General features: G+C 38.6%; 2 protein-coding genes, 1 long non-coding RNA gene and 1 pseudogene across 4 annotated transcripts in view; 2 read left to right on the forward strand and 2 right to left on the reverse strand.

Annotated features, from left to right (window-relative positions):
* The first annotated feature begins 21,616 nt into the window (after positions 1-21,616).
* On the forward strand, positions 21,617-78,191 carry flt3lg.S (fms-related tyrosine kinase 3 ligand S homeolog). Of its 2 annotated transcripts, XM_018228186.2 has the most exons (12): positions 21,617-21,657; positions 23,756-23,855; positions 23,972-24,559; positions 55,329-55,496; positions 60,641-60,758; positions 64,103-64,201; positions 66,483-66,536; positions 67,248-67,394; positions 70,052-70,190; positions 74,414-74,583; positions 76,449-76,508; positions 77,549-78,191. In XM_018228186.2, exons 5-11 carry the CDS (start codon positions 60,690-60,692, stop codon positions 76,500-76,502), a joined length of 732 nt encoding a protein of 243 aa, XP_018083675.1. In that variant the 5' UTR covers positions 21,617-21,657; positions 23,756-23,855; positions 23,972-24,559; positions 55,329-55,496; positions 60,641-60,689; the 3' UTR covers positions 76,503-76,508; positions 77,549-78,191. The 2 variants fall into 2 exon arrangements, with proteins under 2 accessions (XP_018083675.1, XP_018083674.1); XM_018228185.2 differs by lacking the exon at positions 55,329-55,496.
* Positions 78,192-86,915: 8,724 nt separating this feature from the next.
* Positions 86,916-109,962, forward strand: LOC121396052 (annotated as a pseudogene).
* A 3,386-nt stretch (positions 109,963-113,348) lies between these two features.
* LOC108697796 (mucin-2) overlaps positions 113,349-144,179 on the reverse strand; it is a 113,799-nt gene continuing 82,968 nt past the window's right edge. The window contains exons 138-184 of the mRNA XM_041570643.1: positions 143,959-144,003; positions 143,366-143,474; positions 143,049-143,080; positions 142,738-142,782; positions 142,478-142,586; positions 141,928-141,959; positions 141,687-141,731; positions 135,267-135,375; positions 133,919-133,941; positions 133,631-133,675; positions 133,394-133,502; positions 132,945-132,967; positions 132,658-132,702; positions 132,410-132,518; positions 131,805-131,827; positions 131,518-131,562; positions 131,260-131,368; positions 130,850-130,872; positions 130,671-130,715; positions 130,406-130,514; positions 128,970-128,992; positions 128,793-128,837; positions 128,529-128,637; positions 127,847-127,869; positions 127,556-127,600; positions 127,308-127,416; positions 126,923-126,945; positions 126,756-126,800; positions 126,508-126,616; positions 125,831-125,853; positions 125,540-125,584; positions 125,292-125,400; positions 124,895-124,917; positions 124,718-124,762; positions 124,457-124,565; positions 123,847-123,869; positions 123,175-123,219; positions 122,909-123,017; positions 122,588-122,610; positions 120,787-120,807; positions 119,955-120,063; positions 118,623-118,651; positions 117,933-117,968; positions 117,302-117,407; positions 116,252-116,344; positions 115,420-115,490; positions 113,349-114,765 (exon numbers count right to left, since the gene is read on the reverse strand). Of these exons, the coding sequence (XP_041426577.1) occupies positions 114,484-114,765; positions 115,420-115,490; positions 116,252-116,344; positions 117,302-117,407; positions 117,933-117,968; positions 118,623-118,651; positions 119,955-120,063; positions 120,787-120,807; positions 122,588-122,610; positions 122,909-123,017; positions 123,175-123,219; positions 123,847-123,869; positions 124,457-124,565; positions 124,718-124,762; positions 124,895-124,917; positions 125,292-125,400; positions 125,540-125,584; positions 125,831-125,853; positions 126,508-126,616; positions 126,756-126,800; positions 126,923-126,945; positions 127,308-127,416; positions 127,556-127,600; positions 127,847-127,869; positions 128,529-128,637; positions 128,793-128,837; positions 128,970-128,992; positions 130,406-130,514; positions 130,671-130,715; positions 130,850-130,872; positions 131,260-131,368; positions 131,518-131,562; positions 131,805-131,827; positions 132,410-132,518; positions 132,658-132,702; positions 132,945-132,967; positions 133,394-133,502; positions 133,631-133,675; positions 133,919-133,941; positions 135,267-135,375; positions 141,687-141,731; positions 141,928-141,959; positions 142,478-142,586; positions 142,738-142,782; positions 143,049-143,080; positions 143,366-143,474; positions 143,959-144,003 (3,066 nt within the window). The 3' untranslated portion in view covers positions 113,349-114,483. The remainder of the gene's footprint in view (positions 114,766-115,419; positions 115,491-116,251; positions 116,345-117,301; positions 117,408-117,932; positions 117,969-118,622; positions 118,652-119,954; positions 120,064-120,786; positions 120,808-122,587; positions 122,611-122,908; positions 123,018-123,174; positions 123,220-123,846; positions 123,870-124,456; positions 124,566-124,717; positions 124,763-124,894; positions 124,918-125,291; positions 125,401-125,539; positions 125,585-125,830; positions 125,854-126,507; positions 126,617-126,755; positions 126,801-126,922; positions 126,946-127,307; positions 127,417-127,555; positions 127,601-127,846; positions 127,870-128,528; positions 128,638-128,792; positions 128,838-128,969; positions 128,993-130,405; positions 130,515-130,670; positions 130,716-130,849; positions 130,873-131,259; positions 131,369-131,517; positions 131,563-131,804; positions 131,828-132,409; positions 132,519-132,657; positions 132,703-132,944; positions 132,968-133,393; positions 133,503-133,630; positions 133,676-133,918; positions 133,942-135,266; positions 135,376-141,686; positions 141,732-141,927; positions 141,960-142,477; positions 142,587-142,737; positions 142,783-143,048; positions 143,081-143,365; positions 143,475-143,958; positions 144,004-144,179) is intronic.
* LOC121396556 lies at positions 139,843-141,187 on the reverse strand. The gene is made up of 3 exons (XR_005963084.1): positions 141,085-141,187; positions 140,743-140,774; positions 139,843-140,178 (listed from the first exon to the last, which is right to left on the reverse strand). It is a non-coding gene; the product is annotated as an uncharacterized LOC121396556 (long non-coding RNA).

The following is a 144,179-nucleotide window of genomic DNA, read 5'->3' on the forward strand; positions in this document are numbered from 1 at the left end:
CCACTGTATAGTTTAAGTGCCATATGTAAGAAAATGTAGGGGGGAAGGAGGGTACCCCCAAAAAAAATTTCGATCTTTTTCAGCCTATCACCCTTAAAAAGGAAAAGACGCCAGCGTTTTTTGGGACTTGGAAAAAAATGTTAACTTTTTTTGAAGCAATCCCTATCTACTCTATTGCACTTCGCCTGGTCTGAGGTGGCGAAGGCAAGTCTGGCGCAAGAGGTAACATCAGCAAAATGCGCAAGTTAGTGAATTAGTGTAGTTACATCCCATCGCCATAGCGCAACTTCGCCTGGCGTAAGGGTGTGAAGTAGCGCTAGAGTAGGTCCACTTCGCTAGCGAATTTACGCCAGCACCCGTTAGTAAATCGGCGAAGTAACGAAATGACGTCATGCTGGCGAATTTGCGCTAGCGTTAGCCACGTCACGATTTAGTTTATTTGCCCCCAAGAGAGCTGCAAAGCAGGTAGAATTGTTCTGCCTATTATGTTAGTCATTCAGTCACTCCAGCCTTTATACATTACATTTTTGGTAACTATATTGAAAACATTTTTTTTTATTTTACACAGACTATCTATCTATTTACCCAGTTTTTATTTTTATACTGAACTATTCATTTAATGTTCCTTAGGGAACGTTGAATCTAGGGTAATTTGGGCTCCGGCAACTATATTACTGAAATTGCAAACTGGAGAGCTGTTAAATAAAAAGCTAAATAACTTAAAAACCACAAATAATAAAACATGAAAACCAAATGCAAATTGTCTCAGAACTTCACTTTCACTCTACGTCATGCTAAAAGTTAATTTAATGCCTATCATAGTGCTCTTCGGTCCCAACACATACCCGAGTGCCTGTGTACCTGAAACACAAAATGTCAACTCTTATTTATAGCTGCCTACTCAGCAGAACAACTGAGTAAGTGCTTCATACCAGCAGTAATCCCCCATCTCTCTCCCCTGTCCAAGCTTACTGACTCTTCCACTTACAGTGCTGCACTGATTGAGAAACATGCAATGCATATACACGTAGCCTGCTTGTCTTTTAAACTGTTTAGTGCCCTCCTGGTGTGCCCAACATCCACTTTATCCACATATTTTATTCTATCCACTGCCAAATTAATTGTTATATAGAAAAGCCATGAAAAAAATGTATATCAGATAGGATTGTAACTTAAAGCCTGCATACTCTCAGTGACCGCTTTCAGTAAGGGCACCCAGATATTATTAATCTTATTTATTTATATAGCATATACAGCTGATGTATTCTGCATTAGTCATATCAGGATCTGCTCCATTTATTGGTCTATATATAGCAGGATAGATATACTGTATCCGGTAACAGCATTGTTCTTGTGGGATAGACACAGTACAGCAGGCAATAACAATCTATTATACGGCTATTAGCAGTTAATTGACTCATTAGAGGATTGACATATCGCTGGAGTCAGTAATTCACTTATGTGACATGTTACTGGAGGCAATAACTCTCTTGTTATGGGACTGACTGCTGGATTATGACTGTGCCTTTATTATGGCATTGACACACTGCTGGAGGTCAGTGGCGGATTAAGGACATGTGAGGCCCCTAGGCTACACTTTCCACAGGGGCCCCCTTCTAGGACAGGGAGTGTAAATACGCTAGTGGTTTAAAGCTTAGGCAATGGCACATAACGCTTGCGTATTTACACGGTAGTCAGCTTTTTTGAAAAAAAAAACGTGGTTCGGACCATGCTGAAAACACTGCAAAGATCTGTAATTAACTTTCGAATTATTCGGCATAATTATTCCGCATAGATCTGCAATTATCTTTCGAATTATTCGAGCTCCCACCCCCGTGCCTTGCTCTAGCTAGCTACTTGCCCAGGACTGAGTCTGAGAGACAACCCGATGCCGGTGCTTAAATTGTTCATTAATGCGAGCCCCAAAACGTAACTTTCTGTGTTTTATCTTCAGGTTAGTATTTATATACTAAATTTATCAAACAAACAACTGAAGTCAATCAGAACTAAATCCAAAAAGAAGGCTTGCATTGCCTCTGAGCTTGCAGCTAACCAGTTCAGATATCAAATATTCTACATTACTTAAAGTGGACCTGTCACCCAGGCACAAAAATCTGTATAATAAAAGTCCTTGACAAATTAAACCTGAAACCCAATTTTTTATTAAAGCATTCATAGCTGTTGAAAGCTCATTTAAAAATCTCAGCTGTCAATAAAATATTGCCTTTCCATTCAGCACTTCCTAGATATCACTGCTCTCCCCACATTCCCCTGTTCTCTTTACCCAGTGGCGTAACGAGATGTTACTGGGCCCCACAGCAAAATAATTTTAGGGCTCCCAAAATATCCAGTGGTTGCCCTGTATTAACAATATATATTAAAATTCCTAATTAATAAGAGCCTTATGGGGCACCATATGCCTCTTGGGCCCCCCTGCAGCCGCAGGGTCTGCTTCCTCTGTAGTTACGCCCCTGTCTTTACCACTTAATTGTGTAGCTACGGACATCGGGCCCCCCATTCTGGTGCAGAAAGATTCTTAGATTCTTTGTCTTAAAAACAGTGTGCACAAAACGGCTGCTGCCTGCTTGCTATAATTTTGAAATCCCAGACTGAAGGAAGCAAGATTATATAGTGTAATTAAAGTTCATTTTGCTTGACTAATGTGATAAAATAGGATTTTGGATAATTTCTTTGGGTAACGGGTCCCCTTTAAAACGTAACTTTTAATATTACATAAAAACTGAAAAGCACGCTGCCACAAAAACAAAGATGCACTCCTCCTTACACAAGGGAGCAGTGTGGGACCGTGTCCCTAAAATACACAAATATATAAAAATATTGAAGCATAAGTGCATACCTCCCAACTGTCCCTTTTTCAGAGGGACAGTCCCTCTTTTGACAGCTCAACCCGCAGTCCCTCATTTGTACTGGAAAGTCCCTCTTTTCTCTGCACTGAACAGCCAGAAAAAGAAACAAAGTTTCTCACTTAATTGGCTTTTAGCAGAGAGCCCATAACAGCTAACAGATGCAAATATGATACTTTGTAACAATTTTGAGACACAAAAACACAGTTTAGATAAGGAGAAATATTCTCAAACTTTCATAGCCTGCCAAATTTTGTTAAACAAACATGGTAATTAGGGGGTTTTGCCACAGAAAGGGGTGTGGTTAAAAAAATTGCTGCGATACGTCCGTAAAAATTTTTTTTGTCCCTCTTTTTACTTCCAAAATGTTGGGAGGTATGCATAAGTGACACTAAGCATACGCTAATCAATTACAGTTAAAGCTCCATTTGCCCCGGACCTGGTTAATTTTTTTTTATAGAAAAAAAAAAAATTTTCAGTAGAAAACCCATGGGCCTCTTCCACTAATGGGCCCGTAGACTATAGCTTAGGCTAGCCTAGGCATTAATACGCCCCTGCTGGAGGCAATACCACTATGGGTTGACATACTTTTGGAAGCACACTGTATGTGGTGCAGGCTGCTAAGTTCTTGATGCAGAACACCCATATTAGGGCTTATTTATCATTAAAGTGATACTGACTATAAAAAAATACTTTTTAAAATATGAATGTACATTAAAAGTTACCTATAGGCGGCTCCTGCACAAATTTGCGTCCGCGTGCGTGAATTCAAGCTCGCGCGCAGAAGCGTGAAAAAATGGTCAGGAAGAGAAGGAAGAGAAGGGAACCGGACTTGGGGTAGGCGACAGAGAAGGTACGTGCCTGGCGCCCCCCTAGCTTTGCGACCTAGGCATGTGCCTACTCTGCCTACCCCTAGTTCCGCCCATGTCTGTTTTTGTAAGTAATTGTTAGTTTAAGTTCCTAAACCTGACTGTTTTTCCAACCTGACCGTTCCACCTAAGTTAGGGTTTCTAATGCTAAAGGGACTACTACTACACAAATATGGCAGCCCCTCCCCCTAATAGAGGATCCGGGGGATCACATAAGATAGATCACGTAAAAGCTTTAAGCAAATACTTTAAAGGCAAAATAATAGCATACAAAGACAACGTTATGATAGATATAAACAAAGGTTTAATTTCTGGTGTCAGTATATCTTTAAAAGAACTACATGGTTTTGTAGAGAAAAGATACATTTTATAAAATATATGAAAGAAAATTACATTTTGTGCTGTGGCTTCTGAAATGGGCTTCCTGTGTGGGACATTTTACTAAGAATTAGCTTGAGTATAGTCAAATATACTTTATTTCAAGAATGTAGGACTTTACACTGCTGTGGGGGTTGAGGTTTGCTTTAAGGGCACGGAACCTGAGGTGCAGAAGCAGAGGTGTCTGTTATATTTAGTAGTGGGAACAAAGGTTTAATTTTGGCTTCCAAACCAACAGGTATAGAGGTGGAAATCATTAGGTCAATGTCTTCCTGTTCATGCATGGAAAGTACTCCTTGGGTGTAAAGTATGGCCCCCAAATAATCATTAAAGGGTTGGAGGATGACTTTATCATACCCACACTATGGATAAACTGAGTCATCACTGAATCAGTTCTTTGGTCACTCTCGTGTGATGTTGCTTTGCGGCTTTAAAGTGTAGAAAGTGAAGCAGCCAGTGTTCCTACGTATGAAAATGATTGTGGTTTCAGGTGCTTGTCATGGAAAATGTCAGTTTACAGAAACAAATCATAAGCCATTTGCACACAAAACCTGTTATGGAAATAGTGTCAACTCAATGAGTGTTAGTCTTACATCAACTGTAAAGTATAGATACGTTTAGCACACCATAATAATAAAGGATATCAAAGGTTTTGGTAGTCCACTCCCTCTGCCGGTTCCCAAAAGGGTCTGTTCTCCCTCAGACTTGTATAGAGATCCAATTCAGAGTTACGAAAGGAAACCAGCGCTCATCCAGCACGAGGTATAGACAACAAAGGGGCAAGAGAATGATTCTCATATAGTGTAGTATTTTTGCATAGATATAGTACACCACTTTGTGAAATTAGAGTACTAAAAAGGTGCCCTTTACAGATTATACTATTTGCCGTGTCACTTATTAGAATTCACACAGTGAAGTGAATCTTATGTGAGGGTACTCACGAACGTTTAAACGAGGTTTTGGCGTTTAGAAAGATAGTATAACGGTCATCTTCTCACTTCTCTCCAGACTCTGTGGCTTTAAAACAATGCGCTGACATAGTGTAAAATCGTCACTTTTTTTAATCCCAAAATAACATTAAAATCACACTCACAATGTTACTGTTAAAATATTCGCAATAAAACAAAGTCACCACTTCGCCGTCTGTTGGAGTCACCAGGCAGCCAATGTAGATGGTTTGGCCGGCGTCTCGGCCGCCTCGTGTATCCCAGTGCGCTCGTGGATGACGTCACTGCCCGACGCGTTTCGTCTTCTGACTAACGCGTCGGGCAGTGACGTCATCCACGAGCGCACTGGGATACACGAGATGGCCGAGACGCCTGTGAACTCCCTGGACTGGACCTGCGCAGAAGGGTAAGTAACAAGTTAGGGGCATTTGCCCAGCGGGACGGGTAGGCCAGGGGGGAGGAGGGAGGGTGGGCAACACACGGGAGGGGGGGGGAGGGTTTTGCGCCAACTAAGTTTCCTTCCCCTTTAAGGGTGAAGACACACAGAGCTAGGGGGTTATGCAATATACTTGTTATGGCTACAAAATAGACAACAATAATATTTGGTGTTGCTAAGACACTAGCCCCTTTATGTAATAAAAGGCACTATGTTTGCCCAGAAGCAGTAACCCATCACAACCAATAAGATGTTTGCTTTTAAACAGGTGACCAATAAATGCTAGCTGCTGATTGGTTGCTATAGGTTACTGCTCCTGGGCAATGACCCCTTATGTTTTAACAAGGCAACTCTCAGTATTGTCAACAGCAGAGCATTTTGCAGCCACAAAAATTAGCTGCTACTAGCAGCTCCGAAGTCAGTGAACCGCATTTGAAAGCTGGACAGAGTCAGAAGTATTCAAAATACTATAACAATGAAAAGATGAAGTCCAATTGAAAGGTTGCTGAGAACTTTTCATTCTATAACATACTAAAACTCAAAAGTGCACCAACCCTTTAAACATTCTAAGATAGACTTACTATGAAAACAACTGAACTTAATTTAGATGCTGGGCATTAGGGCTAAAGAAATGAATTACTTAGACATTAATATCACTTTCGGTTTTAACCGTGTGTGTAAAGAAAACTATCCTTGCAAGTGTCTTGAACTGAAAGCAAATCCCCAGGGAATTGAGACAAATATTTGGTTTTATGCTTGGGAAAAATTCATGTGGTTTCATTGACCTACGCACTGAGAAGTGTTTGTTTAGGGCAATGCAACTATTAACAAGCAAGTATGCTAAAATTCATAATGTCCAACTGAAGCCTAGGGGCAGATTTATCGGATAGTTTATCAGCATAAAACTTGATGCTTTTCACACTGCTTTTGTTTTTCCACATGTAGAGAAAGTTTTTATCCTTTTCTCTACAATCAAAGAGTAGGAATCTGATTTTTTTTTCCTCCATAAAGTCTTCTCCAGCTTTGAGAAGTAAAAAGCTATTCTTCCCTTCGGCCAAAAACTTCTAAGCTAAGGTGAAATGTTAGGAAAAGATATTTTCTAGTGATGGGCGACTATATTCGCCAGTCGCGAATTTGCGGCAAATTCCTGCGATTCGCCGATGGCGAATAAATTTGTGAAAACGCAGTGAAAATTTGCTGACGGTGTCCAAAATATGGGCGCAGTTTCGTTCATTTTTTGCCGTTTTGCGAATTTTCCAGGAAATTCACAAATTTTTTGGCGAACCGCCCCAAATTCGCCCATCACTAATATTTTCGCTGAGGGAAATCAATCACAACACAATACAATACAAAGTCTGTGTGAAATTCCTGTAACATATCACAGCCTTTATAGCTTTATTTCCAGTACCTTGAACGTATAGACCCCTCGGCAATAGCTCTAGGTACTTATCAGTGGCGTAAATATGGATGCCAGGGCCCCCTCTGCACAAAATAGTGGGAAAATTTCATGTATAATATCCCCAGAAGTCATAGAAGGATGGCACAGTCGCAAGGCTATGAGCAAACTTAGAGGCTGTTACTGTAGAAGTAAGACCATGCCTACTTTGAATATATAGATAGCAAGGCATCTATTTTAGCTCTTCCTCTAAACCTCTTCCTATTAATCTAATTGTTCTGAAAAAAAGCCACTAATGCAATTTAATTTATAATGCCCATAAAACACTTCATGCAGAATGAATGCAGTGGCAATTTCATGTAAAGAACCCCCAGAATTCATATCAAGATGGCACAATAGCAATTATATGTATAAATAACCCCAGAACTCATAGTAGGATGGCACAGGAATTATTTCATGTATAAATACCCCCAGAACTCATAGTAAAATGGCACAGGAATTATTTCAGGTATAAATACCCCAGAACTCATAGCAGGATGGCACAGGGATTATTTCATATATCACACACAGGATCAGAGGCCAGGAAAAGCTGTACAGGCTACAAAGAGAAAGCTGCCTAATACAGCATTTACTCTCTGGCTTTGTAGGGTGACAGGACAGTGCGTGACCCAGGTCTGGATTGCCAGCACCATCCATTGGACCGGGCCCCTAGCCTTGTGGGTAATCCAGCACTGCTGATGAAGCCCCCCCCCATGACTGCAGGGTCTGCTTTCTCAGTAGTTACGCCACTGTTACTTCTAAAACCACAGCCAAATGTACCCATAGATGTACAGTACAAGAGAACACTTAACTATAACATAAACATTTTTATGTTCTATAAATAAAATTAAATATAAATTGCCTACTGACCTTTCAGTGTTTCATAAGGCGCAAGCTACCGGTATGTTACCACTTTGATATGGTAAGGTAGAAATCTCCAGGCCATTTGGCACAGATTTTTGGACTAAGTTTATAATATTTTGCTGTATTACAGTTTTAGAGAGTCTCCTGAACAGTAAATAATCATTCATCCTAACTCGGCTCCAGGCTGCCACCCACCCACTGCTTTGTGCCACCCAAACGTGACAGTTTAAGAACAACTGTACTAGGACATAGGTTGTTAAACTTAGTGGCAGTCCTAGTATCAAGCAATGGCTTGCCCACCCAGAAGGCCATGTGGGGTGAGATCGTATTTGCTTCTTTAGGCACAACGACAAGTTGCTTAGACGAGGTCCATAAATTTGCAACCTTGCTATGGTCTATTGGAAACTGTCCAAATGAAATGAAAGGCTCTTGAATCCAAAATGTCTTAAAGGGCACGTAAAGGCAAAAAAATGAAATCAGATTTTTTCCTTCTTTAATGAAAAAGAAACCTATCTCCAATATACTTTAATTAAAAAATGTGTACCGTTTTTATAAGAAACCTGACTATATGCAGTGAAATTCTCCCTTCATTTACTGCTGTGGATAGGAATTGTCAGACGGTCCCTAACTGCTCTGCAGGGAAACAATCATATTTATGAACAGCAGGGGGAGCCCCCGCCTTACTTCCCAGCCATGCAGAACTCAAGCAGCTTTGTTTATGACGATCCCTAAGCAGCCCAGACCACACTGAGTATGTGCACAGTCTTAGTCTTGCACAGATGTATAACAAAGTTACAAGATGGTGACCCCCTGTAGCCTACTTTGAAAGAATAAATTATTTGTTTGATTAGGCTTGTGGTGCAGTAAGTTCATGTTTATATTTAGTATATAAAATACAGCATTTCTAGCCTTATTCTATTTTAGACTTTACATGCCCTTTAATGTCTTCGTGAATGAAATGTTTCTAGTTTCAACAAAATACTCATTGGCTATTTTTCTATAAAGCCATACTCTTTACCCAGAACACATCTGACATAAAAAAAAAGTCCAAAACACTAGTTTTTAAGGCTCTTCATACATCTGTTACTAGGGCCACAAATATTGTATGTACAGTATGATACTGTGGCAGATATTTTAAGGATATTATATCGCCAGTTGAACAAAAATAAGGGGCAGAATTCAATGAAATATAAACTTGCATCTTGCCAAATATCTGGAATGCCAGAGATACAGCCCTTGGTGAACTGAACGCTATGCCTAAAACGCCATGTCCACAATTTGAAAACTTTCTGCTATGTTCCAAATTACCAAATTGTCTGTGGAAGCAATTTTGACACAAGAACTTTTCATAGGAAATCTGGGTTTTTTGTTATGGGTGATGAGAGTCAAATAAACTTAACATCACCATATGCAAAGCCAAGCATCAGCAAACATATCTAAAGGTCACTGCCATTGGACTGTGGAGAAATGACATTCAACCATGTGGCAGTCTGACTGAAAATCTGGGTATGGCACATAACAGCTGAACACTAATTGCCGGAATGGATAATGCTTTGTAAAGTGTGGTTGAGGATAAACAATGGCCTGGAGTTATATTGCATGACTTGGGTTAGCAAACCCTGAGGCTGCGCCGTACAAAAACATCTTTGACAATTCTTACCTTCCTATTTTGTGTTTTGGGAATTTGCTTTCCTGTTTCAGCACAGTAATGCCCCCAAGCACAAAGCAAAGTCTGTATAGAATGGCCTTGCTCAGTGTCGAACTGAGATACCAGGGGCCCACCCAAAAACCTTAGATCAGCCTACTCTCAGTACTATTATTTTTCCTCTCCTCACTCAACCTTTATTCTCCTAGTCTCTTCTCTTTACATACTATAATATATTATTCCATCTATTTAGCCTCTTTGTTCTCATAGAAATGGGGAATGACCATGAAATAGGACAAATGTTTAGCAGTATGAAGGCCCACTGACACCTGGGCCCATTGGGAGTATCCCGGTGGGCCAGTCCGACACTGGCCTTGCTATTGAGTTAGGAATAGAAAAAAACTTGACTGGCCTGCACAGAACCCTGACCTTAACATAACTGTACCCCTGTAGGATGGATTGGAATGCCAGCTGTGTAAACCAGGCCTGATGTCCATCATCAGTGCCCAACCTGGCTAATGCACTTGTGGCTGAATTGCATGTAAATCCCACCCAAAATATTCCAAAATCTAAAGGGAAGAGAAGCAGCGGCAAAGAAAGGACCAACGTCATGTTAAAACTCTTGGTTTGTGAACTACCTGTACATGTTGTTCTCAAACATATTCTTTAAATTGTAGATCTCTAATGTGTATGGGTTTAACATCAGAATCATGTTGGTAATTAGTACTGAAATAAATAACGACAAGGTGAATAGTATTTTAAACGACAATTTAGTATCTTGCAATTACAAAATGCTTTTTATCTAGACTTTTACATCGTTAAAATGACATCCAAGACATGAGCCCTGATATGAAGTTGACAAACGCAGCCCAGGTCAAAAGCAAGACAGTTATAATTGGCATTATGTACTTTGGGGTTAAAACTCCATGTGGTTTTTAAAGATGAATATTGTGATTTATCTGCTTCTGTGCAAAGCCTCCCTCAACCCAGCTGGCTTTGAATAACTGCTGGCCCTCTGCTCTTGGCTTCTTCTCTGTGTTTCTGTCCCTCCATGCAGTTTTATGACTCCCAGCTGCTAATGATCTGCTGAAGATTTCTCTCTTCTACTACATACTGGTTATATTCATTCTGTATGTTGCTGTTGTTTTGCTCTGGACAGGTGGTTGGGTGGTTAAGGTAGCCCAATGACTAAAGGCATTTTTTTGGTCGACAGGAGGTATGATGTGTCAGGATTTATGAGAACCTAGACAGAACTTAGACAGAACATATTCAAACCATTTCCAGGCCAGAGGAAATTGAGGGGCAAATTCACTAAGGCGCGAAGCGCCGAACGCTAGCGTTAATTCGCTAGCGTTTGGCATTTTCGCTACTGCGCATATTCACTAACGAACGCTGGCGTAGTTTCGCTAGTGTTACTTCACAACCTTACGTCAGGCGAATCTTCGCTAGCGACGAAACTACGCAAATTCACTAACTTGCGCAGTGTACTGAACGCTACCTTTTACGCTAGACTTCCTTCGCCACCTCAGACCTGCCGAAGCGCAATAGAGTAGATAGGGATTGTTTAAAAAAAAGTCAAAATTTTTTCTAAGTCCCAAAAACGCTGGCGTGTTTTCTACATGATGGCTGATAGGCTGAAAAAGATCGAAAATTTTTTGGGGCTCCCCTTCCTCCCCCCTACATTTCCTGACTCATGGCAACTTACCTAGACAGTGGGCACATGTGTAGGGCAAAATAAAAATTTTATTTGCAGATTTGAAGGTTTTCTAGCCATTTGTAGTGCAGATACGTGTTCCTCCATTGAAATTTGAATTTCGCGCCGTATGCAAATTAGCCTTCGCTAGCGCAACTTCGCTTTATATAGCGAAACAACGCTAGCGCAACTCCGCAACCTTATGCCACCCCTGTGCACAACTTCGGATTTAAGTGAATTTGCAAAGCGCTGGCGAAACTACGCCTGGCGAAGTGCGGCGAAGTGCGGCGAAGTTGCGCCTGGCGCAACTTCGCATCTTAGTGAATTTGCCCCTTAGAGTGTTTTATCAGGCCACTGTGGTGCCAAAAGGCAACAACCAAATAGAACTGCAGAGGCAGTCAAACATAAGATCTTTTACCAGCTATATTCTCATACCAGGGTAAAGACTGCAGGTTGGGCACACTAAAGGATGTGGTCAGTAAATTTGCTGTTTTATTGTGATTGAGCTCCTAATTTGTGTGCACAATGCAAGGGAGCTGTATGTGGGTGTACGCTCTGAAGCTAGTATTTATAACCCAGTGTATAAAACCACAGAATTAATTTGACTCTGCAATGAGCAAAAAGAGTTGCAAAGCTTGCAACGACTATTTAAGGCTGAGTAAATTTTCATTTAATTAATTGATTTATTAACTGGATGCTCATACATTCAAAGGTGCAACATATTAGAAAAGGTATTAATAATAGGAACACAGATCACTATCAACTGCAGAAAAAACTGACAATAGGGTAATTTATGACTGGGAAGGCAGTGTGCTAAGTGCAAAAAAAAGCTGCACTTTGCACTCTGCCTACTAGCCTAAATTAATTTTTGAACACAGAGACCTGCAACTGTTCCGATGAATACAGCATTGCCTGTGTTTTGCAGCACTGTATTCATGAGAGGTGGGAAACATCACACTGCCTGCTCCCTTCACATCGCCTAACTAACTCTTGAGTGCTCTTTCACTACTCCACAAGTCCATTGTGTACAATCCATAATGTCTTTTTGATACTGGAAAGTGGAATCACTGCAAAACTAATCATAATCTTTGATTTAAAAATTATTGTTCCTAAAAAAGTGAACAATTTTTAAATGTTATCAGTATAATCGAACACTGCACCCCCTAATAAAGCAAGCATTTGCTTCACACAGCTACTGAGAGTGAATAAGATTCTGCTTATGCAGATTCACCTGAGCGGTCCCTGACTTGGATGCATTCTGTTTCCAAGATGGAGGCACCCAGCGCGGAGCACTGATGGCATTGCATTGAAAACGGCTCCAAAATTTGAGATAAAAGGACGCCAAGGTCACGGGTACAATGCCCAATTATAGGCAGGTCCGGATTTACATAGTGGGCGCCCCTAGGCCCACTGCCGTTCATCTCCCCTGTCCCCTCCCCTTTATTTGTGCAAATTTTCATCATCTAGACGGGAGCAATGGGGATTGGCGCACAGGAAATTTAAAAAATTATTGACAATGAATATTTTCATTCATCCCGGTCATTGTATATCTAGTATAGGTCAATCTAAAAACAACTGGACTTGCTGAGTAATCAATGAAGATGTTTCACTACTCATCCGAGCAGCTTCTTCAGTTCAACTGACTGGAGTGGGAAATTCTCGGCATATAAACTCTTCCACTAATCCAATCACTACGGCACATTGTAACTCTTCAAAGAGGTGATTGGATTAGTGGAAGAGTTTATATGGCTAGAACTTCCCACACCAGTCAGTTGAACTGAAGAAGCTGCTCGGATGAGTAGTGAAACATCTTCATTGATTACTCAGCAAGTCCAGTTGTTTTTAGATTTTTTTTTAGATTTACCTATACTAGATATTTAAAAAATTATTGTATCTCCAGCACATCCCCAGTGTTTTTAAACCAATGTGGGTGTGGTAGGGCAGCATGCCGCCCCCCTAAAATCCTGCAGCCCTAGGCCCGGGCCTAGGTGGCCTTTCCACAAATTCGGGCCTGATCATAGGTCTCTTTACTCGCGTTCCTGGGTGTTCCTAAATTCTTTCCTGATTTACTACTGGACTTTTGACCCCTTGCCTTGTTTCTGACAATGATCCTGTGCTGCCTGCCTTTCAACTTCTGCCTGAATCCTGACTAGGCTTTCTTTTTAACCCTTGGCTACTGGGAATTGGACTTTTACCCTCAAGCTTCTTCCTTGGTCTGGACTCCTCCCCGGTAAGGTCCTGACATCAATATAGCCTTGGTAACTACTTCCCTGGCCTTGAGGCACAACTACCTTATTGTCTATAAGAGCAGTTCTTTGTTTTTCTGGGCTGTGAAGATATAGCTCTATGCTCTCCCACCAATAACTGCATTTTTACAAGTCTATAAACACTCTGTGGTTCCTTTGTTCGAGGGTTCTGACTCTTTGTGAGTTCAGAATCTATATATATACTTTATCTTTATACCTCAAATGGTCTCCGGTACCTGAAATTCCACAACACTCCTTTATTCATAAATAACTCAAGACAATAACATAACATAACATCACCAAAATAATATAAAAAAATGGCTGTCCGTCCAAAATGAACATTATACATGTCATACTTAAAGAAAATGTAATAATAAAACCAATTTCCAATATATATTCAGTGAGCACTGTTGTTTCTTTTCAGTTATTTGAAAATAATATTTGCAAATAAAAGTACTCCTGCAGTCAAAACTCCTCTTTCCACAGTGCCTTACATAATATAATTAAAATTAAAAAAAATAAAAAGCCATATCAGAGTAAACAGGAAAAAGATGCATAAATACATCTCAGTTAAGAATTTGAACATTCTCATGCTTTTAACAGATTCCAGCCCACAACTTGGCTTTCCAAGTTAAGGCTACAAATCATCTTCATAATCATCATGTATATAATCTTATCTTAATGTGATTGCATAATACCACAATGGAACAATATTTGGAGGTACTTTTGCCCACATTTCATAGAGCCAGCTTTTCCTACATAAATTGTAATGATAGTGTGTTTGGTCCAGTGGCTCTGGCTTTTGTTTATTACACATGTGGTTTCCTTAGAATAATTGACATAGTTAAGTTGGGTTAAAAACAGACTAAAGTCCATCAAGTTCAACCCTTCCAAATGAAACCCAGCAGAATTGCTGTACGATGCCATAGGCAGTCACTATTTATTCGGCTGGGGGACATTTTGGGTCTTTCTGTAGTTTAAATGCCAGGATCTATTATGAATTCCAGTCTGGATCTGTTTCCGGACTGGGATTTCCAGTCAGTTAGAATAAGAGAAATGCGAGTGCTGTGGCTGAACACAATGGTGTGGTCTAAATCCCTCATTTGCAGGGTTGGAATTATGGTAAGTGCCACAGAAAGTGATATTTCCCAGGGTAATATACAGTATGCAAAGAGACTGAAAGTAATATTATCCTTTGTGTACGTATATTTATTATTTACTGTGGAGCTTTAGCAAGATTATTTAACAGAACATTGCCCATTCTGTACTTCTCATAGTTCACTCAACGTGATAGTGGAGCTCTAGTAAGATATTTACTTTAAAGGTAAAACCAGCAGCAATGCATGAAATCTTTAAGACATGACCCGGGGTGATGTACCGGTCCGGCAGAGATTGGAGGCTGTGCCTGTGATCCTGCAGTCTGCGGCAGTGTGGTGCATGTCGTGATTGGCGCGGGATGGCTGCAGGGCCGGAACTAGGGGTAGGCAGAGTAGGCACCCGCCTAGGGCGCAGTCATGATGGGGGCGCACGTTTAAGGGGATTTTGTTTTCTTTTTTTTAACCCTAGTTTGCTTGGCCTTTAATAGTTTAACAATTTTATAAACCACCTATTCCATCCCCTTCTTGCCCATGATTTGTACTGCGGGCACTCCCCACCTCCCTCTTGGCAGCTGCTGGCACAGATACATATTTGGGGGCAATATGATAGAGGTTTGGCTCCTGCTGGCACAGGTACAAATTAGGGGCAATATGATGGATTTTTTGGGCTGCTGCTGGCATAATTACAGACTGGGTTAACACTATGATGGATGTTTTGTCTTTTGCTGTCACAGGTACAGATTGGGGGTTTGGGGGCAATCTGAGGGATTGACTGTCGATCACAAACAAAAATATAGTTCACTTGTAATTAATGTTCACTCACTTGTATTACCCAATTTCAGGCTGTGTAGAGGTATATAAACCAGAATAGGGATACTAAAAACAAGAGAAAGCAGTAAAACCCCACACTACCTTACTAAAATTAATTGAGATCTAATTATATAAGTGCCTAGTGCTATTATAAACATATGCTTAGTTCTCAATCAATTTAGCACCAACATACAGTTAATGGTATTTCAATCGATTGTGTTAATACAAATAATTATGATTAAAGTGCTTAAGTGCTATAAATTAGGTGCTGTGACCTTCAACAAAATGTATCCACACACAATTGATGAATAATCTAAAAGTTCATGGTTCTTATAGGAATTAAATAAGGTGCTAGTGTTGTAGTTCATGGTATCAAACAATTAAAAATAAAGCGTCAGCAATTCATGAATAAAAGTTAGAAATGAGAAAATAGTATAGAGGTGGAGTTGTCCCGAAGAAACTAGCTGCGTTGTTCTAAGCCCTGGGACACCACACGTGGGAGGAAGGCAGAACACTGAGGACTGTGGTCTCGTTACTACGTTTAACTGTCTTGTAAGGAGAGATATAACTTTGCTATAAAACCAACAAATCCTCAGTGCCTTAGAGATAAGAGAGAATAAAAGGAATGAATAATAGCGCTACAATTCCATTAAATTTCTCTGGATCCGAGATTCAATTAAAGTTTAAAAAGGTAAGATTTCAATAATGAGCTTTTTTAAAAAAAAAAAGGGTTTGAAGGCTCGCCGACGTACGTTTCGCTTACGCTTTATCAAGGCAAAAGGATTGACTGTTGTTGGCACAGGTACAAATGGGGGTAATATTATAGGTGCTGGCAGTGGCGTAACTAGATATTACTGGGCCCCACAGCAAATTATTTTTCAGGCCCCCAAAATGTTTAGAGGTTGACTTGTTTCTCCAATATTTATTGAAATTGTATATGAATTAGGGCCTCATGGGCCCCTATACCTCCTGGGCCCCCCTGCAGCCGCAGGGTCTGCTTCCTCTATAGTTACGCCCCTGGGTGCTGGCACAGGTACATGAGGCCACACAATGGCTACTGGCACAGGTACAGGGGGCAATATGAATGGTAAGGTGGCAAATGGTAATGTAGGACCAGTTGGGGGGGCACTGATTGAAGCCCTTGCCTAGGGTGCCAAAATACCTTGGCCCGGCCCTGGATGGCTGGCTTGGTAAAGGTAACGGTCCCACGTCACGTTGTCATGATCCAAATTGGACGGTCCAAACCATCCAATCCTAGTGTGAGCAGTGCAGCCTGCTGCATGCACAGGCATGGGTATATATCTGCTCCGGTTGGTCCATGTAAAAATATAAATGGGGGTGTTGGTTCACGCTCAAAGAGCGTTCCTTACAGCCAGGGTGTGTGGGGCCCAATTGCTCCCAATCGGACCAAGGCCGGCCCTGGATGTCATTCCTTTCCTGGGACTCAACAGGCCCCGAAAAGGGTGCAGGGGTGTGGACCCTCGTGCAGCTGCACCTTCTACACACCTGGTAGTTCTGCCACTGGATAACTCTTTATATCTCAATATTTCTTTAAGGTGGCCATAGGGAGCAGTGCTGGGCCAACGCGGGCAGGCGCCCTAGGCAGCCTGGCCCGGCAAAGCGCCCAATACGTGAGTGCGCATGCGCGAAAAAAACCTCAAGTGCGCAAACGCGAAAAAACGAGTGTGCATGCTTGAAGAATGAATGTGAGCATGCGCAAAACAAAGATATGCGCACGCCGGCCAGAGCAGGGACCGGACTAGGGGATAGCAGAGGCAGAGAAGGTCCGTGCCTGCCGCTCCTCCAGCTTTGCGCCCTAGGCACGTGCCTTCTCTGCCTACCCCTAGTTCCGGCCCCGATAGGGAGATCCGCTCGTTTGGCAAATAACATGTGTGAACACCCCATCTGTTCAACTTAAAGAGATACTGACACCAGAAATTAAACCTTTTTTTACATTCATCATAATATTGTCTTCACATGCTATTTATAATGCTTTTACATTTCCCATCCGATCCCCCATGTGCCTCTCTGAGGGGGCTGTCATATTTGAGCTTCAGCAGTCTGTTAGCATTAGAAACTCTAACTGTCAGGTTGAGTAGGGACAGTCAGGCAAAACAGTCAGGTTTAGGAACTTTAAGTAACAATTACTTGCAAAAACAGCCCTGTCAGTGAAAAACGATCAATATGAGCTATAGGTAACTTTTAATGTACAGTAATATTTTGAATAACATTTTTTTTGTGTCAGTATCACTTTAAGATGGCCATAGGTGTTAAGATTTTTCTCTCCTTGATGACTGATTTTCCGACCAATCCATCAAAATATCATGAATTTTGTGGGCATGAATGATCACACATCTAACAATTTGTCGTCTGACATCGGTCAGAAAATCAATCGGTCAGGGTAGAAGATTTTCATTGTTTAAAGGGAAATGTATCCATTGTCCAATTGTTTTTAGGGCAACATCTATGGCCACCTATAGCGTTACAGCAAGATAAAGAACTACTATATCTGCTCTCTATTGCAGCCAGTGTCGCACTGCCAAGGGCCCACCAGAAAAACCTGGCCCACTTTCCAAACTTTTATACCTTTCCTCACGCAACCTCTTTATTCTCCTAGGACCTAGGGGCAAATTTACTAAAGGGCGAAGTGACTAATGCTGGCAAATTTTCGTCATTTCGGTACTTCGCCGATTTACTAACGGTCGCTGGCGTAACTTCGCTAGCAAGGAGATAGACTTTAGCAGTACTTCGCTCCCTAACGCCTGGCGAATGTTCGCTCTGGCGAATGGACGTAAGATGCAAATTCACTAAGATGCAGCAGATTTTACTGAACGTTGCCTCTTGCGCCAGACTTGCGATGTGAGCAAAGCCGTCGCTGGCGAATTGTTCGGAGGTTATTAAATTTGACCCCTAGTCTCTTGTGTCTACATACTATACTCTATTCTTCAATTAGTAAGCATTATTTCCCATAAAGAAATAGGGAATGACTATGAAATAGGCCAAATGGTTAGAAGCAAGAGGCCCACTGACACCTGGGAGTTTTCCTGGTATCCCTTTGGGCCAGTCCGACACTGATTGCAGCTTTCAAGGTGGTGACTTGTGAAACGCAGTGAGCGATGGGTTGTGAATGATTAAGCAGACAGACAGCTCATAGTCCTAACTTATTTGCTATGGGTATTCCGGGAAGTCAGCTGATTACAGAGATCACGTTCATAAATATTCAGAAAGTGTCCCACTGCTGTATCATGAAAGCAAGTGGAATATGTGCAGAGAGAATTATGTGTATGTGTCCTCTGGCTGTAACAAGTGTTTAGCAATGAACTGTATGCTCACCATTCCTCCTGGTAACTATACGAGAAGAATTTCTGGTTTATTCTTTCTAATTCCACTGCTCTACAGCTCACACCTCTGCTTGCTGTGTAAGCTTTAATATCTACTTAAATATAACTATCTTGTACATTATCCAAAGGCAGCGTTAGACTGGGGTGTCCAGGGCCAACCAATGCTGCCATGTCAGTCCCCCTCCAACAATGCAACCACCCCCTCCCCTACATGTACCTTAAAGGAAAACTATACTCCCAAAATGAATACTTAAGCAACAGATTTCCCGTTTCGTGAATTTCACAGCGAATCGGGACAAATTCACCCATCACAAGTGACAATTGCAACATTTCTGAACTTCTGCCAGGGCACAATGAGACTGATGCTGAACAAGCGATGGAATGAAAGGGCAATATGTGCTACTAATAAGCTTTTAGTTGTACACTTTATAAAAGGGATAATTTATTAATGGGAGAAGCACAAGCTCCACATGGGCCCTATGGGGGTTATTTATCAAAATCCGTTTTTATTCCATTATTTTCTGAAATATGTTCCGACTAAATCCGCACTGGTTATTTCCCATAAGGGTATCAATATATTTTCCCGAAAAATTCCAGTTTGGGAAAAAACTCTAAAAAAATCATTAAAAAATGTACAAAAATTTTAATCGCACAAATTTTTGGAGTTTCGGCCCGAAAACCAAGATATCTTCTAAATTCTTGCACGAAACCCAACGCAGATCAGGATATCTTCGTGACTTCTCCCATTGCCTTATTTTCAACCTCAGCAGGTCTGAGATTCTAGATTTTCGTATTCTGACTTTTTCCATCCTCGTGGGTATAATAAATCCCAAAAAACTCGAGTTTTTTTTCACAAAAACAGGCTTTGATAATCAAAAAAAACTCGAATTTTTTAAGTTTTTGTCATTCAGACTTCAATAAATAAACCCCTATGCATTCTTGTCTCCCAGGAATCCAATTGACTATGAGTTTGAAATTATTATTATTGCTTTGTGTCCCACCCTATGGGCATCCTATTGTATCGAATCCATGAACATGATCTCTAATCTTTTGCACTGATATAAAATAAAGGTGGTCACTGGTGGTGGTGGGGAGGGTGGAGATGAAGAGAGCAATGGTCAAATATAAGGAAATATACAGAGATGGGGTTTTCTGATCAACTAGGGGCATTCATGTCTCCTACAAACAGGCCCGGATTTGCGGCAAGGCCGCATAGGCCCGGGCCTAGGGCGGCAAAAAAATAGGGGCGGCATGCCGCCCAGCCGCATTATGGGGACGCGTGCGTTCCCATTCATTTACAGCAGCTGCGCCGGCGTTTTTTCGCCGGCGCGCTGGGAAAGTGAGGTGAGGTGGGCGCTAGGACCGCGCGGCCGCCTGGTCGGACCGCGCGGCCTAGGGGCGCGCCTCAGTGAAATCCGGCGCTGCCTACAAAGGCTCATTCATAGCCCACTAAAATTCCCATCACAAACAAATGATACAACAATACAATTGTGGTCTGTGTTCACTTCATTTTGACTGCAGCATTGCTGGAGAAGAACATCTACTTATCTTGCATGCTATTTCTCATAGGTTAAAGTTGAATAATCATTCCATTAGTGGCCAGAGAGTCGACTCTAGGCAAACAAGACTGTGCTTAGTTTTTGCAATATGGACTCTGCCCCTTCTGTGTAAATGAGCCCGTCTGTCTGTAGTACAGCTGAAAGAGTATTCTACATCAACTTAAAGGAAAACTATACCCCAAAATGAATACTTGAGCAACAGATAGTTTATATCAAATTAAGTGGCATATTAAATACTCTTACCAAACTGGAATATATATTTAAGTAAATCTTGCCCTTTTACATCTCGTGCCTTGAACCACCATTTTGTGATGGTCTGTGTGCTGCCTCAGAGATCACCTGACCAGAAATACCGCAGCTCTAACTGTAACAGGAAGAGATCACCTAACCAGAAATACTACAACTCTAGGGGGCAAATTTACTATTGGTCGAATATCGAGGTTTAATTCAACCTCGATATTCGACCCTCGAAGTTAAATCCTTCGACTTCGACTATTGAAGTCGAAGGATTTAGCGCAATTCGTTTGATCGAATGATCGAAGGAATAATTGTTCTATCGAATGATTAAATCCTTCGAATCGAACGATTCGAAGGATTTTAATCCATCGATCAAACGATTTTCCTTCAATCCCAATTGGCTAGAACGCCTATGGGGACCTTCCCCATAGGCTAACATTGATGCTCGGTAGGTTTTAGGTGGCGAAGTAGGTGGTTGAAGTTTTTTTAAAGAGACAGTACTTCGACTATGGAATGGTCGAATAGTCGAACAATTTTTAGTCGTGGTCGAAGTAGCCAATTCGATGGTCGAAGTAGCCAAAAAAATACTTTGAAATTCGATGTATTTTTTATTCTAATCCTTCACTCGAGCTAAGTAAATGTGCCCCTAACTGTAACAGGAAGAAGTGTTGAAGCAAAAGACAGAACTTTGTCTGTTAATTGGCTCATGTGACCTATCAAGGATAGTTTGTTTGGTATATTTGTGTACCGCGAATCCTACGATCCCAGGGGGCTGTCCTTATATTTTAAAATGGCAATTTTCTATTTATGATTTACCCAATGGCACATACTACTAAAAAAAGTATATTATAATGAAAATGGTTTATTTATATGAAGCAGAGTTTTACATATGAGCTGTTTTAAGCAATATATCTTTATAGAGACCTACATTGTTTTCCTTTAATCAAGAGTTTTAACTTGCTAGGCTTATAGCAGAGGCGGGCCAAGTCACCTAGTGACCAAAGCTATTCAGCAGCCTCTGTATTTCCTTAATTGTAAAACCTCCTCTTATTCCTTCCTTATGTGTGACGTCAGTTCCTCCCATCCTCCTCTTGTGTTCCTGCCTTTCATCAGAGAGGAGCTTCAGCTCAGAGGTTAGGAAAGGAATATTCTTTTTGACCTGCAGCACTTATTCATCTACTGCTACATGTGTCTATCCACCTCAAATAAAGCATCTTTGTGGATTACAAGTGTCTGGTGAGTTCAGATGTCTGGCAAAGATTGTCCTCAGTGGTTGTTACAGCTCCATACAGGCCCAGCAGGGAGGTCTCACGGGGAAATCCGCCATTATTACAGCAATTGGAGTCAGAATAGTACAGGTATGGGACCTGTTATCCTGAATGCTGGGGACCTGGGGGATAACAGATCTTTCCGTAATTTGAGTCTTCATGCCTTAAGTCTACTAGAAATTCACTTAAACATCAAATAAACCCAATAGGCTGTTTTTGCTTCCAATAAGGATTAATTATATCTGAGTTTGGATCAAGTACAAACTACTGTTTTATTATTACACAGAAAAAGGAAATCATTTTTAAGAATATGGATTATTTGGATAAAATGTAGTCTATAGGAGTAATTCGGAGCTTTCTGGATATCGGGTTTCCAGATAAGGGATCTTATAGCTGTACTCAAGATTATATACATATATGAATCAATCAAAGAGATAAAAGCACCCTGCTTATTATTGCTATGAATGAGACGGGAGTATGTTGGGATGGGCAGGATCAGGAGTAATAAAAGTGATCTTTGCACTTTGCAGGTGGGGCTGGGAAGGTTTGATGTGGGAAAGATTATCTAAGGAAATATATCTTATGATGTTATTTAAAGGTAGAGGGATTTGGAGTAAGTCTGACAGAGCAAGGAAGGGCATTGCAGAGAAAGGATACAGCACTAGTAATGTCTTCTGTGAGTTTATGTACAATATAGGGCTAATGGGTGAGTTGCTGAGGAGTAGATCATCAGAAGAACATAATGAGTTATTTGGTGAGTATATCAGGGTCCGACTGGGCTGAAAAAAACTCAGTGGGCCCTGCCAGCCCAAATCTGCTCCTAACTGCCTGACATGCCTGTCAATCTATCCCTGCCCTGACTGATAGAAGAAAATCGCAGGTACCTGGGGCCTGGAGCGGTTACATGCAGCCCCCTGATGTGGGAGCCCCACTGGGCCTGACACTGAGTACAGAACATGGAAATAAGAGACATAACACAGGGCAGAGTTGGGAACTGCTTTTGAATAGTAGGCCCTGCAATATGTTATCCTGATAGTTATATATTAGTATTGCAGCACACCCTTGGGTGAAGCCAATATGTATGAATAGGTAACTCCAGCACACTCAGTGACACCCTACGTATTTTTACCAGATCAACCACAGTAAGGTAAATGGTGTTTAAACAAGAAGATTCCTTTTTATTATTTGAGAGAAGCAAATGGGAGGGATCTGAATATAACCAGCAATATTAAACAATAGCAGTTTAACATAATCATATACTGTAATGTATAAAGCAACTGTAATGCTGTATGAACTCCCTTGTCATAGTCCCAAATGATTTGTGCACGTTGGGGCCCTTTGGTATTAATCCTCACTAAATCAATGTCTGTTAGAGCTGTTCCTTGGCCTAGTTGGCCAGCAGTAGAACTCTTGCCACTCAAGTGAAAAACACCATCCTTCCTGGTTAGGAATCACTTGGCATATGATATAGTTCAGCAACAGCAGGGATAACTCCTATGGATTAATAAATTCACAGTTCCCCAATAAGATAGGGTGTTGGAAGTTTACTCACAGTCAGTCAGAAGTTCCCTGCTGTCCCACAGTTCTCTCCTTTACCCCAAAGTCAGAGGGCAGTCTCCTTCTCTAAAGCCATTTGTGTCCTTTTCTTCTGATTCGTAGTCCCAAGGCCCATGCAGGGTCCTAAGCTCTGCTGCATGCTGGGAAATGTAGTTCTGTTACTGTCCCCTCTATAGAAATCCAGGCTCTTTGTTGTGGTGAGTTGCTGATTGTATTTATTGCATAATTAGGGGTGTTACAGTATTCATTAGTATTAATAGTATTAATGACAAGGAATATATGACACTCTATCCATGGCTTCAGATTCCCCTGGCTAATAAAGGGGTATTGCCCTTTAAACTGCAAGTCACAGTTTCCCCAAGAGACCCGCTTATCTTAAATTGTTACAGTTGCATATTTGGTTATCTTAAATTTTTAAAAATGTATCTAAGTGTGCCTGCCACGTATTCTGGGCTCTCTGCCAAAAGCGTTTGAGAAACTTTTTATCTTTTTCTGGCTGTTCATTGCAGGAGATTAAAGACAAAGACGGGCCATTTCAGTAACAATCCGGGACTGCAGGTTGAGCTGTCAAAATCAGGACTGCAACGCGGAAAACGGGACAGTTGGGAGGTATGAAATTTAGTACAGCCCTGCAAAATATGTTGGAGCTTTTATTATATTATTATATTGCTGCAAAGAAATCAATTTTTATTAACTTATTGTGTATCTTATGTTTCCCTCTACAGAAATCAGATCAATCAATGAAGCTTAAAAGCCTGAGATGGTATCTCCCTCCCCACGAGCTATCAAAGCTGGGAGTGTACGATCTGACAGGCAGCTACTTTCACTTTCTCTTTCAGGCAGCAGAAGCACAATCTGTTTTTTAATTTCACATAGCTGTGAGAGGAGCAGAAGCCGGGCAGTGTCTGACTTGGATTTGCCTCGTGGGGTGCCTGAGACACACAGATACATTGCAGCAACTCCGTAACTCTATTCTCGTGAGCCCTACAGCAACAGCAGCCTATCTCAGCCTTTCACTTGCAGACTCCTACAGGCACTACAGTTAAATTGGCGTACACCTCCAGGCTTGTCCAAATACCCCATTAGCTGCAGGTCTGAGTACTCGTGCAACGCCCATGTGCTGTCTGACCTTAACCCCAGGCTGGGGAATTCCTGCTGGGTAGGTGAGTGGGCTTCATGCTGCAGCAGCCTGCCTTTAAATAAGCCTCATCTGCAGAAACTGCAACTTCTATCAGCTGATGCCCTGGAGTAGATCCCCAACAGAAAGGATTGTGATGTGACTATAGGAACCCTGTGGATGTCGCCCTAGTGGGGTAAGTTTCTTTCTTTTCTTTTGCTAGGGGGCAGGGTACTTAAAGCATGCACTCAGTGTCCTCTGTACTCTTATGCCAGACCCTTACACATCACATTGTATGGCTAAACATGAGGAGCCATAAGGTTTCCCTAAATTTCAGCTTCAATAAGATTTCAGGGAAAATGCTGTGAGCTGTCTGCCAGTCCTAGAGATTAGCCAGAGAATTAAATTAGATAGAATTAGTCATATTGCGACCCCCAGTGGCTGTTTCTGCACTGCTCAATGTAACAGAAGTACTGGAAGCTCTACTGGGAGAGAGTATACAATTAAATTTTGCATGTGCATACCTCCCAACATTTTGGAAATAAAAAGAGGTTCAAAGTTTTTTAAGCACGCCTATTTTTTGTGGCCACCTAATTACCATGTTCATTTTACAAAATTTGGCAGATATTTCTGTGGTTTTTTTCAGTTATTATAGTTTTGCTAATGAAGGTGAATTGCCCTTTAAGCTGTGAGTCTAGCATTTCCCAAGGGACCAGTTATCTCATATTGTTACAATTACTTATTTCCTTATCTTGAAATTGTTACAAATGTATCTTATAAGCAGCTGTGGCTGTTATGGGCTCTCTGCCAAAGGCCAATTAAGTTAGAAACATTGTTTCTTTTTCTGGCTGTTCAGTGCAGAGAAAAACGGGACTTCCCAGTACAAATGAGGGACTGTCAAAAGAGGGACTGTCCCTCTAAAAACGGGACAGTTGGGAGGTATGCAACATGAAAACAAAGCTATTAAAGAGGCTGTTCACGTTTGACTAATGTTTAGTATTATGTAGAGATTGATATTCTGAGACAATTTGCAATTGGTCTTCATTTTTTATTATTTGTGGTTTTTGAGATATTTAGCTTTTTATTCAGCAGCTCTCCAGTTAGCAATCTAGTAACTAGGGTCCAAATTAGCCTAGCAACCATGCACTGATTTGAATAAGAGACTGGAATATGAATTGAAGAGACATGAATAGAAAAATGAGTATTAAAAAGTAGCAATAACAATACATTTGTAGCCTTACAGAGCATTTGCTTTTTAGATGGGGTCAATGACCCCCATTGTGAAAGCCGGAAAGAGTCAGAAGAAGAAGGCAAATAGTTCAAAAACTATAAAAAATAAATAATGAAGGCCAATTGAAAAGTTGCTTAGAATTAGCCATTCTATAACATACTAAACATTAACTTAAATGTGACCCCTTTAATACAGGGACATCTCTGATACTAGCAGCAGCAGGCTAATTTATAGCTAAAGTCTGCACCCAGGTAGCGGTTACTGTGGCACTGGTCTCACGTAGATTGTTCTGCCTGAGGACTGATTCAGTGACATTTAGGGAAAATGCCTTATTGATGTCCCAGATACTCTTGGGAGCCCAACTGAAAGGCTTAAAAGGTGCGGGACACATTTAAGTTAACTTTTAGTATGTTATAAAATGGCTAATTCTAAGCACTTATCAATTGGTCTTCATTATCCGCTAAACACATTAAAGTTGCCACTACATTTTTTGTAGTGGCAACTTTTTGTAGCAAAATTTAGAGTCTATGGGCGACTTTTTTGTCTACTGTGACATTTTTGTCAACGGTGCAACATTTTTGTCACACACACAACATTTTTGTCGCACGCAAAAACATATCACGAAACCATACAACAATGTGCTTATCACTACAAATTGCCTGCAATAAAAAGTAGTTTATTAATGACCTGTTGAAACTTGTTGTTGAAAATTGTTCTTACCATAATAATAATTATCCTCTCCTTCGAGGATGGTATAATCGAACCATTAAGGGCAATAGAACATGTGGCATTCAGTCACCTTGCGGGATATCAGCTCCCCATGGGCTACAAAACAACTGAATATGCCTTCCCATAGACTAGCATCATAATCACATTATACAAACCCGTAGTGATGGGTGATGGGATTTATTCGCCAGGCATGGATTTGCTCAAATTTGCGCATTTCGCCACCTGTACATTTTTTCGTGAAACTGCTGGAAAAATTGGCTGCTGAGAAAATTTGACGCGCGTGTAAAAATTGACGTACGTCAAAATTATTTTGCCACCCATTGACTTCGAAGCGTTTTACAATTTTTCGCTGTTATGCGAATGTTTTCTGAGTTTTGAAAATTTTTAGGTGAGGAAAATGGAACAGATTCGCCCATCACTACAAACCAGTTGAATCATGTAATCATACAAAAATATCATATCACATCACTAGTCTACTAGGAAACACCAATGTAACCTTTGGAGACACCTGGCCTAATGCATTTAATTTTTAAACCTGAAAATGACGTTTGGATCATCTGCAAGTTTAAATGCACCTGAACTAAATGTTTTAGGTATTTTACTTTGAAAAGAATTGGGGATGCATTTGGTGGGCAAGGGTGTTTGGTCAGCCAGGTGAAAATGCCTGTTCTAGCAGTCTAAAGGTGGCCATAGACACACAGACATTATTGCACGAAAGAACTTTGTGTGGTGGGAGACAAGGTAAACGATATCGTTAAAGGGATACTGTCATGGGAAAAAATTTTTTTTTCAAAATGAATCAGTTAATAGCGCTGCTCCAACAGAATTCTGCACTGAAATCCATTTCTCAAAAGAGCAAACAGATTTTTTTATATTCAATTTTGAAATCTGACATGGGGCTAGACATATTGTCAATTTCCCAGCTGCCCTAAGTCATGTGACTTGTGCTCTGATAAACTTCAATCACTCTTTACTGCTGTACTGCAAGTTAGTGATATCACCCCCCTCCCTTTTTCCCCCCAGCAGCCAAACAAAAGAACAATGGTAAGGTAACCAGATAGCAGCTCCCTAACACAAGATAACAACTGCCTGTTAGATCTAAGAACAGCACTCAATAGTAAAAACCCATGTCTCACTGAGAAACATTCAGTTACATTGAGAAGGAAAAACAGCAGCCTGCCAGAAAGCATTTCTCTCCTAAAGTGCAGGCACATGACTGGAGGCAGCTGGGAAATTGACAAAATGTCTAGCCCCATGTCAGATTTCAAAATAAAATATAAAAAAATCAGTTTGCTCTTTTGAGAATTGGATTTCAGTGCAGAATTCTGCTGGAGTAGCACTATTAACTGATTCATTTTGAAAAAAACTTGTTTTCCGATGACAGGATCCCTTTAAAAGACTTAAGGTCGTACACGGGCAGATTTTTTACTTCCAAACGACCGATTCCAGAACGTTACGATAATATCGGTTACTTATGGGATGATTGATGGTGTACGAACGATCTGCTCGACATTATCGTTTGCAAAATTGATCGGATGAGTTTAAAAATGGTGGTCTTTCCGGGATAAAATCGGGCAGTGGGTGTGAATTAAAGACATTTGTCATAGAACGATTGTTCTTTGCGCATGTCAGGATTGTAGCACAAGCCAACGAACATATACGGAAGGATCCAAACGCTCTTTGCTGCAAGCTTCATTTGTAACCATATGATCTATAAATTGGTGCTGACTGCAGGAATATCACCCTTTCACCTCATATGTGAAAGAAGTTAATTTTGCCATAGCAAGACATAACTCCATATGTCTGCATGGAACAGGAAAGGAGAAACTGACTATATACTACAGACAGTGACACAATGTTCGTCGGTACACAAATGAATTTTTCGCCACAAACCATCCACCGATGACTAATGTTTTACATCACTTCCTGTATGCTCTACATCCTGCTTCCGCCACAAGTTTATATGGCATCGTACATTGATGCATTATCTTTCGTTTCTTTGGACAAACTATACGATTATATCTTTTCATATAATCGTTCTCCGTGGATGGCATATCGTATGGTAAAACAATCGCCAGACTATCGTTTAACGATACGATCGCTCATCGTAGAACTATAAAAGCATGTCCGTGTATCGCCACCTTTAGATATCGGTCGTCTCGTCGATCGGGCAGCTTTGAAGGTGCCCCAACATCATAACATTAAGGCTGAATCATCAGATAGAGCTAAACAATTCTTTTTGTTTTTACCTGCATATCTGACAACTCTGACACAGCTCTTAAAGAGATACCGACACCTGAAATTAAACTTTTTTTTACATCTATTATAATATTGGCTTTGCAAGCTACTTCTAACTTTGCCATAAAGTATTTGCATGATGCTTTTACATTACCTGTCTGATCCCCCGTGTTCCTGTATAAGGGGGCTGCCATATTTGTGCAGCAGGAGTCCGTTAGCATTAGAAACTGTAACTAACAGGCTGAGATGGGACAGTCTGGTTGGCAAAGTCAGAGTGTCAGAGAGTCAGGCTTAGGAACTTCAACTAACAATTATATACAAAAACAAACCTCTCAGCAAAAAATGATCAACATGACCTATAGGTAACATTTAATGTACATTCATATGCTAAAATTTATTTTTTAGTGTCAGTATCACTTTAAGGTTAGTAGAGTGGACTAAAGATCTTTTGTACGACCAATGGTTGTGGGCAGGGCCGCCATTAGAAATCACGGGACCCAGTACAACAAAATGTTCAGGGCCCCCTGGGCCCTGCTCACCCTGCCCCCAAGCCCCACCCCAGATCCCGCCCACTCCACACTAAAAGACCTAAAAAGGTAAACCCCCCCCACTCACACACACGTTATAAAAAGCTATTGATGGTCAGGCCCCCTTATAAGTTAAAAAAAACTGGTGCCAAGGCCCCCCATAAATTTTTTTTAAAAAAATTTGGTTGTCAGGACCCCCCTACAAGTTAAAAAAAAGCATTTGCGACCAGTGCCCCCCATAAAAGTTTTTTTTTTAAAGAAAAACATTGTTGATCAGGAGCCCCCCTGCAAGTAAAAAAAAAATTGATGGCCTGCCCCCCCCCACAAGTTATAAAAAGCCATTGGAGATCAGGGGCCCCCTACAAGTAAAAAAAAATTGATGGTCTGGCCCCCCCCCCCCCAAGTTATGAAAAGCCATTGGTGATCAGGGGCCCCCTGCAAGTAAAAAAAAAAAAAGGCCAGATCCTCCCAAATTTTTTTAAAAATTGCTTGCCAGGGTTTAGTGTCTAAGGGGGGGGCAGCCATGCTTCACTTACTTGATTAGCCGCCCCCCCCTGCTTTCAGCAGCTCTGTGCACGGAAGATTTTCTCCTATTAAGATTTCCTGCACCCTCGTGGTCCCGGTAAAGTTGTACAGGGATTGGATAAGGGGATCCAATCCCAATGCAGATTTACCGGGACTTATTCTTAAAGGACCACAAGGGTACAGGAAATCTAAATAGGAGAAAATCTTCCGTGCACAGAGCTGCTGAAAGCAGGGGGGGCGGTAAATCAAGTAAGTGAAGCATGGCCGGGCCCCCCCCTTAGACACAAAATCCTGCGGGCCCTGGACAACTGTCCCCCCCCCCGTGACCCCCTGATGGTGGCCCTGGTCGCAGGAAAGATCGTGATTGTAGCATGTATGGCCACCTTATAAGGAACATCAGCAATTAGCAACTGGAACAATATGTGGTTTTTATCTGTTTACTGTTGGACTTTATCTGTTTACTGTAATAATGATCCATTGCCTTTCATAGTAGAATAATAAATGAATAAAGGTCTCATTTCACCCATGTAAAAAAAGTTCAACTAGGGTGAAGTGAACAAAAATCTTTCCTGTAGGGCAGCTGCAATGTAAATGTATAAGTAGCCCGTCATGACTTTAATTGGCTGTCAACTTTGTTTATCACTATCTGTTTGTTCAATAATCACATTATAAATGTATCCTACTAAAAGTTTAGACTAGGGTTTTTTGTTTAAGTCCACATTTGAGGTCTAATAATAATTTTAAATATGTCGCAAGCAATTCCTGTATTAGCCGTCTAGCCCTGTATCAATAGTATTTAAAGGAAAACTATACCCCCAGAAGAATGTAGGTCTCTATAAAAATATATTGCACAAAACAGCTCTTATGTTAAACCCTGCTTTATGGAAATACACAATTTTCATAATATGTGCCATTGGGTGATCCTAAATATAAAATTTTAAGAATTAAAGGCTGCCCCCTGGGATCGTACGATTCACGGTGCACAAGTTCTGTCTTTTGATTCCATACTTCTTCCTGTTATAATCAGAGCTGCAGTATTTCTGGTCAGTTGATCTCTGAGGGAGCACACAGAATATCATAAAATGGTGGCTTAAGGCAAAAGATGTAAAAGGGCACTCAGCACCACTTTATATGATGTAAACTATTTGTTGCTTAAAGGGGTTGTTCACCTTTGAGTTAACTTTTAGTATGATGTAGAGAGAGGGATATTCTGAGACAATTTGCAATTGGTTTCCATTTTTTTTTTATTTATCTTTTTATTCAGCAGCTCTCTAGTTTGTAATTTCAGCAATCTGGTTGCTAAGGTCCAAATTCCCCAAGCAACAATGCACTGATTTGAGACTGGACTATGAACAGGAGAGGCCCTGAATAGAAAGATGAGTAATAAAAAGGACCAATAAAAATATATTTGTAGCCTTACAGAGCATATTTTTAGATGGGGTCAGTGACCCCCCCCCAAGCTTGAAAGAAGTCAGAAGAAGAAAGCAAATATTTAAAAACTATAGAAATAATGAAGACCAGTTGAAAAGTTGCTTAGAACTGTCCATTCTATAACATACTAAGGGGCAAATTTACTTAAGGTCGAATATCGAGGGTTAATTAACCCTCGATAATCGACTGTCAAAGTTAAATCCTTCGACTTCGAATATCGAAGTCGAAGGATTTAATGCTATTCGTACGATCAAAGAAAAATCCTTCGATCAAACGAAAAATCCTTCGATCGAACAATTAAATCCTTCGATCGAACGATTAAATCCTTCGAATCGTTCGATTCGAAGGATTTTAATCCATCGATAGAAGATTTTTTTAGACCAAAAAATGCTTAGGAAGCACATTGACTTCTGTAGCTTTCAGGTGGCGAACTAGGGGGTCGAAGTTTTTTTTTAAAGAGACAGTACTTCGACTATTGGTCGAATAGTTGAACGATTTTTAGTTTGAATCGTTCGAGTCAAAGTCGTGGTTGAAGTAGCCCATTCGATGGTCAAAGTAGCCAAAAAAAACATTCAAAAGTTTTTTTTTATTCATTCCTTCACTCGAGCTAAGTAAATGGGCCCCTAAATGTTAACGTAAAGGTGAACCACCCCTCTAAGTATACATTTCGGGGTTATTGTTTTCCTTTAATAAAAAACAGCAAGTTTTAATTACTTTGCCATGCTTAATATGATGTTGATGATACATTTGAAACTTGAACTTATTAACTGTGGCAGCTGGACCCAGATAATTAATAACAGTTAGGGATTTCCCTGACTGCCCCAACAGCAAGTTACACAGCATTTTCCAATAATTCATAACAAAGAGAGTTTTTACAATAATTTAACAAACAAGGGTTACAGAGTGAATATAGCCAAGTAATTTGCATTATTTTCACTCCACATTTATAAATAGGCCTGTCTGTGTGTGTGTGTAATACAGATTATTTTAAATGAATTACATGAAAACTTCTAATAATAATAATAATAATGATGGCATGCTCTCCAGATGAAATCAAGACTAAAGTCAGATAAACAACAACAAATCCATCTGTGTTTAAAGGTCCACAATGCTGCTTTTATTATTCTTCCCAATGTTGTATGCGCACTGTCGATCTTGTTACATAGTTACATAGTTACATAGTTAAATTGGGTTGAAAAAAGACAAAGTCCATCAAGTTCAACCCCTCCAAATGAAAACCCAGCATCCATACATACACCCCTCCCTACTTTTAATTAAATTCTATATACCCATATCTATACTAACTATAGAGCTTAGTATCACAATAGCCTTTGATATTATGTCTGTCCAAAAAATCATCCAAGCCATTCTTAAAGGCATTAACTGAATCAGCATCACAACATCACCCGGCAGTGCATTCCACAACCTCACTGTCCTGACTGTGAAGAACCCTCTACGTTGCTTCAAATGAAAGTTCTTTTCTTCTAGTCTAAAGGGGAGGCCTCTGGTACGGTGATCCACTTTATGGGTAAAAAGGTCCCCTGCTATTTGTCTATAATGTCCTCTAATGTACTTGTAAAGTGTAATCATGTCCCCTCGCAAGCGCCTATATTCCAGAGAAAACAACCCCAACCTTGACAGTCTACCCACATAATTTAAGTCTTCCGTCCCTCTAACCAATTTAGTTGCACTTAGTCTCTGCACTCACTCCAGCTCATTTATATCCCTCTTAAGGACTGGAGTCCAAAACTGCACTGCATACTCCAGATGAGGCCTCACCAGGGACCTATAAAGAGGCAGAATTATGTTTTCATCCCTTGAGTTAATGCCCTTTTTTATACAAGACAGAACTTTATTTGCTTTAGTAGCCACATAATGACACTGCCTAGAATTAGACAACGTGTTATCTACAAAGACCCCTAGATCCTTCTCATTTAAGGAAACTCCCAACACACTGCCATTTAGTGTATAAATTGCATTTATATTATTTTTGCCAAAGTGCATAACCTGCATTTATCAACATTGAACCTCATTTTCCAGTTTGCTGCCCAGTTTTCCAGTTTAGACAAATCACTCTGCAAAGTGGCAGCATCCTGCATGGAACCTATAGTTCTGCACAATTTAGTATCATCTGCAAAAATAAACAGTACTTTCAATGCCCACCTCCAGGTCATTAATAAACAAGTTGAAAAGCAAGGGACCTAGTACAGAGCCCTGCGGTACTCCACTAACAACACTGGTCCAATTAGAAAATGTTCCAGTGATTAGTTTCTTGATACTATTTATAATAACTTGTATTTATTTATATGTAGGAGTTTAAAGGTTTTTCTATACCTCAAGGCTGGGTCCTTTTTCCCAGAGGGTAGAGGGAGTAGTTCCCCAAAGGTTATAAAAAGGGATGCTCCCATGTGTTCTGCCTCTTTCTGGTGCACCCACTTGCTGGAGGAGGGGGTGTGAGGGGGTGTGTTGCTGTTAGGGCCTGAGGTGGAGGTAGACCCCAGTATAGGAGCAAGCGTCAGGCCAGAAACTTTAATAGGTCACTATAGGAGTGACAGATAGGTTCAGGAAAATTAATTAGCAGCTAAGGCTCCAATGAGGAGTTTAGTGAAGGGTTAGCACCCTGCGGCGACAAGGTCGCCAGGTTAGGGACCCAAGTGGTTAGGCTCACGGCTAAAGAGAGCCTAGGAGAGTGGGACCAGCTGTGAGAGTTGCCTTCAATGGGGATTGTGCACCTAAGGCAAGCAGTGCAACCCAGTGAGAAAGCTGACTAACAAAGATCAGAGAGGATCCGTGAGTAATACATTTGAGTAAATGACCTGCTGCCACTACTTGTTCATGGAGTGTACCATCTGAGCACGCACCTTGAATATGTGACGTAATTAACCATTGAGAAGTGTACCACCAGTTCAATAAATCGTTTGGCTTATTAAAGAACCACTTGCACCCAAAGCTATTTGATCAAGAGTGATTGTTGTGTGCATATACCAGAGTGGTAACGCCTTCCTCCATCCCATAAACGGGGGCCCATCTGAAGATAAAGAATCTAATTATATTGTGCCGACTGGGAGTTGCTGGGAGTTGGACCCCTTGCACGGGTTCTGGAAGCAGTATATAGTAACTCAAGGAAGGTTGAGTAAACCCTGACCCATCCACCTGTTACACATATATTTATATTCAGCATGTAACAATTAATTATAAAATAAAAATATTCTGCCACTAGGTGGAGCCTGTGTGAAAATAAACAGCTTAGCAACTTTTTGCTAAAATCCTTAAAAATGGCGTTGGTGTCACACGCTTGAAACCCATGGGACCCAGGTTGTTTACCCTTGGGTCAGATGGGTTCAGGACGTCTCCAGTGGGGGAAGGGCAGTTTATGATGGCAGACATGGATTACCACCATTATTCATATTGCACCTATTCCCCTCCAGTGACATCAGAGATGGGTGGGTTGGTGTAGGTATAAAAATCAGTATAGACAAACCAGCGCTGATAGCTCGGGGTAAATAGGAGACAAAAAAATAGAAACAGTATCTAGTGTAGTATTTCCTTATTGGATATAAGACACCCTTGTGTGTTCTAGAAGTTAATAGTGTCTCTTCACCTGTGGGGTTAAATTTACCCTACAACCATTTTCCAGCATAAAAATACTTCACCGCCTGTGTTTACAGATTTTTATACTCACAGACGTTTTAAATTTTTGCTTGCATTAAGGATATTTGCTGCAGCTGTTCCACTCGTAGTAGCATCTAGGAGCATATACTTGACATCGTGTAAAACAGTTGAATAAAAATTTTTTTACAAGGTTAAAATTACACTCACAAAAAATCTCGAGGTTTGCACGTATAATGCGCAAATGCGCCTTTTACTCTAATCGTTGTCATAACAACGGCTAAGGGATACTTCCTGTTTCTAGGCTAGTATCGGTTGTCATAGCAAGCCGTTTCTACTTGTGCATTACATATTTAAAAAAGTTTTTAAAAAGCGTTATTAAATGGGTTTTTTTAAATATGTAATGCACAAGTAGAAACGGCTTGCTATGACAACCGATACTAGCCTAGAGTATCCCTTAGCTGTTGTTATGACAACGATTAGAGTAAAAGGCGCATTTGCGCAGAAACAACTTTGAAGCCTTGAGAAAGTCCTGTTGAGACGAAATGCGTCGGCTGTGACGTCATCCAAGGGGGCCCAGCTACCGCACGCTGATTATGCCGGCTAACTGAACACGTTAAAGGGCATGTAAAGGCAAAAAAATAAAATCCCATTTTTACTTTCTTTAATGAAAAAGAAACCTATCTCCAATATACGTTAATTAAAAAATGTGTACCGTTTTTATAAGAAACCTGACCGTATGCAGTGAAATTCTCCCTTCATTTACTGTTGTGGATTGGAATTGTCAGACGTTCCCCAACTGCTCTGCAGTGAAACAATCATACTTATGAACAGCAGGGGGAGCCCCCGCCTTTCTTCCCAGCCATGCAGAACTCAAGCAGCTTTGTTTATGACGATCCCTAAGCAGCCCAGACCACACTGAGCATGTGCACAGTCTTAGTTTTGCAAAGATGTATAACAAAGTTACAAGATGGTGACTCCCTGTAGCCAACTTTGAAAGCATAAATCATTTGTTTGATTAGGCTTGTGGTGCAGTAAGTTCATGTTTATATTTAGTATACAAAATACAGCATTTCTAGCCTTATTCTATTTTAGACTTTACATGCCCTTTAACACAGCGGAAAACAAGTTCTTTGGAGTTGGGGACACCTACGGAGTGACTATTATACGTGCAAACCTCGAGATTTTTTGTGAGTGTAATTTTAACCTTGTAAAGATTTTTATTAAACTGTTTTACACGATGTCAAGTATATGTTCCTAGATGCTACTCCGAGTGGAACAGCGGCAGCAAATATCCTTAATGCAAGCAAAAATTTAAACCGTCTGTGAGTATAAAAATTTGTAAACACAGGCAGTGAAGTATTTTTTTATGCTGGAAAATGGTTGTAGGGTAAATTTAACCCCACAGGTGAAGAGACACTATTAACTTCTAATGCACACAAGGGTGTCTTATATCCAATAAGGAAATACTACACTACTGTATATATGGTTTTTGTCTCCTATTTACCCCGAGCTATCAGCGCTGGTTTGGCTATACTGATTTTTCATTGCCTATCCGGAGGAGAACGGATCTTTTAACCAGCAGGGGGGAGTAAAATACAGAACCTGGACACCTTTTATATTTTGCTGACGAGGTATAAAATTCAGCAAGGCAGGTTGAACCAGGCATGGGTTGGATTAGGGTCAATGCAGGTTGTAGAAATCTCCACTTTTGTATCACAAATCCAGGCAACATAGAGATCTGACCCCTTGCCAGTATTTAAAATGCTCTCAAACTCCTGCATTTAAGTAACGGAGTATGTGCTCCCTAACTGTCGCATTTAAATGACATTTGGGTAAAGGTAAGTGGTGGGAGAAGGGACTCTTAAATACAGCATTGCTGAACACAGTCACTCTGTTTTGTGCACCCTGCACTAAATACATGGTTCCTACTGTCATTTAGGAACATAAAAGGGGTTTCTATTGCAAGCCACATTGATGCAATTCATACCTCCCAACTGTTCCGTTTTTTTGGAGGGACGGTCCCTCTTTTGACAGCTTAACCCACAGTCCCTCATTTGTACTGGAAAGTCCCGTTTTACTCTGCACTGAACAGCCAGGAAAATAAACAAAGTTTCTAACTTAATTGGCTTTTGGCAGAGAGCCCAGAACAGCCACAGCAGAAGATAAAATACTTTTGTAACAATTTCTAGATAAGCAAATGAGTAATTGTAACAATATAAGATAACAGGTCCCTTGGGAAAAGTTAGACTCACAGCTTAAAGGGCAATTCACCTTCATTAGCAAAACTGTAATAACAGAAATATGTTCAAACTTTCATAACCTGCCAAATTTTGTAAAATAAACATGATAATTAGGGGGTGTGGCTATGAAAATGGGCATGGTCAAACAAATTCAACCGTGTTATGCATGTCAACTTTTTTGTCCCTCTTTTTATTTCCAAAATGTTGGGAGGTATGGCAATTTAGCACATATAATACTAATAACACATATTTATATAGCTCCAACATATTCCCCAGCACTATGCAATAAATAGTTAGATGAACCTGTCCAAAAGAGCTTACAATCTAAGAAAATATATAATGTAACACAAAAAACTGACACTTTAATTGAATATTGGCAGCATGTTCATACAACTAAGAACAAATAAATAAGTTGGCCTGCCAGTTAATTATCTGATTTGTGATAATAAACTCTCTGCACTTTGTGCTTATGGCTCTACTGCTGCACCGATTGGACTGAAGTTATACAAAGCTGCAATTTTTGAGTTACAGTATATATTCTTCTTTTTTTTTTTAAAAAAAATACAGTTTTATGGCGGTATAAGGCTATAGTAAAATGGAGCGGCACATTTTTTCCTTAGCATTTTTTGGTTAGCAAAAAAAATTTGGATTTTGATAAATATGTACCAACATATTTCACAGAGCTTTGCAGAGATTATACATCATTCCCATCAGTTCCTGTGGAGCTCACAATCTACAGTCCCTATCACATTCACACACACTAGGATCATCAGCCAGATTACCTGCCTGTATGTTGTTGGAGTGTGTGAATAAACAGTAGAGCAGATACAATCTATGATTATTGCTCTCCCAGACACAAACAGTTTGAAGGAAAATACCAATAGCAGCTTCAGTCAAAATGAGTCTACAGACATGATTGATGGGTCGGGTCGGGGGGGGGGAGAAGCTATCCAATATAAACCTTGGAGTCTGGCATAACTACACCACACTCCCCTGCCCCCGCAAAAAAAACATTGGAGGGGCACAGTGAGTACTGCAATCCCTACCCGGCCACCCTCACTCATCAACCACCCACCCGCTCATGCGGATTTCTCTAAAGCTATAGGGGAAGCAGACCCTGTAGTTGTCAGGGGGGGCTTCCTCTATATTTATGCCACTGGTTACAATATTTTATGATTGATTCAATGGGTACAGGGGGCTATTAATAGTATTGTACCCCAAAGTGCTTCTTCAGGTCTGAATTGATGAGGGTGGTAATTGTGATCCTCTAGTCCAAAATAAGACCATTTATGTATTGTAATACAGATATGCCAAAAATCTACATCGGGGGCAAGCCTTACTCCAAAACTAAGGGGCAGATTTACTAAGGTTTGAATGGTATTTGAATTCGAATCTTCAAAACACACAATTTCAAATTTAAAACCATCAACTCAAATTTGAATTCAAACGTGAGATTTACTGTATCACACCTCTATCCTGGAAGCAGTTCTAATTCTAGACTTTGCCAACTAAAACCTGCCGAGTTCATGTACAAATCAATGGCAGAGGTCTGTTGAACCATTTGAAGAAGCTAATAGCCTTCCTGACATTCAAGGGTTTTTTTGTTTTTGGAGGAAAACTCGATTCAATTCATTTCAGAAACCAAATTGTATAGGAACACGTGTTTCCCCAGGTGGCTGCCAAATACTGGATCAGAGAAATCAAGGGACAACCTGTTTGCGAGCCCTGCAGTAAAATGTTTATATACACTTTTTTTATTCAGCATTGATGTTATTAAATTAAGTTACTGGCTTGTAGTATCAGAAAATTGGTTCTGTTCTAAGGTCAATGGCACAAAGGGCTGTTGGAGCCCAAGCAATTTAAATCATCATCATCACACAGCCTTGGGCTCTGTTGACCTATTAGTGGGAATAGAAATCCAGTACAGGTCTCCTTGTATGATTACTTTTTCTCTAATTATCCAGTTTCAATGTAAATGATGGTGCTGTGTAAACATATATGCACTTAATAGATTGTTTAGTGGAACAGTGGTGTTTCTTTCTTGGAGGACTGGTTCCCGGGTTAAATGCTCCTTATCTCTGGAATTCTATCCCTGAATTTATCCATAAGGAATATTCCCTCTGCAACACTAAACTCTGATCGGACCTCTAACTCAGTGTTGGCACTCAGCACCAGTGCCACAACCTTTATGAATGGCTGCACTTGTTACCCATCCTGTATATTACTCACCTTCTTTATAGATTGTGCGTTCCATTTGGGAAGGGCTTGATGTACTGTAAATAATCAAACCAGACATGTCTACGCACTTGTAGTTTATCAGTGTCTCTCTGATTTAAGCCCCCCTCACTCAGTCACCCGCAGTTACAGGTCTATCAGTAATTAGCACCGGAACGGAGGCAGAATAATGTCGGGGCAGGCTTCACCAAGTTGCACCAGTGTCCCTTTGAAATCGGGTTGGAATCATTGTGAGACATCCTTTGTAAATGCTGTTGATAATAAACCCAGGCAGCAGTGCTGTAAAGGAACCTTTTGGGCTAAAAGATCCGGCAAACTGTCTCGTGAGACTAATGGGCTGATTCATAATATAGTTGCTAAATAACTCTAGTGTAGTTATCCACAGCAACCGATCAAAGGTTAGCTTAAATTTTGAAACATAAAATAGACTGATAATGAATAATTTTGGATTGGTTGCTGTGGGGATATTGACTATGTGTTATACATGTGGCATGTCTGTGCTCTGTGGACGAGGCTGGAGATTCATATTGTTCTGGATCTGTTGTTATGTAGATTAAGGGAGTTAAAATGGCAATAGACGTGCAGATTAATCTACATATTGAAGGAACAATCGTTCAGGTGCTATCTCCAGACCTGCCACTAACCATTCAGATCAAATAAAGTAGTAAAAGAACAGATCAGACGATGTTCTGCCCCTGAAGTTATGTCCGCCTAAAGCTAGTGACAGTCTCCCACTGATATTGTCAGATCGGCAATACCTGCAGAGATATTATCGGCAGCCGACAGAAATGTTTTAACCTGTCCAATTGTCTGAACGACTGATTGCCATAGCACGAAAAATGACGAGACACTCCACACACCGCCCGAAAATCATACAAACGGCCCAGCTTTATTTATCAAAATCTGAATGTTTCTGATTCCTTAAATAAAGTCTGACCAAACTAGAATCCACGATTTGACCTTATTTATTATTAAAAAAGCTTAATTTAATCAGTTTGGTTAAAAGCTCGATAAAATCAAGAGGAAACCCGAATTGTACCTTGTATTTTCTGAGTTTTTCCCCCCGATTTGCTCAATTTTTTTCGGGCTAATTCCAACGCAAACCATAGAAATGTCAAAATAGGGCAGAGACCTCTGCCATTGACTTGTACACAACCTCGGCAGGTCTGAGATGGCAGATTTTCGGGTTCAGCTTTTTGGTGCATCAGATTTTAATAAATTTTGCAAAATTCGAGTTTTGCCACAAAAACTCAGACCGGAGTTTTAGTGAATAACCCTCTCATAGTTGTTATATAATGCAAACTGTTTTTTCCTTAGTGTAACTGAAAGTCTCACAATTCTCATGTTAGCATGTAATGTTCTCTGTCATATTGTAATAGGAATTAGGAGGCTGTCAAGCTGGGCTGACTGGCCTATGTGCTTTATTTCAGTGTTGACAACCCCCTTAATATGGCCATCGCTACATTTGCCAGAGCTCTATCCAAACGGTACAGGTGGGAAGGTGCCTAGAAGGCAGGTGGTAAGGACAAGGCCCGGCTGCAGAGCACAGCATCCCTTGGGGGGCAACTAGTTAGATGTACACTTAGGGGTTGACTTTTATGCCCTTAGTGAACTAGCACTTGCACCCTGGCGGAATGAATTTTTATACTTTATGCAGTTTTAGTTCCAGAAAAGTATTTTAGCCAGCCATATAAATTGCAGCCTGCAGAAAATAAAGTATAATATGTGTGTATGGTTTCTAAAAGAATGTGTGTGAGAGGTAAGCGTGTGTTTGTCTCCTTTGCCCTTGAATAGATGTGTACTCATATAGGTTACACACACCCCACCCTAAAATACTCATATGAGATCTTACCATGTCTTAATTAGTCCACAGCATTCCAGATTTTCTGTACAATTGTATTTGAATGGGCAAAAATGCATTATTAACATCTATGAACATTTAGACCCTGTGTATAAACTGGTTTCCTGTTCCAAAAATGTGCTTCCTTTTTATAGGCAAATGTTAGTTATAAGGTCAATGTTGTGGGGGAGAGGTAAAGAAGTAGCTGGTATTTTTGGGGAATGGGATTCTTTTAAGGCTTCAGAAGAAGTATGACCTGTGGTATTGAAGATCTTTGTCCAAACCCAGTGGTATTGCCTCCATGTGTAGTGGAAACCATTGGCAAATGGTTGGGTTGAAAGTTTGGGGTATGATGTTTGGTTGGAACTCGTAGTCTGCAGGGCCAGAACTAGGGATAGTCACCTGCCTAGGATGCAACAATGTGGGGGCACTGGGCAGGTGCCTGTTCAAGATTGTTCTGCCTACACCTAGTTTGCATTAGCTCCCGTCTGCAGCTCTCACCAAACCATTGATCGCCCCACTGTCCTTCCCCTCTACCCTCCCCAATCCCCACTCCTCTCTTTCCCTAAAGTTTTCCGTTCCCTATTCTATGGCGCGTGGGGGCGGGGCTAGCTGTCTGGGTTGCCTAATGCTCTGGTAGTCTGTTATAAACTTAAATTGGTCTTACAAGGAATGATGCCAGCTGGCGCCTCTGCTGCTCTTGAAGGGGTTGTTCACCTTTGAGTTAACTTTTAGTATGATGTAGAGAGAGTGATATTCTGAGACAATTTGCAATTCTTTATTTTTTATTATTTGTGGTTTTTGAGTTATTTTGCATTTTATTTAAATTACCCTAGCAACCATACATGCATTTAAATAGAAGGCTGGGATATGAAGAGGGAGGGCCTGAATAGCAATGGAAGTGATAAAAAGTTGTAGTTTTTATAGAGCATTTGTTTTTACATGGGTTCAGTGACCCCCATTTGAAAGCTGGAAAGGTTCATAAAAATAATTAAAAAAAACTATAAATAATGAAGACCAGTTAAAAAGTTGCTTAGAATTGTCCATTCTATAACATACTGAAAGTTAGTTTAAAGCTGTCACAACCCTTTAAGAGAGTCAACATCTTATTTCGTGATGTATGAGTGCTGAACGATGGCGTTCCAGTTATTGATGAGCGAATATATTCACCAGTCATGGATTTGTGGTAAAATTCCGAATTTTGCCATGTGTAAATTTTTTTCACAAAACTGCGGCAAAAATTCACCATGAAAAAAAAAGCCCATTGACTTTAATGCATTAGGATAAAAAAGTCGCCATGAGAAAAAACACCCATTGACTAACATTAGGACAAAAAAAGTCGCCATAAGAAAAACACACATAGTTACATAGTTAAATTGGGTTGAAAAAAGACAAAGTCCATCAAGTTCAACCCCTCCAAATGAAAACCCAGCATCCATACACACACACCTCCCTACTCTCACTTACATTATCTATACCTATATCTACAGGTATACTAACTATAGAGTTAGTATCACAATAGCCTTTGATATTATGTCTGTCCAAGAAATCAAGCCATTCTTATAGTCATTAACTGAATCAGCATCACAACATCACCCGGCAGTGCATTCCTCAACCTCACTGTCCTGACTGTGATGAACCCCCTACGTTGCTTCATACATTGACTTTAATGCATTTGGAGAGAAAAATATTGTAGTGTGTGTAAAAATTGTTGTGCGTAAAAACGTCCATTGACTTCAATGCATTTTGCGAAATTTCTTGAATTTTTTCGCAGTTTTGCGAATTTTTCAGGGAAATGAAATGGGACAGATTTGCTCATCACTAGTTCCAGTATCTGTTCAGGAAGGTTGGAAAATCCTGTGGGCATGGATGTGGCCCTCCTCGGTCAGTTGTGGATCTGCCCATGTAATCTGGTCATTGACCTATGGGGGGATCAACCCCTTTTGACCCACCACTTGTCAGGAAAAGATTAGCACAATTTATTTTTATGTTCAGCTTCAGCTAGCCATTCATGTTTAGATCTGCTGGTTTGGTGAGGTTATTTATGTATAGCCAATGCTTTAGCTAGGGAGGGAACCCCAAGCATTGAGTCTAATGTGGAGGAATCCTATTGTATCATAGTGGGAGCCAATGCAGAGCCAATGAGGTGTCCAGGCAAAGGGTTCACTAGGCAAAAAACATATTTTAGGTTTTATAGCCCACCCAAAGCATTACTTTTCTGTACAATTATGTACTCTATAAACATACCCTCTGTGCCAGCTATTTAAACATGGAAAATAAGAGTCCCTCTTTAATAACATAATCCATTGTATTGTTGTTTATATGTCACTTAGTGTTTTTTTTAATAGAGTTGGAAATTCCCAAAAGTTCATAGAAGTAGCTCAGAGATAAATAGCGTGTCACTACATGATGGCTCTGGGTGTGCACTTCTATGCCAGAGCTCATAAGTATTTCTAATTATATATAATGAGTATCTGCACTCCAAGGCTAAACCTCTTTATATATGTAATTGGGGTGCACAGTTGTAAATTATATATACACGAATCTTGGCACAACCATATAACATCTCTGCCTCTTTCCAATGTTTCGATCCTCATTAGGACCTTTCTCAAGGATGGATATAACACACATATATATATATATATATATATATATATATATATATATATATATATATATATAGATATATAGATATATATATATATATATATATATATATATATATAGATATATATATATATAGATATATATATATATATATATATACACATATAATAACGTGTGTGTGTATTCATCTATGTTCGTATACTATCTACAATTTATCAGTATTTATCCTTTTTTACGTTGTTTATTTTGATGTATGTTTTCTGCCTAATGGAAAGATCAATTTTGCTAATAATGGCTATACTTGGCTATACTATACTAAAATGTGCTTTAATTTGTCCAAATCTCCCTGGGCCCCATTCTTTTTTAGGACACTGAGAGCAGAAGTACAGAATCGCCATTTTGCTATTCAGGTTTATTAGGGCTATTGAACATACAGCTTCTAAAAAAAACAAAAAAAAAAAAAAAACACAATAAGGGCCATTTATGTACACAGTTGCCATGTAAAACCTTTAGGGCAGAGACACACACTCAGATTCAGGGAGATTAGTTGACCAGAGACAAATCTCCTCTCCTTTGGGGCGACTAATCTCCCCGAACTGCCTCCCGACGGCTAGAACGTAAAGCGCCAGCGGGATGGCACTCGAAGTGCTTCCTTTTCTGAAGTCGTCCGGAAGTTTCCTTGTGTGGCAACTTAGGACAACTTCGGAAAACAAAGCGCACCGATTGCCATCCCGCCGGTGATTTACGTTCAAGCCGGCGGGAAGGCAGGGGAGGCAGTTCGGGGAGAATAGGCGAATCGCCAGGCGATTAAATCTCCCAGAATCTGAGAGTGTGTCTCTGTCCTTAAAGGGGTGGTTCACCTTTAAATTAACTTTAAGTATGTAATAGAATGGCTAATTTTGAGCAACTTTTCAATGGCCCTTAATTTTTTTTATTTTTAATTATTTCTCTTGTTCTTCTGACTGTTTCCAGCTTTCAAATGCTGGACACTGACCCTAAAAAACAAGTGCTCTGTAAGGCCACACATATAGGGGGTAATTTACTAAAGTCCAATTTTTTCTGGTCGGAGGGAAAACACAATTTCTTAGTGGAAAAAAAAGTAGAATTTTTCAAGATTTATTATACCCCAGGCTGCTAAAAGTCAGAATCAAAAACTACTCCATCTCAAACCTGCCGAGGTCATGTAGAAAACAATGGCAGATGTCCCTTTTACAATTGGAAAATATCATGATCTGCACTGGGTTTTGTACGATAATCTGATTTTTTTTTTTGTTTTCGGGCGATAATATAAAAAAAATCTGCGTTTCAGGTGTCAAATCTGAAAAAATTGTAGGTTTTTGAATTTTGCACTATTTTATCAAGAGTTTATAGGGGTCTTTTACAGCATCAATTTTTTCTAATTATTTTATTGATAAATAAGGTAAAATTGTGGATTGGGAGATTAGTCGAGTTTTATTTATTTTTTCATTTATGTTGACCCTAGCAACAGGATTGCTGAAACTAAAAACTGAGCTGCTAAATAAAAAGCCAAATAACTCAAAAACCACAAATAATAAAAAATGAAAACCAACATCTTGCTAGAATTTAATTTAAAGTAGAACAACCCCTTTAAAACTCCTCATCAGTGATCAGTGATCCTTTCCTCTTTATATGTGTTACTATACCCTACTTGTTTCTTTGACACCAACCCCAATACATAGGATCCATAAACATGGAGGTGAGTTGAATTACAGAAATTTGTTTCCCCAATTTTCAAATCTTCAGATTTTCGGTGATGTGATTAAGTTGTATCTGTGTATGTATTTTCTCATGTTTGTGTAGGTGTTATCTACATCTGTATCTCAATGTATTATTTCTCCTAAATTATCATTTATTGCATCATACTTTTGATCTTTACATTTAATTCCAAGCAGTACACACCCTTCTGCTGATAACACTCTAAAAATTATGATATAATTGGTTTCACCGAGACCTGGTGGGATGAAACATGTGACTGGGTTGTGAATTTAAATGGTTACACCCTTTTTAGGAGTGATGTGCTAAAGAAATAACAATAGCTGGCACTGGTGAGGGTGTAGAATCCCTCTGGGTAGAGATTTTGACTGGGAAAAAGGTAAAAAGAAAGAATTATCATTGGTGTATGCTATAAACCACCTCGTATAAGTGTCGAGTATGAAGCCCAGCTACTCTTGCAGATACAAGCGGCTTCACAGCTGGGTCAAGTTGTTGCTATGGGTGACTTCAATTATCCAGACATTGACTGGGGTAATGGGGTTGCTAAAACAGAAAAAGCTAGTAGGTTTGTAAATATGCTGAATGACAACTTTTTATTCCAGCTCGTTCAAGAACCTACTAGGTATATCTCACTTTTGGACCTTGTAATAACTAATAATACTGAACTAATTTCTAACATTTGTGTGGGTGAGCATTTAGGGACTAGTGATCATAACGTGGTCTCCTTTGAGATTCTGTTGCAGAGGCAATTCTATTTATGTGTGAGGAACTAAAACACTAAATTTCAGACGTGCAAACTTTGACAGTATAACATATTTTAGTATTATAACATATTAAGTGGGAAATGCTTTTCATAGGGTTAAATACAGAACAAAAATGGGAAGTCTTTAAAATGCTGCTTAATAAATATACTTGCCAGTATATTCCACTTGTAAGCAAGGAACGTCGTTGCAAAGCAAAACCTTTTTGGTTCAATAGAAGCGTTGGTGTTGAGGTGGGTAAGAAAAGACGTGCTTTTAAGGCTTTTAAGTTAGTTGGGACAGCCGAATCATTTATAAGGTACAAGGAGGCCAATAAATCATGCAAAGAAGCTATAAGGCAAGCTAAAATTGCTATAGAAAAGGATATTGCAGCAAGCAGTAAAAAAATTCCAAAATTATTTTTTACATATGTTAATAGTAAAAAAATGAAGCAGGAAGGGGTGGGACCCTTACTATCAGAGGGCGGTCAGCTGGTTGATGAAAACAAAATAAAAGCGCAGATTCTGAACTCGTATTTTTCATCTGTCTACACAAATGAGGAACCAGTAAGTGAAGGTTTCCTTCTTAATAGTCCCAATTCTAGTAATACAACTAATGATACATGGTTCACACATGAAGAAATTCAAAAGAGACTAGAACATGTTAAGATTAACAAAGGTCCGGGGCCAGATAGTATTCATCCCAGGGTAATTAGCGAGCTTAGCTCTGTGATTGCCAAACCTCTTTACTTAATTTTTCAGGATTCATTGAGGTCTGGCATAGTGCCGAGAGACTGGCGAATTGCTTATGTGGTGCCTTTATTCAAAAAAGGATCCAGTTCTCAGCCTCAAAACTATAGGCCAGTTAGTCTGACGTCAGTTGTAGGAAAGCTTTTCGAAGGGTTAATAAAGGATAAGATGCTGGACTTCATAGCAAATCATAATACTATGAGTTTGTGCCAGCATGGTTTTATGCGTAATAGATCTTGCCAGACTAACCTCAATTTCTTTTTATGAGAATGTAAGTAGAGACCTCGATTCTGGGATGGCAGTGGATGTGATTTACTTAGACTTTGCTAAAGCATTTGATACAGTGCCACACAAAAGGTTACTGGTTAAATTAAGGAATGTTGGCCTGGAACATAGTATTTGTACCTGGATAGAGAACTGGCTAAAAGATAGACTACAAAGAGTGGTGGTAAATGGAACATTTTCTAATTGGACCAGTGTTAGTGGAGTACCGCAGGGCTCTGTACTAGGTCCCTTGCTTTTCAACTTGTTTATTAATGACCTGGAGGTGGGCATTGAAAGTACTGTTTCTATTTTTGCAGATGATACTAAATTGTGCAGAACTATAGGTTCCATGCAGGATGCTGCCACTTGTCTAAACTGGAAAACTGGGCAGCAAACTGGAAAATGAGGTTCAATGTTGATAAATGCAGGTTATGCACTTTGGCAAAAATTATATAAATGCAAGTTATACAATAAATGGCAGTGTGTTGGGAGTTTCCTTAAATGAGAAGGATCTAGGGGTCTTTGTAGATAACAAGTTATCTAATTCTGGGCAGTGTCATTCTGTGGCCACTAAAGCAAATAAAGTTCTGTCTTGCATAAAAAAGGGCATTAACTCAAGGGATGGAAACATAATTATGCCTCTTTATAGGTCCCTGGTAAGGCCTCATCTGGAGTATGGGGCAGTTTTGGACTTCAGTCCTTAAGAGGGATATAAATGAGCTGGAGAGGGTGCAGAGACTAAGTGCAACTAAACTGGTTAGAGGGAGGGAAGACTTAAATTATGAGGGGAGACTGTCAAGATTGGAGTTGTTTTCTCTGCAAAAAAGGTGCTTGCGAATGGACATGATTACACTTTACAAGTACATTAGAGGACATTATAGACAAATAGCAGGGGACCTTTTTACCCATAAAGTGGATCACCGTACCAGAGGCCTCCCCTTCAGACTAGAAGAAAAGAACTTTCATTTGAAGCAACGTAGAGGGTTCTTCACAGTCAGGACAGTGAGGTTGTGGAATGCACTGCCGGGTGATGTTGTGATGCTGATTCAGTTAATGCCTTTAAGAGGGACTTGGATGGTTTTTTGGACAGACATAATATCAAAGGCTATTATGATACTAAGCTCTATAGTTAGTATAGGTATGGGTATATAGAATTTAATCAAAAGTAGAGAGGGGTGTGTGTATGGATGCTGGGTTTTCATTCGGAGGGGTTGAACTTGATGGACTTTGTCTTTTTTCAACCCAATTTAACTCTGTAACTATGTAACACTGTGCAGAGCACATGTTTTATTCCCCAGTGTCATATTATAAGGAACTCATAATTTCTCAACAGATTAAGCCCCAATCTATCACGTCCACCACACAGATGACCCTGGCTCCTTTTACTCATTATCTGTGTTCTTTGAGGAGGAGCTCAATGCTAATATAGTCTCTGCCTTTCACAAAAACTAGTGAAGCATACAGCGTTCCAACCAAGCCATAATGTTGCATTAAGCCCTTGCAAAAACAGGTTCCAGAAATTAAAATGGAAATTACAAAATTCATCCCAAATAACTAATTCTTCATTCATCTCTGCCTAAATCTGCTCATTAGTGCAAGGGCAATAAGGGGCCCCTTAGTGGAATGAATTCCCCAATGACGCAAACACCTTTCAAATCTCATACAGATGTATAGGATACAAATTGTATAATTCCACTTAATACTATATTAGTAGCTGTGTATTTGTCTATAGTGTTAGGGGCACATTTACTAAACCTCGTGTGAATTTTGACTTCGACTTCGAACTTCGATTCGAATTTTCGAAATGCATGAACGTTACTTCGACAGTGTGAATAGTCAAATTCGATAATCGAAGTGGTAAAATACGAGTATCGAAGGATTTTTTAGTTCGACTATTTGATTCTTCTAATCGGTTTCGACTATTCGATATCGAAGGATACCTAATTTATCAAATATTCACCCGAAGTTTTAGTTCAAATTATTTCTTCCCCAACTTTGACCTGCCAAACTCCATCTTCGACTTCGATATTCAAATATTCTAAGGATTTTCTATTCGAATATTCGATTGTACCTGTTTTTTTTTTATTTGTATACTTCTTTATTTCTAATAAATTTATTTTGCGGCATGCCCTGGGGGAGCTCCCCTGTACCCTGTCCGGGGTATGAGACCTGCCGCGTGTCCCGATGTTGACACCCTCCCTAACCAACTCCTCCCACCCCCTGAGCTCTCCTCCCCCCCTCTATGGGACCCCCCAACCTACTCTCTTCTCCCTCCCCCCAGGAACCCCTCCCTGTGACACCCCAGTCCCTTTCCCCCTCTCTCCCCCTCCTGTGGTGACTTAGATCCCACATACTGTGGGATCTAGCCGCCCTGGGAACCTCATCAGGGCTGGAACTAACTTCCCCCTCCTCACTTCTCCTTCTCATTTTGTGCTGAGCAGTTTGGAAACCTCCTCCACCTGGCTCATCCAAATAGCAAGTGCGCATTAAGCCCGAAAATGCACCTAAAATGGCCTCTGCAGGGCCTCTTGTGTGGAAAAAATGGCATAAAGGAAGTGGGGCATTAAACGTTCGATTCAAACAATTCGAACGGAAGTGGGGCAAAGACCACCTTCGATCATGTTCGAATATTCGATACGATAAAACCTTTAAACCAAATTCAATACGAAGTACATAGAATACAAGCCCTTTGTTCGAACAATCATAATTCGACTGCATTGATAAATATGTAAATTATCTAAGTAATTATATAAAAATCTAATTAGAAGAAAATCGAAGTTTATTTTATTCGACCCTTAGTAAATGTGCCCCTTTAGGGTAGAGTCCTGCAGCGGGTCGGGTACCTGCAGGTAACCGCGGGTTACCAGCAAAAACCTGCGGTACCTTGCGGGTTGAGGGGAGAAGTTCTGGCTGCAGGTAAAGACACGGGTCGGTGGTTCTGCGGGTCGGACTGTGGGTCTTCTTAATAGCGATATTTACTCCTTTTTTCTTGTCATGGCTACTTACAATGACATTGTTTCCAGTTTACAATGACAGCACTTCCTGTTTTACTCCTTTTTTTTGATCATGTCTACTTCCGATGATGTCACTTCCGGTTTACAATGACAGCACTTCCCGATTCTTGATGGTCAGTGGGTCGCGGGTCCGGGTTGCGGATAAGGTACTTGCGGGTAGGGTGGGGTAGCGGTTCCAATCGGGTAAGAATGCGGGTCCAGGTCGGATTACGGGTCCCAAAAAATGGACCCACGCAGGACTCTACCTTAGGGGCACATTTACTAAGGGTCGAATTTCGAAGTTAAAAAATTTCGAAATTCGACCATCGACTTTGATACGTCGATAGTTGGAAAAAAATGTTCGATCTATCGATTAAATCTTTCAAAACAAACGATTTTACAAATCTGATCTGTCTGACTACTCAAAACTTAGCCAAACACTCAGAAAGTTTATAGGAGGTCCCCCATAGGCTAAACAGCAATTCAGCAGGTTTAAGGTGGCGAAGTATCGAATTCTACATTTTTTAAAGAGACAGTACTTCGATTTTCGAATGGTAGAATTTTCGAAATTTTTTCAATTCAAATCGAATTTTGGCCTATTTGATGGTCGAAGTACACAAAAATTTTTTGCATTTGAAAATTCACTTCGACCCTTAGTAAATGGGCCCCTATGTGTTAGTTTGTAAACTCTAAGTTGTAGGGCCCTCTAATCCTATTGTACTCTGTAAACAGTTTGTTATCCACCGTTTATTCCCTGTTTGTTATGATTTAGGTAAATCACTGCAAACTTGTCTGCGCTATATAAATAAATGATGATAGTGTTAGTGTGTTATTCTGCTCATGGGACCTCCCATGGTTTATGACCTCCCTGAAAAGTGTACACTGCTTTGATATTTTAAACTTAAGATACGTGTAAAAAAAACAAAAATGCTTTTTTGCTGTTTATCTACATTACTTTGTGTTTATTGAAGTGAGAAAGGGTTTTATGCTTAGCTTCCCCACGCCGACAAGATTTTAGGGATTTTCCATCTTGACTGACTATGTGGCGTTAGAACAATCCCAAGTGGGTGCACTAAAGACATTATTTTGGATTTTACATCACAAAGTTAGTTTAGAAGCAGTACATTTATGTAACTTACAAGGATGTTCCTGGGTGTGTGGAGAAGTTCATCTGAGTTTGAGAGTTGTACTACACGCCCTAGTATTTACACAAACTTTCTCTCTGGTTTCGCAGCAAAAGACTGCAAACCTTGTTTACAATTAGCCATGAACTTCAGAGATTCGCTGCAGGCGAAAAGTTTCAGTGCCAAAAATTTGCCACACAGTAAGTTTTGTGCATTACAAAAATGTTGAGCGGTAGACAAAAATGTCATAGTAGACAAAAAAGTCTTCCATAGACTCTAATATATAAAAATTGCTGCAAAAAAAATGACACCCATAGACTTTAAAGGGATTCTGTCATACTTTTTATGATGTCGTTTTTATTTCTAAATTACACTGTTTACACTGCAAATAATTCACTCTACAATATAAAATGTCATTCCTGAACCAGCAAGTGTATTTTTTTTGTTGTAATATTGGTGTGTACGTGCCATTTCAGGTCATTTTGCCTGGTCATGTGCTTTCAGAAAGAGTCAGCAAGAGTCAACACTAGGATGGAACTGCTTTCTGGCAGGCTGTTGTTTCTCCTACTCAATGTAACTGAATGTGTCTCATTGGGACCTGGATTTTACTATTGAGTGCTGTTCTTAGATCTACCAGGCAGCTGTTATCTTGTGTTAGGGAGCTGCTATCTGGTTACCTTCCCATTGTTTTGTTGTTAGGCTGCTGGGGGGGAGGGAGGGGGGTGATATCACTCCAACTTGCAGTACAGCAGTAAAGAGTGACTGAAGTTTATCAGAGCACAAGTCACATGACTGGGGGCAGCTGGGAAACTGACAATATGTCTAGCCCCATGTCAGATTTCAAAATTAAATATAAAAAAATATGTTGCTCTTTTGAGAAATGGATTTCAGTGCAGAATTCTGCTGGAGCAGCACTATTAACTGATGCATTTTGGAAAAAAATTTTTTTGACGTTTTGTGAATTTTCTCGTAGTTTCACAAATTTTTCGGCAACGCGAAAGAGGACAGATTCGCTCATCGCTATTTACAATAACATGTGCAGTCACACAAAAATGGGCACATTTTGTAGAGAGGGAGGAAGTGTAAGAAGTAATTGACTGGGAAATAGGCATTTTACAGCTCTCCTAAACTCTCTTTTTCTTCTTCTTCTTATTTACACAAAAGTCTAATGTAAGGTGCACCTATGATCAGCAAGGTTCAAATGGAACCTCTGGAATAACCCATTAATAGGCTGCACAATATAGTTTGTATTAATGAATGGACAGTAATAGAAACTCCCAATATTCCACTCAAGGCTGAATTTTTCACTGTATTTCTATTATGCTGATGTTTGGGAAACCACCTCTCAAAATAAAAACCTCAGCTTAATAAAATGGCAGTAAAGATTTCAAGTTTGAGCTTCTTGGATTGTTAAGTATTGTTAAGATTTGGGACAATGGTTGTTATCCTCCCCGAGTCTTTGTTCCAACTGAATTGGGGTGTGAATGCTAATGGTAGTGGATGGTGCAAAATGTCAGCTCAGATTTCTCTCTGGCTTTCTTGCACTGATTCATATTCTTCTAAGAAAATACATGTTGCTGGGGCCCCCCTCGCCTCTCCGGAGCGCCGCGTTTGTCCATACCTGCGCGCGGTGCCGGGTTTGTAAGTATGGGTGCAGCGCAGGTCCGGACTGAGAATTAAAATAGGCCCTGGCATTTTAGGTACACAGAGGCCCAATCAGCCCAGAAAGAGGCCCAAAAAGGCCCCACCAGCCCACTAAATACTTACTTTCTATGGCACTTTATACAGTAGCAGCCCCTCTGGCATTTGCCAGAACCCACAGATTGCCAGTCCGGGCCTGGTGCAGCGTGAATTCAGTGTGCACATGCAAAAATTTTATTTCACCGTGACCCCCGACAAAGAGGGTTCACTCCACTTAGAAGCAGACCCAGTCCGACACTGGTCAGGTTCTAATTCACTACCACTATGCTAATTCGCTAAAATGCAAAGTTGCAGCTGAACGCCAGTAAAGTTTCTCTTTTGGGAAAAAGCCAGAAGAATTTATGATTCGGGAAAAAACTCTGAAAAAAATCGAACTCTTTTGGTTTTTGCTTGATTTGATCACAATCTGGAAACAACTGAAGTGAAAAATTGCTTGGAAGGTGAACAACCCCCTTTAATTCTGCTTGCGGTTTTTATAAACGAAATGTATAATGTGCTGAAAAATTGGATATTCCATTCCTACAGTAACTAGAGGCAGCTGTAGCAATGGTAAACTGTTTCCCAAAGCAAAATCCTAATTTTGACCTGTGACAGAGGCAGCAGAGAAAATCTTATACAGCCTTATGCATCCACAGCACCACCCATAGCACCTACTCTGCCCTTACGGAGATATATATATATATATATATATAAAATTATATTCAGGTATAATAAAAGGAAGCAGCTGGTCACCATGAATTGCAAGTCAATGGGGTGATCATAATTAGGGATGGGCGAATTTGACCCACTTCACTGCCGGCGAAATGACGCAGATTTTTTTTGACGCAGGACGCCATACAAGTCTATGGGCATAATTTTTCAGCGAAACATGGCAAAAAAATTCGCCCATCCCTAATCATAACTACTATCCTACTGCACATCCCAAGTGACTCCATGGGCCACTCTTCAATTGTGGTCTAATACTAATATACTTTAAAGTGGTTGTTTCATTCTTTTTAGATTGTTCACCAGAAATAAAGCCTTTTTCAATTGCTTTTGATTTCATTGATTTCAATTCAATGTTCATGTCTCTGGTGTCTCAAGTAATCCAGGAGCAGCTTCTGAACTGCTACAATTGGATACATTTAGTGGCGGAGTTGATACATTTATCAGTGATGTCTTTGGAATATTAGAAACTATTGTATCACTTCTAACAACTTCCGCTCAGAACAGTTACAGAGTCGGCGACCCCCCACCCACCAGAGCTGTTTAAGGGCAGAGACTCACGCTGCGAATCGGGGAGATTAGTTGCTCGGCGACAAATCTCTTCTTTGAGGCTGCTAATCTCCCCAAACTGCCTCCCCGCTGGCTAGAATGTAAATCACCGGTGGGATGGCACTAGGAGCCTAAAGTAGCCTCACATGTAAACTTCGTGCGACTTTGGAAAACAAAGCGCTCCGAGTGCCATCCTGCCGGTGATTTACATTCTAGCCGGCGAGGAGGCAGTTCGGGGAGATTAGTAGCCCCGAAGAAGAGGAGATTTGTCGCCGGGCGACTAATCTCCCCAAATCGCTATATTAAGCAATGCAGTAGAAAACATGTATTTCATTCTAATAGATCTATGTACAGGTATGGGATCCGGTATCCGGAAATCTCTGAATTAGGGAAAAACTGTCTCCCATAGACCCCATTTTATCCAAATAATCCAAAGCTTAAAAAATTATTTCCTTTTCTCTGTAATAATAAAATAGTACCTTGTACTTAAAGGGGTTGTTCACCTTTAAATTAACTTTTAGTATGATTTAGAGAGTGGTATTCTGAGACAATTCTTTTTTTATTATCTGTGGTTTTTGAGTTATTAAGCTTTATGTTCAGCAGCTCTCCAGCTTGCAATTTCCGCAATCCGGTTGCTAGGGTCCAAATTACTTTAGCAACCATGCAATGATTTGAATAAGAGACTGGAATTTGAATAGGAGATGCCTGAATAGAAAGATGAATAATAAAAAGTAGCAATAACAATAAATGTGTAGCATTTGTAATTAGATGGGGCCAGTGACCCCTATTTGAATGCTGGAGAGAGTCAGAAGAAGATAAATAATTAAAAAACTATAAAAAAATAAATAATGAAAACCAATTGAAAAGTTGCTTAGAATTAGCCATTCTATAACATACTAAATGTTAATTTAAAGGTGAACCACCCCTTTAATCCAAACTAAGATATAATTAATCCCTATCGGAAGCAAAACAAGCCTATTGGGTTTATTTAATGTTTACATGAATTTCTAGTAGACAAAGTATAAAGATCCAAATTACAGAAAGGTCCATTATCTGGAAATGTATGCCCCATTTGCCTGGGTGTGTGGAAATGCTCTACTTCAGATGGTCTTTATCTTTACAACTAAAACAAATGGGAGTTGTTTGCAGAGATTATCAGTTTATGAAAGGCTCGTTATCTTTCACTTTCAGTTTTAAAAGCTTTCTGAAAGAATCACAAGGAGACTTCTGTAGCGTTGGAGAGAGAAACGGGGGAATCCTGGGACTCAATTGCAAGGGAATTCATCTCAGTTTATCCCTCTAGGACATAAAATACTATAAGGATTGCAGGGATTGCAGGGAGCCAGTAAGGAGCAACGGGTAAGGTCTCACTGACTCTTTACATATCTATATTCAGATATTGTAACACTATAAACCTAATGCTGGAGTGTTACATAGCACATAGTATATCTGTCTTATTTTATTTGTATTTTATTTGTAATTTATTTGTATGAATGGATGTAAATTATAAGTAGTGATGGGCGAATTTGGGGCGTTTCGATTCGCTGAAAAATTAGTGAATTGCCCGCGAAAATTCTGCAACGAAAATGCGGCGTAAAAAACGCGACGAATTGCGGGAATTTGCAGCGAATTTGCGCCTGGCAAATAAATTTGCCCAACGCTAATTTATAAGAGAAAATCCTCACTGCCTTCTTCCAGATTATTTGATACATTTACATTAATCTAGTAAAGTACTAAGGTCATACAGAAAAGATCTAAAGGTTGACAGCCATAAAAATAAAGACATAAACTGCTTTGACCATTCACGTAAATGGCTAGTTGACATTTTAGTATCAAGCAGACAAATACTCTTAATCAATTTGCAGTTGATCTTTTTTTAGTGGATTTTGATTTATCAAGCTTTATGTTCAGTTGTTCCCCCGTTTGGAATTTCAGCAGCTAAATGGTTGCTGGGGTTGAATTTACCTTAGCAACCAGACAGCGGGATCAATGAAAGAAAGAATTTCCTCCACAATTTTGCTAATTTATTCGCCTTGGTGAATTTGCACCTGGTGAATTTATTTGCCCATCATTAGCAGTGACTTCTACTATACTTATCATTAAAGGAACAGGAACACCAAAAAATGAGTGTTTTAAAGTAATGAAAATATCATGTAGTGTTGCCCTGCCCTGGTAAAATTGCTTCAGAAACACTACTATAGTTCATATAAACAAGCCTACTGTGTAGCAATAGTGGAAATTGAAAAAAAGTCTATATGGCACAGGTTAAATAGTGGATAACAGATAACACCATTATGTTCTACAGAACTTATCTAATATCTGATGTGTAACCTCAGCCTTTGAATGGCTGCCCCCATTGCTACACAGCAGCTTATTTATATAAACTATGGTAGTGTTTCTGAAGCAAACACACCAGTTTTACCAGTGAAGGGCAACACTGCATTATATTTTTATTACTTTAAAACACTTTAATTTTTTGATGTTACTGTTCCTTTAACAGTAGGGGGTACAATATTCCTTAAAATACATGAGTGATACTCCGAGTTCCCTGTATAACTGTCAGGGGGCCTATCGACTCCCAGCGGGAGTAGTCCGGATCAAGGTGGAAGCCAAGGGTTCAGGAACAAAGCGTAGTCAAATCCAGGCAGAAGTTTAGAAGGCAGGCAGAAAGTAGCAAAATCGAGGTTCAGGTAGGGTCAGGAATCCGTAAAACAGGAATTATCAAACACCCAGGAATGTTCCAAACAAATCCTACTGTTACCCCAGGGAGACTTGCTTGTGTTATATCTTTATTATATGCAATATGTGTATATTTTATGTATACATTGTGATTTGTATCTAAGAATGTTGTGTCATTTACATATTAGATAGTATCAGGACATAACAGAGGCAAGCTTCAAAGACACCCAATTTAGCATACAGTTGTTAAATCCCCTCCAGGGGACGGCTGGAAAAGCAAACCTTCCTGTCTACACACTGCCTTTCCCCATTCCATTGTCCTGATTCTGGAATGAACTGCCTCAGGAATCCATGCCCTACTCCCCAAGATTAATGTATTGGTCACTGACCAATCAGAACCTGACATGAACTTATGGTCAGTCTATAGGGTAATACCATAGGCTAAGTTAGTCAGAGAGTCCTGGGAGTTCCTGCAGTGAGGACATAGATGACAGACCTAATGGAAGGATGAGTATCAGAGAGGCAGTGGATTTAGAGCCAACATATACATATTTCTAATTGTCTTTGTAAATATTTGTTATACATTCTATGTAGTGTAACTTGTTCAATGTGTATTACTTCTGAAGATATGGGTCAATAGTTTTTGTAAATAAATGTATATATTTTGATTGAACTATCTCTTTCGTTAAAGAACCCTTATAACCAGGAATACTTATGTATATGTGTATATGAGAATAAATATACATATTTACATAAATATATCCTTGACCAACACCTACAATCGGGCATTGAACCGGCGTCCTTTTATTTTGAATTTGGCGCTGGCTTGCATGACGTCATCGGGAAACCGGCGTCGCAGCGCCACCGCTACCCACGTAGTAGCTATGGGCACAGCCATCTTGTCTTTGGCGACGAAGAGGAAAGACGTGCCATCGGGCGCTTATGACAATAACTCAGCCTGCAGCCTTGTGTCTTTATATGGTCACAGAACCCCTCAGTGACTTTTAATATCCTTATAATTTACAGTAGGGGGTACATTATCCCTTATAATACATGAGTGATACTCAGAATTCCCTGTATAACTCAGCCTGTAGCCTTGTGTCTTTATATGGTCACAGAACCCCTCAGTGACTTCTAATATCCTTATCATTTACAGTAGGGGGTACATTATCCCTTATAATACATGAGTGATACTCAGAGTTCCCTGTATAACTCAGCCTGCAGCCTTGTGCTTTTATATGGTCACAGAACCCCTCAGTGACTTCTAATATCCTTATCATTTACAGTAGGGGGTACATTATCCCTTATAATACATGAGTGATACTCAGAGTTCCCTGTATAACTCAGCCTGCAGCCTTGTGCTTTTATATGGTCACAGAACCCCTCAGTGACTTTTAATATCCTTATAATTTACAGCTGACAGTACACTATTCTTTAGGTTAATGCCACACAGTATTGTTTGCTGCCTGCTTTTTGTTGAGGCTAAAAATCCTTTATAACACTAAGAAATGTCTCTGCTTAACACTAAAATTATATAATCTCTCAAAAATGCATGCAAAGGCATAGCAGAGGTAATTCTTAGTACTGTTTATTGCAGGGTATTTTCTGATGAATTGTAGCTGCAACAAAATGCTGGCGACAAATAGAACAATGCACCATTGCCCTTATAGTACACAAATGATATTCAGAGTTCCCTGACCTGTTTAACAAACCCTGCAGTGTGTGCCATTTCTGAAATAATCAAATTACTCTTCACTCTGCCCCTCTCAGCATCTGTCTCTCTTCATTCGCTCTTCATGCCGCAATCAGGGTCAGTTTTTAAATGACAGGTCGATCTAATACATCTTTTAGAGTTCTACTTCCTAGCAGATGCATTAGAGCTCTCTAAAATAAGTAAATCCAGCACTAACAAAATCTAACCAAATAACTGATTCTGTCACCCATCCTGCTTGTAGAGAGACAGGATATCTATTTTGAAAAGAGTGAGCTCAATCGTCTAAGCAAAGGGTGCATTCCCCCCCCCTCCCAAAGGATGTATTAGATGCCAAAATCTGACTCCCGACTCCTGCATGAGAGAATGAAGAGGGACACCAAATCCACTATTTGGGATTAGAGATGTCGCGAACTGTTCGCCGGCGAACTTGTTCGCGCGAACATCGGGTGTTCGCGCTTGCCGGAAGTTCGCGAACGTCGCGCGACGTTCGCCATTTTGGGTTCGCCATTGTTGGCGCTTTTTTTTGCGCTCTCACCCCAGACCAGCAGGTACATGGCAGCCAATCAGGAAGCTCTCCCCTGGACCACTCCCCTTCCCTATAAAAACCGAAGCCCTGCAGCGTTTTTTCACTCTGCCTGTGTGTGCTGAAGAGATAGTGTAGGGAGAGAGCTGCTGCCTGTTAGTGATTTCAGGGACAGTTGAAAGTTTGCTGGCTAGTAATCGTTTTGATACTGCTCTGTTATTGGAGGGACAGAAGTCTGCAGGGGTTTGAGGGACATTTAAGCTTAGGTAGCTTTGCTGGCTAGTAATCTACCTTCTACTGCAGTGCTCTGTATGTAGCTGCAGTGGGCAGCTGTCCTGCTTCTGATCTCATCTGCTGACTGCTGCAATAACAGTAGTCCTTGTAAGGACTGCTTTTATTTATTTTTTTGTTGTTTTACTACTACTACTACTACTACTACTACTATAAGAGCCCAGTGCTATTAGTCTAGCAGTGTTGGGGAGTGGGACTGGTGTGCTAATCTGCTGCTCCTAGTAGTTCAGCAGCACCAACTTTAATTTTTTTTTTTTAATATTCATTTTTTTTTATTTTACTTTTTTTTATTTTACTACCGCTGTAGTAGTGTATAAGTTGACCTTTTAGGCATTATTTGCCCTGTAGGCATTTTTTGCCCAGTGTGTTATTCAACCAACTGCCATCTAGCTGTGTGACCTTGTTCACATTCTGTCTAAATATCCATAATATTACCGTCTCCAGAAAAAACACCGGAGTGACTTTTTTCAAGCAGCCATAATATATTTTACGTAATCCGTATCCATCGCTGTAGTAGTGTATACATTGACCTTGTAGGCATTATTTGCACAGTGTTTTCTTCAAACCGCCATCTAGCTGTGTGAGCTTGTTCACATTTTGTCTAAATATTGATAATATTATCGTCTCTAGAAAAACCACTTGAGTTACTTTTTTTCAAGCAGCATTCATATATTTTACGTAATCCGTATCCACCGCTGTAGTAGTGTATATGTTGACCTTGTAGGCATTGTTTGCCCAGTTTTTTTGGCCGCAGCCACTGAAGCACAGAGGCCAGAAAAAATATGCCATATAAATTCTGAAAATAGTCATTTTTTGCCATACGTTGACTCAACGTATATGGCAAAAAATTACTATTTTCAGCATTTATATGGCATATTTTTTCTGGCCTCAGTGGGACCCGTGGGGGTGAGGGCCCCGGTGCAATTGCACCCCCCTCTCCCCCGGTAGTTTCACCACTGAGGGAACAGTAAATGGAAATATTGCATTGGATCAAATATCACACTTCATCCATCTCACCTGGGATTGATCAAGCGCATCCCATAGTTATAAAGGTATCTGTAATTATAAGGTAACACAACACAACCAACCCTTTGTTTTTCATGGTCAACTTGCAATGCACTAATTGAATTTTATTGCAGGTTACTGCACTTAGACATTTCTCTCTGTTTGGGAAATGGCGTTTTGGAATACTTCGCCCTTTGTTAATTGGGCTACATTAAATTATATGGCATTAAAGTGGATTTTACTTTCACTTACAGTTTACTTAGCTCTTTAACTTTCTCTTTCTCTTTCCAGAAAGTTGTGACTCTTTGACACAGACGTTCTGTTCTTCAACAATGAGGAGATGAATTTTTGCCATGGGGCGCACTGCATGATTTGGGGTACGTGCTACATGACACGGGGACCTGCTCTCGTAAGTTTTTTTTTATTTATCTTTCATGGTATTTTACCCAATGAGTGATGCCCACATTTTACAAGTTAAAGCTCAGCTTTTCCAGTAATAGCAATGGTGTAACTCTGGGATCAGCTTCCTCCTTAAAGGGGAACTATGGAAAAAATTTAAATTTAATATGAGCTTTATCATACTGAAATTAGAAGCTTTCTAAACCTAATCAGTTATAAGTTTATCTTCATACTTTCACTCTCAGTATCGGTTTCTCTTCATTTTGTCTCCTTGGAGGAGTTGGGTATCAGGTTTTCATTGACAGTTAGATCCAGAGACAGAGACACATGGTCAGATTTGGGGAGATTCTCCTCTTCTTTGGGGCGACTAATCTCTCCTCGAACTGCCTTCCCGCCGGCTACAATGTAAATCGCCCGAAGTTTCCCCATGAGGGACGACTTCGGAAAACAAAGCGCTCCAAGTGCCATCCTGCTGGTGATTTACATTCTAGCCGACGGGAAGGCAGTTCGGGGCGATAAGTCGCCCCGAAGAAGAGGAGAAAAAGCCGGACGACTAATCTCCCCGAATCTGACCGTTTGTCTCTGCCCTTAGGGAAGACTCATTTTCCTAGCAGATATATTAGAGCTCACTCATTAACCGACTTAAAAAGTAACAAAATAGCTGACTTTGGCACAAACCGTGCATGTAGATAGAGATATAACACATAGAGATAACACATGTTCTAGACAAAATGAGCCCCCCAAAAGTATGTTGGTTTAACTGCAGTTCAAAATCTGACTCCTAACTCCAGCATGAAGAGAAACAAATGCTGAAATGTGTTTATTGAAGATTAACTTGATTATTTCTGAAATGGGTAAGAATTTTCAATTGATGACTTATTTTAGAATGATTAAGCTTTTGTGAATTTTTCATTTTTGCTGTAGTTCCCCTTTAATCAAATAATATGCTTTCTTTATTTAGGCAAAGTATTTCTAGACAGAGAGCGGCCCCGAGGGCCTTAGCTACATACCAAGGAGATAGTGTCATTAAAATGATATCTGAGTATGGTATGGAAATAGCAGGATTGCATATTTGCCACTTGTCTTAATGAGGAATTCTGAAACATTAAAGGGTTTAATTGTTGTTTATACATGTTCATTCATCTGCGGATACTCAGCACCAAAGCTCTTGTTTATATTTCTTATATTTACAGAATGTTTTTAGTTATTTTATACTTTTAGTGTATGAAGCAATACTTGGCATTGAATGCCGCTCATCAGCTATGACTGGAACAGGAAAAGGTTGATTGAGTTAATTAGTAATGTAAGGAAATGGATGGGCATGATTACATTTAAGGCCTTGTTGAGACTAGAATTCCAAGTGTTTGGAGAAACAACGATTTTCACTTTTACTGACAGTTGGTCCCAGCCAGGGGCGCTCCGCCAATGAGGCGAGTTGAGGCAGCGCCCCCCTGGATGCCAGAGGCGGTAAAAATGCTGCTCCTGGTAACTAAGAGCCAAATTTCCGGTTTTAAACCTGGAAATTCGGCTCTTCTAGTGCAGAGAGCGCAATTAGCTCTCTGCACTAGTGACGTGGACCCCCGCCGACCCCCATCTGGCGCGGAAGGTGAGTGCCGTGGGGAGGCGGCAAAAACGAAGGCCGTCTCGGGTGGCAAATTGGGTAGGATCGGCCCTGGTCCCAGCTGTGCTGATTCTGCAACGTTGGGTTTTACTCACACACATATATTCCAACACAACCAGAACTGCAAATACAGAATTAAAGGTAATGTCAACCCAAAAAAATAATGTTTTACCTTAGGAAAATCATTTTGAACCACTTTTCAATATACATTCATGACAAGTTTTTTTTTACAGTTATGTGTATATGTATTGCTAGTGAAAGCAGTGTTTGTCTGTTCTCTGCTGTTGTGGCTCAGACTGTTGATACAATGTAAGACAAGGCAGACAAAAAATAGACTTGTCTTTGCTGGGGAACTAAGACTTTTGCAACATGGTTTAAAATGTAACAACAAAAAGTTTAGCAAATACTTTCAATAGCAATTGCATTTACAAGTAATTTTTAAAGCACTGACATTTTTAAACAAATGTATACTGGACATTTGCTTAGAATTATTTTTTATTAAGCAAATTTTAATTTTAGGGTTGACTTGCTACTTTTCAGCATCTCTTACCCAGCAGTGCACATTTATTGGAGCGCAGGAGGGGCAGTCAAAATTATAACCCAGTTGCATTGGTGCCATATTATTCAAAATCCTCATTTATCCAAATTCTACTTGAGAACTTGTTCCCAGCCTTTCCTCGGTCTATAATTATATTCACTTGGGATCCATTACTTGCTGAGAAATCTTTAAATCCCACAGAAATCATTGTCGGCAAAGCTAGCAAAGGAAAGCCTTGGAGCTATAAACACAGGGGCTGCATGATAAGGATCCGAATGACCAGCATCCAAATTACACTGGTTTATGTTTAAAGAGTGGCAGAATCAGATGCAGCTATTATCTGTTAATAAGCAAATGTGGATGTTTTCCTGCATGCACTGTTATATTGTGGTTTTGGTACAGTTATACAGTATAAACGTGAGAGTCTGCATGGTGGTATTCATAAATTAATGTCAAACGCTTGTTCCAGGGAATGTTTCTGATCACCATTGGGATCAGGAGGGAATTTTTTTCCTACTTGAGGCATAATTGGCACTGGCTTCAGGTGGGTTTTTTGCCTTCCTCTGGATCAAAACAGTGGATATATGATAATGTATTTTAATTTGTAGTTTATTATTTGTCACTGCAGTAGTAGGACCTTGCCAGAGTACTGCACAGGTAAATTTAGAAGAGGGAGAAAGGAGGTTCTCTCCTGTGACTGCATGATGGGTTACACTACTACAGCTTGTGCTAGAGGGCAGCCTGCTTGGATTTCCTATCATCGAGACACTGTAGATTCAGGACCAACAGCAGGGCTCCTTAACTTATCTCATGGTGGGAGATGCAGCTCCTACCGGTAGCAGAGTTGGGACCATCCTCTCTGTAGGTAGAGGCAGCCTAATACTCAGTGGTGGATATAATGACACAGTGCTGATCTCAAGCGAGTATAGTAGCGATCTCTTATGGAATTCTGGGTTTAGAATATTGCCTTGGGGTGAGGCTGGCAAGGTCCTATTTATTTAATACAATGTGAATAAATGCGGTACTTAACGATGGGGTTCAGTGGGATGGTGGAAAGCAAAGGGTCAATTGAGGAGTCGCTTTTGTCATGAGTTTATTTTACTTTTCAACCTCATTGATGCAAGATATATTTTTCTTTACAATAACATTGTAAATGTTACGCAATGTATTAACACTTTGTGCCTGTTTCTTCTAGGTGCTTCTATTACTCTTGTTCCTCAACAAACCCTGTCTGGGATGTAACTTCAACTATAGTCCACTAAGTTCTACGTTTGAAGTCAAGATTGCGGAACTGGTGAGTGCCTTTTACATTACAGGTATGGGATCTATGTGGGATGCTTGAGACCAGCGTTTTTGCGGATAAGGGTTTTTCTTGTAATTTTGGATCACAGTACCTTAATGGGGTTATATAATGTTGGATCTGCTCTATTTTAGGGTGCCAGGCTAATGACTTGAGACAGTCTGATCTTTAAATGAGTGGTATTTATTTACAAAGGAATTATAAAGGTTTAACATAAAAAGGGAACTAACTAATATAGAGGGAGGTAGAAAGGTATAGGGAAAGGTGCAATGTAGGGAGTCGAAAGTGACTAACAAAGTATTTACAATGCTCTTTATATACACATAAGGAAGACCATTCAAACAACCATACTACCCTTTTCCCAACACAGCCACACCCAAAAGACAGTCCCAGCCAATCAAGTCAGTGTCATATGATGAGCCATGGAAACCTCCAAATTAGTAGTGTCCTGTAGATGGCAGTGTAGACCAACTAATGATGTTCAAGATGTCCTGTGGGTGGCGGTGTTGCACAGACAGTACCTGACCTTTATTCCCGGGGTCTGAAACCTACTCTGACACCCTGAGGGTGTTAACAACATATGCTTTTATCCTTTGTTGTTGGGATCATCCCATGCCATTCATTGCCTTTGTTGTTTCCTGATCTATGGACTCCTCTCTTTGTCCATAATATCTGTTCCTCATTTACACAACAGTCTTAGGAGATAGACATGAAAGCAATCACATTTTATGACAGGATAGCCCTTGTTTGGTCAGTGCAATGTGCCATCTGTGTTTATAGTGTACACTGCCCTGAGCCCAGGGTCACTGTTAATTCTTTAACTCCCTCAGATATGAGATATGATATATTACATATAATGAAAGGCGCTGGGGCCTTATTTATAAAAAAGTGGGCAAATTTGTACATGGGCAACCAATCAGTGATTAGATTTTTTTCAGGCAGTGGCAGGGTGAACAATGAAAGCAAACATGATTGGTTGATTTAGTTAACTGCCCAGGTGCAAGTTTGCCCAATGTTTATAAATGAGCTCCACTGAGTTTTCTCAGAAGCATAAATCCATAACGACCAATTAGCAGGTTCAATCAGCAGTTTGAAAACAATCTTTTTGGGTTACTGCTCCTGGGCAAACTTTATTTAATGCATTTAAAAATGTAAAAAAAAGTCATATATTCTACATCCAGGTTACAGGTCAATCTGTAGGAGACTGGGAACCTTCTGTCAACTAGTGGGTTAGATTAAGCCAAATCCTGTGGCATAGAATGGATGAATATATCAGTAGTGAAATCACAGCACCATCCAATCCAAAATAATCATAAAAGCCTTTATTGTGTTAGAATGGATGAAAAAATCCGGACATCTTCATTTTGTTATAATATTCCCCTATGGGTTTGCCTATTGGAGATTTTTAAGAGCTGATTATATATTTATTAAATGTATTTATTTATGTACATTACATGCTTTTAGAGTTTTTTGGAATGTATTCATTGTAGGAGGAACAATGCTCATTAGTGATGCTGCCACAGAGATAGTCAGTAAGCGAGGGGTTACTCTATAAAGGCCAAATCATATTCATATTTAGTGTCTATTTAAAGGCACCTCAAGTAGTGACTCTTAATCCAAATCCAAATGGGTTTTTAAAAATTTTGGTTAAGGCAAAACCCTCCAGGGATCTTTACTTTGCCAAAGCTTTAATATTAAACCATGAGTGTCTTGTGTCTTTAGAAACGACAAGTCCAACGATCAACTCCAACATTGACTGGAAATGCATTGGGAGATTCGGCTGGCCCTTGGTACCTTTGTGAGAACAAGTTCATCGTCCCTAATAATACTGTAGCTTCTTCCCCTGCTGCACTAGAGATCAGTAATAAACAGTGATGGGCAAATTTGTCCCGTTTTGCTTGGCCGAAAAATTTAGCAAATTTCCTGCATCAATTTTGACGCCCGAATAATGTTGAATCGCATTTTAATGCAAGGGACTATTCCGACGTGCATCCAAATATTTTTAACAATGACGAATTTTCACCGTAGTTTTATTGGCCTGTGGCGAAACGGGGTAATTTGCGCCTGCCAAATTTATTTGTCCATCACTAGTAGTTAAGCCTTTATAAAACATTTTGACAACCCTTAGATTGGTAGGACGTTATTAGTAGAACATTAGCATGTACTGTAGATCCAGCATCTCCTTTCTGTTTGAGGCTCCAACTAGATGGCTGACAACCAGACCATTGTTGTCTATTAACTCCAGTTTTAATACTGTCTCTTTTTATTTTTTCAGTTAAAGTACCTTCCTCGGGACTACACAGTTTCTGTGATTTCCAATCTTAAACCAGTAAGTTCATCTTTAGCAACTTTATCACATTTAAGACAGAGCTTCCAAGCGGCTTTTGCACGGGCAGCATTACATCAAGTGTTTTGACCCATTGTATATTTTGGAACACTCATTGGTATTACAGGTATGGGATCCATTTTCTGGGAACCAAGAAAGCTCCGAATTAAGGGAACGCTATTACCCATAGACTCCATTTTATTTAAATAATTCACATTTTTCAAAAAGATTGTCTTCTCTGTAATAATAAAACAATATCTTTACCTGATCCCATGTAAATAATAATGTAATTTTTTATAATAAATATTTTTTTTGTATGCAAATATATATATTTATCCAATTACAGGAAGACCCCTTATTCATAATACCCCAGGTCCTGAGCATTCTGGATAACTTGTCCCATTCCTGTATTTTCTTTTATTTTGTCATGTATCGCTGACATAACACAGTACTGTAGAGCAGTTTATTTTTTTAAGCGATGGGAAACCAAGAGCCTGGAGGAAACCAACACGATGAACCATTTTCTTTCATATCCATAGCTTCCTCATAGAAGTCAATACCAAAAGTTTATGAAAGGATGGAAACTAAGCAAGTTTACCTTTTATTACCACAAATTTTTGGCCTTTGGTCTTTTTAGAATTTCTTTTGACAATTGTTTCTAAATTCTTATATTGTGTTACCAAACAGTTTCCTGACAAATGTTATTCTTTCCAGGATGCCCATTGCTCTGATCTGTGGATGATCTATTTCATAAGGAAGGAACTGGTGAGAATAGAGGGTCTCTCTGGGGAAAAGTTGAAGGAGCAAGTAATGTTTGTGCGGAGAGAGGTGGAATTTATTAACACAGAATGTCATTTTAATGTAAGTACTTCTGGCAATTTTTTGAAAATATTTATTAATCCCCCGTGGTCCCTCTAGGTTTAGTCTCATTTCCAATCTGTCTTATATTTCCTCTATTAAACCTACTATGGTATAAATCATAAATAAAAGAGAAACAATATGATCAATATTCCAAGTTCAGGTTTGTAAATTTCATCAGGCCACTAAGCATTTAGGAAGTTTAAAAAATACTGTGATTTTCTATCACTTGCCTCTATTGTGGCAGTAATCACAGTTGCAGTGCTACCAGTAGCAATAACTTTAAAGATATGGGAAGATCAGTGGGGCTTTTACATTTTAAACTACTTGATCCCCAACCAGTGACTCGCTAGCAACGTGTTATTCATCAATCCCTTGGATGTTGCTCTCAGTGGCCTCAAAGTACAGTAGGTGCTTATTTTTGAATTCCTGGCTTGGAGGCAGGTTTTGGATGCATAAAATCCATGTGTACTGCCAAACAGAAGCTCCTGTAGGTTGTCAGTCCACATAGGGGCTATCCAATGGGTAATTACAGCACTTATTGCTGCTCACAAGAAAAAGGTTGGGGACTCCCAGTCTAGATCATGAGTACCTTGCTTCTTAAGCTGACAGTACACTTAAAGATCCATTCATTTGGCAGTGTTACAAACAAGTGGATCTTTGCATAATCTGGGCCAAACTGGGTTGATCAGGACAACGATTGTATCGTAACACAGGCTTATGCACACCTGTCAGAAAAGGACAAAATCAACTTGCTCATGTGGTCCACCCTGACAGGTCTTTTACTAACCTGGCCAATAGTGAATAGCGAATTTCTCCCGTTTCGCTTCTCCGAAAACTTTGCGAAACGGCAAAACATTTTCGGGAAAATCATGAAATCGGAAAGTTTCACAAAAAAATAGTGAAATTTGTACATTTTCACCAAAAAAATCCTGAAATTCTGATATTTTCAAGAAAAAATCGTGAAAATCTGACATTTTCACGAAAAATTATGAAAATTGGAAATTGATGCCCGCGTCCAAGCTGAAGCTGGCGTTAAAGTCAATAGGCGTCTGGATAGTTTTGATGCGTGCCGATTTTGACGCGATCGACTTTTTAGACACACGTCCATCACTACTGCCCAATAGAAATCTGGGTGAATATCAGTCAGATAGGCCTTCAGGAAGCCTGATACTTATGTCAGTAACTTGCTGACTTGATCTGTAGTGGTCCAATAGCCTCGAGCATGGCCAATTTAGGAAACCTGTCATATTGAAGAGTGATTAATCTCCTTTGGAAAGTACCCACTGTATGTAAATGTAATACATTGTTCGCTGTTTGCACCAGGTCTAGTTACCCATAGCAACCAAACAGCAAGAAAAAAATTTCTGGTGTCTTTTACCTAAAATATACACTGTAATTTGTATAGCTTTGACGAGAGATCAGCCAACACCAGGGTTATTCAAGAAGTGTAAGGGAAAGTGGTAGATGGATCAAAATTAAATCCAAAATATGAATTTGTTTTATGTAGGTAGTCGCTGAGTTTTCTAGTTGCAGTTCGGTGCTTCCACTGGCAACAAAGATACAGTAGATACATTCTGCTAGTAATGCAGACTGCCAGTGAGAGAACCTTCCAGTGAATGTTTTTTCTCTGGCATGTATACAAACCATGTGCATTAGCCTAAAGTGGAAATGTATTTAAAGTAAACTGTAAGTAAATTAACAGGAATGAGGGGGAATGAGGGAGAGTAGAATGATCACTATCTCTTGTGCTCTTTGCTGGGAGAATGCGTTTCCTGAACCCACTTATCTTTTTAATTATTGCCACAATATAGTAATGGACATTAGCTAGTGATGTCTGAAATAGCAATGACAGAGAGAATTCTAAGCCTATTCTGCCCTATGAATCATATATTCTACTGTTCCATGTTCTCAGCTTCTTCATTATGTGCTGCATACAAAGCACTCACCGATTGGGTGACTTTAAAGGGAAACTGTTATGATTTTTATGATGTAGTTTTATTTCTAAATTACACTGTTTACACTGTAAATAATTCATCTCTACAATAAGTCACATGACATGGGGCAGCTGGGAAATTGACAAAATGTCTAGTCCCATGTCAGATTTCAAAATTGAATATAAAAAAATCTATTTGCTCTTTTGAGAAATGGATTTCAGTGCAATGCTGCTGGAGTAGCACTATTAACTGATGCGTTTTGAAAAAAACATATTTTCCGATGACAGGATCCCTTTAAGGTCAAGCCTTCCTTGGAGGTTCAGCTTTTGGTCAAGGCCCCCCTTAGCTAACAATAAGGTTTCTGATATAGAAATAAAGGAGTATACCAATCACTCCCACAATATCTCAGGCATCACACTTCTGCCACCCCAAATCTCACCCTAATTAACATTCAGGCCGGGAGTGATATCAAGTATCAAGAGATATTAAGTATCAAGGAGATATTCCCAAATCTCACCCTAAATGGCCTTCAATTTGAGCCCCTGTCTGCCACTGCTTCAAGTGCCCCAGGAAGATCAGCCCAACAGTCTGGGAATCACTGTCAAACTATAATGAATATCAGCAAAAACTCTGCCCTGTGAGAATAGCAACATGACTTCTTATCATTTTAACTGTCCTCCATTCAATTGCTTCTAATTACAATATACCTGTGGTGATGTTTAGGTCTCAGAAGACTGCAGAATGGAGAAAAAGAATGTCACTGACTTCTTGAACATGATGTCTTTGACTATGAACTTCATGAGGACTAATAACAAAATTAAAAACGACTTCTCCAACTGCACCAGGATCTTCTGTGAAAAAGGTACTGATTTACTGCTGCAATTCCACTGTAAAAGACAAACACTGTGTCCATCAGTTCACTGGTAATATTTTTGTAAACATTATATTAATTTCTTATTATCTTTCACTTCGGAAGATATGGCAATGAAAACAGAATGCAATATTTAAGGTGAGGTCTCCTAAGAGAGCTATAACTAGTTAATTCCATATTACTCCCTTCTAATATTTCTTATACCACCTGTTTCTTCTCTTTGTACATTATTACCACTTCCCAAAAATGTGACTTGTGTACCTCAATGGAATGTTAATACTGTTAAATTTGTTGAAAATATACACCAGTCCTTTTTTTGCCAAAAGTGGTATAACGCGAGAAGGGGGAACACGAGCATCTCTAATCACTTTTGTGTTATACTGTGAATTGTTCTGCTGTTTGCCTGATATTTGACCACCAATGTAGTTGCTAGTAAACTTGTAAAACTAATAAATTAAGCCTTTGGTCCACCCTCTTAAAGGAGAAGGAAAGGTTAAAACTAAGTAAGCTTTATCAGAAAGGTCTATATAAATACATCAGTAAACCCTCAAATTAATGCTGCTCTGTCAAAAGTCCTCTGTCGAAAGAAACACCACATTTCTTTCCTTCTATTGTGTACACATGGGCTTCTGTATTACACTATCACCTTCTGTTTCAGCTTAAACCTCCAGGGCTAGGGCTTGAGCATGCTCAGTTAGCTCTTCTCTCCCTCCCTCCTCCCTCCCTATTGTTATCTGAGCCCAGTGCTATAAGTGAGCGGGGAGAGACTCAGGCAGGAAGTGATGTCGCACCAAGCTTATATGGCAGCTTCTATCCTAAACAAACAGATACAGTGTCTAGAGCTGTTTACTCAGGTATGGTAAAGCATTCTGCAGAATAAATATAGCATTCTAGCTTGCACTATTATGGCTAATCTATTGGCAATAAACTACCTTTGCAGCTTTCCTTCTCCTTTAAGGGGGTGGTTCACCTTTAAGTTATATTTTAGTATGTTATAGAATGGTAAGCTAATTTTTAATTGGTCTTCATTATTTATGTTTTATTGTTTTCATATTATTTGCCTTCTTCTTTTGACTCTTTCCAGCTTTCAAATGGGGGTCACTGATCCCATCTAAAAACAAAAGTTCTGAAAGAGTACAATTTTATTGTTAGTGCTACTTTTTATTACTCAGCTTTCTATTCAGGTCCACTCCTAATCATATTCCAGCCTCATATTCAAATCAATGCATGGTTGCTAGGGTAATTTGGGCCCTAGCAACCATATTGCTGAAATTGCAAACTGGAGAGCTGCTGAATAAAAACCTACATAACTCAAAAACCACAAATAATAAAAAAAGAATTAAAGCAATTGCAAATTGTCTCAGAATATCACTCTCTACAGCATACTAAAAGTTACCTCAAAGGTGAACAATCCCTATAAGCCCCTGACCTGTCCCAATCTTGTATAACCCTGATTTGGTTACTGTCTCTTTAATTGGCCTGAGTCCCTTTTGCGTATGAAAAATATTGGAAACTGGGATTTACAGCACAGTGCCTCCACCAGGGACCAATGAGGAGCACACCTCAGGGGATTTCCACTAGGAAAAATAAAACACACACAGTTTTCAATAAAACCAATATAAACTTTATATAAACTGTATTTAGTAATTGTAAATGCAGATCTCACAATATAGCTTTTACTCTGGGGAATCTGTATGGACTATCAACCCCTAGCACAGTCTCAATGCCACAGTCCCACACCGGGTGGATAAATGCAAAATCACTCCGGTCAGTTTAATGTCCCTTCCCCAAGAGCTCTTATGTCCCCAGGTAGCGCAACCTGCCCCAAGGTACCTTTCCCTTTGAAAGTAGTAGGTGCTCCCACGTGGCAGGTACATGAGCAAGACCTGTCCTCACCCTAGGGAAACACACAGTGGCCAAAGTATCCACAGGCAGGAGATAGAAACTGGCTCTCCCTAATGCTCAAATACTTTCTCCAGCAGAGCAAAACGCAGCCTTTCCTTCTCCTTCTTCCTGGAAACTCCTTTTAAGCAGCCATGTCACTCTCCACAGATCTGATTCTCTGTAGCTGCTACAGCAGGGATTCCTCTTCTAAACACTGCAGGAAACCCTGTACATTTGGCTACAAAGTCAGGCACTCCCTCTCTCCCAAGGATGCACTGGGGCGCCCAGTCAATCGGATGGCTCTCCAACCTTTAACTGGGCTAGTTAATGTCACAGACAGAAAAACAGGGCAAGCATTTGACTGATCCCCCCTACACTTGCCTTCTCTCATCCCTGATCTTGTTCAGTCTAAATATTAAAACTGGGTAAATAAAAAATATTTCTAATATAGTTAGTCAGCCAAAACTGTAATGTATAAAGGCCGGTGTGACTGGATGTGTAACATAATAGCCAGAACACTACCTGCTTTGCAGTTCTCTTGGTTTCCACTGATTGGTTAGTTACCAGGCAATAACCAATCAGTGACTTGAGGGGGGCCAAATGGGTCATAACTGTTGCTTTTAAATCTGAGCTGAATGCTGAGGATCAATTGCAAACTCACTGAATAGTTATGTCCCATGTGGCCCCCTTTATAGTAACGGACTAACTCATAGAGCTGAAAAGCAGGAAGTAGTTTTCTGGCTATTAAGTTAGACATCCAGTCACTTCAGCCTTTAAACATTACAGTTTTGGCTAACTAACTATATTAGAAACATTTTTTATTTTGCACAGCCTGTCTAATTTCCCCATTTTATTTTCACATTGAACTGCTCCTTTAAGTTACCCTGGACATGTTCATTGTGTCATAGCTCTGCCACCTTGTGCCCCACCCCCACGATACAATAACAATACTGCTCATCTTCCAGATAGTTAATCTGGGCAGGAGGGTCACAGGTTGGCTTTGATAACCCTAACCATTGGAACTGTAAGTGAATGTGTTGCCAGCATTGGTTCGTGTTGTCTGTGTGAGCAGAAATCTGGTCTCCTAGAAATGCTCCTATTTCCCAGAAGTTGATATCACATTCTGTGAATGATTCATTGCTGGAAACAACAATGGAAATCTACAGCTGGATGGAATAATCCTTGGACGCTGCTACTAGAAACTGAAAGTGATGCTGTGCTAATATAGTTTGCCTTTGTATTTGCTATTCCAGCCTGCTCAACTCGTATCCATCCAAACATTCCACTTCTGAAATACATTTTGTTATGGTACTTTTTCTGCCCAGTTTTTCTGTTTGGTTAAGCAATCAAATGTGATGCAATCATTGAAGTAATAACCAATGTGGATGAATTGATATTTATTTATTCATTGCACTCACTTACTCTATTACTTTGTATCCATAATTCTGTTTTAATTATTGCACTTAGTCACTTTAGTCATTGGGACTTGAATCCAATGAAAATAATGGAACAATTTACACTTTTGGCACCTTAATCTACTTTAAGAAACTATATGGATCAATTTAATGGTTATACCTGGTAATTTATTAAATTTTAGTATTTATTAATTCAGTATTTAATTCATATCACTATATGGGATAATTAATTTTCAGTATTAACATTAATGGAACAGAATCATCAACTCCACCTCACACATTGGAGATATTGATTATTAAGGGTTATCTTTTCTAATAAATCTTTTTATAATTGCACACTGACCTGAGTCACACCTCTGTTTTAATCAATTCAATATATTTGTAGATAGACCAGTAATGACTTGCTCCTTCTACAGAGCCTTCAGTGTCAGGTTTTGCACATTTTAAGGTTACAGAATTATCTATGGTTCTATCTATCATCGATCTATCGATCTATCTATCTATCTATCTATCTATCTATCTATCTATCTATCTATCAAAGAAATGTTGTGATTTATTGAAAATGTCTCCAAAAACCCTACTTGTCCCGCCCATATGTTCCACTTCCTGCTGCCCCCTTTCCCAAATTGTGCAGGGGAGCCGGCTTCACCTGGTAGGAAACTGGAAATGTATTTGCTTGTGTGAATGCAGAGCTATGATAGGCTGTTTCCCTTCTACTGTGCTTCTGGTAGGGACCATTAGGACCCTTCATTTGGAGCACAGATGGGAACCAGTTTAGATGTATGATTAGCTATAATATAAGGGTAATTTTTAAAGATAATGATCATAATCAGATAATGATGTATTGCATTGTGGGTTACCCAAGCTAGCTCCCAAGTCCAACAAGATCAATTAAAATATTTTTTTTTGCTACAGGTGCCTCTGTTAATGATACAACACAGCAACGAAAACATGGTGCTACCTTTGATTACCCGAAAGATGAACCGACCGGGGAAGGTCATAACTCCAGGGATCATACCCTTCCTATCCTCACCTCCATAGTTTCAGTCCTCATACTCTGTATAGTGTTATTTGTAACAAAAATGGTAAGCTTCAAATTATTATATTAGGGGGGGGGGAATGGCATCATCTCAAAAAAGGGTTTTAAAATAAAACAAAGGTTTTTCTCAAATAATTTTGCAGCTGGAGGTCAACATAAAGGAATAAAAAAGGTACAATAAATATTTGGAAACTTTTCATCCATTTTTTGCTTGTTTTAACAGTGGTAATCTCGTTTATTACATTCACCCTTTTATACATTACATAAGGACATCGTGAGGATATTTTTTTTCTCACCTGATTTTAAGGGAAAGAAAAATACCACGAGATTTCCCTCCTTGCCCCTAATTTGCATATGCAAATAAGGATTCGGTTCGGCCAGGCAGAAAGATTCGGCCAAATCCGAATCCTGCTGAAAAAGGCCGAATCCCGAACCTAATCCTAGATTTGGTGCATCCCTACACGTATTTATTAACAGAATGCACTCACATGGCAACTCATGTAGAAATGCATTACTATGCTCCATCCTGTTGGGACCACCACCCTGTGCTTCACCGCCCAGTCTCCTGTGTCTGTAGCATGTAGAAACCAGCCTGCAGTGTTTTCCTCGTGCTCTCCAAAAGGGGCGCCCTCCAGTGACGTCACCAGCCTTACGTGTTTCGTCAGCGACTTCTTCAGAGGCTTACTAAGCCATCCATAAAGAAAGTTTAAAACCTTTCTATCCATATTACAGAAGGTGGTGGCGATAACTACAAGGGTTCACACATAGTGGTGGAATACTTAAACCCTACCTTTGAGCACAAAAGTGGTGTTGTTTGAAACAATATTACCCTATATGTCTTTGTTTATTGGTCCTGTGGCGCTGGCTCTTTTTTTCTAGATATAGTGTTTACTACCTCAGGGTTTGCAACAGCTATGTGGGATATTGTGTGAGTAATATATGAGTAAAGACCTTCAGGCACTTGCTGTTGTATTTTGCATCATTCATTGAGTACATACCTGTAGGAGATGTTATATAATAAATTGTTCCACTGTTTTTAAGAACCACTGGCACCAAAAGTTATTTGAAAGATTGAATGATGTGTGTAAGAAGTGGTCTGGTAACCCTTCTTCCATCTTAAGCAGGGGCCCACCTGAGCATGAGGCTAATATAATACATGCCTGTCGGCAGTTGCTGGGAGTTAGGCACCTTGATTGGGTCTGGATCATAGCAAATCAGATTAGCAAAGCATTTTGGTGTAACCGCCCCCCCCCATACACCCAATACACTGATAAGCTATTTCATGAAAAAAAATGTCTTATTTTCAAAGTATAGGGGACCATACAATTATAAATTATTAGATTTAGACTTAATTCATTTTAAATGGGAAATTATTACATTTAGACTTAATTCATTTAATCATTCCAGAATTTTTGGATATTACCCTGATTAAACCCTTCACCCGCACCGGTAACTTGCAGTAACTGCTCAGTCACCCAGGGTTAGTAATTGGCACCAAGATCAGTGGGGTTGAGTGGGACCAGACACACCAAGATCCATTTAGCTCCAGGTTTGCATCACAGACTAGTAAGCGTGGTGGAATATTTGTTGCAGTAAGAAGAGGAGGCAAGGGCAATACTTTACAAAATAAGGATTTTAGAAGTCACCATATTTTGAAAACATAAAAGTAACAAAAACATATAAATAAAAACCACAGATTTTTTTTTTTTATTAAAACAATAGGTGAAAGTATGTTTAGCACAAGTACTATTCATTGCATTCATGTTGAAGAAGGGGTTATACTGCTCCTTTAACCTGGAATAGGAAAATTCTCTTCTCTCCCAACCCTGAACAGGTCCAGCGCAACATTGGACTTAACCATTAACACATGTATTGTGGTGATAAACACTAATTTCTAATACTTATTTCTAGCTCTGCAATAGAAACACCAGAAGACCAGAAGATTTAGCAGAGAGGCAAGAGTGACAAAAGGTATCCATTAGCTTTACTAACAAAGTGCTGGAACTAATAGCAATCAGTCACAGATTTGCTTTCATTATTTTCCCTGCAATGAACTGATAAAAGCGAAGTGCTGATAGATTGATATTGAATATTTATTGCCCTGCTTTGCAAATAATTCAGCAATTCTAGTGATGTTATAGCGTGCAAAATGAAAAAATGGATGCAATGTGCCTAGCCAGCCCAATACATAAGGATTCTCTATGGCAGTGATCCCCAACCAGTAGCTTGTGAGCAACATGTTGCTCTCCAAACCCTTGGATGTTGCTCCCAGTGGCCTCAAAGCAGGAGCTTATTTTTCAATTCCAGGCTTGGAGGCAAGTTTTGGCTGGTTAAAAGCCAGGTGCACTGCCAAACAGAGCCTCAATGTAGGTTGACAACCCTCATAGGGGCTACGAAATGGCCAATCACAGCAATTATTTGGCACACAGGAACATTTGTCATGCTAGTGTTGCTCCCCAACTCCTTTTACTTCTGAATGTTGCTCCCTGGTTCTAAAGGTTGGGGATCCCTGCTCTATGGCATCAATAGCCCCTCTGGCATTTGTTGGAATCCACAGATTTCCAATCCAGGCCTTGGCCCTGACCAATTGTTGGACCTCAACAGATCAAATGTAACTTTTCCAAAACCCTGTACTATTGGTGGTGACCACACACACTGTTTGACATCTTTCTTGCTCTAACCTATATGAAAGTGAGTGAGCAAGAGATTCGACACAGTACAAAGTAACTCAAAGTAACTCATGCTCATATACCTCTATGTAAGCTCCACTGATAACTGGGATACGTTTTCCTTTTTGGTCCTTTTCATTGTTTCTATTGCTTCCCCTTCCTATCAGTGTGCAGAAGGTCATCCTGTAGAAATGATGACTGCCCAACAAAAAGGGAATTTTTGGACAATAATTCTCCATGTGAACTCGATACAACCCAGGAGGTTGACACAACTAAAAACTGCCATTTCCCTGTAAATTCATATTGTTTTATTTATTATTTATCTTTTCTTTTTCCCTTAAGGTCCCCATAGACGCAAAGATTTCTCTTGCCGAACGACTGATTTTAGCGAAGTCTGACCAATACTTCGAAATTATCGTGCGGTTAGTGGGATTTGAACGATCGAACATCTTACGATTTTTCGGCCGACATCTGTCAGGAAGTTGATCGGCCAGGTGCAATTGTCGGTCCCAGTGCAATCTATCTATGTCTGCAGGGCCAAGCAGGCAGCTCCCCTTTGTTTTCCTGGCAAATTGGTCTTTTTAGTTGATGGACAATTCACACGATCGTTCCGAGATAATCGCAGTCTCACGATGACCATTGGATCTTTTAAAAATCGTAACATCTATGGCCAGCTTTAGGTTCTGGATTAATTGAAGAGGAACTATCTGTATCATGGTCGACTTTCAATCTAGTCATGATATGAACATAACTGTGGCCAGTGGTACTTTTTGGCAAGACTTGAGATTGCAACATGATTTCATATCATTAGGACTAATTAAGGTCAGCGGACTTGTAATGGTCATTACATAATAACTGGTATCTGATCCTGATGAGAAGAGTTAACTGAGACCCTGATTTTATAGGCAGACATGCCTATAGTAACGTTCTAGTGTTACCATACTCCAACAGTATTCTTTTAATAAAATAATAATAATGATGGCAATGAACACTGGAAATTTCATTACACCAGGCGAGCCAATGGATCAGTTTCTTACCAATGTTCACTGGCGGGAGTAATGCTTTAGGAATCAAATGTTAAAAATTTAGTGAATAAAGTACCGACTCTTGTAAAATATAAGGATATTATAAGTTACCGAGGAGTTTCATGACCATATAAAAACACGAGGCCGAAGGGCCTAATAATATATTATTATACACAAGTTTCAGTGAGTCATGTGACAGAAATGACATCAGAACTCATCATTTATAAGGATATAATTTACAAGATTTTCATGGCTTTTGTGTATTATATACATATAACTTATTCAGGTATTTATTAAAAATGCATCAAGTGTATCAATGTTCCTGCACTTAATGTTTGCAGACCTATTGTCAGCAAGGTAACTCATGGTTTTCAACTTGTATGTATGCATGTATAACATTATTTGGAAAGCATTATTAAGGAGCCGCAACGCTGTACAGTGCATACAAGTACAATATATATATATATATATATATATATATATATATATATATATATATATATATATATATATATATATATATATATATATAGAAAACACGGGGAAGACAAATCACATAATGAATATACATTGAATTCATATCAAGACAAAGAGCTTAGGAGACATAGTGGGAAGGAGCTCCCTGCCCCGTAGATCTTATAGTCTAAGTGGATGGAAGGCTAACATACAGGTACAAATTGGAGATGAAAAAGTGCAAATTGTAGATAAAAGCAACACTGATACTGTCTAGACATAACTGTTTATTCAATATTTGTGTATACAGTGTTCCTCTTTTATTGGAAACCCTCAATAGGCACAAGTATGAGTCCTTTGACATTTTTAGCATCCGACTTTGTGTTTTGCTCAGATCAACACAAACCTTTCCAGTCGCAAAGGTAAAGATCAGGGTTGAAATTAGGGGTAGGCAGTATGTGCCTCATACTCTCCTGCCCTCCTCCTGCCCAGTGCATCCAGCTCTGTACCAACAAGCGAGCGGGTGGGGGAGGTGGTGAGCAGGTTTGGGGGTGAGGACAAGTCGAGGGGATTAACTTGGGCACCAGAAAGTTTTGACTCAGTTCTGTTAAAGAAAAACTATACCCCTGAACAATGTAGGTCTCTATAAAATATATTGCATAAAACAGCTCATATGTAAATCCCTGCTTGCTCTAAATAAAATATACTTTTTAAGTAGTATGTGCCATTGGTTAATCCTAAATTGCCATTTTAAGAACTAAGATTCACCCCCATGGATCCTACAATTCACGGTGCACACAAACAATCCAAGGGCAATTCTTTACTAGGGATGGGCTGCACCTCAATGATGATGGTGCAGCTTTTTTAGGGGAAAATATGGCTAAAGGGTTGCAGAAGATTTTAAACTAGGCGTGGAGGGGGGGTTCATTAATAGATTCAGTGGAAGACAGGTTAGATGAGATAGTGGGCAAAGGAAGGGAAAATGGGGGGGGAGAGATTTGGTTCGAGGTACTGTTAAAGGGATACTGTCATTGGAAAAAAAATGTTTTTCAAAATGAATCAGTTAATAGTGCTGCTCCAGCAGAATTCTGCACTGAAATCCATTTCTCAAAAGAGCAAACAGATTTTTTTATATTCAATTTTGAAATCTGACATGGGGCTAGACATATTGTCAATTTCCCAGCTGCCGCTGGTCATGTGACTTGTGCTCTGCTAAACTTCAATCACTCTTTACTGCTGTACTGCAAGTTGGAGTGATATCACCCCCTTCCCCCCCCCAGCAGCCAAACAAAAGAACAATGGGAAGGTAACCAGATAACAGCTCCCTAACACAAGATAACAACTGCCTGGTAGACTGGTAGATCTAAGAAAAACACTCAATAGTAAAAACCCATGTCTCACTGAGACACATTCAGTTACATTGCAAAGGAAAAACAGCAGCCTGCCAGAAAGCATTTCTCTCCTAAAGTGCAGGCACAAGTCACATGACCAGGGGCAGCTGGGAAATTGACAAAATGTCTAGCCCCATGTCAGATTTCAAAATTGAATATAAAAAAATCTGTCTGCTCTTTTGAGAAATGGATTTCAGTGCAGAATTCTGCTGGAGCAGCACTATTAACTGATTCATTTTGAAAAAAATGTTTTTTCCCATCACAGTATCCCTTTAAGGACAGGGAAGACCACATGTCATATGTTCAATATGGTACCAGTATTAAATGTATGTTTGCAAATGCACGGAGTCTGACTGGTAAAATGGGAGAGCTGGAGGTGCTGGTGCTGGAGGGAGAATATGATGTGATTGGTGTGGCCGAAACATGGCTGAATGAGTCACATGACTGGGTAGTAAATATCAGTGGCTATACTTTTTTTTGCAGGGGAGGCAATAGAAAAGGAGGAGGGGTATGTCTGTTTGTTAGGCAGGATTTAAAAGCTTATATAAAAGAGCAGGTTATGTTAGAAAATGAGGAGGCAGAATCTTATGGGTGGAGTTTTTCACCAATTGTAAAGAGTCCAGAAAATTAATTGTAGGCGTATGCTGAGACCCCCTAATGTAAGTGAGTAGGAGGCTAAGCTCCTCATGCAAATAGACAAGGCTGCTAGTTTGGGTAAAGAAACGATAATGGGGGATTTAATTACCCAGTTATTGACTGGAGCAACAGTACTGCCAGGTCAGTTAATGGGAACAAGTTTATAAACCCGAAAAAATGCTATTCTGGATCTAGTGATCTGAAATGACCCAGAACTTATAGCAAGTGGTGGGGAAGATATGCCCAATTAATATACATGGCAGGAAAATGTAGGCTTTACATGTCCTTTAAATTAATATCTTGTATGTAATGGTATGCCAGATATAATGTTTAAGGAAGTGTCAAACAATTGATACATTTTTGTCTCAATATGGGCAGTTCTAGCTTGAAATATTATGTTGCCATTAACCTTTTTTGGAATTCTGCCATGGCTGTTATTGAGAATGCGTTTTACATGGCAGCTTAGCTATACTGTAGCTCTAGGTGTGGCTTTTAATTAGAACTAAAGACTATCCAAAGCAGTAGGGCAGAAATGTTGTATATTGTGTTTCGGGTTTCTGTACCAGCCCAAGGCAACCACAGCCCTTAAGCAGATCTGTTTCTCCAAAGATGCCCCAGTAGCTCCCCATCTTCTTTTCTGCTGATTCACTGCACATGCTCTGTGCTGCTGTCACTTACTGAGCTTAGGGAGCCACTCACAATATACAGTACACATAGAATAGAAATGTCACGATATAAGACTGATTAGTAACTAATACAGATAATTACTACATGGCAGCACAGAAACCAGTGCAATTAGCATCAGAATTTAATAATCAGCAAACCTGTAGCATCAGCTTATATTACAGGGGAAGCTCATTTTCTGTTGGATAATTAGTGACGAGCCCTAAGCTTAGCTTCTCAACAGCCAATCAGAGCCCACTGAGCATGTGAGTGTCACAGACACTTTCCAAGATGGCGACCCCCTGTGACAAGTTTGAAGTTCTGGATCATTACTACTATAGAGACATGTAATAATATGTAAAAAAAAAAAGGTCCCTGGGCTTTGCAGCACCTGCAGCAAGTAGGCGAGTGCTCTGGGAACGATCTGGGGGTTCGGTACCAGAACATTAGGATCATATAGCAGTTTCCTTTTTGTTTTTTGCAAGTGACCATTTCTCTGGTATTATCCCAAATTTGTGGCCATTCTGTTTTCCACAGGGGCTGGCCTATTATCTGTTTCCATTGAGACATATACAGTATGGGTGGTGTATGTTACAGGACTAAAGGAATGTGTTTTCCATAGAGGTATATTTGAGAATTGCCCTGATAAAAGATTAGTCTTGCATTACCCCCGATGATGATGATGATGATGATGATGATGAACTTTGAATCTGCTCATTTCCAGATGGCCTCATTAGTAAGCACTAAAAAATAACCTTTTAAATCGTATTTCTGCACTTAATACTTAATGTACAGGCTGATACACACTTAGGGGCATATTTATCAAATGTCGAATTGAAAAAACTTCGAAATTCGAATTCAAAAAGACCAACCGAAATTAAGTCAAAGTTTTTTTTTTGGTCCAATTTTAGATTGAATAGGTCCGTATTTGGCCGATTTTGAATCATACAAATCGAAGGCATAACGCAATCGATCAAATTCGATTCAAAGTTTTTCCCAATAAAAAAACTTCCACCAATTGACTCCAAATGGGTTCTAGGAAGTCCCCCATAGGCTAAAACAGCAATTCGGCAGGTTTTAGATAGCGAATGGTCGAAGTCTAATTTTTAAAGAGACAGTACATGATAAATTTCGATATTTGAATTTTTGATTTTTTTTCAAATCGAATTTGGACTATTCCCTAGTCGAAGTACACAAAAAATAGCTCGAAATTCGTTCGAAAATTCATCTTGACTGGGTAACTCTTCCTATTAGCCCTGGAGCATCTGGATTGGTTGGTTGGCACCAGAATGCAGGGTACCAGTGGCTCAAGTACCCTGGACCCTTGAGTGGTGCTCTGCGCATGCATTATAATCCAAGTAGAGGAGGGCTACATCAAAGGAACTGACAATTACAAGACCTAATAGGGCTGATAAACTAAGTTGGCTGGACAGCAGCACTCACAAAAATGATTCAACAAAGTTATATAGACTAGCAAGGGCTTCACTTGAGGCTTCCTCACGAGGAAACTTCAGGCGACTTCGGAAAACGAAGCGCTCAGAGTGCAATCCCGCCCGCGATTTACATTCTAGCCGGCGGGAGGCAGTTCACAGACATTAGTCGCCCAGAAGAGGAGAATCGTTGCCGGGCAACTAATCTTCCCGAATCTGAGCGTGTGCCCTGACCCTATTCAATTCAGCAGAAGGCAAAAACTACTTGCAGTACATGAATGCATGAACTTTAATGACCATTAAGCAAGATATTATTTGCTATTAGCACTTATATATACCACTGACTCATCTAAAAACATTTCATGTTCTTACAAGTTCTCTCTCAAGAAGGGATTTATTTAAATAATACTCTGGCTCAACGTACTAATCCACATCGCAAGAAATTCATGCTTATATAGAAACAGAATTTGGCCTGGCTGGTAATCTAGTCTAGGACATTGGCTTGCTTTGATGTCCAATATCTGATCAGGGTTGACCGATGTAGCCCAATCTGGATGTATCAGTCATAGTCCCATGAAAGTCATGTTTAGTGATGGGCGAATTTGCGCCGTTTCGCTGAAAAATTTGCGAATTTCACGCGAAATTCGCGAAACGGCAAAAAATTTGCGAAACTGCGCCAGCATCTCGTTTTTGACGCCAGCGCTCGTTTTTTTTATGCCGACGGGCGTTTTTGACGCCGGCGGCCAATTTTTAGCAAAAAAATTTTTCATGACGCCGGTGAATTTTTGCCGCGAATTTTCGCGGGCGTTCAGCGAATCTCGCAAATTCAGCGCAAATTCACCCATCACTAGTCATGTTTACATCAAACATAGCATAATTAAACATTGTGTTAGACTTTTAGGAGCAAGTACTACAGGAAATAAGCATTCCCCCTATATCTAACCCTAAGGGGCAGATTTATTAAGGGTCCAATTGAAAATTCAAATTTTTAAATTCGAATTTCGAGTTTATTTTAGTGTAATTCAACTAGGGAATAGTCCAAATTCTATTTGAGTTTAAAAAAAAACGAAATTTGAATTTCGAAATTTTTCATCTACTGTCCCTTTAAGAATTCAAATTCAGCTATTCGCCATCTAAAACCTGCTGAATTGCTGTTTTAGCCTATGGAGGACCTCCTACAATCAATTTGGAGTCATATGGTGGACTTTTTGAAAATCTTTTTTTTTTTTGTGAAAAACTCGAATTGAAAATAAAACAGACCATTCAAAATGTATTTAAAAATTCAAATTTGTAAAAATTCAAATTGAATTCCATTCGAGTTTGTATATTTGCATATCGATTCAATTCACCCGAATTTTAAAAAAATAAATTTTTTAATAAATTTCGATTGGTCGTTTTTTTTCCCAAATTTCAAGTTTATAGGAGTTTTTATAAACTTCCGTTAACTCTAAATTCGACCCTTGATAAATCGTCCCCAAGTGACCTTTTTTCTGGACCCCCCCACATACCGCTCGTTATTCTAGGGAGATTTTGGTTTATTGTGCCTTCAGTTGCAATATCTCTTCTTAACTACATCCTCCAAATACTTCATGAATGACCTAAAATAGTCAGTCTGCCCTGGCCTAACCTTGTTTTTCCTCTGTATACTCTTGTTTGGCTCGCTCAGCTTCCATTCAGTAGAACCAACCAATATAATATATAAAAAAAAACATAGTACATTATTATTTTCCAGCTTGTGTTTTTTCCGTTGATATTTGTGGAAATAAGTTTATTTCTGGTTTAAAAAACCTCTAAAACCACAAAAACAAATAGGCCTCCACATGTTGTTGAACTTACCCCCTTTGTAAATGAGCCCTTTACTGATGAAAAACTAACATTATTAGCTGTAATATTGACTGTATATATACATTTTGTGCAGTCATTACACATTAAACTCTAATAATAAACAGTCACAAAATTCTCAAGGAGGGGGTTAAGAAGGGCATTGTGTTGTTGATCTTAGACCGAAGCTCTTGGTCAAAGGAAACAGAAAGACTTTAGATAAGCACAAAACAAGAGCACACACTCCAACAGATTTATTAAAAGGAAATGGGAAATGTGTTGGAAAATAAATCACTTGGCTACAAAGACTTAAACGGACACAGGAGTCAAACAAAAATGCAGCAGAATGAATAATTTCCCTTACAGAATAGACCGTACTCAAGGGAGCCTTCTTCTTGTTTATGCTTTCAATTATTTAAATATATTTGCGAGTTTGCCTTTAAAGGAGAATTCAACCTGTTTGTAAAAAAACCTGTACCCCTCACCCCAGGTAGACCCCCCTCCTCCCCCCGGGCTAACTACCCCCCCCTGCGCGGAGATGCCCCAGATGTTTTTTGGCTTATTTATTAATACACTTTCCTGAAAATGTTGTTTGCGGGAAAAAAAAAATCTGAAAAAATCATGAAAAATCCAATTTTTATGATTTTTTCGGATTTTTCACCCAATAACTATGAATTTTGCCCGAAAACTTTAGTGTATTGCATGAAACCCAGAACATATCAAAAAATCTTTGGGCCTTCTCCCATTGACTTATATGCAACCTCGACGGGTCTGAGATGCCGGATTTTCTCATTCTGACTTTTTCCATTCTCGGGGTTTAATAAATTCCAAATAATTCGTGATTTTTTAAAAGTCAGATTTAAAAAAAAAAATCAAATTTTTTGTGATTTTTGCATTCGGAGTAAATAACCCCCTAAACGGTTACAATTTTGCAACATATAGGGGATTATTTATCAAGGTCTGAATTTATCTCAGTATTTCTAAGTTTCAACTTCGAGCAACTCTGAATTCCGAAATGGACCTTATTTATGTAGAAAAAATCCATAAAAAATAGGGTCGGGCAAAACGTCGAAAACTTTATTTTTCTATCCCTGGGACACCACAAAGCAAAGAAAGGCAGGAAAACCAGGACTGTGGTCCTGAATCAGCGCTCAAAACCCACTCTCGTTCTTCCCTGTCTATTGTATCCCGCACTGGGATACTCAAGGGGGCCAGGATTTGTGAGGTGTAAACAATTAATTTTCACGGTTTATTAAGTCCCTGGCTGGACTAACGCACTTGCACTTTTAGGGGCTGATTCACTAAGGGTCGAATATCGAGGGTTAATTAACCCTCGATATTCGACTGGGAATTGAAATCCTTCGACTTCGAATATCGAAGTTGAAGGATTTAGCGCAAATAGTGCGATAGTACGATCAAAGGATTATTCCTTCGATCGAACGATTAAATCCTTTGAATCGAACGATTCGAAAGGATTTAAATCCAACGATCAAAGGAATATCCTTCAATCAAAAAAAGTTAGCCAAGCCTATGGGGACCTTCCCCATAGGCTAACATTGAGTTCGGTAGCTTTTAGATGGCGAACTAGGGGGTCGAAGTTTTTTTTAAAGAGACAGTACTTCGACTATCGAATGGTCGAATAGTCGAACGATTTTTAGTTCGAATCCTTCGATTCGAAGTCGTAGTCGAAGTAGCCCATTCGATGGTCGAAGTAGCCCAAAAAAAACTTCGAAATTCGAATCCTTCACTCGAAGTTAGTGAATCGGCCCCTTAGTATCTAAACTAATTTATTTTAACACCTATGCACTTTAAATAGTCAATTAATTGTAAAAGAATGAAATAATGGCAGAAATGTATTGATTTAGTCTATTTAATGAATTAGCACGGAAGTAGCACTTTAACTTAATTTAACAATCGTAATCTGTCAATTTATTAATTCTAATCAATTGAGCTAATCACTAATCTTTTTAAAAAAAAATGTCATACAATTAATTCTAAGCATTAGCAAGTGGATGAATTTGAATTTTAGAAGTGAACCATCGAATTATCAGTCAGAAGAAGGGTTTTTCTTTTCTTTTTTCTTCATTTATTAAGATATAATTAATCCTTGTTGGAAGCAAAACCAGCCTATTGGGTTTATTTAATGTTTATGTAATTTTCTAGTAGACTTAAGGTATGAAGATCCAAATTATTTAAAGTTACCCAAGTCCTAAGGATCCTGGATGACAGGTTTCATACCTGTACTTAGAAAAGGGTCCATCCACTGGCCATCAGCTACTATCTTAGGTTGATGGTGGTGTGGCTGAGGAATGAGTTGAGATTACTGGTGGACACCGCTGGTAACCATTAAAAGTACTTGAAAGTAGAAGCAATATGCTAGATCTTGTTCACATAACAGCTGGAAGACTATGGGGTTGACCCCTGCTGTAATCTCACAGTTACTTATGATGATACCTGTAAATAGAATTTCCCTTAAATTCTCTGTATGATTAAGGGAGCTAGCACACAGGCAGATCGGGGGAGATTTAGTCACCTGGCGACTAATCGCCTCTTCTGCGGGGCGACAATCTCCTCAAACTGCCTTCCCCGTGCCTGCCGGCTGCTATAATGACAAAACACCAGCGCCAATGCACTTGCGGCGCCAGGCGACTAAATCTCCCCGAATCTGTCCGTGTGCTTAAACCCTAAGGGCTAGTCCACACGGGGAGATAGCGACGCGTTTGCGGTCGCGGCGACAAAGCGCCGCGACAGTCGCCGCGACCGGCGCAGGCGACAGTTTTGTATGGGCGCCTATGTAAAAACGCCTGTGCTAACCACACGAGGCGATGCGCTTTTCAACAGTCGCCTGAAAAAGCCTGGCGAGGCATTTTCAGGCGACTGTTGAAAAGCGCATCGCCTCGTGTGGTTAGCACAGGCGTTTTTACATAGGCGCCCATACAAAACTGTCGCCTGCGCCGGTCGCGGCGACTGTCGCGGCGCTTTGTCGCCGCGACCGCAAACGCGTCGCTATCTCCCCGTGTGGACTAGCCCTTAAGGACTGAAAGGGATTAGGTTGAGATTACTATCTCTTGAACATAAATTATTACAAAGGCAACCTGTGACCCTCCAGCTGCTGGTCAATCACAGCTGAAAACTTCTTCAGAGCCTCCACCAAAGATGCTGGAAGGTGTAGTTCAGTGACAGCTGGAGATGCACAGACTGGCTATTCTTATCATAAAACATGGAAGTGCTTCAAAAAAAGCCATGTATTTTACACAGAATGTGCAATTTCAGGATTTGAGTGAACACCAAATCTTACACAGATAAATTATTTCTATTTCTAGGTGAAATGACAACCCTTTCTGTACAGATTCCCAGTGTTGAATGATTACAAGGAAACCTGCCAAATCTTGCTAAAAATTTTGGCTGTGATTCAGCCTTGTTCTTGGAACAAAAAATACCAGCGTTTCTGAAGCTATATTAGGAACATTGGATTCGATCACTGCAGATGTTGAATGGCATGTGTTTAAAGCATAGATAAATGTTAATTACTGATTTGTAGTAAAATGTTAAATGGGGTTGTTCACCTTTAAATTAACTTTGAGGGGCCGATTCACTAAGGGTCGAATATCGAGGGTTAATTAACCCTCGATATTCGACTAGGAATTAAAATCCTTCAACTTCGAATATCGAAATCAAAGGATTTAGCGCAGATAGTTCGAATCGAACGATTCAAAGGATTTTAATCCAACAATCGAAGGAATATCCTTCGATCAAAAAAAGTTAGGCAAGCCTATGGGGACCTTCCCCATAGGCTAACATTGACTTCAGTAGCTTTTAGATGGCGAACTAGGAGGTCGAAGTTTTTTTTAAAGAGACAGTACTTCGACTATCGAATGGTCGAATAGTCGAACGATTTTTACTACGAATCCTTCGATTCGAAGTCGTAGTCGTAGTCGAAGGTCGAAGTAACCCAAAAAAAACTTCGAAATCCGAAGTTTTTTACCTTCGAATCCTTCACTCGAAGTTAGTGAATCGGCCCCTGAGTATGATGTAGAGCAGGGATCCCCAGCCTTTAGAACCCGTGAGCAACATTCAGAAGTAAAAGGAGTTGGGGGCAACACAAGCATGAAAAATGTTCCTGGGGTGCCAAATAAGGGCTGTGATTGGCCATTTAGTAGCCCCTATGTGGATTGTCACCCTACATTGAGGTTCTGTTTGGTGTTTTTACGCAGCCAAAACTTGCCAAAAATAAGCTCCTGCTTTGAGGCCACTGGGAGCAACATCCAAGGGGTTGGAGAGCAACATGTTGCACATGAGCTATTGGTTGGGGATCACTGATGTAGAGAGTGATGTTCTAAGTCAAGTTGCAATTGGTTTTCATTTTTTATTATTTGTGGTTTATAATTTATTCCGCTTATTATTCAGCAGCTCTCCAGTTTGGAATTTCAGCCATCTGGTTGCTAGGGTAATTTGGATTTGCATTGATTTGAATAAGGGACTTGAAGATAAATAGGAGAGGCCTGAATAGAAAGACGAGTTATAACAATACATTTGTACAGAAAATTTGCTTTTTGGATGGGGTCAGTGACCCCCATTTGAAAAAATGGGGGTCACTGGAAAGAGTCAAAAGATAAAGGCAAATAACTCAAAAACAATAAAAAGGAAAACATGAAGACCAATTTAAAAATTGCTTAGAATTAGCCATTCTATAACATACAGCGCCGTTTCTGTATCCATTGCCGCCTGAGGCGGCTCCAGTAATGCCGCCCCCCCAGCCCGATTCGATTTCCAGGGGGGGGGCAGCAACGCTAGTGCGGAGAGCGCAATTGCGCTCTCTCGCCCTAGTAAAGCCGAATTTCCGGTTCAAAAACCGGAAATTCGGCTCTTAAAGGCACCAGGAGCGGCTTTTTGCCGCCCCTGGAAACCTAGCTGGCGATGCCGCCTGAGGCGAGCGCCTCAGCTCGCCTCATTGGCGGATCGCCCCTGATAACATACTAAAAGTTAATTTAAAGGTGAACCACCCCTTTAACGCTCTACTAAAACTAGGTCTGCCTTATTTACTTGAAATATTTAGGATTTTTTTAATGATTTATTTGATTTATTTATAGTACCACAACCTAACATTTTTACGGCTGCATATAATTCACTGACGGAGAGAAAGATTGATTCTCCCTGTTCTAACAAGCTGATTCCAAGTGATTAAAATCTCTTGTGCCAAACAAAAGTACTTAGTGAGTTTTCACAGAATAAAAGATGTTTGGCTGAGAGAATAAAAATGTTAGGTTGAAAGAGTTCGAAGGTGGTAGTTCAACTTTCATTTAATACTAAGAAAATGTCATAATGCAAGTCGAAATAAAACATAGCAATTAAGTAGATGTTCCCTGCTGATTGTTTGTTATTGGTTTTTATGGGTTACTAGAACTTCAACTTTGAATTCACTACTAAGAGGCTGTCCCTTTAGGGCAGAGACAAACGCTCAGATTCGGGGAGATTAGTCGCCCAGCGACAAATTGCTTCTTCTTCGGGGCGACTAATCTCCCCGAACTGCCTCCCCGCTGGCTAAAATGTAATTTGCAAGCAGGATGGCACTCTGAGCGATTCGTTTTCCGAAGTCATCCAAAGTTTCCTCGTGAGGCAACTTCGGCGACTTCGGAAAACAAAGCGCAACGATTGCAATCTCGCCAGCGATTTACATTCTAGCCGACGGGCAGTTCAGGGAGATTAGTCGCCCTAGGAAAGAAAGAGCTTGGAACTTTATTTACTTTTATTGGGACAATATAACAAAAGTTATAAGCAGAACGTTAATTTGGAAATTGACAATTATCTAATTATAAATGTTAATTTTCTAATTATCTAATTATAAATGTCATTTTTTTTTACCTGCGGTTTCATAGTTACAGAGTTAAATCGGGTTGGAAAAAGACAAAGTCCATCAAGTTCAACCCCTCCAAATGAAAACCCAGCATCCATACACACACCCCTCCCTACTTTCACATAAATTCTATATACCCATATCTATACTAACTATAGAGTTTAGTATCACAATAGCCTTTGATATTATGTCTGTCCAAAGCCAAGTCCCTCTTATAGTCATTAACTGAATCAGCATCACAACATCACCCGGCAGTGCATTCCCCAATCTCACTGTCCTGACTGTGAAGAACTGCTTCAAATGAAAGTTCTTTTCTTCTAGTCTAAAGGGGAGGCCTCTGGTACGGTGATCCACTTTATGGGTAAAAAGGTCCCCTGCTATTTGTCTATAATGTCCTCTAATGTGCTTGTAAAGTGTAATCATGTCCCCTTGCAAGCGCCTTTTTTCCAGAGAAAACAACCCCAATCTTGACAGTCTCCCCTCATAATTTAAGTCTTCCCTCCCTCTAACCAGTTTAGTTGCACTTAGTCTCTGCACTCTCTCCAGCTCATTTATATCCCTCTTAAGGACTGGAGTCCAAAACTGTACTGCATACTCCAGATGAGGCCTCACCAGGGACCTATAAAGAGGCATAATTATGTTTTCATCCCTTGAGTTAATGCCCTTTTTTATGCAAGACAGAACTTTATTTGCTTTAGTAGCCACAGAATGACACTGCCCAGAATTAGACAACTTGTTATCTACAAAAACCCCTAGATCCTTCTCATTTAAGGAAACCCCCAACACACTGCCATTTAGTGTATAACTTACATTTATTTATTATTCTGCCAAAGTGCATAACATTGAACATAATTTTCCAGTTTGTTGCCCAGTTTTCCAGTCTAGTCAAATCTCTCTACAAAATGACATCATCCTGCATGGAACTAATAGTTCTGCAAATATAAGAACCTCGCTTGGAGAATTCACACATTGAAGACCGAAGCATTGTATTTTTGGGCACTATAAGCTGATCAAAGATGCAACTGGTCTTTAAATCCAAATATTAGAAGGTGCGAATGCGATCTAGTCTTGAGTAGGTCTTGAGCAAGGGATGTGGTCTGTTGCCGGTGAATTGCTGTATGAACTACACCAAAATATTCCTTTTTCAAGACTGAGGTGGAATAGTAACCTCTACTTATAGGAAATGGCAAGATTGTGTATTCCACTTCCTGCTTTATCCAGTCCAGCTGTTCGGGTCATCGTATTAATGGAATTCACCCATCTATGGGGCAAATTTACTTACCTTACCAAAGTTGCACCAGCGTTGGCTTCGCCGCACTATGCCGCTAATTAACTAAAATCCGAAGTTGCGCTCAGGGAGGTGAAAGATAGTGAAGTTGCGCTACCTTTAATTCGTCAAGCAAAGCGAAGTTACGCTATTGATGCCTAATTTGCATACAGCGCCAAGTTAAGTACAATGGACGTAAATGTAGCAGCAAATACATAACACTACACAAGCCTGGGAAAGCTTCATTAAATAAAATAGAGTTGTTATTTTGCAATATACATGTGCCCACTGTATTGTTTATAATGCCCAAAAAAATGTATGATCTTTTTCAACCTTAAAAAAGTAAGACGCCAACGTTTTTTGGGACTTAGAAAAAATTTTAATTTTTTTTTTTTTTGAAGCAAGCCCTATCTACTCTATTGCACTTCGCCTGGTCTGAGGTGGCGAAGGCAAGTCTGGCGCAAGAGGTAACGTTCAGTAAAATCCGCAAGTTAGTGAATTAGCGTAGTTACGTCCCTTCGCCATAGCGCAACTTCGCCAGGCGTAAGGTTGCGAAGTAGCACTAGAGTAGGTCCACTTCGCTAGCGAATTTACGCCAGCACCCGTTAGTAAATTGGCGAAGTAGCGAAATGACGTCACACTGGCGAATTTCCGCTAGCGTTAGCCACTTCGCCCTTTAATAAATTTGTGTCATGCCAAAATGGTACATGATCAAATCACTTGTCATGACAAACAGGATCTAATTATATACATGTGCCAAACTTGTTTTAATCCCTTAATTCAAATATTTAAGTGCTGTCATTTCCCATTCAAGTGTTAAGCCTGATCTCTGTGTCCTGGTCATTTAACTAATAACGTACTGTACATATAAGAAGGAAATAATCACATATCCATACCAGGGCGTGATAGGAATTGCCGCCTGTTTGGCCAAGGATTAATATTCCTGTAAAGATTATTTATTGTCTAAAACAAATTAAAAACTACAACATACATCCTTATGTCCAGATGCTGAGCACAGACCAAAAAATTGATATTTACAGACACAGATTATTACTTATTTGTAATCCCTTGAATAGTCTTACAAATATAATCAGACTGTAAGTTTTGGTCAGAGGAATCTAGGGGGTTTTTTTCAATTGTTTTTCCTGGAATCGATCCAAGTTTATACTTATACAACCCCCTCCCCGTGGCCTCTTTTTGTGCCAGTTGTCCTTGTTCTGGTGATCCCTCCTCACTAGGGATGGGTGAATTTTTTCGCCTTGTTTAGCAGCAGAAATGATGCCCATAGACTTGTATGGCATTGTGCGTCCAAAAAAAATGATGCACGTCAACAAAAATTTCACAAAAATTGTTGACGCCCCATGACTTTAATGGGCGTTGGCTACATTTTGCAAATTTTTTGGCGAAACAAAATGGGTCAAATTCGCCTAAGCCTACTCCTCACAAAGATATTTGTCCGTGGGCTTGAAGTTGTTTATTGCATCATGTTTTTATATCAGTTTTTATATCAGGCATCTTTGACCCTACACATATACAATATATATATATCTTAGCATATTGTAGAGAGTAATTAAAGCTCACTAATAAAATGTAGGGTATGAGTGAATATGCCCCAGACCTACTCGAGGGAGTAGAGGGACAAACAGCATTGAGAAGTTTATAAAAAGAAAATAATCTTTAATACCAAAACGATATCCTTACGCGTTTCATGCTATGGAATACTAAAAGCCAAAAAGCAGTATTTATCGCTTATCACCAATTAGTGCTTGTATGCCTATAAAGGGGAGGAAAAAATGTGTATTTGCTTTAAAAACAAATTACAAAAAGTAAAAGAACATAACTCAGAACAGAACACATTATATGAGTTAAGTCCATCCCAATATAGTTTTCATCTCTGGGTCAGTACGAAGAATATAAAGGCTACACTCTATAATTTTTCTGTGGACTGTATGAAAACCAGACGTAGAACCCACAGTTCCTGTAGAAAAGTCATTAACATTGGATTTTATCACCAGCATTGTATTTCTTGACGAAAACATCCCTAGATCTACTTTGTTTTTCAAGCAATAGTCCTTTTTCCCTCGCCTTTTTTTGTGATTGGCTAACAAGCACTACTTGGTTTATTTCCAAACCTATGGATCCCATAAAGATCAATAATATGGCGTTTCCTTGGCGTATTGGTGTTTCAGCTGGAAAACGCAAATACTGGTGTCATGTGACAGATGTTGGTTCGCAAACACACTGTGGGAATTGCTATTGTGCACATTCCATTATTTTCAGTAGGGCTTCATTACACGCGTACTTACGCTCAGCCGACGCGCTTTTAAAAACGCAGCGTAAAACCCCTGTGCGGCCTTGCCCTAAGAAGAAATTTTAAGCTCTGGTGTAAACAGAAAAAGGTTTCTGGGATATGTAATGAAGGTTAATAGCTTCAATGATAAAGTCCAGTTGGAGCCTTTATTAAACCACAAATTCATGATGCAATAGGTTGTCACCATCAACAGCAATAGCTAATTGGTGCATTAATTAGGGATATACTGAATCCAAGATTTGCCCTTATCCCAGAAGATTTTGCACTATTTGGAATGTAAAGTTATATATTTGGAGCATCTCTAGCATCAATACATGCAACACTATGCAGGGAGATCCTATACCGTCAAAAATCACATTAAGTGGATTTATTTCAGTAGTAGAAATCTTTTACAGAAATACAGTATGCCTTTATCATTAAATATGACTATGAGGTGTACAGCTTGAGTCATTGTATTGCATGCATAAAACATACATGTTCCTTCTTACCTGTATATGACATTTACCATAACAAAACCAAACATTAAGTTTGCTCCCCTCTTTAACTTATGGGTCTTATTAGTATCTAAGAAATAGTAACCTTGCCTTTCCCTATGAAACTGTTCTCTATTTGTACTGCCTTCCCCACTATTGATTTCTCAATAAACATTTCCTACTTTAAAAATGATTTGTACCCAACCACTGCAGCAGCCACTTTGTGATCATCATGCCGCCCATTCCCAATATAGAGCCTGAGACCAATAAACAGGTTTATCTTTTTAAGCATCCCAGAGTGTTTCTTATGCATTAAGCCATTATAATAAATCTGAATGCTCATCCATTGCCTTTGTGATGTGGATCATAGCTAACATTTCTAAAGAATTTTAAAGGACCATGCAACCACCTAGAGATTCTTTTGTTATCCCCTGCCATTCCCAATAATCTTTCCAGTTATCTTTATATGGGGAAACCAAGTCACATGATGAAGTGAAAAAAAGGGGGCCTTGTCTTTTTATTGCCTTTCCAATGGTGTGAGTAGTTTCTTATCTAATGCTAATATACAATGGGCCAGATGCAGGGTTGGACTGGGGGGGGTCAGGCCCCCCTCCCAGTCGCAGGCCCCCCTTCCCAGCAAACCCCCCACTGCCCTCCCTCCGCCCCCCTTGCAGCACGTACCTACGTCTCAGTAGACAGAAAGGAATAGGAATGCTCTATTCTATTCTAGTACCTAAGAAACAAACTTAATTATTTTGAATTAGTTTCCAAGAAAGTTCCTGTTCCTCATTCACCACTTGAGCTCATGAAACCAGAGAATATTTCTGGTATACTGAGCAACATATCTCAGCCCAACAGCAGCATGGCTGAACTGAACCCTGAGACACTCATGGTAACACAGAAGAAGCTGGAGTCCAAGAATGGAATGAATGTGCTTGGTAAGAAAGCTTTGGGAACTGTACTTACAATCTTGCCATTACCCTGAATTCAGCATAGGAATTAAAATTCTGATAGTGATGGGCGAATAAATTTGTCTGGCACAAACTCATGGTGAATTTCCATGTTTCACCACCGGCGAATAAATTAACGAATCTCCAGCAAAAATTCACCCGTGAAAATTCGCCGGCGTCCAAAAAGTCGTTTGCGTCAACAGTATTCAGACGCCCATTGACTTAAACGCCAGCATCAAAATTGACATAATTGATTTTTCGGACGCGGGCGTCAAATTATGATTTTCACGTTTTTTTTCTCAAAATTTTCGCTGTTTCGTGAATTTCACGAATTTTTCGGTAAATTTAAATTTATAGTAGCAAAACCCTTAATAAATGATCGTGTGTCGGAGGGGATCACATTATCTTCATACCAAAATATATGTACTGTATATTGCCTTTGAATTCCTTTGGATCCATTCACATTATAGGTGTTCTAGATTTCTCAACAGCCGAGCCAATAGATTAAAGGTTGATCTGCCAGTATTACCCTTCCACTTAATAACAATAATTTGTCTCAGTTACAGTTCAGAACACCTAGACAAAGTACATGGACACTACGGGACAGGTTTATTAAGGGTCAAACTGAAAATTCAAATTTTTATGGTCAAAACTGTCAAATTCGACTAGGTAATTATCCAAACTTGATTCCAGTTTTTTAAAAAAAAATTCAAATTAGATTTTCGAGATTTGTTATACTCTGGCCCTTTTAGAATTTGAATTTGACTATTCGCTACCTAAAACCTGCCCAATTACTGTTTAAGTCAATGGGAGAGGTCCAGGGATCAATTTGGAGATGTTTGCAGCCTTCCTGACATTCGTGTTTTTTTTCGAGATTGATTGAATTTGAATTGAATTCTATACAAATTTTCAGTCCTTTAAATTCGTCCGAGTTTGCAATATTTGATTTTATTTATAAATTTCCCCAAGTCGAATTTCAAATTCATTCGGATTTAAGGGAGTGCAAAAAAACTCGCCTGAATTCGAAATTCGACCCTTGATAAATGTGCCTCTAAAGGTGGCCATACACGCAACAATAAGAAAGATTGTTTGTTTTCAATACAAACATGAAATAGTTGAATAGTCAGATATGCAGGTAGATACAATTGAACTCTACCTCTGTCTGACAGTTTAGTAGTAGTGGCGTCTTGACGAGCTGACCGATATCCAAGTCTTTTGCCAATATCAGTCGGTATATTGCTCTGTACCTTGTACCAGTTCAAAATCTCTCTATCCAGACCATTTCCTATTCATCTTCCAATCTTCCATCCTGTAAATATCCCTGTCCACTAGAAGAATACGCTCCTCAGATTCAGCTGCTCGTGATGTTTGCTACAGGCTTGGGTACATATGATAATGCACATGCTCCATAGTAGAGCAGAAGCCCCCTTAAAGCACCACTGACACCAATGGCTATGGTTAGTTTGTTGGTGCCGTTTCTGTTGGTCACTCCCTTTGCCTGACCTTGTTGTACTATAAGTGGCCCAAGAGACTCATTGTGGCCCCATTGGTCATACCTATTAACCACATTCCACTAAAAGTTAATTTATATGTACACTACCCCCATTTAGGGGCAGATGTATGAAGGGTCGAATATCGAGGGTTAATTAACCCTCGATATTCGACTAGGAACTAAAATCCTTCGACTTCGAATATCGAAGTCGAAGGATTTAGCGCAAATGCTGCGATCGAACGATCGAAGGATTATTCCTTCGATCAAACGATTAAATCCTTCGAATCGAACGATTCAAAGGATTTTAATACAACGATCGAAGGAATATCCTTCGATCAAAAAAACTTAGGCAAGCCTATGGGGACCTTCCCCATAGGCTAACATTGACTTCGGTAGCTTTTAGCTGCCGAAGTAGGGGGTCGAAGTTTTTTTTAAAAAGAGAGTACTATCGACTTCGAATGGTCGAATAGTTGAATGATTTTTAGTTCGAATCGTTCGATTCGTAGTCGTAGTCGAAGGTCGAAGTAGCCCATTCGATGGTCGAAGTAGCCCAAAAAACACTTCGAAATTCGAAGTTTTTTTACTTCGAATCCTTCACTCGAGCTTCATGAATCGGCCCCCATATCTGTTTGGATCAAAGCATTGTTCTTGTTTCATGTATTTTACTTGTGTTTATTTGTAGCTTTGAGGTCTGACATGGGGGGATTCCAGCTTTCTAATTCCATTATTTGGGATAGCACTGCTAAGAAAAAAATTAACTCAGGGCTAAAACTAAAATCCCTGCAGTTTATTTTTCTGTTATCCAAAAACCCCTACAATCCCTAGAAGCTTTACCTAAAGAATACAGATTGTTGCTGGGAGAATGTGCAAATACAGTAAATAAATGCATTGTCTTGTTCAAGCACTAACCTTTGCCTTTAATTCCATTATTTACACACAGGGCTTATTGGCTTTTTCATTGCATTTGGGATTTCAATGGGAAAGATGGGAGAGCAGGGCCAGACTCATGGCTGATTTCTTCAACATCCTTAATCATTATGCAGCTTGTGAACATGATCATGTGGTGAGAAGGAACAGAGGGGTCTCTGTGATATAGTCTGCGGTTTGGAGAAAAATTCCAACTTGTTCAGTGGGGAATTTTGGGTTATTTTGGTTTCCAATTATACAGTCATAGAAGGTCACATATTACAGCATCTAATTCCTCACTACAATCTACAGTAGAAAGACTAAACAACCGCAACACATTTGGCAGATCTGACCATATTGTTGTAGCCTTTCGGGAAACCTATTGACTTATTGCTAATGTTTTGCTTATAGTGCCGTTCTTGGGAAATTCTGTAACTAGATTATTGACCATTTGTCTAAGTTTAAAGGGATAAACCCCATGTTGATAATATGGTAACACGATAATAATAATTATGTCTAAGGGAATTAATATTAAGAAAAACACATTCCCGTTTCAGCATCATTTTGTTTTTCTTTTATGCATGCATATTTCATCTGGGTGCCCAGTGATAGGTTTTTTTTCTGTTCAGGAATTCAGTTAGCATTTATCAGTCAGTTCAGACACGCTGCAGTCTACAGGAGAAATAAATAAAGGGATTACTGCAGACACTGGAGCACTTACATGGACTGCGCCACTATTGGGAAACTGCAGTCAGAAGCCCCATGTAAGGGGGTGTCAAAAATTTGCGAGGCACAAACGGGATTGAGTGTTTGGGGTTCAGGTGGCTCATGGGTTTAGCATATTTGGGTTGTGTCCGAGGCAGATCATGATGATGTGCATGAGGAGCATTGTCTTTCCATTGTTGATCCATTCTACTTCATGGCAGGGCCCACCACCCAGGAGCACTGGTGTTTCAAGGCCCCTATGCCGCCCTGAGGCAGCCAAATCATTATGCTTGAATTTTTCTCATTGGAGCAGATAGAAGGAAGGACGTTGCATTTCGGCTCTTTAATTTACCAGGAGCATCTTTTATGCCACCCCTGGTTACTAGTGAGCTGCTGCCGCCTCAGACGAGCTTATGGGAGATTGCTGCCTTTTAAAGGAGAAGGAAAGGCATATTTAATTGGGGGTTCCAAAAGTTAGGCACCCCAAGTGATTATATATACTTATCTGAAACCCCAGGCTGGTGCTCCGGTGAAAACTGCAACGTTCCAGGGGTTCTTCCAGGGAGCACCATGGAGCAATCCTCTTCCTTCTTCTTTCTTCAAATTTTCCGGAGGCAGACGCATGCGCAGTAGAACGAAATAGTAGACTTCATCATTAAAGTTTGGCTTTTCTCACTACTGTGCATGCGTCTGCATGCGCAGCCTTTCCTTCTCCTTTAAAGATACTTCATCACCTGACAAAGTAGTGATGAAGTAAGGCTAAGGGCTCTTACTGACAGGTGTTTTCACCCTGCACTCCCCTACATTACACTTTAATCCATTCAGTTGCAGGGGAGTGTAGGACAGTTGTAATACAATCAACTCTACAGGAGAGTGCAGGGCAAAAATTCCCATCAGTTAGAGCTCATAATAAAGCACAGGGGCTAGTCCCCAATTGGATTGGCCTTGTGTACAAGTAGCCTCTCATTTATTGGATACATAGGAATGACTGCAGTCTCCCAAATTACCTAGCACCAGGCATAACATATGCAGGGCTATGTGTGCATATGGGAATCTTTTTCACTGACGACACCTCCAGGAGTCATGGTGGCACCCATATACAACCATACAGAAAATAAATGCGGGTCAACTAAATTTAGAATTTATTTTGATAAATGCAATATTTTTGACAATGAGTTTTTACTAAGGAAAAAAGATGCCAAGCATTAAATCTGAAATGATAGTATATAAACAGTAAATAAAACCAGTTTATCAATGCACCCAACATGAGTGCACAATGGAGAGTGCATATTGACACTATTCATTAAATTACTTGTGCACTTTATGAAACAACTCAGATGCTTGGACTTGGGGTCCAAGCATCAGTGGGTCCCATCGATAGGTGCACTAGACTTCTGCCAAGTGAATCTGATGTAAATGCTGCTTTAAAAAAGCAATCCATAATTGACACAATTCCCACTTTGAAAACATTAAGGGGATTATTTATTAAAGTCTGAATGCAAAAAAACTCGAAAAATCAGGGGTTTTTTTTTACAATAAAATCTGAATTTTTAGTGTAAAAATTTGAGGTTGTATATGTCAATGGGAGAGGTCCCTATCCTATTTGGAAGTTTCTGTAGTCTGCGCCGGAATTAGCCCGAATATCTGGCTAATATCAGGCTTTTTAGTCAAAAATCTGAAAAATTCTGACTTTTTGGGGAAAAAAAACCCCAAAAAAATTTACTATTCAGATTTTTACTAGATTTTATCGAGTTTTTTTCAATGATCCAATTAAATCAAGCTTTTGTAATAATAAATACGGTCCAATCATGGATTCTGGTTTGCTCAGACTTTTTTTTAGTAAATAATCAGAAAAATTCGGATTTTGTTAAATAACCCTCAAAATCTCACTGCCAATCAATTTGCATCATGACACAAACAAGAAGCTACTCAAAGTTGGACTGGAATTATAGGAAAAATGTGTAAAAAAAAATCATATTGAAATTTGCACCTTGTACCCTGCTCATAAATGACCCCTTTAGTATTATGATTATACAATGATAGTTGCTCTTTTGGCTGGTATAGTATATATTGTGACTGAGATCTGCCATATTGCTTTTGCTTTGGCATTCTTCTGAGACTCTTTAATATTTGCTATTGCTCTATTAGCTAAACATTCCTCTGGAAATAATGTCTTGAGCAGTCAAAGTAATATCATGTTTATTTAAGCTTTTTTTTTTCTCATTTTGGTATTCTCCTTTAGGAATTACTTCTTTGATTTGTGGAAAAATAGCAGGAATTATAAACCTGGAAGTAGTAGCACAACAACTGGGAATGTACATGGTCAGAGTCATAGTGGGTCTGGTCGTTCATGGAGGGATGGTTTTGCCCCTTATCTTTTTCTCCATCACCAGGAAAAACCCTTTTGCCTTCTACAGTGGTGTATTCCAGGCCTTGATCACTGCTCTTGGGACAGCTTCCAGGTAATGGGAGGAAGGGGTGATCACTTACATGTGTAAAAATTAGTTTTTTTGTTATTATCCAGGGGAGAATAAACAGATTATGTTGTTTAGAATTGGGACAAATGTGATGATTTTTGCCCAAATCTGAATGATCCAATTGTTCATCCCTTGGATCAAAGACTGGATGATATTGAGACACCCATGAAGATACATCTGGAAAGAACCACATTCATTACCCCATGTTGTCCATGCCTGATGGAATTTTCCAGTCTTCCTTATCAATATCTGAAAGAACTTTTATCAGATATTGGTTCGAAAGGCAGTAATTTTGGCTCATATATTGGCAAATAAGCAGATGACCGAGGATCTATGGCAAAACACTTTGTGCAACCTCATTATTAATCAGTCTAATTAAATATAATTTAACATTACAGCAAACAAACATTTAAACCAGCCTTTAGACCTGCACCCTTTCCATAAATATGGGAGTTCCCCTAAAGAAATGTATGTATATATATATATATATATATATATATATATATATATATATATATACATGGTCTTAAAATGGAACCATACATATTGCTCTAAAGTGTGGAAAAAACTCCTATTCAGTAAGTCCTGTGTCCATAGGATGAGGGATTGCAGATAAGGAATTTCTTTTTTGATTTTAATGACAGTTCCTCTTTACAATACAAGCCAAAATTGACTCAATCCTTATCCCAAAAACATAATTTTATTTTTACCTCCCCCCATGATATGAGTGACAACCATTAATATTTTCCTCTGTTATCTTGAGAATCAGCCATTAGTAGATGTCTAAACATGGACTTTATTCATTATATAATAAATCTGCTGATTGTATAATTCTTTCTGACCCAGATAAGGAATGCACTTATGCCCTTGCCATAGAGACTGAATCATTTCCCTACCTCGCTCAGCTCCACAGATTAATCACGTCCCTTATGGCCTTTAATGTGTATTTTTTCCAAGGAAAACAAATCGACTTTTCAAGGCCTTTCTTTGTACTATCACCTCCAGGGTTAGCTAAATAGTTAATAATGTTATCCTTGTCTAGGGGGCTTGTCTGAAAGTAGAGAACATACATTTAAAATCTGCTACACTCAGAATGGGCCCTTGCAAAATTAGGAGATGTAAGAAGAATGCATTTGTTTTATGGTGCAAACATGTCGGCTATAACACAAATATATTGGATTTTGAACCATATAAAATATGCTTTACCAACAAATAGAATATCTGTAGCAATTCTGTAGAACAGACTGTATCATAGTGACACAATCAAGACTGTGATTGCCATCACCAGCTTTCCGTATAATGAGTATTGGTGTAATACTTTACAGGGAATGCCGATGGCAACCATGGGACCTGCTGTCCAGAATGTCCGGGACCTGGGTTTTCCAGTTAAGGAACATGTGGTCTGGCCCTACCTGCCTCAGTTCATATAAAATATTAAGCCTGATGGGAATCAAAGATAATCTAGTCTACACTAACTTAGGTAAAAGAGAGAGGCCTACATTGTCCAGACATTTCCAGACAGGAAATCCATGACTAGGGAAGTTACCCTAATCTCTTCCACTTCCGTTACTACCTCGGGTAAACACTTATCTTACAGGTCAGTTTCTACTAATAAAGATAAAGTCTTGATTTGCAAACATCTTACATGGGTAACCTATGTTGCCTTGATATAGTGGTCTCTGGAAACCCTAAAACACAAGGTTGGACAACTCAGGATTCATCCTCAAAATATCTTTAGTCAAGTAAAAAAATCTATTTACCTTGCCCTCTGAGTATCTTACATTCAAGATATTCTAGATATTTTTGTGAATCACTATAGTCGAATGTAACCCTGTAGTTTGTACAACCTGAGATATTTTCAGGAGGCAAGTGATTTTTTATTTCCACCTTTTATCTAAAAATCTATTGGAACATTGATTAACTTTTGCAGCTGCTGCTTGACACTGAACACTGCATCTCAATCCTAAAATAAACATAGAAGAGCAGAGATCATGTGGTTTCAATTGACCAAATTTGTTGCCAGAACAGTGACTTTTTCAATCAATATCTCCTTCATATATTGATTGAGCTAGACTGGTTGTAGCCAGTAGCTCTATTCTTATTGTTATCCCTAGAGTCATGTGTTCAGAATTAGCCTGATTTGACCCACAATGTGTCTATTAATATGACCTAACAAGCAAATAAATGAGGCAGCTTTTTAGGCACATAAAAACAAATTCCCACATTGTCCCACATATCAAACATTTCTCTAATAGTGGATAAATATGACTTGTTCCCTATTTACATGAATATTTGTCAATATATCTCCATAGATCTACAATTAACCACCTTTATCTAAATGTGTTTTATTAAGTTTTGGTCAAAAAGTTAAATTCTAATTACTGGGTCATCATTTAAATCATTATTAATAATGAGAAATAAATTACATGAACTGGATCTAAATCTGAACGCCACCTTACTGGCCACATATTATTGATCAAGCCCACAAACAACCTCTGTCGTATAATAAATTTCATGCATTATGTCTAGTGATGAGCGAAATTATTCGCCAAATTTCGGCAAGCAAATGACGTCCATAGGGTGAAAAAAAGATGTTGTGCATCAAAAAAAAAATTGTAGTGAATCAAAATCATTTTGACGCCCATAGACTTTAATGCATTTCGGCGGATTTTCGCCATTTCGCAAATTTCGGCAAATTGAAACGGGTCCGATTTGCCTACTATTTATACCCACTATTTATATCCTACACTCAACTCATATAATCATAACTGTGTTTGCTTTACAGTGCTGGGACCCTCCCTGTGACTTTCTGGTGCTTTCGGAAGAAAATCTACAGATTGACAAACGGGTTACACAGTTTGTTCTTCCAATAGGAGCCGCCATTAATATGGATGGTACAGCCCTCTATGAGGCAGTGGCAGCCATCTTTATTGCTCAGATGAATGGCGTGTCCTTGGATGGTGGTCAGATAGCAACTGTGAGGTATTTAATAGCTTTCAGTATTCTACTTGTCTCTCACATTGGTTAACATTTCATTGCAAATGTAGAGGCCACATAATCACGTGGTATAATTATTAGGGATGCACCGAATCCAGGATTCGGTTCGGGATTCGGCCAGGATTCGGCCTTTTTCAGCAGGATTCGGATTCGGCCGAATCCTTCTGCCCAGCCGAACCGAATCCGAATCCTAATTTGCATATGCAAACGCAAATTAGGGGCGGGAGGGAAATTGCATGACTTTTTGTCAGAAAACAAGGAAGTAAAAAATGTTTTACCCTTACCACCCCTAATTTGCATATGCAAATTAGGGTTCGGATTCGGTTTGGTATTCGGCTGAATCTTTCACGAAGGATTCGGGGGTTTGGCCGAATCCAAAAAAGTGGATTCGGTGCATCCCTAATAATTATTCACCATTAATGTCGTATTTTTTGCTGCCTGACAGCAACATTGGCCAGTGTAGGTGCTGGCAGTATCCCCAGTGCAGGCCTTGTCACTATGCTGCTCATCTTAACTGCTGTGGGTCTCCTGACCCACGACATTAGTCTGCTGATAGCAGTGGACTGGCTGCTGTGAGTACTGTGTTCTGTCTACATAATATACAGGTTTGGAACCTATTATCCAGAATGCTTGAGGTCTGAGGTTTTTCTAGATAAGGGGTATTTTTGTAATTTGGCAGGCCTGGATTTCTGGGCAGACCTCTAAGACTCAGGCATGGGTGCAGCATTTCACCTGCTAGCCACATCCAGGGTAGGACTGGGCATCTCCTGATCTGCTGGCCCGCGTGGCTTCATTCCTGCATGTTTGCCTCCATTCGTGCCTGTGCGTTGTCGTAGCAGGGGGTCCGGACGGGTCCCTGGACAGCAGTCCCAGTAGGGGCCCTGGGCCCCCCAGTCTGACCCTGGCACCATCTACACTGGGGACTGGGTGAGCGATATTGACAGCCATTTTGATCTTCCACCTGCCTTATTCCCAATTAAGGTTGTCCGGATTTCACCTGGACAGCCTGGTATTTGGAAGGTCTGTCCAGGTGAAACCTTCCTGTCCTGATTTCCAAATCAGGATATTAAAAATAATGACATGGCGATCAGCCAATCACTGATCGACGTCACGCCCTTAATGTCACCGCCTCCAGCGTCACCAGCCTGCCCTCAACGTCACTGGCCCGCACTCACCTCTGACATCATCCACCCTGCCCCCCTGTCCATTTTCGGGCCCCAGAAAAGGTGGCAATTGAGCAATGTAACTTAGGGGTGCAAAGTGTTTAAAACTAGCCCAGTAATTTGGATCTCCATGCCTTAAAACTACTAAAAAAAAATAATGTTTATAAAAACTCAATAGGCTTATTTTGCCTCCAATAAAGATTAATTATATCATAGTTAAATTCAAGTACTGTTATATTATTACAGAGAAAAGGGAAACAAATTTTAAAAATGTGAATCATATGATTAAATTGGAGTCTATTGGAGGTGACCGTCCCGTAATTCAGTTTTCTGGATAACAGGTTTCTGGATAAGGGATCCCATTCCTGCACAGGAAACTATGTCTTAAAGGGGAACTATCGCAAAAAGTTAAATTTAATATGAGCTTTGTTATACTGAAATAAGAAACTTTCTAAATACAATTTACAATTCTGTACCGTTTCTGAAATAATCAAGTTTATCTTGTCACTATCACTATTCCTCTCTCAGCATCTGTTTCTCTTCATTCTGTCTTCATGCAGCAGTTGGGTGTCAGATATTCATTGACAGTTAGATCCAATATATCTTATAGGGAGGCTACCTTTTGACTAGAAGATGTAAATCACCAGACATCATGTCTCTCTACATGAAGGATTTGTGCAAAAGGAAGTTATTTTGTTAGATTTTTTTGTACTGGAATCAGTTATTTGAGTGAGCTCTAATACATCTGCTAGGAAAGGAAGCCCCCTATAAGATATATTGGATCTAACTGTCAACCCAACTGAATGACACCCGACTGCTGCATAAAGAGAGAATGAAGAGAAACAGATGCTGAGAATGGGATAGTGAAGATAAACTAGACACTATTAGAAACTTTCTTATTTCAGTATGCTGAAGCATATATTACATTTTCATTTTTGCGATAGTTCCCCTTTAAATTGAAAAATGTAAAAGCGCAATATTTAGTGATTTGTCCATGCCAATTTGAATATATTGAATATAAATATTTTTTTTATATAGGAAGAGGCTTGTATTATAGAAATATTTACTGCTATTACTAGTATGTCAGATAATATACATTCTCTAGAGAGAGTAAAATGCAGAAAAATAGGAAAGAAAGAGAAAATAATTCTGAGTTCAAGTTCTATTGGAAGACATTGAAAATATTCTGGCTGGTTTTCTTTCAAGGTGCTGCCCTCATGTGGGGACTTTTAGCAGTGCAGTCAACAGAATGTATTTGGCCTACACTATTGTGACTGTGTGAATAATCCAAATTGATTCTGGCCAGTTGCCAAGCTGGTTTGCAGAGTAATTGATCTTAATAGGGAGAATTTAGAAAAGCTGATTTGCTGAGCGAACACATAAAAACCTGCAGATCAGTTACATTAAAGGAAAACTAAAGCTCAGGGTGCGATTCAGCGGCTACTGCCATCTGAGGCAGCAGCGCAGATGTCCCCCTTCCCTCTCCATGATTGAAAAACCATCATAATGCTATGGGCGCAATATCACTCTATGCACGCGCAGATTTCCGGGTTAAATTTCCTTTTGCAGGGAAGATCTGTGTCTCCAAAGATGCCCCAGTAGCTCTCCATCTCTACATGCTCTGTGCTGCTGTCACTTACTGAGCTTAGGGAGCCACTCACAATATACAGTACACATAGAATAGAAATGTCACAATATAAGGCTGATTAGTAATTAATACAGATAATTACTACATGGCAGCACAGAAACCAGTGCAATTAGTATCAGAATTTAATAATCAGCAAACCTGTAGCATCAGCTTATATTACAGCCAGGGAAGCTCATTTTCTGCTGGATAATTAGTGACGACCCCTAAGCTTAGCTTCTCAACAGCCAATCAGAGCCCACTGAGCATGTGAGTGTCACAGACACTTTCCAAGATGGTGACCCCCTGTGACAAGTTTGAAGTCCTGGATCATTGCTGCTATTGACAAGCTTAAACTTTAGGCTGGAGCAATAAGTTCAGTATATAATATATGGTATTTTTTAGCTATATTAATTTTTATGGTTTAGTTCTCCTTTAAAGCCAACAAGGAAAATACATGGATTTGATTTTTAGTCTTTTTAAACAAATAAGCCTCTACATTCTGATCTCTGTAATAACCTCTTATACATGCGCAATAGGGACACCATCAGCCTTTTCATGTGCCATAACAGAAATGCCCAGAAATGGCAGACCCCTCATTTAATTCAGCTGGAAAAGTCCTACTTTTATACTGCTATTATTTTATTTTGTATATTTTTGTTATTTGAAATTATAAAAATGTAAAAGGGGACATGGCACCTTCCTTTGAGCGCACAGTACCTTCAAAGATGTATTTGCACAGTTATTGTGAGATCCATTTATATACATAGCCTTCCAATCTTGCCCTGAGTCCTTCCGTGCTTTAAAGAGGTCTTACCCCAGTTAAATTCAAATCAGAAACTAGTCTGTGCCATGAGTAGCAAATGCCCATTCAAAGGGTACATTGTTCCTTTATGACTCTGGAATTGTGAACTGCTCAGCAACCAGTTACATTGTTCTGTGTCCGGTTTAGGGGCTGTGTTTGCAGGGGGCTGAGGAGTGTAGGGGGCCCAGTGAGGTCCTAATTAACGAGCAGTGAGGCCCTAATTAATGAGCAATTTCAATATATCTTGATAGACTAGGTCAACATACTAATGATTTGGGGACCTAAATTGAATTTGCTGTGGGGCCTAGTAACACCTAGATACACTACTGGTCTGGCTGTTTTGCTCTATGGCCAGTTGTCTGTGTGCTCAGTGTAAGTCACTCCAGGAGACTGGCGAGCACCCTTACCTCTAGGAGCGCCAACTCCGAGTTCGGTAGGCAGTGGCGTCCGGACAGGTGCCAACGTGATTATGTCATCAGCGTGTCCGGAGCAAATGTTATGCATGTGCAGTGCATTATGACGTCGGCCGGCGCGCTGATGTCACGTTTTGGCCCCAAATTTGAAAACAAAAGTCACACTCTGCATAAACTCATTGCTCAAGCCAGGCCCATATTTGTGTCAAGGCCACAAAGGCCCTGGCCTAGGGTGATGAAATTTTAGGGGGTGGCATGCCGCCTAGCTGCATCCTAAAGTGTATGGGTAACGCAACGTTCTCCAGAACTTGCACGGGAAAGGGGAATGGTGTGCGCCGATAACGGGAGCTAGGACCCAGAGGCCTCGGGGTGCCCGGGAGAGAAATCCGGCACTGGCTCAAGCTTTTTTTCCAGTTTCCTGGACTTGATAAGCATATACTTCTGACTATCTTTACTCGTATTGACCCTTGCCTGCTTCTTGCCGCCAGTCCTTGACCCTTTGCCTGCCTTGACTACAAAGCCTATCATTTAACCCTTCTGTTACCACATTCCAGCATATATTCCAATATATGACACAGCTCCAATCAGGATAATAATCTAAAAAGCCTTTATTTGCACATGGTTTAAAGATCTACAACAACATGACGTTTCGGGCTCATCTGTAGCCCTTTTTCAAATTACTGATACAACTGAATGGTTACAATTTATACCAATTGTCACAGCGCCATCTCATGGCTACATTATTTCAGTGCTCCAACAAAAAATTGTTACAATTTTAACCATTTATATAGTCTCACTTATCTTTCTCTGTAACTTTTAGAATTATCTGTCTGACTTAAATTTTCTTTATACATCTGGGTATACTGATGATCCTGACAGATCAATCCATATTCTGAAAAATATAAAAATACAAATATTAAAATTGGTAATTTCCATCGAATTTAGAAGTATAGAGATTATCTAAAAATAGGATGTAAGTCATATTCACGGTTAAGGCCATGGGGTTCAAGAGTCTGAAGTGTATGTATCCACTTAGCTTCTTTCCTCAATAATTCTTTTATCCTGTTCCCTCCCCGACGGGGCATAGGAACTTGATCAATCACTTGGAATTTTAATTGATGAACCCCATGAGCCTTATCGGTAAAATGAGCTGAGACTGCCTGGTCTAATTTTTTCAATTTTATTGCCGATTTATGTTCTCTTATTCTTTCTTTAACCATCCTGGTGGTCTGGCCCACATACAGCAGGCCACACGGACATTTGATAATGTAGATTACAAATGTAGATACACATGTGAAGTAACCATTTATTTTTATAGGGTTTCCCTTTCTCGTGTGATATATGGTATCCCCCTTCAAGCAATTGGAACAACAATTGCAAGAAAGGCATGGGAATAATCCATTCTTTCTAGGCCTCAAAAATTGCTGTTTGCTGCCTACGCTGCCCACATCTGATCTAACTAGCTGGGACCCCAGTGTTTTGTTCCTTTTGTATGACATTACTGGGGGTTGTCTAAAGCTATCTATTTCTGGTAGCCCATCTTTGAGAACTCCACAGTGTCTTCTTATAATTTTAGCAACATCTCCACTTACAGAGGTAAATTTTGTCACAAAGGGAATACGTTTTACCTTCTCTTTTTGAGAGAAGCCCCGTCAGGGAGGGAACAGGATAAAAGAATTATTGAGGAAAGAAGCTAAGTGGATATGTACACTTGAGACTCTTGAACCCCATGGCCTTAACCGTGAATATGACTTACATCCTATTTTTAGATAATCTCTATACTTCTAAATTCGATGGAAATTACCAATTTTAATACAGTTGTAATTTTAATATTTGTATTTTTATATTTTTCAGAATATGGATTGATCTGTCAGGATCATCAGTATACCCAGATGTATAAAGAAAATTTAAGTCAGACAGATAATTCTAAAAGTTACAGAGAAAGATAAGTGAGACTATATAAATGGTTAAAATTGTAACAATTTTTTGTTGGAGCACTGAAATAATGTAGCCATGAGATGGCGCTGTGACAATTGGTATAAATTGTAACCATTCAGTTGTATCAGTAATTTGAAAAAGGGCTACAGATGAGCCCGAAACGTCATGTTGTTGTAGATGCAAATAAAGGCTTTTTAGATTATTATCCTGATTGGAGCTGTGTCATATATTGGAATACTTGGTGAAGTCGGTTGGACAGTGGGCCACTGGACACGTGCACCGCCAGAATCATAAAGAGGCTAATAAGTGGGTGAGTGCTGACTGAACAAACCTATTTGGACTGTTACCACATTCCAGCATACTTCAATTGTGAATAGGATCCCTGCCTATTTCCGCAGCAGAAAGTTCCGGGGGCCCCAAAATGGCGTTGGTGAAAACCGGGGTACGCAGGACTGTCTTGTTCATTTAGAAGTATATTGGGCAGTACATTGGCTTCTCTGGATACAGGTCGTAACACTCAGTTACATTGCTCTGTGGCCTATAACATTAGTCTTTGCTCAGCTCCCCAGACAGTATTTCCATTACCCTGTGACCAGTTGCAGTGCTTTGGCTCAGCTTCTTTATTCTGTATGTGTCATAGACAATCCAGATTCTACTTTCTGTCCTGTCATATCCTCATACACATTCTAAGCTCAGTTCTGGCACTGTAAAGGTGGATTTTCTAACGTAGGTTCTAAACGGCACTGATTGGTTGCTGGCAGGGGCGTAAATACAGAGGAAGCAGACCCAGGAGGTATAGGGGCCCCATGAGGCCTTAATTAGTGAGTAATTTTAATATAAATTGGTAAAACAGGACAACCTCTGGAGAGTTTTGGGGCTCCTCAAATTATTTTGCAGAGTGGGGCCCAGCAACATCTAGTTATGCCACTGGCTATGATAGTGAATAAATCCTAAGACTTACGTGACCCCAATGTGTGATCACTTAGGGGTGGATGGCTGCTTGCAGAAATAATACACATCGAGTGCACCCCTAGCATTCTCAAAGCTGTTCTGATGATGTATTTGTCTGCATTTTCTTTCTATTGTTCTTTGCATCACTTTGCATCTATTATTATATTGTTCATTTAACTTATTCGCTGTATCATTGTCTAACCTAAATATGGCTGCCCACGTTAGCTGTAACAAATACTAAGTCTTTTTTATTTTGTCTGTGTAATACAATTAATTGTATATTTTTGAACCTTGCTGATCACCTTGCTACACATCGATGTGGATGGATGACTGGTTGGAACTAAGGACTGGAAGCATCTGAAAATGATTCCAATTGAAACCTTAGGACTGGAGATCCTGAAGGTCTTTTGTATGGCTCCTGGGGTCACCAAGTGTTCCATAGAACTTTCCCATTTCAATATGATCCAACCAGTGGACACAAGGGCACAAATTTGTGGAAGAAGTAAATGGGTTTGTGGGTTTGATTATTAATGCTTCTCAATGAGATGCAGATATTACTGCTCCTTGCCTTCAACAATTGTCCAAATTGGCTCATTAACCGAAATACTAATTGCAATTGGAGAAACCCCATTAGGTCTGATCACTCAAGCTACAGATGAAGAAGGTATTTTTGAGTGGTCAGCAGACTGTGGTGGCAGTGGTACCGTGGCACTTTGGACAAGTTAAAAAAAAAAAAAGGCTTGGGGCTCCAATTAAACTCTCTGTATCTGTATTTGGGGGGGGGGTAGCATTTTTTAAGGCTAATCTCTTTGCAATAATAAGCAGTCACATACACAACTTCCATTGCAGAAAACCCATTCATTCACCTTAAACACATAACCTTAAATAAGTTCTCATTAATTAAAAGTGCTTAGTGAAGTCACTTGTGCATTTAAAAGAAGAGTAACACCAAAAAGTGAAAGTATTTTAAAGGAAAGACAATATAATGTACTGGTGCCCTGTACTGGCAAAACTTGGTTTTATCAGAAAGGTCTATATATAATGCTGCTCTGAGTCCTCTGTAAACAGAAACACAGCATTTCTTTCCTTCTATTGTGTACACATGGGCTTCTGTATCAGACTTCCTGTTTTTAGCATAAACCTCCAGGGCTAGGGCTTGAGCATGCTCAGTTTGCTCCTCTCTCCCTCTCCCCCTCCTCTCCTCCCTGCTGTAATCTGAGCCCTGAGCTATGAGTGATCAGGGAGAGACTCCGGCAGGACGTGATGTGACACCAAGCTAATATGGCAGCTGCTATCTTTAACAAACAGAGAAAGCAAATGATAAAATGTGCTGAACAATATGAAAAAAACATGAATAAACCTCTAAAATTTGAGCTTTTCAGACAATTTCTAGCGAAAAACATCAGAAATGGGACCTCAACAGTTTTTACCTGGTGAATTTTTAGAGCTTTAAAAAAATATAGAAAAACCACAATATTTTAGAGATTTGTGAAAAGAAAAGTTTCAATTTAAGTAAATAGGCCCCTTAGAGTTCACCTGATAAATACACACAATAATTCTAAAAATCCCATAGGAATGATAGAAAGTGGGTAATTTTTTTCTGAGGTGAACACTAATGTCACATTTTGATAAATCTGCACAGGGACAGATTTACAAAACTTTATCGTGTAAGGCGCAACTTTTCTGGGATTTATCATGCAACAAAACTGCAACTATTTCGAAAATAGTCCAGCTACAACCTGTCAAAATCATGTAGAAGTCAATGGCAGACGTCTCTTTTACAACTAGAAGATCTTTCTTTGATTCTGTGATTTTAGAGTCACAGCCTGCAACTTTTCTGCGACTTTTCCCATTTATGCTTTTTCAGTTCGGATCTTTTGATAAATGACTGACATTCGTGTAAATAAGTTTATTCATGGTTTAAACCGCTAAAATTCGACCTCCAATAAATAGGCCTCCACGTGTGTGAATTTAAAATCATAAATTCTGGAGGCACGGCTTCCATGTGCCCAAAAATAGACATGTATGAAGCAAAAGGCACTGTAAGAAATACCAGTTAAAATTATGATTTTTTCCAATATTTTTGGTCCAAGTACAATTCAACCTTTAAAACAAAATGAAACAGTGTTGATGATCTGTCTTTTACCTGTGCCGCAACCACCATGCCCTACTATTCCTCCCTCATTAAAACAATAGACCTATTTTGGAGTTATAAAGGCCCCAGCTACTTTATTAACCATAATAAATTTGTCCCGTTTCGCTTCTCTGCAAAATTTGCGCATTTTCCGGGCGAAAGATTTTCAAAAGAACTTGTATCATTAATGCTTGGAACACCATACTGAAACATGGCAGGCCTGGAAAAAGCCCTATAGAAATGAGAAAAAGGAGACTCACAAATTGCATAGGGATGGGTTTATTCTGGGAAAACATCAATTAAACATTTATTACTATCACCATCTATTGCAGCAACAAAAACAAATAAAACCAGCATTATATCATGCAGGAGTGATGATGTCAGAGCTGTGAAATAAGATCCTATTGTTCTGTACATTATTTTGGTATAATGATAGCAGACCTGTATTATTGTAGTTAAAATTACTGTCTTAGTATAGTAAACATTCCATGTAACTGGAAATGCCATCAACTATATCCTTCCATCATCACAAGCCACATGTAAGAGCAGGAATTAAATTACAATGAAACAAAGTCCTTCATATTCTCTCCCACCACGACTTGCTTAGTCATCTCATTTATCATTCAGTGTTTTAGACTCTGGCAGTATAAAAATACTGTGCTCTTATAAAGTGCAGAAAATAAGTTGCATTCAACTTTAGTCATCGTTGGCTTTGCTGATCTGGTTATTAATAAAGTTTAAAATGTATTGCTTTTAGAAATTATTTAATACATTCATTACCAAAACATTCTTTCTCCCAATGGAGAATCGTATGTGGCAGGGCCTTCCCAGCTTTCATTGTAATAGGGATGGGAATGTCAGGCAAGATAAATAGCAGAAAATAAGGAGACCTCAAGTTGGTGTAATGTTAACTACCAGCGTTAGTCTGGCATTGACTTGACGAGGATGTGGGTAGATTTCTACAGCATCTAAAATGTCATCTTTTTATAACTAAGCCTAAAACATTGTATGAAAAGGAGAGACACTACAAAAAAACCCAGTACATTTGCATTATACACACAATGGATTGTTCCCAGCGATACAGTTGCTTGTAGCCCACCCATGGGACACCCTTAGGTTGAACAGCACTAGCTGTCACTGTACTGTAGGTGCTCTAAATATGGGAATGAAGTTTGAGCCAATTTCCCCTTGTTCATTCCCATTAAGGAGAAGATAATTGTATTGCTCTTTAGGTGTCAGATATAAATGGAAAACCTGGCCGCTGGGCCTAACAGAAAAAAAAACATCATACAAAATGTATTTTCAAGAAATAAAGAAGCAGAAATTGTAGAAGATCCACAGTTTCTATCGGATGATGCCATTAGCTTGTAGCTAATGTTATTCAAGTCAGGGATGACTTTAGCTTTGAAAGCCACTTCCTTCATCTGAGCCTCCATCGCTGCTTCTGCTGCCACTTCCACTGCCACTTGCAGGTTCATATGGTCCCGAGCAAGTATTACAGCCACAAGTTACTGCGCTCCTTACAGTCAGGCTTGTTCGAGTGCCATCAAGACAAGGCAGCTGGAAGGTCATGAAGCGATCTGTTTTTATAGAGCAGCATCGACAATGAGATATGGGCTGCCAAAAGCTGGTATATTCTGTTTTGGAGTGACAGTATCCACTGCACACATTCAGTTCCACCTGATAAAGGAACAAAGGAATTATGAGAAGTGGCCTTTGTGACCATCAAAAACTGAGAAATCATGAGGACATCAGGATGTCTACAATGAATAGACAGGTTATTTATAAGATAAACATTATGTATTCCTAATGTACAGTAGGTGTGTTTTCAGGTCATTAATGAGAGCAGTAAGCTTCTGCACACTAAAAGCATAGACATTTTAATTAAACTCTTATAATTAACAGAACTCTTTTAATATATTACAAGGGAAAATATGTACCAATCTGTTGGCATAAAATGCTTGTTGGTTGCAACTCAGCTCCTTCTAGAGTGTTGGTTACTTATTCACCCAGTCCCTACACAGATATTGGGTTTGTTTTTTAAAGATAAAAAGCTGAACTTCTCTTTTTAATATTTGTCCTAAAGAAGCATTTACCAAACCTTGGGTCTGGCTCTTCTACTGAGTGTAAACAAATGTGTGTTTTGTTGCACCATATTGAGCTGAATGAACCATTAAGTCCTTCTCTATCTATGTTGTCTTCAGGCAATGATAAATGTATTTTGTTAACTAGTGATATATGTTGCTTTGCAGCAAGGCGTGCCATAGTCCACACAATAGAGAAACATTTCCTTGATATTCCCACCCCAGGAACATTTAATATAAAGATACTCACTGAAGCACTGCATTGGCCTGATGTGAGAAGCACAGACTTACTCACTGGATGGCATTCATCCTTCTTGCGTTCTAAAATGAAAATAAAGGGATTGATTTTAACAATGAATTCTTGAAGCCTAAATACTGTAGGTGTGCTTTTTACTTTTAACTTAATAAAGATATGATCATGCATGTATTACAGATATAGATCATTAACAAGTAACCCCAAAACAGGTTGGATTTAACTGCAAGAGATACTTCAAGCAAATAATATCAGTGTTATCACTGGAATTTCCCTGTGTTTGTACCTTGCAGTATAGGTATGAGACATGTTATCCAGAATGTTCAGGACCTGGGCTTTTCCAGATAATGGATCTTTCAATAATTTGGCTCTCCATACCTTAACTCTACTAGAAAATCATGTAAACATTAAATAAACCCAATAGGCTTGTTATGTTTCCAATAAGGATTATTTATAACTTAGTTGGGATCAAGTACAAGCTACTGTTTTATTATTACAGAGAAAAAGGAAATTGTTCTTAAAAATTTGGATTATTTTATTATAATGGAGTCTATGGGAGACAGCCTTTCCGTAATTTAGCGCATTCTGGAAAATGGGTTTCTGGATAATGGATCCCATACCTTATGATGATAATGCTATTTTAGCCAAATAAGGTCAAAATAATAGTTTTATTAAAGTTAAATCCTCCATACTGTCCCCATCTTTGCTAAAGTACTAGTAGTGGTTGTATATAAAAGGGTTTTTTTGTACCAAAATATTCAGCTAGTATATTTGGAGATTTGCCACCCCAATTACAAGGTGTGTTTTGCCAATTTTATGTTCTACATACCGCATTTAAGCTTTGGACAACACTGGCCAGCCTGACTCACAGTCACCAGTCTCTCATCACTTCTGCACGTTGGCACTGTCTTGCACTGGCACTCTGGAAAAGAAATGGATATACATTATATATACACTGCACAAATAGCAGAGAGAACAGATGACAGAAAATTAAATTATAGCTTCTCCCCATAGGTGAATATGAAATATAGGTGAATAAATAATAACAGAATCATAGGGTAAAATCTTATCATCTGAAAAACTACTTAAAGATCCAGAACAAAAGGAAAGAAATAATTTGGGACAATTTGGAATAATATAATAATTGGCCTCCTTAGAAATTCATCTTACCACCATTAAAAATGAAAATTAAAGTATTCAAATAACACTTTCTTAAAGGATAAGTAAACCTTTAAAATGATTGAATGTAAAACTGATGAGGGGGCTATTCTAAGAAATTCTGCAATGTACCTTCATTATTTATTTTCTCTTTATTTCAAGAAATTAATAAAATTGTTTGTTACAACAGCACCACTTGCTGGTGATTTCCCACCAGTCTGACCACAAGTAGTCAAGGAAGTTGTCAAGGGAAAGAAAGAGGCTGCTCTGATGTTCTTCTGCTTAGAAAAGATATGAGAAAGGTTTCTATTTTTTTTCCTAAACAGAAGAACATCAGAGCAGCCTCTTTCTTTCTCCTGACAACTTCCTTGACTTCTTGGTGGTCATACTGGTGGGAAAATGACCAGCAGGTGACGCTGTTGTAACAAGATTAATTTATATTAACCGTACGTGTATGCCTTAATATCTTGGAGTAAAAACAAAACAAATAATGAATGCATATTACAAAAGTGCTAAGAATAGCACCCTCATCAGTTTTACATTCACTCATTTTAAAGGTTTACTTATCCTTTAAGGTGTTCTTAAAGGGAGTAAGAACAAACAATGGAGCCATCACAATACATTATGTAAGCGAATGGTACAGGGTTATACAAGATTTCCACATTCAGTTAAAGCCGGGTCCTTAGCTTGAGCTCTAGTGACTTGTTTTGTCCATACTTACCACACTTTTGAATGGGGCAGCAGGGGTCATATGGATTTGGTGTCTCAATAAGTTTTTCATAAAGACGACAGCTTGTTTTGACGCAAATCCTTTTAGAGCACTCAATCTGCAAAATAATATAGAAGGGAAATAATTTAATTTAACAAACTTGTTTATTAATCAAAACACTGTATTGAAAACCACTTCTGTTGGGATAAACAAAAAATGAATGTCTACGTTTACCCCCTAGCGTTGTTTAGGTGGGCAGGGATAAGTCTCTGTTGTCTATATAATGGGTGATTCTAAATATTTTATAGCAGCCATCTTTGGGAAATATATGTGCACCATCAGAAATAATAAATTGGTTTTAGGGTATGATAGAAAACGCTTGTATGAGAACCGGAATTACAGGCAAAGCATATCTATTCTAAGCCATGGTCAACTGACTCCGGGCCTTGATGTCCTCACAGTCCAGCAAATCAGTGCAAACCTGTTTTAGTCATTATGATGTTAGTAATCCCAAGATGAACTTGGTCAAGGATTTGGTTGGCCAGAGAAACTCTCATTTTTCCTTTCACTTTACTATTTCAATATTTTAGTCATATATTGACACACGGGATCCATACAGGACTAGTAGGAATTCTGTCTTTACCTTGGTGGTGCTGATAATGGTGCTGGTTGAAGGTGTCTGTGGAAAAGAGGAGGCAAAGTTTCATCAAAGGTAAGATTTTATCTATTTAATTTTCCATATGTATTTAATAAACATGGTCCCCCGAGTTACATCACAAAATTTAATTTAAATGTGTTTGTTATCCTTCTAAACCAGGGATCCCCAACCTTTTGAACATGTGAGCAACATTCAGAAGTAAAAGTAGTTCGGGAGCAACATTAACATAAACAATTTTATCGGGGTGCCAAATAATTGCTGTGATTGGCCATTTTGCAGACCTATGTCAATCTACATTGAGGCTCTGTTTAGCAGTACACCTGGATTTTATGCAACCAAAACTTGTCTCCAAGCCTGGAATTTAAAAATAAGCTCCTGCTTTGAGGCAACTGGGAGCAACATCCAAGGGGTTGGAGAGCAACATGTTACTCATGAGCTACTGGTTGGGGATCACTGTTCTAACTATTATACCATAACCATCATTTTAATAACCACCCACATTTACTGTTGAAAACATAAGAAAAAAGTAAATAAAACAACCCTGATAACTTTATAGAAAGGTAAATTAATATTATACATAAGTATATTTTTGGGTTAAGTTAAGAAAGGGGCTAGGGGGGTTTAATTTCAAGAAGAAAAATGGGAAAATCAAAGGCATGTTATTCATAAACTTACTGTTTTAGATGGGATTGTGGATTTTGGTTCTAAAACATGGGGAAAAAAACATAATTAGTTCTTCGTTATTTTAGTAATAGAAAAATGAATTCTAAGACAAGTTTCTATTTTTTTTATCACGAATCTATAAAAAATGTTGGTTTTCTTATCTTTCTTAAATGGTCTAAAAATTTGAGATTTATTAAGTGAAAAAAACAAAAACAAAAGCTTTTGATACAAATATTTGCCAAGTAAAAGTTGTCAAGGTGTTAGAAGTCAATGTGAGCTGCGCTGATCTTTTTGGACCATTTTTAATTCATTCAGAATTTTATTTGCTAGCAATTGTCCGAAAAACACAAATCACAAAAGTTTTTTTTATTTAGTTTGTTCTTTTTATACTCAGATCTTTTAATTAATTCCATGGCATTCATGTTTTTAGAAAATGTGAGTTTAGTCATGGTTTTAAAAACCTCTAAAACCACTAAAATTCGAGCCTTAATAAATAGGCCCTCACACCCTCTGTTTTAGGTTAATAGTTTATGCTTTATCAGTTTCATGACATTATCAAACCTATAATGATAGCATACAAATGGCCATTGGAGCACATTAAAGGGATCCTGTCATCGGAAAACATGTTTTTTTCAAAACACATCAGTTAATAGTGCTACTCCAGCAGAATTCTGCACTGAAATCCATTTCTCAAAAGAGCAAACAGATTTTTTTATATTCAATTTTGAAATCTGAAATGGGGTTAGACATTTTGTCAATTTCCCAGCTGCCCCTGGTCATGTGACTTGTGCCTGCACTTTAGGAGAGAAATGCTTTCTGGCAGGCTGCTGTTTTTCCTTCTCAATGTAACTGAATGTGTCTCAGTGGGACATGGGTTTTACTATTGAGTGTTGTTCTTAGATCTACCAGGCAGCTGTTATCTTGTGTTAGGGAGCTGCTATCTGGTTACCTTCCCATTGTTCTTTTGTTTGGCTGCTGGGGGGAAAAGGGAGGGGGGTGATATCAGTCCAACTTGCAGTACAGCAGTAAAGAGTGATTGAAGTTTATCAGAGCACAAGTCACATGACTTGGAGCAGCTGGGAAATTGACAATATGTCTAGCCCCATGTCAGATTTCAAAATTGAATGTAACTGATTCATTTTGAAAAAAATTTTTTCCCATGACAGTATCCCTTTAAAGTTTTCCTAGAGTTCCTCATTTATAAGGTACATTTTTTTTTAATAAAAAAAGTTGGTTCCCTACCACTTATAGCAGGCCCTTTTCTTACAGCAAATCTTTGGCAAATGTGGGGAAATCATGTTTCATATCACAATCATCTATAAAGCTGTCCCAGTATTCACTTACCACAGTGATACTTGGGGCAGCAAGGATCAAATGGGTTTGGCTCCTCAACTTCATTCTCATTTGGCCCACAAACCACATCTTTGTAACACTTGACATTGGCGCATTCACGCTATAAGAGAAAAGGGAAAAGAAAACAAATGTAGCTTTAGGATGATGTTATCTTATCTTATTTTGGGACTTTTTTCATCGAGAAAATCAATTTTCTGTAAAATGTGTAGATGCAGAAATTTGCTGTTAAAGTGGCATGTGGTTCCTGTTTGTCTTTTAAAAGAAGCAACATACTCTTTTGTTGAACATAGGTTGGATAAGCACAGAAATATGGTTGCAGGCAAAAGGCCACCAGGCTTATAAGGGATCTATTTACTAACATTTGAATTTCTATTTTTCTCAGAATCTCTAAAAATTTGTGATTATACTGTGTTTTCTTAAAACTAAAATCATTTGATTCAAATGTAAAAAATTCAATAGGAGCTACACTAATCCTATTGGAACATTTTGAATCAACTACAGATTCAAACAGATTTTTTAGAGGTTTTTGTATTTTGTAGTGCATTGTCCAGTGTTTTTTTTTTCATTTGTACTTTATATATTCAAATCTTTTAATAACTTTCATGGCTTTCATGATTTTAGAGAAAGCAGTTTCAAAAAACCTCTAAAACCAATAGAATTTGACTTTCAAATTGGTTCTAAGGAGACTTATTATGTTTAAGCATATTAATATTCTTATTCCGTGTTAACTTTTCACTAAAGTCGATCTACATAGTATGTAGATGTGTTATTGAAATAATGGAACAAAGGAGCACATTAGTAGCAATAGGAATTTGAAGTGTACCTTGGTGGTGGGCGGCATTGTCTGTGGAGAGGAAGACAAATGCTGATTAATAAAGAGAGCTCTTTGATCAAACACAGGAAAATGTAGGCATGAAAAATAGATTTGAATTGTATTATATTACATTCCACTTTCCATGAACTAGAAAATCTAAACAGGAGGTCAACCCAATACAAAGTATTTCCTACATTTTTTTAAAATTACATTTTTTTTTTTAAATGAAAAATGGCGGGGTGAAGGCTAGAAATAACATTGATCAAATATATAGAAAACTGTCTCTTATTGATGTATTGATGTCTGATGTTTCATAAAGTATCCTTTCTGATGTCATTCCAAAGCCTAATTGGACAGACACATGTTAAGTTTTTTCTTTTTCGGGGAAAAAAACTAAGCAAGACAAGGGGGCAGATTTATCAAGGGTCGAATTTCGAAGTAAAAAATACTTTGAAATTCGACCATTGAATTAAAATACTTCGACTTCGAATATCGAAGTCGAAGGATTTTTTACCGAATTTGGCAATCGAACGGTCAAAGTAAAATCGTTCGATTGTACGATTAAGCGATCGATCGAAGGATTTTCCTTCGACCTCTAAAGACTTAGAAAACTGCTCTAGAAGGTCCCCATAGGCTAACATAGCAATTCGGCAGGTTTAATTTGGTGAAGTATTGAAGTCAATGTTTTTTTAAAGAGACAGTACTTCGATTATCGAATGGTCGAATATTCGAAGGATTTTTACTTCGAATCAAAGTCTAAGTAAAATCAAAGTTGTAGTATCCTATTCGATGGTCGAAGTATCCAAAACATTACATCGAATTTTGAATTTGTTTACTACGAAAATTCCTTCGAATTCACTTCGACCCTTTATAAATCTGCCCCAAAGAGTTGCCCCTAAAGCCAAACAACACAAGGACTAAAAAATAGCACAAAGATGAATCAGAATTGAAGGATATAGGGAATTACGCTATAATAAAATAATTTACCCTGCACTGGTTTGCCAGAATACAAAATGTTATTACCTTTAAACATTTACATATATATATTTTTGTTTTTTATTGTGATGCTAAATGCAATGTGTCTTGTGAATACTAGGGATGTAGCGAACTGTTCGCCGGCGAACTAGTTCGCGCGAACTTCGACTGTTCGCGTCCGCCGCAAGTTCGCGAACGTCGCGCGACGTTCGCCAATAGGCGTTCGCGTCAAAATCGTTCGACCATTCGACCATTCGATCGCTAAAATCGAACGATTTTCGTTCGATTCGAACGAAAATCGTTCGATCGAACGATTAAAATCCTTCGATCGTTCGAATCGAACGATTTTCGGATGTTCGAAGTTCGCGAACAGTTCGCGAACTATTCGCATTTTTTGCCGGTGTTCGCGAACGGCGTTCGCGAACACATACTCGGCGGTTCGCTACATCCCTAGTGAATACACAAGGCTTTATATTTATAATGCGTTTGTCTTGCTTCTCTTATCTCGCCATCTCATATATTGTAAGGGGATAAGAAATAATAATAAAAAAAATGACTGGAAATAAACATATGAACTACTTTATATTTTTCATTTCAAAGTCTTATTGGCCACTCTACAAATGGAAAGATACCAAAGGGGGTTAAGGAACTTCTTCAAGTATGGAAATTGGACAAAGAAACTTATTTTTTCCATAAATGAAAATTATACTGTGAATAGATTTTTTTGTTTCATGAATTAAACAAGTGGACTGAGGATCAGGAATTACAGTATATTACAGTAAACACATTTATAGTTGAAATGCATTTAATTCATGTGCACAATCCATCTACTTACTGTGCTTGGGGTTGTCTTGGGCTCTGAAATAAAAAAAATATATGTTTAGAATATGAATACTTTAGCAGTCTGGAGCAAGGAGGAATGGGTGAAAAAGCAGTACTCTGCTACAGATGGAGCCCATGTTGCTATTGGTTTTATTAATACCTAAACTGAGTTTTGTAACAGTCAAGTAACCAGTCAGACCTTGGCTTTCAATATGTCAATATGCAAGTTTTTATATTACTATATAAACCATTGGACAAATACAAAAACTGTGGGTAACTATATCCTGTAGTTCATGCCAAACTCATGGATAACTTCATTCTACTCTGTACTTACCACAGTGATATCTTGGACAACAAGGATCAAATGGATTTGGCTCCTCAATCTCAATCTCATTATATTTACAAGTAACTTCTTTGTAACATGTGATGCCGGCACATTCGGGCTACAAGGAAAGGTATATATAGATAAATAACAGATATAAGGAGATATACAAAACCTAATGTATGTGTTCATATTATCCCTCAGACTCAGTTTACAGTGTTATAGATTCTGAACTGTGTTTCATTATAAAACAGTAAATATTTATCCCTTTCTCATACCGGAGTAGTGATGATTGGTGGTCTGGGTGTTGTAGTGAGTTCTGGCTGTAAAAGTAAAAACAAAAACAGCACATTATTGACTTATTGTTAATTTAAGTGTGGTAAGTGGACAGGGTATATATATATAATATATAGGGGGTTATTTACTAAACTCCGAATGCAAAAATCCTGAAAAATTGTTTTTGTTTTTTTTTTATAAAATCGAACATTAAAAAAAAAAAATCACAAATTTATCGGAATTTATTTAACCCAGACCATGGGAAAAGTCTAGATCTGAAAATCCGGCATCTCAGACATGTCGAGGTTGCATATAAGTCAATGGGAGAAGTTCCAATGATTTTTTGATGTGCGCTGGGTTTTTGGCAATAACCCGATGTTTTCAACGTTTTCGGGCAAAATTCTGAGTTTTCGGGTGAAAAATCAAAAAAAAATTTGAAAATCAGATGAAAAAATCAGATTTTTTCCCGCAAACAAAACTTTCGGGAACTTATTAATAAATAAGCCCAAAAAACCTGTGCAGATTTGGTTGGAGTTTTTTTCAGAAAATATTGAGATAAATTCAGACTTTGATAAATAACCCCCATAATGAAATTATTACTGTTTTTTTGTTTTTAATATTATGAGACCCGGAATTACATTAATTTAACTTATGTTAACAATTAATCGACTTACTTGGCTTGGGGTAGTCTTGGGCTCTAAAATAAAATAAAATATTTGTTAAGAATATGATTAATTTAACAATCTGGAATATTATAAAGGTACAGATGGAGTCCAGCAAATGTTACTAAAGGCATGATATTTATCAGTTGCAATTAAGTGACATATCAGTGACATGGGAAACTATGTGAGATAAGTATTTAGAAGTATTTTATCTCTCTCTCTCTGTCTATAAATCTATTTATCATTACAAGTTAATTATTTTTTCCTAAAATGCCTAATCCACAATTGTACATTAGAAAACATTTACTTCAATTGTAAGGAAATACATTGCCTCTTTATTAATAGAATAGACAATGCTCAAAAATATTCTGCTCTAATTATCTATGTCGAGTCATAGCAAGCAATATTGCGGCTCCCACTCTCATGTATAAATGCACAAAATCCATACTGTGGGCACTGGACTATACATAAGTACTTTCTGGACTTAAACAGAGTTATGCCACAGTCCAGCAACCAGTCTGACCTTTTGTTCCAATATAATAATGGGTTTTGAAACATTTTTGAATTACTATATTAGACACGCATGAGAACTATTGATAACATCATTCCACTCTGTACTTACCACAGTGATATTTTGGACAACAAGGATCAAGTGGATTTGGTTCTGCGACCTCAATCTCATTGTATCGACAGGTAACGTCTTTAATACATGTGACACCAGCACATTCAGGCTATAAGGAAAGATAACGGATATAAGAAGATATTCAAAAACTGAGTTTCTTATCTATGTGTTGAGACAAACTCTCAGGCTCAGTTTATAACACTGAAGATTCTGAAAAGTGTTTCATTAGAACAAAGTGAACATTTTAGCCCTTTCTCATACCGGAGTGGTGATGATTGGTGGTCTGGGTGTTGTAGTGAGTTCCGGCTGTAAAATTAAAGATAAACAGCACATTATTGATTTTTCAGTAATTTTCTTTTCTTTTCTTTTTTAAAGAGATCAGGAATTATAACAGCCCAAAGTCTGTAGGAATTTAATATGCACAATCCATCTACTTACCTGGCCTGGGGTTGTTTTGGGTTCTAAAATAAAAGGAATATATGATTAGAATATGAAAACCATAGTCTGGAACAAGAAAGAATCGCTGATACAGATGGAACATACCACATGTAACGAAAGGCATCATATTTATGTGCTGACATGGGGAACCATCTATCTATAGAAAGATATTGTGGCTTCCATTTTCATGTATAGAAACAGATGTGCACAAAATGAGTACTCTGGGCACTGTACTATAGACAAGTTCTTTCTAAACCTTAACTGAGTTTTGTCACATTCCAGTAACCAGTCAGATCTTTAATGTAATTACTGGTCCTCTGAAAACATTTATATTACTATATAAGACCATAGGACACATATAAGAACTATTGATAACATCATTCCACTCTGTACTTACCACAGTGATATTTTGGACAACAAGGATCAAATGGATTTGGTTCCGCAACCTCTATCTCATTGTATCGACAGGTAACGTCTTTAGTACATGTGACACCGGCACATTCAGGCTATAAGGAAAAGTAACAGATATAAGAAGATATAAATAAACTGAGCTTCATATCTATGTGATGAGACAAACACTCAGGCCCAGTTTATAACACAAGTGTTTCATTAGTACAAAGTGAAAATTTTAGCCCTTTCTCATACCGGAGTGGTGATGATTGGTGGTCTGGGTGTTGTAGTGAGTTCCGGCTGTAAAATTAAAGATAAACAGCCCATTATTGACTTATTCTCTTGAAGTAAAATTAACATTTTGTTAACTTAAGTATGGGAGGTGGACAAAGAAACACAGTTTCATATAAATAATTAAATTGCTTCATTACTATATTTACTATAGTTAAAACACAGTTTTCAGTTTCTTTAAGAGATGAGGAGGAATATTAGCAACCTAAACATGTTCATAGGAATCTAATAGATATGCACAATCCATCTACTTACTTGGCCTGGGGTTGTCTTGGGCTCTGAAAAAAAAGAAAATATATGTTTAGAACATGAATACTTTAGCAGTCTGGAGCAAGGAATAATGGCTGATGAACCAGCACTCTGCTACAGATGGAGCTCATCACATGTAACTAATGGCATCATATTTATCTGTTGAAATTAAATGGCATATTGTGACATGGGAACAATCTGAAACAAATGTTTAGACAAAGTTTGCTTGATCTATCTATCTGTCTGTTTATCTACTGTATCTATCTCTCAATCATCTATTTAATTTATCTATATATGCAAGGTGTATTATTACCTAATACTTCTACATTTATACATTAGTAAAATATACTCCAATTGTAAGGAAATGCAATGCCTCTGTATTAATAGAATAAACAATATTCTTGCTTCTGCTATAAGTATCTATTCAGAGTCATAGCAAGCAATATTGTGGCTCCCACTCTCATGTATAAATGCAGATGTGCACAAAACCAGAACTATGGATGTTGTACTATAAGTAATATAAGTTCCTTCTGGACTTAAAGTGAGTTTTGTCACATTCCAGTAACCAGTCAGACCATGGCTTTCAATATAATTAGGGGTCTTGTAAAAGTTTTTATATTACTATATAAAACCATAGGACACATATAAGAACTATTGAGAACATCATTCCACTCTGTACTTACCACAGTGATATTTTGGACAACAAGGATCAAGTGGATTTGGTTCCGAAACCTCAATCTCATTGTATCGACAGGTAACGTCTTTAATACATGTGACACCGGCACATTCAGGCTATAAGGAAAGGTAACAGATATAAGAAGATATACATAAACTGAGTTTCTCATCTATGTGATGAGACAAACTCTCAGGCCCAGTTTATAACACAAGTGTTTCATTAGTACAAAGTGAACATTTTAGCCCTTTCTCATACCGGAGTGGTGATGATTGGTGGTCTGGGTGTTGTAGTGAGTTCCGGCTGTAAAATTAAAAATAAACAGTATATTATTGATTTTTCAGTAATTTTCTTTTTTAAAGAGATAAGGAATTATAACAGCCCAAAGTCTGTAGGAATTAAATCTGCACAATCCATCTACTTACTTGGCCTGGGGTTGTTTTGGGTTCTAAAATAAAAGGAATATATGATTAGAATATGAATACTTTAGTCTGGAACAAGAAAGAATGGCTGATATGATACAAATGGAGCATGTAACTAAAGGCATCATATATATGTGCAGACATGGGGAACCATCTATCTATAGAAAGATAGTGTGGCTCCCATTTTCATGTATAAAAACAGATGTGCACAAAATGAGTACTCTGGGCACTGTACTATAGACAAGTTCTTTCTAAACCTTAACTGAGTTTTGTCACATTCCAATAACCAGTCAGATCTTTAATTTAATTAATGGTCCTCTGAAAACATTTATATTACTATATAAGACACATGAGAACTATTGATAACATCATTCCACTCTGTACTTACCACAGTGATATTTTGGACAACAAGGATCAAGTGGATTTGGTTCCGCAACCTCAATCTCATTGTATCGACAGGTAACGTCTTTAATACATGTGACACCGGCACATTCAGGCTATAAGGAAAGGTAACAGATATAAGAAGATATACATAAACTGAGTTTCTTATCTATGTGATGAGACAAACTCTCAGGCCCAGTTTATAACACAAGTGTTTCATTAGTACAAAGTGAACATTTTAGCCCTTTCTCATACCGGAGTGGTGATGATTGGTGGTCTGGGTGTTGTAGTGAGTTCCGGCTGTAAAATTAAAGATAAACAGCACATTATTGACTTAATCTGTTGAAGTAAAATTAACATTTTGTTAACTTAAGTATGAGAGGTGGACAAAGAAACAACGTTTCATATAAATAATGAAATTGTTTCAGTACTATATTTACTATAGTTAAAACACAGTTTTCAGTTTCTTTAAGAGATGAGGAGGAATAGCAGCAACCTAAACATGTTCATAGGAATCTAATAGATATGCACAATCCATCTACTTACTTGGCCTGGGGTTGTCTTGGGCTCTGAAAAAAAAGAAAATATATGTTTAGAATATGAATACTTTAGCAGTCTGGAGCAAGGAATAATGGCTGATGAACCAGCACTCTGCTACAGATGGAGCACATCACATGTCACTAAAGGCATCATATTTATCTGTTGAAATTAAATGGCATATTGTGACATGGGAACAATCTGAAACAAATATTTAGACAAAGTTTGCTTGATCTACCTGTCTGTCTGTCTGTCTGTCTATCTACTGTATCTATCTCTCAATCATCTATTTAATTTATCTATATATGAAGGTGTATTATTACCTAATACTTCTACATTTATACATTAGTAAAATATACTCCAATTGTAAGGAAATGCAATGCCTCTATATTAATAGAATAAACAATATTCTTGCTTCTGCTATAACTATCTATTTAGAGTCATAGCAAGCAATGTTGTGGCTCCCACTCTCATGTATAAATGCAGATGTGCACAAAATCAGAACTATGGATGTTGTACTATAAGTAATATAAGTTCCTTCTGGACTTAAAGTGAGTTTTGTCATATTCCAGTAACCAGTCAGACCATGGCTTTCAATATAATTAGGGGTCTTGTAAAAGTTTTTATATTACTATATAAAACCATAGGACACATGAGAACTATTGAGAACATCATTCCACTCTGTACTTACCACAGTGATATTTTGGACAACAAGGATCAAATGGATTTGGTTCCGCAACCTCAATCTCATTGTATCGACAGGTAACGTCTTTAATACATGTGACACCGGCACATTCAGGCTATAAGGAAAGGTAACAGATATAAGAAGATATAAATAAACTGAGTTTCTTTCTATGTGATGAGACAAACACTCAGGCTCAGTTCATAACACTGTAGATTCTGAGCAGCGTTTCATTAGTGCAAAGTGAAAATACATTTTAGCCCAGTCTCATACCGGAGTGGTGATGATTGGTGGTCTGGGTGTTGTAGTGAGTTCCGGCTGTAAATAAAAATCAAACAGCATATTATTGATTTATCGTTAGTTTTATTTTCTTTTTCTTTTTTAAAGAGATCAGGAATTATAGCAGCTGAAAGTCTGCAGGAATTTAATATGCACAATCCATCTACTTACTTGGCCTGGGGTTGTCTTGGGTTCTAAAGTAAAAGAAAATATATATTTAGGATAAAAATACATTAGCAGTCTGGAACAGGTAAGAATGGCTGATAAAGCAGCACTCTGCACTGCACATGTCACTAAAGGCATCATATTCTTCTGTTGAAATTAAGTGACATATTTTAACATGGGAACTATCTGAGACAAATATTTACACAAAGTTTGATCTATCTATATTTATAAAGTATATATTTTTTTCTAATACCTCTACATCTGTATATCAGGAAACATATACTCAAATTCTATCTATCTATCTATCTATCTATCTATCTATCCATCTATCTATCTATTATCTATCTATCTATCATCTATCTATTATCTATCTATCTATCTATCATCTATCTATCTATCTATCTATCTATCTATCTATCTATCTATCTATCTATCTATCTATCATCTATCTATCTATCTATCTGCTATCTATCTATCTATCTATCTATCTATCTATCTATCTATCTATCTATCTATCTATCTATCTATCTATCTATTATCTATCTATCTATCTATTATCTATCTATCTATCAGTCTATCATCATTTATCATCTATCTCTATATCAATCATCTATCTAATATATCTACATATACAATGTATTTTATTACCTTATAAATTTTAAGGAAATGCAATTATTACTTCAATTTTAAGGAAATGCAATGCCTCTATATTAAAAGAATAGACAGTATTCTTGCTTCTGCTATGACTATCTATGGCGAGTCATAGCAAGCAATATTGTGCACAAAATCAGTACTATGGGTGCTGTAGGATAGATACGTTTTTTTCTGGATTTAGGGGCAGATTTATCAAGGGTTGAAGTGAATTCAAGGGAATTTTCGAAGTAAAAAAATTCGAAATTCTAAGTAATTTTTTGGGTACTTCGACCATCGAATAGGATACTACGACTTCGAATTTACTTCAAATTCTAATCGAAGTAAAATAGTTTGAATATTCGATAATCAAAGTACTGTCTGTTAAAAAAACTTCCACTTCAATACTTCGCCAAATTAAACCTGCCGAAGTGCTTTTTTAGCCTATGGGGACCTTCTAATACAGTTTTCTAAGTCTTTACACATCGAAGTAAAATCGTTCGATTGTACCATAAAATCTTTCGAATTCGATTTTACTTTGATCGCTCAATGGCCAAATTCGGTGAAAAATCCTTCGACTTCGAAAGTATTTTAATTAGATGGTCGAATTTCGAAGTATTTTTTACTTTGAAATTCGACCCTTGATAAATCTGCCCCTTAAAGTGAGTTTTGTCACATTCCACTAACCAGTCAGACCTTGGCTTTCAATATAATTAGGGGTCTTGTAAAAGTTTTTATATACATTTTTATTAATATAAGACCATTGGGCACATATAAGAACTATTGATAACATCATTCCACTCTGTACTTACCACAGTGATATTTTGGACAACAAGGATCAAATGGATTTGGTTCCGCAACCTCAATCTCATTGTATCGACAGGTAACGTCTTTAATACATGTGACACCGGCACATTCAGGCTATAAGGAAAGGTAACAGATAGAAGAAGATATAAATAAACTGAATTTCTCATCTATGTGATGAGACAAACTCTCAGGCTCAGTTTAAAACACTGTAGATTCTGAGCAGCGTTTCATTAGAACAAAGTGAAAATACATTTTAGCCCTTTTTCATACCGGAGTGGTGATGATTGGTGGTCTGGGTGTTGTAGTGAGTTCCGGCTGTAAAATTAAAGATAAACAGCATATTATTGACTTTTCAGTAGTTTTCTTTTCTTTTTCTTTTTTTAAAAAGATCAGGAATTATAGCAGCCCAAAGTCTATAGGAATTTAATATGCACAATCCATCTACTTACTTGGCCTGGGGTTGTCTTGGGTTCTAAAATAAAAAGGAATACATGATTGGAATATGAAAACTTTAGTCTGGAAAAAGAAAGCATGGCTGATACAGATGGAGCACACCACGTGTAACTAAACGCAATATATTTATGTGCTGACTATTTTCTATATCTATATCTATTATCTATAGAAAGATAGTGTGGCTCCATTTTCATGGATAGAAACAGATGTGCACAAAATGAGTACTCTGGGCACTGTACTATAGACAAATTCTTTCTAAACCTTAACTGAGTTTTGTTACATTCCAATAACCAGTCAGATCTTTGATTTCAATGTAATTACTGGTCTTGTGAAAACATTTATATTACTATATCAGACCATAGGACACATGAGAACTATTGATAACATCATTCCACTCTGTACTTACCACAGTGATATTTTGGACAACAAGGATCAAATGGATTTGGTTCCGCAACCTCTATCTCATTGTATCGACAGGTAACGTCTTTAATACATGTGACACCGGCACATTCAGGCTATAAGGAAAAGTAACATATAAAAAGATATAAAAAACAGGCTTCTTTCTGTATGTGATCAGCCAATCTCTCAAGCTCAATTTACAACAATGTAGCTTCTGAACATAGTTCTATTGGAACATAGTAAATATATTATCCCTTTCTCATACCGGAGTGGTGATGATTGGTGGTCTGGGTGTTGTAGTGAGTTCCGGCTGTAAAAATGAAAGAAAAAAGGCACCTTATTGACGTATTCTATTTAAATAATAATTTACTTTTTTGTGTGGAAAGTGGTAAAACAAAATATATTTTCTTAGAGATAATGACATTGTTTTGTTACTATCAGTGCAGTTTTCAGTTTTTTTCCATGTACTTATTTTTTTAAAGAAGTCAGAAATTACAGAAATCTAACACATTTCATAGGAATTTAATTCATGGGCACATTCCATTTACTTACTTGGCCTGGGGTTGTTTTGGGCTCTGAAAAAAAAGAAAATATATGTTTAGAATATGAATACTTTAGCAGTCTGGAGCAAGGAAGAATGGCTGATGAACCAGCACTCTGCTACAGATGGAGCACATCACATGTCACTAAAGGCATCATATTTCTCTGTTGAAATTAAATGGCATATTGTGAAATGGGAACAATCTGAAACAAACGTTTAGACAAAGTTTGCTTGATCTATCTATCTATCTATCTATCCAAATTGTTACCTAATACTTCTACATTTATACATTAGGAAAAGTATAATCCACTTGTAAGGAAATGCAATTCCTCTGTATTAACAGAATAGACAATATTCTTGCTTCTGCTATAACTATCTATGCCAAGTCATAGCAAGCAATGTTGGGGTTCTCACTCTTATGTATAAATGCCAGTACTATGGGTGCTGTACTATAGATACGTTCTTTATGGACTTAAAGTGAGTTTTGTCACATTCCAGTAACATCAGACCTTTTACTTTTAATATAATTAGGGGTCTTGTAAAAGTTTTTATATTACTTTGAAAGATCGTAGGACACATGAGAACTATTGATAACATCATTCCACTCTGTACTTACCACAGTGATATTTTGGACAACAAGGATCAAATGGATTTGGTTCCGCAACCTCTATCTCATTGTATCGACAGGTAACGTCTTTAATACATGTGACACCGGCACATTCAGGCTATAAGGAAAGGTAACAGATATAAGAAGATATAAATAAACTGAGCTTTATATCTATGTGATGAGACAAACTCTCAGACCCAGTTCATAACACAAGTGTTTCATTAGTACAAAGTGAAAATTTTAGCCCTTTCTCATACCGGAGTGGTGATGATTGGTGGTCTGGGTGTTGTAGTGAGTTCCGGCTGTAAAGATGAAAGAAAAAAGGCACATTATTGACTTATTCTATTTAAATAAAAATTTACATTTTTGTGTGGAAAGTGGTAAAACAAAATATAATTTCTTAGAAATAATGACATTGTTTTGTTACTATCAGTGCAGTTTTCAGTTTTTTTCCATGTATTTATTTTTTTAAAGAAGTCAGAAATTACAGAAATCTAACACATTTCATAGGAATTTAATTCATGGGCACATTCCATCTACTTACTTGGCCTGGGGTTGTCTTGGGCTCTGAAAAAAAAGAAAATATATGTTTAGAACATGAATACTAAATCTATATATGCAAGGTGTATTATTACCTAATACTTCTACATTTATACATTAGTAAAATATACTAAATGCACTGCCTCTGTATTAATAGAATAGACAATATTCTTGCTTCTGCTATAAGTATCTATTCAGAGTCATAGCAAGCAATGTTGTGGCTCCCACTCTCATGTATAAATGCAGATGTGCACAAAATCAGAACTATGGATGTTGTACTATAAGTAATATAAGTTCCTTCTGGACTTAAAGTGAGTTTTGTCACATTCCAGTAACCAGTCAGACCATGGCTTTCAATATAATTAGGGGTCTTGTAAAAGTTTTTATATTACTATATAAAACCATAGGACACATATAAGAGCTATTAATAAAATCATTCCACTCTGTACTTACCACAGTGATATTTTGGACAACAAGGATCAAATGGATTTGGTTCCGCAACCTCAATCTCATTGTATCGACAGGTAACGTCTTTAATACATGTGACACCGGCACATTCAGGCTATAAGGAAAAGTAACAGATATAAGAAGATATACATAAACTGAATTTCTTATCTATGTGATGAGACAAACTCTCAGACCCAGTTCATAACACAAGTGTTTCATTAGTACAAAGTGAAAATTTCATACCGGAGTGGTGATGATTGGTGGTCTGGGTGTTGTAGTGAGTTCCGGCTGTAAAAATGAAAGAAAAAAGGCACATTATTGACTTATTCCATTTGAATAAAAACTTACTTTTTTGTGTGGAAAGTGGTAAAACAAAATATAATTTCTTAGAGATAATGACATTGTTTTGTTACTATCAGTGCAGTTTTAAGTTTTTTTCCATGTATTTATTTTTTTTAAAGAAGTCAGAAATTACAGAAATCTAACACATTTCATAGGAATTTAATTCATGGGCACATTCCATCTACTTACTTGGCCTGGGGTTGTCTTGGGCTCTGAAAAAAAAAGAAAATATATGTTTAGAATATGAATACTTTAGCAGTCTGGAGCAAGGAAGAATGGCTGATGAACCAGCACTCTGCTACAGATGGAGCACATCACATGTCACTAAAGGCATCATATTTATCTGTTGAAATTAAATGGCATATTGTGACATGGGAACAATCTGAAACAAATGTTTAGACAAAGTTTGCTTGATCTATCATCTATCTATCTATCTATCTATCTATCTATCTATCTATCTATCATCTATCTATCTATCCATCTATTATCTATCTTTCTATCTATCTATCTATCTATCCATCTATCCATCTATTATCTATCTATCTATCTATCTATCTATCTATCTATCTATCTATCATCTATCTATCTATCTATCTATCATCTATCTATCTATCCATCTATTATCTATCTTTCTATCTATCTATCTATCTATCTATCCATCTATCCATCTATTATCTATCTATCTATCTATCTATCTATCTATCTATCTATCTATCTATCATCTATCTATCTATCCATCTATTATCTATCTATCTATCTATCTATCTATCTATCTATCTATCATCTATCTATCTATCCATCTATTATCTATCTATCTATCCATCTATTATCTATCTATCTATCCATCTATTATCTATCTATCTATCTATCTATCTATCTATCTATCTATCATCTATCTATCTATCCATCTATTATCTATCTATCTATCTATCTATCTATCATCTATCTATCTATCCATCTATTATCTATCTATCTATCCATCTATTATCTATCTTTCTATCTATCTATCTATCTATCCATCTATCCATCTATCTATCTATCTATCTATCTATCTATCTATCTATCTATCTATCTATCTATCATCTATCTATCTATCTATCTATCTATCTATCTATCTATCTACTATCTATCTATCTATCTATCTATCTATCTATCATCTATCTATCTATCTATCTATCCAAATTGTTACGTAATACCTCTACATTTATACATTAGGAAAAGTATAATCCACTTGTAAGGAAATGCAATTCCTCTGTATTAACAGAATAGACAATATTCTTGCTTCTGCTATAACTATCTATGCCAAGTCATAGCAAGAAATGTTGAGGTTCTCACTCTTATGTATAAATGCCAGTACTATGGGTGCTGTACTATAGATACAGTCTTTATGGACTTAAAGTGAGTTTTGTCACATTCCAGTAACGTCAGACCTTTTACTTTTAATATTATAAAGGGTCTTGTAAAAGTTTTTATATTACTATAAAAGACCGTAGGGCACATGAGAACTATTGATAACATCATTCCACTCTGTACTTACCACAGTGATATTTTGGACAACAAGGATCAAGTGGATTTGGTTCCGCAACCTCGATCTCATTGTATCGACAGGTAACGTCTTTAATACATGTGACACCGGCACATTCAGGCTATAAGGAAAGGTAACAGATATAAGAAGATATTCAAAAACTGGGCTTCTTTCTGTATGTGATCAAACAGTCTCTCAAGCTCAATTTACAACAATGTAGCTTCTGAACATAGTTCTATCGGTACATAGTAAATATTTTAGCCCTTTCTCATACCGGAGTGGTGATGATTGGTGGTCTGGGTGTTGTCGTGAGTTCCGGCTGTAAAAATGAAAGAAAAGCAGCACATTATTGACATTCTCTTTGAATAAAAATGAACTTTTTGTGTGAAAAGTGGTAAAAAAAAGTCTTAGAAATAATGAAATTGTATTGTTACAATCAATACAATTTTTAGTTTTTTTTTCAGGTATTTATATTTTTAAAGAAATCATGAATTACAGAAATCTAACACATTTCATAGGAATTTAATTGATGGGCACAATTCATCTACTTACTTGGCCTGGGGTTGTCTTGGGCTCTGAAATAAAAGAAAATATATGTTTAGAATATGAATACTTTAGCAGTCTGGAGCAAGGAAGAATGGCTGACAAAGCAGCACGCTGCATATTGTGACATGGAAACTATCTGAGACAAATATTTATACAAAGTATGCTTGATCTATCTATCATCTATCTATCTATCTATCTATCTATCTATCTCTCAATCATCTATCTAATAGTGATGGGCGAAGTTCTCCCGAAAAATTTGCGAATTTCACGCAAATTTTGTGAAATGGTGAAAAATTAGCGAAACGTGAATTTTGCCACCTGACGCCCATTAAAGTCACTGGGCGCCTAGAATTGTCACCGGCGTCGGAATTGTCGCCAGGGTCAGAATTGTCGCCGGCAGCAAATATATTTTGACGCCAGCGAATTTTCGCTGGCTAACTTTTGCGGCAATTTCGCGAATTTATTCGCCTGTGCTGAAACACGGAAATTCGCTGCGAATTTGCGCCTGGCAAATAAATTCTCCCATCAATACTATCTGATCTATCTATATATGCAAGGTATATTAATACCTAATACCTCTACATTTATACATTAGGAAAAATATACTCTATATCACTAGACCATTGGACACATGAGAACTATTGATAACATCATTCCACTCTGTACTTACCACAGTGATATTTTGGACAACAAGGATCAAATGGATTTTGTTCCGCAACCTCAATCTCATTGTATCGACAGGTAACGTCTTTAATACATGTGACACCGGCACATTCAGGCTATAAGGAAAGGTAACAGATATAAGAAGATGTAAAAAAATGGGGCTTCTTTCTTTATGTGATCGGACAATCTCTCAAGCTCAGTTTACAACAATGTAACTTCTGAACATATTTCTATTAGTACATAGCAAATATTTTAGCCCAGTCTCATACCGGAGTGGTGATGATTGGTGGTCTGGGTGTTGTAGTGAGTTCCGGCTGTAAAAATTATAGAAAAACAGCACATTATTCTCTTTTAATAAAAATGAACTTTTTGTGTGAAAAGTGGTAAAAAAATACATTTTATTAGAAATAATGAAATTGTTTTGTTAATATCAGTGCAATTTTCAGTTTGTTTGCCATGTATTCTTTTTTTTTCTTAAAGAAGTCCGGAATTACAGCACATTTCATAGGAATTTAATTGCTGTGCACATTCCATCTACTTACTTGGCCTGGGGTTGTCTTGGGTTCTGAAATAAAAGAAAAAGAATATGAATAATTTAGCAGTCTAGATAAAGAATGAATAGCTGATAAAACAGCACTCTGCTACAGATCGAGCACAGCACATGTCACTAAAGGCGTCATATTATCTGTTGACATATTTTGACATGGGAAACCACCTGAGACAAATATTTAGACAAAGTTTGCTCTCTCTCTATCCATTTATCTATCTACATATAAGGTATATGTTTTATTGAAACTTCTTTATAATTAGAACAGACAATATTCTTGATTCTGCTATATCTATCTATGTCTGTCATAACAAGCAATATTGTGGCTCCAATTTTCATGTAGCACTGCAGATGTGCACAGCAATGTATAATGAAAAATTAAAGGGCATGTAAAGGCAAAAAAATAAAATCCCATTTTTACTTTCTTTAATGAAAAAGAAACCTATCTCCAATATACTTTAATTAAAAAATGTATACCGTTTTTATAAGAAACCTGACTGTACGCAGTGAAATTCTCCCTTCATTTACTGCTGTGGATAGGAATTGTCAGACGGTCCCTAACTGCTGAGCAGGGAAACAATCATACTTATGAACAGCAGGGGGAGCCCCCACCTTACTTCCCAGCCATGCAGAACTCAAGCAGCTTTGTTTATGACGATCCCTAAGCAGCCCAGACCACACTGAGCATGTGCACAGTCTTAATCTTGCAAAGATGTATAACAAAGTTACAAGATGGTGACCCCCTGTAGCCAACTTTGAAAGCATAAATTATTTGTTTGATTAGGCTTGTGGTGCAGTAAGTTCATGTTTATATTTAGTATACAAAATACAGCATTTCTAGCCTTATTCTATTTTAGACTTGACATGCCCTTTAAAGGGAAACCCAGCTGATACAATGTATTTTCCATATAACATTTTAGTTGAAATACTATTTGATGAATGTGTTATAGCCTTTATTTCAGTGATACCTGTACTGTAAAAAGTCCTTTTTAACCAGAAACTGAGTTTTGTCACAGTCCAGTAATAAGTCAGGCCTTTGCTTTCAATATAACTAGGGACTTTTTTATATTACGTCTATGAGACCATAGGACATGTATTGCAACAATGGGTAACCATGTTCTGTCTTTCATATATGGGTAACATCATTGTACACGGTACTTACCACACCAATATCTTGGACAACAAGGATCCAGTGGATTGGGTTCCTCCATCTCTATTTCGTTGTATTGACAGGTAAACTCTTTATAACACTTGACGTTGGCACATTCAGGCTATAATGAAAGGTAACACATATTAGAGTGTAAATGAAAACTGAGGCAATTTCTCAGGTTTATCTTACAGTGTTCCATGATAATATAATGAATATTTTAGTCCTGTCTCATACCGGAGTGGTGATGATTGGTGGTCTGGGTGTTGTAGTGAGTTCTGGCTATAAAAGCAAAGAAAAACAATAAAACATTATTGATTTATTCTCATCAAATAAAAATGAACTTTTTCTTAATTCAAGTGTGTCAAGTGGACGAGGAGATGTTTCATATAAATAATGAAATTGTTACTGTACATAAATGTTTCTTTTTTTATTGTTTGTAAGAAGATCTGGAATTTAATTGATGTGCACAATCCATCTACTTACTTGGCCTGGGGTTGTCTTGGGCTCTAAAAGAAAAGAAAATATATTTTAAGAATATCAATGCATTAACAGTCTGGAATGGCTGATAAAACAGTACTCTGCTACAGATGGAGCACAGCACAGGTCACTAAAGGCGTCATATCTATCTGTTAAAATAAAGTGACATATTGTGACATGGTGAACCATCTGAGACAAATGTTTATTCAAAGTTTTATCATCTCTCTCTCTCTCTCTCTCTCTCTCTGTCTCTCTCTCTTTCTTTCTCTCTCTCTCTCTCTCTCTCTCTCTCTCTCTCTCTCTCTTTCTCTCTCTCTCTCTCTCTCTCTCTCTCTCTCTCTAATATAGCTATTTCTATAGGAACATATACTCTAAGTGGCAGATTTATCAAGGGTCGAATTTCGAAGTGAAAAAACGTCGACCATCGAATAGGTGTAGTACGATAGTCGAAGGTTTTTTCCGCTAAATTGATTGTACAATGAAATCCTTCGAGTCGTTAGATATGTACGATTTAATCGTACAATCATACGATTTTACAAAAAAACTTTCATGCAAACGTAGCCAACGGCTCAAATAGGTTATAGGAGGCTAAACAGCAATTCGCCAGGTTTAAGATGGTCGAAGTTTTTTAAAGAGACAGTACTTTGATTTTTGAATGGTCGATTTTGTGAAGTATTTTCAATTCAAATCGAATTTTGGCCTGTTCGATGGTCGAAGTACCCAAAAATTACTTTGAAATTCAAAGTTTTTGAATTTGAAAATTCACTTCGACCCTTAGTAAATGGGCCCCTAATTGTAAGGAAATACAGTGCATCTTAATTAATGGAATAAAGAATACTCTTGCTTCTGTTATAACTATCTATTCCAAGTCATAGCAAGCAATATTGTGGCTTTCACTCTCGAGTATAAATGCAGATGTGCACAAAATCAGTACTGTGGGCACTGTACTATAAATAAGTTTTTTTTTTTGGACTTAAACTGAGTTTTGTCACAGTTCAGTAACCATTATGACCTTTTCTTTCAATATAATTAGGGGTTTTGAAAACAATTTTTCATTTCTACATAAGACTATAGGACACAACTGCGGGGTAACATCATTCGACTCTGTACTTACCACAGTGATATTTTGGACAACAAGGATCAAGTGGATTTGGTTCTGCAACCTCAATCTCATTGTATCGACAGGTAACATCTTTGTAACACTTGACATCGGCACATTCAGGCTACAAGAAACAGTGAAGGATATAAGAAAATAAATTATAGCTGGAAAGAAGAGATCGGTGACAAAACAAGCACAGATAGTAAATAACAAAAAGCATTTTCAAGTCCCATTGCAGAAAAAAAAATGTTTGTATTTGTAGAGTATAGAGTTATACATGGTACTGGCAATGCTTTCCAACTTAGCATACAGGAGAGTGGAACATGGGCAGGACATGGGCATCATGACAACAGGGTTCAGCAAGTATAGTAAAAATAGACAATATTTTATCTCATACCGGCGTGGTGAAGATTGGTGGTTTGGGTGTTGTAGTTAATTCTGGCTTTAAAAATAAGCAGAAACAGCAAAAATGATTTACTTTTTCTCTCTTTAAATGATAATATTATGTTAACAATGCAAGCTGCCACTTAAACTGAAGAAAAAAACAGCATATTATTGACTTTTTCTCTTCAAATGAAAAAACTATAAAAGTTGGAGCTGTCCCTAAAACTGGAGACCCTAACAAAATGGAGTAACATGGAGAAAGCATTGATAGAAGGGAAATAGAAATAGTTCACCTAAATTTAAATTGTATTTTTTAAAATCAAACTGTGATTACCATTTCATATTCACATATTTGTTTGGGTCATTGAAGATTGATTTTTAATAGTCTCTCTTTTGTGCCTTTGTGGATAGAATAGACTCTATAAGATGATTTACATTTACAGTATATGTATGTGCATTTGTCTTTACAAATGTGTCATATAGAAGATGAGGATCAGTTTATTTTATAAGAACTTCAAAAACTTAAAAACAAAAAATACATTTTCTGATTTTGAGTATCAGAAATGTGTTCTGATGTGGTTCAATGGGACTTAATTGATTTGCACAATCCATCCATACTTACTGAAGGGGTTGTGCTTGGTGTTGGCTTGGGCTCTAAAATAAAAGGTAACATTTGATTAGTAGTGGAATCTTTTAGCAGCTTGGAACAATGAGAAATATGGAAGTGAAGACAGTAGACAATAGTTTGAATAGCCTTTGATCAGTTTGCCCTGGTATTTTGTACAATACATAAGATCAGATTTATTTCACAGTCACAGTCCAGTGAACAGTCAGACATTTGCTTTCAATATAATTAGCAGACCATAGGGAATATATATGACAACTCTTGGTAACTATATGGTAACTATGGTAACTGTTTTTCAGGATCAAATGCATAGGTAACATCTTTCCTCTTTGTACTTACCACAGCGATGTCTTGGACAACAAGGATCCAGTGGATTTGGTTCTGGAATCTCTATTTCGTTATACGCACAGGTCAGTTCTTTATAACACTTGACGTTGGCACATTCAGGCTATAAGAAAAGGTATTCGATATAAGAGTATATACAAGCACAGCTGGTGGGTATTTATAAGCATTTTTAAGTCCACTTTGAAGTAGCACTGCCATTAATGTTTAGCTTCCTACCAGAGAACTTCACATTTGCACATTGAACCCCTAAGAAGTTGCACTTGACTTTCATAGGTGAAATTTTTCTGCTTGCAGAACATGGAGCGAAGAAGTGCTCCTAACCATGTATGTGGTGTGATGCCTGCCAGCTCAGCATACTGGAGGGGTGGCACTAAAGCAGGTCATGGGCATAAAAAGAACTTCCCGTATACTATGTCATTCATGGTACAAGATATACAACGCCTAGGGATTTAGTTCACTGCTCTTTGCAATGCTGTACAGGATTTATACTATATACAGCACCAATAAACTGAACATATCATCTATATATGTTTAACACAATGTTTAAGGCCCAGATTTCATTGGAGTGGAGTGAATATTTTAGTCCTGTCTCATACCGGAGTGGTGAAGATTGGAGGCCTGGGTGTTGTAGTGAGTTCCAGCTGAAATTATAAGGAAAAACAGAACATTACTGACTTTTTCCTGTTTATATGAAAATCTAAGAAATATGAGCTTCCCCTAAGATACTGATACAATAAACACATTTTTCTCATTTAAAATTGAAAGGGATGAAGTGAAGATCAGAAATGTCTGTGAATAAATGTAATTTCTGCGGATTTCATTGATCCATCTACTTACTGAAGGAGTTGGACTTGGTGTCGGCTTGGGCTCTAAAATAAAAGGAAAACATGTTTAGTAGTTGAATTCTTTAGCAGCATGGAATAAGCAAGAATAGTTGATAAAGGGGAATAGATACAGATGGAGCAAAGCCTGTTCTGATTTCACACTGCACACCCCTTTTCCTAAAGACGTGATATTTATCTGCGAATGACATTGAGTGACATGCTGGGACAAGGTGAACCAAATTGGATACATTTTTACTGGCACTAGCCCTGATTTTAATGCCTATTAGGTCAGACAGAACTGACTGCCATGCCCTTTGCACTTTAAATTGGATTTATTCTGTATACTGCAACATTAGTCTTACTTATTTCCTGTGTGATCAGAGAATCTCTCATAAAATAATCAAGGCTCAGTTTTCCATTCTTAACAGTGTTCCATTAGTACCTAGACCCTTTTTTCCAATATATGTAGCAGTCTTGTGAAACTATAGGACATGCGAGGCACCTACTGTTAACTATATTATTTCTTCAAACTCGTGGGTAGCATCATTCCTTTCTGTACTTACCACAGTGATATTTTGGACAACAAGGGTCAAATGGATTTGGTTCTGGAACCTCTATCTCATTGTATCGACATGTAATGTCTTTGGTACATGTGACGCCGGCACATTCAGGCTATAAGGAAAGGTAAAATATATAAGAGGATATACATAAACCAAGCTTCTTATCTATGTGATGAGACAAACTCACATACAATGTTCAAGGCTCAGTTTACAGTCTGAACAGTGTTGCATTACTATAGAGAATATTTAGCCCAGTCTCATACCGGAGTGGTGATGATTGGTGGTCTGGGTGTTGTCGTGAGTTCAGGCTATAAATAAAAGGAAAAGGCATGAAGGACAACTATATAAACTTTTAGCTACATTTAAAAACTGTCATCCCAATGAAGCCAATGCAGATGAATAGGCAAAATGTGTCCCAAAAAGGAAAGGGGGAAGGGTTCAGTTAATGAAGATATTGGTACAATTTATACATTTTTCTATTTTCTACTGAAATAGGTGGTATGATTATCAGAAATTATAATGAACACATATGTATCATATGGCTTTAATTGATGTGTATAATCCATCTACTTACTGAAGGAGTTGGACTTGGTGTTGGCTTGGGCTCTAAAATAAAAGGAACAATATATTTAGTACATGAAATCCTTGGGAATCTGGAAGAAAGAAAACAGGTTTAATAGCAATCAACATGTTTTTTAGATGAGGGATGTAAGTTTCTGAATTAGGAGAAGGCCGCACAAGAGGTACGTGCCTGGCACCCCTCCAATTTTGCTCCCTAGGCACGTGCCTCTTCTGCCTTTCCCTAGTTCCGGCCATGATGTCAACTATGGGTAACTATATCTTGTCTTTCACATGAAATCCATGGGTAATATCATTCCAGTCTGTACTTACCACAACGATATCTTGGACAACAAGGGTCCAGTGGATTAGGTTCCTGAATCTCTATCTCATTGTATCGACAAGTAGTATCTTTGGTACATGTGACACCAGCACATTCAGGCTATAAGGAAAGGTAACATATATAAGAAAATATACTGTACATAAACTGAGACAATCTTTCACACTACAAAGCATTTCATTACTTTGCACCATGCCCCCTAGGGAGTTGCACTTGATGCTTCTAGGTGCAACTGTTTGTGCTTGCAGAATGGAGAGAAGATTGTTATCTTGTCCATGTATTTGGTGTTGGTGAGTCTACTCCATGTCTGTCATACTGAAGGAGTGGCCTACTAGCATGTCATGTACATACCTAGCACTTCCCTTCCTTTTGTAACAAGGGAGACTTCTATTTATTACCTACTGTATATAGGACAGACACCTGAACGTGATGCCCTCTAACATTTATGCTGGATTTATACTGTATACTGCACCATTATATTGAGCTTATTTTACATGTGATGAGAGAATTTCTCTTCCAAGCACAGTTTTTCATTCTGAACAGTGTTGCATTAGTACATAGTAAATGTCTTAGCCCTATCTCATACCGGAGTAGTGATGATTGGCGGTCTGGGTGTTGTAGTGAGTTCCGGCTGTAAAAAATCAGAAGAAACAGCACATTATTGACTGTTTCTCTCTTTAAATGGAAATAATCAAAACATTAAAAAAAAAAGCTGCCACTAAAAGTGAGCATAGCGCAGAATTGAGCAACATGGAAAAAGAAAAAATATTGAGAATTAGATTTTCTAGTAAAAGAGACTAAGTCCAT

The sequence above is a fragment of the Xenopus laevis genome, chromosome 7S (genome assembly GCF_017654675.1).
Source record: "Xenopus laevis strain J_2021 chromosome 7S, Xenopus_laevis_v10.1, whole genome shotgun sequence".
NCBI lineage: Eukaryota > Metazoa > Chordata > Amphibia > Anura > Pipidae > Xenopus > Xenopus laevis.

Bases quoted from the DNA above. Each gene is read 5' to 3' on its own strand.
- flt3lg.S (XM_018228186.2), top strand. From the start codon at position 60,690: ATGAATTTTTGCCATGGGGCGCACTGCATGATTTGGGGTACGTGCTAC. The intron at 67,395-70,051 runs GTAAGTACTTCT...GGTGATGTTTAG, and splicing joins ACACAGAATGTCATTTTAAT to GTCTCAGAAGACTGCAGAAT. The intron at 70,191-74,413 runs GTACTGATTTAC...TTTTTGCTACAG, and splicing joins CAGGATCTTCTGTGAAAAAG to GTGCCTCTGTTAATGATACA.